Raw genomic sequence first — 141593 nt, forward strand, 5'->3', positions numbered from 1 at the left:
TATTCTCTACCAAGACTGTTCTATGAGATCTCGTTAACAGGGTACAATCTTCACACATCCAAGTGAAAAAAACGTATTTACAATATTAAATCATACCACTCGAAGAACGATTTAATTGGAAAATCTCTTGTAGCAACCTAACGTTAGCTCTAGAATTGAGGCACACCAGAGTTCACTAATACCTTTAAAAAACACGACACAGTACCTTGAAAACAAGACGATTTTTTTTAACTAGCTAGTTTGTGCATTGGATTCTGACATGACCTATAAATCATCGACAGTTTATTATTTTTTCTTACTGCTGACATCTGCATGGCATGTCAAAATTGAAAAGTGAATGACGATACGGAAATGACGTCAATTTGAAAAGTGAATGACGATACGGAAATGACGTCTGCTGTCCATCCACTGGTGTCCAGCCACTGGTGTCTAGCAAGAAGTGAGTCTGCGGGGCTGCAGCTGGATGCCTCTCGAAAAAATGGAAGGTATACAAGAGGGCCAGATTTGAACTTGTGTTATCAAAGATTTATGTGAATCATTCCAAGCAGTTCCAAGTCCATTAATGGCTTTAAAATGCAAAAACTAAATCAGGCAAATAATTTGTATTGCTATATCGGTGCATGCAGGTGCTGGTCATATAATTAGAATATCATCAAAAAGTTGATTTATTTCACTAATTCCATTCAAAAAGTAAAACTTGTATATTATATTCATTCATTACACACAGACTGATATATTTCAAATGTTTATTTCTTTTAATTTTAATGATTATAACTGATAACTAAGGAAAATCCCAAATTCAGTATCTCAGAAAATTTGAATATTGTGAAAAGGTTCAATATTGAAGACACCTGGTGCCACACTCTAATCAGCCAATGAACTCAAAACACCTGCAAAGGCCTTTAAATGATCTCTCAGTCTAGTTCTGCAGGCTACACAATCATGGGGAAGACTGCTGACTTGACAGTTGTCCAAAAGATGACCATTGACACCTTGCACAAGGAGGACAAGACACAAAAGGTCATTGCAAAAGAGGCTGGCTGTTCACAGAGCTGTGTAAAAGTGTACAAGCAATAGGGATAACCGCACCCTAGAGAGGATTGTGAAACAAAACCCATTCAAAAATGTGGGGGAGATTCACAAAGAGTGGACTGCAGCTGGAGTCAGTGCTTCAAGAACCACTACGCACAGACGTATGCAAGACATGGGTTTCAGCTGTCGCATTACTTGTGTCAAGCCACTCTTGATCAACAGAAAGCGTCAGAAGCGTCTCGCCAGGGCTAAAGACAAAAAGGACTGGACTGCTGGTGAGGGGTCCAAAGTTATCCTTACCCACCTATTTGTATTTTTTTGTATTTTTTATTCCTTATTGTGTTTTTTGTTCTGTCGCTGTTATGTTGCACTGCGGAGCTCTGTCACGAAAACAAATTCCTCGTATGTGTGAACATACCTGGCAATAAAGCTCATTCTGTTATGTTCTCTGATTAAAGTAAATTTTAAAGTAATGGAATAAAGTAAAGTAATATTCAAATTTTCTGAGATACTGAATTTTCCTATATAGGAATTTTCCTTAGTTGTCAGTTATAATTATCAAAATTAAAAGAAATAAACATTTGAAATATATCAGTCTGTGTGTAATGAATGAATATAATATACAAGTTTCACCTTTTGAATGGAATTAGTGAAATAAATCAACTTTTTGATGATATTCTAATTATATGATCAGCACATGTATATGATTTGCTACTGAAGTTCCCGGCCTCAAAACTATACACTTAAATATATTATGAATTCAACATCAATAAAACAGCTGAAAAAGTCTGAGATATAATTTAGCTTAATATATAATATAATATATTATAAAATATAATTTTTTCTTGTCCAGTCTTTATAATTCTGTTGATCTTGAGCTGTATGGGATGTTATAAGGAAACCAGCGTCATTGGACACCACACTGTGTGGATGAAACAGCTGTTCCCTCTGGCACACAGGAATAGATGTTCCCGCCTCGTGCCATCTTTGTTTCTGACCAAACTTCAGATTTGAGAGTTTAAAATAGGCCTGCTAATGACGTCTTCTATGCAAAGCTGAATGAAATCATACGGTGTGATTTAACAGCGGCCGGGCCTACACGCACCACCTTGTAGTTAGAACCTGAACTAATGTTTTACACATTAATATCACCTTTTTAGTGCTGATCATAGTGACACTGAGTCTTTTGTGCTTTCTCCTGAATATTTTGTTTACCGGTATTTGGTGCTTGCTGTGTTAATTTTCCAATATCAATGCAAAACGGATTTTTCAGAGGAAGATTTGCACCTGAAGATACATTGTTTCTCAGCATACAATACATTCTGAGTCTGAAAGCAAAACATTTCCCAGAATGCTTAGTGCCTTTGCTTTACTCCAGGTTGGGGAACAAAAACCTACCTCAAGGGGCATTTTGAATCACAACCCTCTCAATATTTAACAATAAGACGGGCAGCAGTAAATGATGTTGGCATCCATCAAAAAGACGATTCAGAATTCATATCTGCCCTTTCATGCTGCACCTCGTGGGAAAAAAAATAAAGACGTTAGCAACATTTCAAGTTGTTTTCTGATTTGACATCTGGCCAATAGTGTGTGAATATTTATATTTTTATGATGTGATGAAATCAGCTGTGACAGTTAGGGGCTTCCTTAATGTCAGCATTTTATAAACAGCTGTAGATAAAACCTCATTTGTAAAAGGTTATAAAACTGCCCTTTATTTTTATTTTTATTATTATTTTGAGCAAGGACTCGTCCGAGTTAAACTGTACAGCCTGCTAGGATCCCCAAAGCAAACTCGTCTAATGATGAAAATGATTTCTGGTTAAACTAGGGCTCAGGTAAACACCATTAAAAAGGTTATAAGTTTGGTGGATAAAAGACATATTTTTCACTTTCTTAGGAGTGTTTTGAAAGAAATGCACGGTATGGTATCTGCTCTGTTGTGAAAGGAAACCCCCGTCTGTGGTTGGATCTAGTGCCAAAACAGCAGGCTAACTCATAAAACCTTTAATGAAGGCACTAACAGTCTTCACGAGTGTCGAGATAAAAGTTTTCAGCTGAAATTTTTATAATGTCTGTAGGGTGTCTAAGCGATGTCAAGTTTTGTTTATTGCACTTCTGAGACTTTCAGGAAAGAGGATGTTGGTTCTACAGGAATCATAATAATGCGCAGTGTTTACCCGAGTCTTTGAATACCATTTTGAGATATGTACTACAAACGACTTCCAAAAGCTTGAGGAAAAAAAAAGGAACATTTTGTTATCATTTACTATCCATCTTTCCTCTTTATTTTACAGATAACTTAAAACCGTACATGTTTGGAACGACATGAGGGTGAGTAAATTATAACAGTAATTTCAATTTTTGGATGGACAGTCCTTTTAACCACTTCTTTTGAAGCAAACATTTTATAGAAAGAAGCCATAAGAATATTTTATAACAAGATTACATTTAACAAAAGAAAATTCCAGGTTTATTTTAGGCTCAGTCAATTGATTGAGGTTCAGAATGTTGATTATTACCAAAATAACAATAATAATTTAAATAATAATAACAACAATAATAATTTTCACTCATTACTAATTTTTTTTTTTTAGTCTGGGTAAAAAGGCACTTACAATGCAAGTGAATGGAGTCAATTCATTAACATTCAAATAAACACTGTTTTAATATTATAGCTACAAGATATAAACAATTTGTGATTTTAATGTGGAAAAAGTAATTTACTCAGTAATTTACATTTCTGGGTTGTCTTTGATTTAAAAATGTTGCTACCACTGTCCTAAACAATTGTCCTAAACTCTAAATACAAACCCTAAAATGACCATTAAATGACAAAAATTGTACAGTTCAATAAATGCACAAGCTTTAAGAGAAAAATTAACAAATACGCTTTTATAAAGTTGTAAAATGTACATATCTGCTACAAAAATCTGACCACATTTATTTCCACTGAATGGGCCTCACCGTAACAAACCTCAGTTGTTGTTTTTTTGGGGGTTATTTTGGTGACCAGCATGATAGACTTATATCATCTATTCCTTAAGCCAGTCTACAAGCTGTTTTAGCAAAGTATAATGGACAACACAAGATTTACCACTTTAATAAAAGATAAAAGGTTACATACAAACGTTAAGACAACAAGTGTGTGTGTGTCATTTCTGAGAAACATTCAATGGTAATCTCATTATTATCCCTCACATGAGTTCTGAACGACCTCTTCCAGCCCTTTAACTTCATTCATCCTGGAAGCCTGAGAGCTTTTCGTGGTTCCCCTGCACACTAAATGAAGATGATTCGAGAAGATGATGAGAACGCTCGGTGGGACGTCTCTCTCTCTCTCTGTTAGAGGCGAACTAACAGCCCTCCTGAAGATCACAGAGCAGTCTTGAAACACTCTAACAAAAGCATCTCAGTCCTCCACTTTGATCTTGGAAATGTTACAGTCAGACTGAAATGGAAAACACCAGCGATGACAGCAAAGCAAGCAAACTGATTTCTTTGATATCATCTATATGAGCGGTGTGGCTGGAGAGTTGATTCCAGAATAAAAGTAAAACGTGAAATTGTATCCCTGTTGCGTCTCTTCTAAAACTTTAGAGGAGACACTTAAAAAAAACTAAAAACGTCTCAGTGTTATCTATCTAGGAGAAACAAATTATATTTTACATACAAAGATTGTAAGTTGATGCTCCCTTTTTATGCTCATAGAATGTTAATTCTTGGAATTAATAACTTGATTAAATATGTTTACTGTACCTAATCTGACATTTTCGTTCATTTCTATTTGAAGTATCCCATCACTTTACTCAAGTTTGAATTTTAAATGTTAAATTTTCATTTATTCAATTTTTTATTTGCTATGAGATATGAAAAATATCTATATTGTATAGCTAAAATAATTTTCATTGTACATTTATCTGCCTATTTATCATAGATGTTTTTATATTGTAAATAAATGTACCTACAATACAAATATATTTGGAATACTAATACAATATAAAGAACTTATTTTTATTTTTACGAAACTCCACATAAAAAAACATTCATTATTTGAATATAATATTATAGAATAATGTGTTTCTAAAACTGTGAATACAAAATGTAAAATATTAATATAAAGAAGAATTATGGAAGATGAAGTTTTTTATGGTTGTAAAACATGTGCATACATAAATACTCAGACATTTATATTCTACATATAAATGTATTGTTTCAGAGTATCAGACTGCCCAAAATTGTATACGTTTATGAACGGATAGTTGCACATTCTTGAGCTGTTATAACATTGCCAAACATATTATTGCATCACTGTAGCTCTAGCAGCCCTTTAATTGCTTTCGAAACGGCACATTTGGACTAATGCTGCACCTGTGATGGTGAGAAATGGAGAGAATAAATGGACAGATTTAGACAACTGTGGACAGGAAATGTACTTATCCCTTCAAGACAGCATGCAGCCGAGACTATCAGCAGCACAGAGGGGGAAAGTAGAGGAGCAGGTGGCTCTGGCAACACAGAGAGCAGCTCCCATCAAGTTTTTAGAAACACACACACAAACACATCGAGGACACAAAATGTGTGAGCACACACATTCACGCATACAGTCAAACCATAATGTGCGCGGACAAGATGCACGTTCAGTCCAAAACAGGTTGCCACTTTAGTCGTCATTAAGTGGGAACATCTGGCACTGAACTGCAGCCTCACTAAAAGGAAAACACACACACACACAAACCGCAGGTTTAACTGCCCTCAGCAATAGGTTGTAAAAAAAAAAAAAAAAGTTCACATTTAATAGCATGACCCTCATAAAGACCATCATCTAATGGTTGCCCATAACTTTTATCTTCCCATTTCACCATATTTATAGGATTATATGTGTACCATGACCAGAATGTAAGGACATTGCATGATTCTGGACTTTCTCATCTGAATTTTGGATCTATTTTTATGGGATTTTTCCAGGTTCAAAGCTCACAGAGCAGCATGGTATTATATGGGATGCAATTTTTGCCAAGAAATAAAATAATTATAATAATATTAAAACAGCTCATTTTTAAACACAGAATTCAGACTTTTTCCAAGTTTATATCTCACAATCCTGACCTTTATTTTGTTTTTGGTAAACAGAATTCTACATTTCCATTTGAAATTCTGACTTTTTTCACTTTGTTTCAGAAAACACAGAAATGAGAGATATCAACTCAGAATTTTGTGGGGAAAAAAGCTTTGAATTTTTAAAAATTAAACAAAAACTATTTGTTCCTGATGGCAGAACAGATTTTTCAGCAGCCATTACTCCAGTCTTTAGTATCACATGATACTTTCAGAAAAATGTTGCTCTTCTTATTATTTTTGTGGAAACTGTGACATTTATTTTTCAGGACTTTAAGATATATTTAAAATATACATGTACATTGCTTGCAACGATATACATGTCTTTACTGTCTCTTTTGATCAGTTTCATGCTTCCAAATTACTATTATTATAAATTATAATTCTAAGTCAGTTTATTTATTTATTTTAATTATTTTTATTGAGGTATTTTAGGATTTTCAGGAACTTAAACAGTGAAATCACAAAACAGGATATAAAAACTCCTACACAGAAAAAAAAAAACCCTCCTTCAGTTAGATTAAATTAGACCGAGTAGAGATGAAGAGGTTAAAACTGATAATAATAATAATAATAATAAAAGGCATTTTAACCTTAAAACAAGGGTCATACTTAAGGAAAGTGGCATTAAAAATAGAGAGAAGATACATTTGCAAGTGTCAACATTGTTGCTAGTTTTGACAAATAATCGTGGACAAAATTGTATTTATATTTTTACATTATCCACATTACATGAATGTTTCAGAGGTTTTGGGATCAGCAGACCTGCGAGAGACAGATTTACTGTATAAAAATCTAGATTGCATTATTTGCACAACCAACACTCTCAAAACCTTTTTGTGGAGTTTTTATCTACAAAAAGTATTTTTTAGGCATTTAAGTTTATTTTTAATGAATGCACTTTTTTCTTCTATCCATCACAGCCTCATCTTCATTCCTCTCAAAAATTAAATATGGTGCTACCCTTACTAAGACTAGATATCAGCAACATTGGCTTTGATAATACTTTTAGTGGCATCACCCATCACCCTGACTAATGCAGTAAAAGATTCAGGTTTCTGCAGTTTGCAGTTCTTTTCCTGTGCTCTTTGGTCTTTTATTTAAAGCCAGTGTGGTTTCTATTTTAGAGTGTGTAAGCCTGACACACATCCACAGATGTTTGACGTTTACTCAGCTCTACCAATACACAGCGGGTTTGTTTAGTTTCCTTTTTCATGCCATAAGGCAATCACTGCATAATTTTTGTGCGCAACCTTCAGCTGTGAATTTGTCAAACTGATGAATAAAAAACACTTTACGTGCTGCATTCATACAAAACTGGGCTCCCATTCTACCGTTAAACCCAACAGATGGGCTTATTTGATTCTCCTGCAAGGAATAGGGTGTGAGAGCAATAATTAGCACACTTTCAAGCCAAGCGCGTGTGAAGTGAAGGAAAGGAAAAACAGCATCATCCAAAATTGGTGCGACAGCGTGACATTAAAAACAGCTTTGGTGAAGGTGATAAAGAGCGAGAGAGGGGTTAACGGAGAAATGTCACAACCTCTCCATGGATCAAAAAACTACTTCACAAACTTACTGACTGCTCTGAACTTTGAGAGTAAAGATGTTTAATGCCTTTGTTCCTGAAGCTGGTGCCTTTTTGCCCTGGATACAGCACTGTTCCTGCTAAAGCTCAGAGTAGGTGGTTTTTGTGTGGGTCTTAAGTATAGACTCTCTCACTGGTAAGAGCTCAAGACACGGTGACTCAGACCCTGATTAGGCTCTGGATGAGGGCATCTGGATTAGACTCGGACTGTGAAATGGAATTTTAGAGCTCAGACAGAAGGGACAGCTGTAATTTCCTGAGCTAAAACTCATCCTTCTTTAAAAAAAAAAATCTAATAACTTATATGTGACTCTGGACCACAAAACCAGTCTTAAGTCACTGTGGTGCATTTTTAGCAATAGCCAAAAAAACATAGTATGGGTCAAAATTATCAATTATTATTTTAAGCCAAAAATCATTAGGATATTAAGTAAAGATCATGTTCCATGAAGATAATTTGTAAATGTCCTACCGTAAATATATCAGAATTTATTTTTTGATTTGTAATATACATTGCTTAGAATTCATTTGGACAAATTCAAAGGCAGTTTTCTCAGTATTCTGATTTTTTTGCACCCTCAGATTCTAGATTTTCTAATAGTTGTATATCATATAAACCATACATCAGTGGAAAGCTTATTTATTAAAATATGGACACTTAAGACTGGTTTTGAGGTCTACGGTCACATATATGGTACAACATGTTTAAATGCTCTGGGCAAAAAAGTCCAGTTGATTTCCTTCCAAAGCACTAAATAGCAGCAGTATGTTCTTAAACACCTGTTAAGAAAAAAACCCACAAGACTGAATGTTGCATGTTAATATGTTGCAGGTTCCATAGCCTTTCCAAAGTATGCGTTTATAATTGATTAAATAATGTACTTCAATTTTACTTAAAATATCTTTCTATATCAAAAAGGTATATGGTGTCACAACTGCCACCATTTCTTATTATTTTGCTTTATCTATGCACAGTATTATAATTTATGGGACTTTCATTATTATTATTTTTTATTGTGTTTTAGTCCAATTACTGGCACCAAAAGTTATGGAAGAAAAAGCATGTAATGATAAAATTACCTTAAAAGTGCTTTGGATAAAATTATCTGCCAAATAAACAGTCACAGGAAAAAGTATCTGAACCTCTGTGAATTCACTGCATAAATTAGCACCAAAATTTGATCAGCTTTCATAGAAGTCAAAAGAACTGTCTGTCTGCTGAAACATCTTATGTCTTACGTCTTATTGTTGTTAGTCCCATGAGAGTACCTTTCAGTTAGGAATATAATTTAATCTACTTGTTTCTTGCTATTGCTATTCAGTGATACCTCTAATAATGGGCTAGATGGCCACAGGGTTTAGCAGTTAGTCCATTCATTACTAGCATAAAAAAATGTCAATCATGGCAGTTTGGTCATTAACGTGCAGGAATGTTTTTTCTCTTTTTTTTTTTTGCCAATCATTACTGTGGCAGAATACCTTTTATGACTTTCCAAATGGTGTTTGCACCCCACAATGTCCATTAGTCGTCCTCCTGTGGTGGAGATATCGACAGCCATTTAAAAATCCCCTGATGTCAGTCAATGGCTTCCCCAGCTAATCCATTTATTTATCCATTAGACCTCACGTTTCCTCGTATTTCTCAGGAGCGACACAGTTTACCGGTGTCTCCATTTCAGTGATAAAATGAAAGATGTTAAACTACAGTCCACCTCCACACACACACACACATATTATGTATATGTGTGTGCGTGTGTGTAAGATCTCCTCGTACAAATGGGTTAGTTAGTTGAAAAGGTTTGTGTCTAACAGAACCACCATCATTAAACTGTTAAAAAAAGATCTAAATAAAAATAAAAAAAATGCCAAGACCTTTAATTTTATTGATGTAAATAAATGATACTTGATGATACCACTGAAAAACATTGTGTTCTATGTATTTTTCTAAACAGATTCTGATCTGATTGAACCAATTCACTTAAATGTGCAGAAGCTATTGAGACATTCTAGTAGAGTGTGTTTCATTATCCAAACTCCTCAGGGTTGTTCGGCTGTCTGCCTAATAAAGTGGCTTAAAAACAGTGATGCTAAAGATAGCTTGCTGCTAAAAAGCTAAACAACTTCAAAACAGCTGCTGTACCGCTGCTAAAAATGTAGTTAACTTGTATAATGTAATATAGTTAAACTAAAGTCGTTGGGTTGTTTCTAGGTGTTTGCTGTCTGATGCCATCTGGTCTTTTGTGCGTGCATTCATGTTACCCTCTCCTGCCTGTTTGCCTCCCATTGCTCTCCTAATACAACAACTTGTTACATCACACTGCCAGTTGGAGGCAGTTTCCTGGATCAAGCTACATATTTGATGTTTGGTTTTCCAGGCTTCGTCAGCTTCCATGTTCACATCTCTCCATGAAAGCAGCTCCCTCGCACCTGCTCCTCTCTCCCTCTCGGCCACAGCTGATTGCTCCTGGAGCTCCCAACCCCTGCGGATAATCATCTAATCAGGCAGCTATGGTGGGTTGTGATTGCTTTTCCAATCAGTTAACCCTCCTTCACCCTGATTCACTCACTGTTCTGAAGGTACCCAGTGCAGCTGCCATCAGCACCACTAATTAAAACTGGAAGACCATGACTGAGTATGAGGTGTGATGATAAGTCAGCTGGAAAGTCGTATGATGCTGGGAAATTGTTTATATTACTGCTTAAAGGCATTGCATTGTTTGCGATTTTTGATTTTTGTATTAACTTAATTTGAGATCATCTACAACTTTTTAAACAGCCATTGAGAACTACCATGACAACTCCTTATTTTTAATTTTATTTTTTTCTGGACATATTTATTTTATATTGGAAAATGCACTTTTCACAGCTCATAAAAAATGTGCTTCATATAAAATGTTTTTCAAATAAGTATTTGTAGAGAACAATGCCCATCAGTGCACTATGACCTACTTTTCATACCAAATAAATAAACAAACAAATGGCTGGAACTTCGTCAGTAAGTTGAGTTATACTTATATAAGAACACTACATGAATCCTTACCTGAAATTACTCCTTAGAATATGTAACCGGGTGTAAATGTATTATGTTATTCATGCTCCACATTTTTTTAACTAAGCAGTATGGCCTATTACTGTACATGCATAAGAATCATTTTATTAAGATAACCATATTATGATTGTGATACTGATTTCAAACAACAGTACATTGTAGAGACTTGTCAGATAACCTCTATTTTTGGTCCGTAACAGTTCCAAACAAACTGCAGCAGAATCTAATGTATTGACTCACTCGAGCCTCTGAATAAAACACAGCAGTGGAGTTTTCTTCCTCAGTGGATTAGTGTTTTAAATGAATCAGTTGAATGAATGATTCAATGACTCACTAGTGCTCTGTTGCCACCTACTGGTGTATCGACGTACCTTGCAAAAAGTTAGAACTACTACTAATGCCCAAACTGACAGTCTGAAAAGTGCAATACACAGACAAGACAAGTAGCTAACAGGAAGAGTAAAAAGTCTTAGTGCTCTTGCATAAATACAAAAATACAAACATTAATGTATAGGCCACTCAGCCAATCAAAATCAAAGACTGGAACTACCTGCTACAAAGTTACCTTTTTAAAACAGAATTCAATTCTGAATATCTTTGTAGTTGATGATAAGTGTTTATGTAAAGCACGTTATTCCTGATTCAAGGTACATATGGATAAATTTGATCTAGAAGTGTATAATCAAACAACGTACCAGTTTTCTTGACATTTAGATGGATTAACTGCTTTCGTGTGTTGAAGGATGTGACTAGGGGCAATGCCAACAACAACACGTGGTGTCCACATTGACTTGTTGGCTGCGGTTCCAGCATGTCTGTGGGCAGGACTGTAAACACCTGAGGAGGGGCAGATATCTAGCTGGGAGCAGGCGAACATTGCTCTCTGGCAAAGCAGAGTACAAAAGTCATCCAACACTGCTGACAAGCGACACCCTGACATTTCACATTTATATTCATCTGGGCTCTACAGGGACATTACACAAAAGAGGCCACAGCCGCAGCCCGGGGAGAGTTACAGAGTATTAAAGCAGATGAGTCAATAACGTGTGAAAAACAGATGAATGGGAGGAAAATAAATGAAGAGATGCAGGGAAAATGAAAAAGGCATCATGTATTATGGAGTTGATGGCCTGGCTATGAGCATAAAACATGTCAATTTTACTCTATCAAGGATTTCTAATTTGCAGTCGCTATATGTAAGCTCTTGTCCTCTGAAGGTAACAGATAGGTGTCATAATCCAGTATTTGTTCTATCCTTTTTATAAGCTTGCACTTTTACAATCTGATTTGTGTATTAAATTAACAGTGAATGACCTGTAATAGGATTCAAGTTCATTTGACCTTTTTTTCCTTTTGATTTTCTAATCATTAATAACCTTCATGGTAAGTTCTCATGTTAACTTTCTTTCTCACATGTTGGCGGAGGATTTAACACTCCAACAATCTCTGTGGGCATATGGCTCTCCTCTGTATCACTGTATAATGTTTGCCATATTTCATATGTGGGAGAGACTACATCCCAAATACAGAAGAGGCTCGGTTGGCACGGACGTGCCTGTAGAGAGTGTGAAGGCATTTGGTCATTTGATTGTGAGCTGTGTAAAATCATTGCCAGGTTGGCTGACAGCCAGCTGCCTGTGAGATTCATTTGCAGAAATGAACTGTAATTTGTTTCCATCTCTCACATAATTACCCCACTGATAGTCCAGGTTTAAGACAGAACAGAAGGGGTGCATGAAATTAAAGTCATGAAGATGAGCTTCAGGTGGAGACTGAGATGAGATTAAGACGAGATGGAGAGTTGAATGACGTAATTTAGATGAGATTGAGGATGATTTTAGACTGAGATTTAGATTGGTTTGAGATTAAGGATGAGATTAGATGAGATAAAGTGAAGATGAGATCAAAGAAGTATACTTTGTCTATTTTATTAAGTATACTTAAGTAAAGTTCAAGTATTTTTTAAGAATAATTTATTTATTAAGTATACAAATATCAGTTTACTAGTAGTTTACTTGTAAGTGTACTTTTTTAATACACTTTGGGACTAAATTGGTCCACTTTCTAGTAAATTAAAGTAGTAGTAATGAGTACATTTACATTTATGCATTTAGCAGAGTACACTGAGTACACAACTTTTTAAGTGTACATCTATGTTTTTAGTTTTTTAGTGTGTACTGCAACTATACTAAAAGTGAATTTATAGTTAAACTGATAACTTTCTAATTAAATACTATAGTACTCTAGTTGTAGTTTAGTAGTTTTATACTGCAAGTATACTCGTAGGTTTTCTTTAAGTGAACTTTACATCAATGAACTTTACATATGCCCCCATTTAAATGTGTATATATTTTGTTATATGAATGTCTGAACATATAAACATCAAAAGAAAAAATAAACGGTATCTGCATGTAAACAAAAATATATACTTTTATGCTTATTCTAGCATCATGCATTCTTTTTTATTAACATTTGAATGTGGGTGTTTTATTTAAAAAAATAATAATAATAAAGAAATAAACAACATTTTGAAAAACAAGCTGAAAAAATACTATGAATTGGATTCAGAGTGATAATCAAAACATAGATGGAGTCAATCAAAAGCTTGACAGTCATTACCTCTTCATGGGTTGACTTTTATTCCTTAACGTCACACAATTTTGATGCTGTTTTATGTCTGATGATCATGTTAGATTACATGTGGAAGCATCTGCTGTTTTGGTTTCTTCTTCTTCACTTGTGTTTTGTAAATTCTCTAAGAGAAGATGTGTAATAGTGCCCCCTACCATATAACAATGAAAACATGGATTCCTGGAGCACAAGTATAGTTATATTTCAACTTTTTCTAATTATAAGTCAAGTATACTTAAATGTCATTTTAAGATGAAGAGTGAGATGAGATACTGTTTAAATGGTGTGAGATAAAATGAGATGATGATATAAGATGAGATAAAATGAGGTGAGATGACATAAATGCTGACAGAGACTACATTAAGCCATTGATTGAGATGAAATGGTGTTAAAGTGGTGTGAGATTATATGGAGTTGCGTTTGAGATTAAAATTAGATGAGTTTGAGAAAGAAATGAGACTGAAGATGAGATGAGGTGGAATAAGATGAGATGAGATGAGATGAGCTATATGAAACATCATCACTGGATTTATCCAACACTCATCCACATGCTTCTCAATAGGTATAACTGTTGTATAAGTCGCTTTGGAAGAAGCCTCTGCTCAATGACAAATTACAATCCAACACACATCAATAATGACAGGGACTTGTGTGGGTGTAGAGAAGGCTCTCTTGTTCTTTAGAAAATGAAGAGGCCTCCAATGAGTCACGGTGGATAGAGGCAGGTCAGTGACTGTGAGAACAGACAGGTACACACTCATTATAACCCCTAATGATCAGCCTAAATTGACTGCTCCATCAGGAAGTGAATGATGAAGATAAGGGGACAAGGATGGACTGATAGGGTTGACATGACAATGATGAGGACCATCAACCAGGGATATTTTAAAAAAGAGAGGAAGGACTTGGGCAACTCGAGTGAATGGCCAATAAGAGATTGCAATGAGGCAGTGATAGGCAATTCAGTCTAAAACTAACAATCCTTGATTACAGAAAAACAACCATGGAGAAAAAACTCCATGAAAGAAACTTCTAGAAAGTTACGCTTAACCCGTTTTTCTTTCACTCTTAAGAGTGCCTTATGGCAGGATTCAAAAACGCTAAAAGGCTTTTCATCTGCATTTTTAGTAATGACGTGAAATTGGCCTGGCTATGAAGTGCGACTCCAAAATTCAGCGGTTATTATGTGTGAGTAGGTGCGTGTTTGTGGCAGTCATCCACTTTCATAGCACAGCATGAGAGCTTCACTTTGTCTTAATCCACTTTGTGCTGACCTCACTGAGGCATGAAAAGCTGTTGTTTGCCACAGAGGAAAGTAATCCAAACCAAAGTAATAGATGTATGCAACTGTTCACATTAGACCAAAACGTTTATAGGCTATAAAATGCAGAAGATTAAATATCACCAGAAAGAGTTTGCATAACAGTAACTCGTTCTGTGAGAAAATCAAATGCTATCCAATCTTATTCTTGTTAGGCTCTGCAATTGCTGTTACCGGAAATAAATGTTCCCTGCAAGCACCAGTCTAGAAACCAGGAACATGGAGGTGTGGAAAAGCTAATTGGACTTGTTTCATGTCAACTGTGATAAGACTTTCCAGTGTTATGGATATTGCAATATTAGTCATTGGTCAGGTGATATTCACAGTTATGGTGAGGACAGAAAAGGAATTAACACTGGCCTTTTGGTTAGCCTTGTTTTGAAGCTGTTGTGTGAACGGGACAGTTTGAGATTCAGGTCATATCACCTTCATTTATATAGCGCTTTATAAAAAAGAGATTGTTTCAAAGCAGCTTCACTGTAATAAACAGAATAAATGATGCAAATTTCATTATCTTTGAGACAAATTCAAATTCTGCTCTGAAGCGAGCTCTGGTTCATTCAGTTCAGTTCAATGTAAAGTTAATGAATAATGAAACACGTTTAATTAATCTTTAATCAGCTCTATCAGCTGTAGTGTCGTTATTCAGCTGTAGAATCAGTTCACTGTAATCAATTTCAGTTCAGTAACAGTATAAATGTTGCAAAATTGGTCAATTATGAAACCAATTCAATTTAGCTATTAAGCAGCTCTACAATAGTGTCATTATTCAGCTGAATTCAGTTCTTATCCAATAGTGTCAATGCAGTCAAATTGATAATATTACTAAATAATAATCTTTGGGAAGTATTATTATACCTCTTAAATAAATTTGTCGATCCCAAAAACTAACTGCTTGGGCTTAGGTTAGGAGACCAGCTAAACCATCTCAAAGCAGCTAAGACCAGGAAACCACCTTAGGCCGATTTATTATTATTATTTATTTGCATATATTTGCAGAAACTTCAGAGGACCATCAGGTTGACTCCCAAGAACGCAGTACAGCATCCATATCATTTTGTGTGTGTGTGCCTGGAATTCCCCACAAGTATAGTAACACCAGTCATTTTTGACTTTGTGAGGACATTGTTTTTTGGTCCCCATGAGGAAAACAGCTTAAAAATCATATAGCATTTCAGAAAGATTTGTGTGAGGGTTTAGGTGTTAGGGTAAGGGGATAGAAAATACAGTTTGGACAGTATAAAAACCATTACGCCTATGTCCCCACAAAAAAAATGTAAACCAGTATGTGTGTGTGTGTGTGTGTGTGTGTGTGTGTGTGTGTGTGTGTGTGTGTGTGTGTGTGTGTGTGTGTGTGTGTGTGTGAGCCACATTCAGTAAAGGAGCTACCCTTTGCCAAAGATGTACGTGGAATACATTTGTCCTCGGGGGACACACATAAACCATTGGAGGCCCCTTTTCTTTAGTTTATAGCAAGCTGATAATTACCAGCAACTTGACGTGTCACATTCACTTTTGATTGTTGAGTTGATCTGATGATGAAGACCCTGATTAACTCAAAGTAATCACCGCTAATGGTGTCTTACCCTTCTGAAGACTCAATATTCAGTAAATCTGCGGTCCTCTTCCCTGGTCCTCAGCGTGTGAGTGGCAGCAGAATTATTGGAACCGTTCAGAAGGTTGGAAAGGGGTGGAACTAATCAGCCACAACTCATTCTTCCACTCGTAAATCTGGAGTCCGATGACAGTTCAAAAACATTATGATGCTCTGGGATCTTGTGTCTTTGAAATTAATGACTAATACCTGGTCATTAAAAATTAAAGTCTCAAATTATAATTGCATTGTTAGATTAAATGTGCATTCTCCAACATATTTTTGTGTGACTGATATATATAAGTCATGGCCAAAAGTTTTGGCAATCCATTTGGCGATCCATTCTTGCCTTAATAGTTCTCAGAGTTGATCACAATTTGTGGAATTCTGCTTGTCCACTTGCCTTTTGAGGACAGACTACAGGTTCTCTATGGGATTGAGATCTGGGGAGTTGCCTGGCCATGGATCCTCTTATATCTCCTTCTTGGAGATAAGTGGCCTTTTTTTTTTAAATCTTGGCCTCACTGTGCGTGCAGATGCTCTTGTCCCAACCTGCTGCCATTCCTGAGCCAGCCCTGCACTGCTGGTGACACGATTCTGACTCCTCCGGAGGTCACACGGTCGGGCCTGGCGATTGCTGGACACTCCGGGATGTCCTGACACCTTCTTCACTGCAGTCGAACCTCTCTCCTTGAAGTTATTGTTGATCCAGTAAATAGTTATTTCAGGTACAATATTCATTATACCAATTTCCTTGCATATGAGGCCATTTTGATGCAAAGTGATGATGGCTGCACGTGTTTCTTTGGAGGTAAACATTGAACAAGAACACAATGATTGGAAGCACTTCTTCTCTCCTTTTATAGCAGCCAGTCTGCTCTGACAATCTAATTAGTATGATAGTGATTAAACTGACAAGTACTCATTCACACTTTCACATGTGTTGCTGATATGATTAGTCAATTAATGTTAGCTGGTCGTTTGTGTCAGGATTTTTTTTTTTTTTTTTTTTGTGAAAGGTTAATTTTTTTGGCCAATTAAGCTTTTAGCAAAAAAATGTAAATGCATTTGATAACTCTACACAATAATCAAGACAAATGTGAATGAACACCACAACAGCTTTAACAAAACTTCACAAAACACAAAATCTTTGTCACTGCCAAAACTTCTGGCCACGACTGTGTGTGTGTGTGTGTGTGTGTGTGTGTGTGTGTGTGTGTGTGTGTGTGTGTGTGTGTGTGTGTGTGTGTGTGTGTGTGTGTGTGTGTGTATGTCTGTATATATATTTTTTTTATTTTTTTTATTGTGATTTCAAACAGTAAAGTCCCAACTGTAAATTGTGATATTGGGAATTTATTTTTAACTATTTTTGTTTTTAAATCACTCTTGTGAGATATAAAATCGCAGTTACTGTTCGCAGTCAGTTATGCTGACTCCTAACAATAACGTTGTATTTAATGCAGTGTTCAATAATAAAATTAGCTTTATTGTTTTACATCTTAATTTCTCATGATGAGCCCATTAGAACACCTTCACAGTTGCACAGACATGCTTCTAATGTTATGGGGCCCTCTTTTGGTAATCACATGCAGTTGCAGTTAGAAATGTATTTTGCCACAATCTTTCGTTCCTTCTCTGTAAATGATTATTGCAGTATGTTTTACAAGAAAATGCTTTTTAAGTCTTTCTAGTTCTGGGTTCAATTCAGTGTGTTGCTTGCCGTTTCTTTGTTTTTATTTGTGATAGTTCCCAGCAATTTCTAAAGTGAAGCTTGTTTCAAAGTAAATCCTACACCAGTTTTCTATTCACTGTATATTCTGGGAGTGACATGTTTTACAGTGAGTAACTGAAATATGTATGAATATATGCAGCCTAGTTATGTCTAACAGATTTAATTCATACATTTTCCAGAACACTTTGTTTAGTTTCTTCTCTTGCCATGCACTATAAGTAACTGACATACTTCTGAAAGTATATATCAACTGTATTTATGACAGATTTTGAGGTACTTGGGGGATCGTAGTTGTTATTGAAACCTATATTAGGTCAGTGGGTCAATTTTTTGCCAGTTATTTTTAGCCATATTTTTATGTATGATAAAACAGGCAACATATTTGTATTATTTTAATAATATTTTATCTTCAAATGAAAGCAAAGGAGTCAATGGATGGAAATAAGAATGATTTTATTCTTCATTAGTGTGGAGATATGACATTAACAATGTGTCGAAAACATATTTCTATGTTTGCTAGAATAATACAATGTATATTTAAAGTTACCAAGGCTAAAAGGAAAGACATTTTACAAATAAACATGTCTGAAAACAATCAAATAAGTAACCCTCTTTCTCCTCTTCATCTCTTATTTTTTCCCAGGCCCCCATGCATCACTGGCTTTCTCCCCGGCCTTCTCATCCCCAGTCTGCATGTCGTCAGCCAGATTTTGAATGGCACAGGTAGCCAAAAAACATCCTAGGCTGTGAAGTACAGATAAATATTAACTTACATTTGGATGCCATCGTTTTTCCTAGAATAAACTGAGCTACTCATGTGAATGTGGTTAACCTCGTTCATAAATAGGTCAAATTCACATTTCAATTTAATAGTGCTAATTAGAATTTCTCACCTTCGAGGTAAATAACTCTGCCTAAAAAGAAAGAAACAAGCAGGGAAAAAAAATATATTATTAAAACATCTGTATAACAAAAAACATAACCAAATAGACAAATTATAGGACACACAAACCTACTTGACTTGGTATCCTTTAGTAGACTTGTACAATGCTTTGTTTAAATGTTTCGATTAAATGTTGTTCCAATGATTCAGTGTGAAATAATACAAGTAAACAAAAGCTGGGTTTTGAATGTGATATTCACAGTTCTTAGAATGTGATGTTGTGTGATCTATGTAAAAAATCTTTCCATAAATGTTTTTTTGTTAAACAAGACACACGTGTCATTACATTTTAAGACAAATCCACTTACATCACAGAAAAGTTATTTATTATAAAGATATCACCAAAAGCCCAGAGCACCACATGTACGATGAGGATTCGAGAATATTGTGATACCAACATGACAAAATCATTCCTGTTTTCATAATGCAGCAAAACTATATATATATATAAAAAGCACTGGTATTATCTCATTCAGGATCATGCTAGTTTTCTTTTACATCTTTTTTTATTTCTTGCCATTTCCCATTGGATCTCTAGCTGAGTCTAGCCATTTGCTAAGGTTTGAATTGTGATTGAACAAGCTGTTAAAATATGCAATAAACAAAGACGTGACACTGTTGTTTGTGTGTGTCAAAAAAGAGATGTAAATAGAGAAAGAGAATTTCATGGGATGCATTGAGGTTTGTCTGACATGTCATAAGAAGCACATGCATTATTTAAAAAAAGCAATTCCAATGGAGAGAATTTAAAAAGAAATGACTTACATGACTTTGACTTCTTGTAATTCATGTCTGTCAGAAAAGGCAAGTTATTTGTGATTAGAAAGCACATTTATCTAGGAAAGTTTCAGTATGAAAAAAGGCAATTTATCAATATGCAAAATTCATACTTTTTTCTGATCAACAGCAGTAAATAACTATAAATGTTAGCGTCATGATAACAGTGACAGAGGAAACACTGTTTATGAAAAGAGTAGATTTTATAATGTTTTATGAATAAATAAACTTTTTCTTACCTGATTTAATGAAATTAAAAATAATACATTTTAATAATTAATAATTTAATTAAATAATTTTAATTAAAATAAAAAAGAGGCCAACATGCTTGCTGTTTTATTTAATCATCATTAAGCGTGTTTATATATTATATACCTTGTCTGATTGGTCTGATTATACCCTGTGAAGTTCCCTTCTGTGACATTGACAAAAGTCTCTACATGGGATCCAATGCTGAAAACGAATGCATCACAAGCGTGAAGCAGAATGTTGTAATTTATTGTGGACACTGTTTCAGATATGCTTGAAAAAATCTTACCTTGTGCTATTAAGGATGGGATCCCCAAGAGCGTAGCTGAGGATGAGAGAGCTGAGACTCCAGACAAGAAACATGCTGTTCATCATGAGCAGTGTGAACCGGGTAAAAGTGAACCAAGCAGATCAGAGCGGGTTAAACTATATTTTTTTTAATTCTCTGAGGATTCAAAGGCTCTTTAAATATGTTAGGCATCTGTACATGTATGTGGTTCCCACAGGCAGGAGTTGGGTTTGTCATTGAATAAGACAGGGACAAACATTTAAAAGATAGATAGAGACGATTGATGAGACCCTATCAATGTTTTGCAGTATATAGAGAGAAAATAAATCACCACATAGAATAAATAAATCAATTCCAAGAGTCACAATGTTGGACAGTAATCTTGGGAATACATCTGATTTTTGTGTGAAGTGTGTGTGGATATTTGGTTTCAGTTTACTTAACGGGTCTATCAACAAAGTTTATTTTTGAAATTTTTATATTGATAAGGAACATTATGTCCATGGACAGCCTATTTTCTGTAAAAGTCAAACCATGCTACACAACTGCCTTCATTTATCTATCATCAGTTGTTTCAGGGTTTTTTTGGAGTTTCAGTAGTACTTAATGTAAAAGTCCACAGGGCAGGGATTCAGCAAAGGCAGACTTATTTCTTTTTATTCTTAATAAGATGTGGGAAACCAAGCTATAACTGGCTTAACTTATCTATTATCAGTGGTTTCAAGGTTGTAGATACATGAGATTGTATGAGTTTTAATAGCCTTTTATATATGAATGAACACTTGGGATGTGATGTTTTCAAAATCAGTGCTTGTATGTCTCCTATGATTACTGGACAACATAATGTTACTTCACATAATCAAAACATTAGATGATATTTGAAAACAGCTTTGAAAAGATGAACCTTTCAGACGTCAGATGACAATGAGAAAAAGTGCATTTAAAGCACATTATGCAGTATTACAATTAGATGTCCAGTTATCATTAATAGTTATTTTTGACAGATTCAATGAGGAATGTATGTTAGCTTCTGCAACCCTTTATTATGAGCTTAGAGGTGTGTGGGTTACTGTACTTTAAACTAATCATGTAAAATCCCAATAAACTTTCTTTAATCACGTTCTTTATTGGCAAGGGTTTAAATAACTTTTCTGCATGCTTATTCAATGAACCATAATAAATTATTGCATATGCCCCTGTGAAACAAGTGTAAGCTATTTTTATGTCTCAGTTGTTTCACTTTTATGTTTATATTTATGCATATTATGTAATTTGCTGGAAATATAAGCTGCTGAATGTAAGAGGATGTTTATTTATTTATTTATTTTTATTTTTGAGTTTAAATATTGTGTAAATTCATTATTAATAAAAAATATTTAGAATAATATTTAGAAGAAGAAAAAAACATGTCAATAAAAGGCATGTTCCTTAAGAAAATAAAGGAAAGACCATAGGTTAAAAAAAACAACAACAAATTAATCAACTTCCTATAAACACACATGAAAAAAACATAATGCACATATGTTCTCACTTATGGATTTGTCATATGGTTTTGCAATCCAAAACGAAAGGCAAAGAAATTTGATCTAAATAGTCTTTAATTCACAATGCACAGGAAAACATACTCAAACCACACAATAAACAACTGCAAATACCGGAGTACTTATACACATAATTTGTAATAAAAATATACAAAATTGCAATATAATATGCTGTTCCATTTTCCATATAATGGGCAAAGTTTCACAAAAAAATTTTTTTTTTAAATGTCTGCAAGACTGGACAGAAATAACTAGCAGGATTTCACTACAATTATTCTTACAGAAATAAAAAAAGCATCACAACACTACAGTAAGAGAATAAGATTCTGGGTGTTTCTTGCCTATACACAACATGCATAAATCCTGTTTTCACAGAATATTAAAACAAGCCTAATATATATCTGAGCACATCACTCCACTGTAATGCATTAGTGCAACATCCTGTTAAAGTCAGTCAGAACACCACTGGATCATGCTTCACTTCTTGCCAATTCCCATTGGATCCCTGGTCAGGTCCCCAGCAATCTCATCTCCAGCCTGTAGCCTTGACCCCAGGTTCAACAAGGAACAAGTGGACAGAAAACAACGTCGGCTGGAAGGAGAGAGAATTTCAGGCACCAAGAAATACTGAATGATAATTTAAAATATAATATTCTGTTCTTTTGTCAGTAAGGACGTGATTTAAAGGCCATTTGCAGTAATACAAGTCACGCATCTGGTGTGTGTCAAAAAGAATGAAGGTGATGCAGAGAACGACACGGGAATAACGAGACAGGAAGTTATTTGTTCTTCATTATGGTTACATTTCACTAGTCAATTAAGATTTGTTTCTGTGTGAGAGCGATTGATGAAAGCTGGCATTTAAGATTATCAAGGCCAAAAACACAATATACTGTAATTATCAATGTGATAATGAACAAAACAAGCATTCTTTGTGGAATTTGTTTTTATGCTTTCAGAAGGGCAGCATACATTAATAAACTAATTAACACATTAACAATGTAAAGAATGATTCCATATTTTAAATGCAAATGTTAACACCTTTAACTAACACACTTTATTTTTAAATACAAGGAAAACATACAAATATATAATATAATATAATATAATATAATATAATATAATATAATATAATATAATATAATATAATATAATATAATATAATATAATATAATATAATATAATATAATATAATATAATATAATATAATATAATATAAATGTATGACTTACGTGACAGGCCTTTTTTGCATCCTTATTTCAGATATTTATTTTCAGACATCCTTATTTCTTGACTTTTTAAAGGAAAAGTCAAGACATTTGGGTTAGATGAGAGAATTGTTTTAGCATTATGTTGGACTCTGTGGGATTCCAAATTTTACCTGTTCGTCAGATTGGTCTTAATATACTCGGTGGAGTTGCTCTCTGTAACATTAGGAAAAGTCTCCATGTGAGATACACTGTTGAAAAGAATACATTTACATTCCATTTTTTATTTCTTTTTTTTTGTGGGAAAATACACATTAACGCATAGGTATGCATGAAAATATCTTACCTTGTGCTATTAAGCATGGGAAGCCCAAGAGTGTAGCTGAGGATCAGAAAGCTGAGAGTCCAGACAAGAAACATGATGTTCCTCACTAGCGCTGACAGTGAATGTGAATGAAGCAGATCAGAGCTGATTTAAGCTTATGTACAACTCCCTGAGCATTCAAAAGCTCTTGAATCTTTTGGGGATCTGAGTTGTGTGTGATTCCCACAAGCCGGGGTAGGTTTTGTCCTTGAATGATACAGAGACAGAAGAGTTATGTGACCTTATCAATGTTCTGAAAAAACATGTGGGAGCTGATAGTAATTGTGTAAGAAACCACAGAAAGATTAATCACTTCCTCTCATCAGTGTTTAGTCATTCTTAGACCAGCAGTAAACTTAGATATATCAGTTTTTAGGTTTAAGTTAGACTTCCGTGTGTGTGACAACACAGTGATGATATGATTTCCAGGAACTATAGGATACAAGTTTATTTCTCATGATTATCTTAATGTGTATATCAGGCCAAACAATATATATTTCACCTTGTTTTAACTTTTAACCTTGGTATCTTATAATACATGGCATAAAATCATTAAAAATATATATACTTTTCTGTTATCTTTTAATATTGATTATAAGTATGTTGATGTACTTTTTGGCTTTTTAAATATTGTTTTATAGTATACTAATATACTGTAAAATAAAAATTAGACATAATTTATTCATCACACAAAAGGAAAAGTGTCAGACTCCATTTATTTTAATAAACTGCAAGTCACAGTTCTGAAGACATAAGTTAGCACATTCAATACATCACATCACATAGCCTCTTAGCAGTGCTTAAAGTGACAGCCAATACAATGACAAAATGTGCATTAATATCACATTATATTACACATTTATAGAACATCATATTACAGTTACAGATGTGAGAGATCCAAAGATGTCCAGTTAGCATTTTAAATTATTTGATACTGAATTAAAGCGGTAACAGTGGCTTTGCAGTCCAATATTGTTAGCTTTGAGATTAAAGAACTTAAATATTAAAGGTACAGACAATACAATACAATACAATATAATTCATTATTTTAACTTAATTTCTTGTGGTATATAATGTCTGTTGTACAAGGGGTAAAACAAAAGATATCCCTTTTTTGCCATTTTTATATATAATATAATTAATTATATTATATTACAATTATTATTAGGAGCACTGACAAACAATTTCCTCTTCTTCAAACTTGGGAATGGCAAAACTCACAGAACAACACATTAACAACACATCATTATTTAATCGTTATAATATGGGTTCCAGATTCAGCGAGACGGATGAGATCAAGACGTAAGATTTGTTAACTCTCACACCCGTCCAGGCCAGATCGTGACCCCACGGGGGTATGGGCTTATCGGAAGTCCTCTGCTGAAAACATGCCCTTGGCCCGTCGCAGGATGGAGTCTTTGGAGGCGTCATATGGATGCTCTTTTGAAGGGATCTCCAGAACGGCCGGGATTGACTCCATGTGGGCATCTATAGCGTGACGGATCATCTCTGCGATGAACTGGTTGATGAGGATGATGCCAATGTCACTGCGAGCCAGGAAACTCCTGGAAATGAAGAACAGATATAACTGATGGTAAAATTCAAGTTTTAAAAAATTATGTGTGTATTATAAATTCATCAAAGTTCTATTCTCAGTCAAAATTGTATTATATGAAAACTATAGAATGCTAAAGTTTAGGGATATATGGATGGATGGATGGATGGATGGATGGATGGATAGACAGACAGACAGACAGACAGACAGACACACACACACACACACACACACACACACACACACAGACAGACAGACAGATGGATGGATGGATGGATGGATGGATGGATAGACAGACACACAGATAGATAGATAGATAGATAGATAGATAGATAGATAGATAGATAGAGATTTACATTACATATTTCTGTGTGATACACGTTATCATATCATTATATATGATCTTAAATCATCCAGATGTTTCAAATCATGTCTCTTACTTGAAGGTCTCCTCTATCTCTGCGATGCTAGTGTCCTTTTCCACCACCAAGAAATTGGGTTTTCGGTTTTTGTTGAGTTCTCCGATCCCTCCGAGGAGGAATCCGGTGCATGTGTCTTCGTCCCCTATAACGGCGATTAATTTCCCCCGTCCAGGCATCTCGGCTTTTGCTTATATTTGCTCAAATGACAGACAGAGTGGATGAAATGTTTTTCCGTCCTGCTGGATCATGTGCTTTAATCAGGTGACTACAGAACTTCCGCTTTAACTGAACTGTAAGTGCTTTATGTAGACAGCTGATCTGGAGTCAGTGCTGCTCGTGTTAATGTGGTGATAATGACAGGATATATGATCCTGCGTTAACAACCTAAACGCTGGCAGAAATCTGTAACTATAAAACATATTCTAATCATTTGGCGGATTTTATCACGTGTTGTGGCATAAAAACATTAGTGATAGGAAAATCCATCTACCTTGTGATTTGACGTTATAAACACGCGACGCTTGCTTGTCAGTCACGTGATCCGGGGTGTGAAGGAAGACAACAGTCAGAGTAAAATTCGCTGCACTGCCTAGAAATGGTACGTTAAAGTTAAATTCAATTTTCACTTTGGGGGCATTTGTCAAGCTTCATGTTTCTTTTAATGAAATCGTTTTGACTTGGTGTGCGTATGCGTATGGAAATGTGATACAAATTATAAATAGTGTGATAAAAAGCAGTAGGCTATAAGAAACGTTAGCCAGATGAGCTCTGCTAATGTTCATTTCCTGCATTATCTTGTGTTAAATTGCAGACCACCGCTCTGACCCAAGGTTTAGAGAGAATACCCGATCAGATTGGGTATTTGGTTATCAGTGAGGAAGGTGTACTCGCGGTAAGTTATTAATAAACACTTCATATGCAGTAAAGTTCATCATATATTGCAGCCGCTTGACAAAATGAGATGAAATGTGCTGAAAAAGAATCTTGTGTTCTGAAGAGCGAATTCCAATAGAATAGCCCTAACAATTCATTCTAATATAATATACTCATGTAAAATACAATACAAGTGTGCGTGTGTATGATGAGTTCAAATGTAAAAGCCTCCAAGTGCCTCTGAAATTGTCATCTTATATAATCATAATCAGGCTCTTATGTTTAGATTTGGTAATTTTACTCTCATGGTATTTTGTTTAGGTCATTTTCTATGCAATTAAAGTGAAATAACTTAACATTTATATAGGAGCCTATATTAAAATTCAGACGGCATTTAGAAGCTTTTGCATCTGAACTCTTTATGGATAGATAGATGTACAGATGATAAATCTCGTCCTGTCTCAGTCCGCAGGAGAGCTGGAGAATGACGAGCACACCGCAGGAGTGATAATGCAGATGGTCAGAACCGCTTGTCGTTTCAGATTGCATGGGACCACTGAGCCCCCTTTCAAACGCATGTCAGGTAAGAAACACGCATATTTTCCCCTAGCTGAATCTCTTAAAGCCTGTCAGGAATGAGTTTGCTAAGAATGTTTCACCCTAATAACAAGAGAAAATTAAGAAATTTTACATTTAGCATTATTATTATTATACAATTACCCCTCAACTGTCATTTACTATAGTGTGTGTGTATAATATATAATATTGTTTTCAAAAATCTATGTAAGTTTATCACTTAGTAAATATCGTGATCTTATTTTGTTTTTCTTTTTTTTGTGTGTGTTTACAGTGATGTTTGAAGACTACGTTTATGCTGTGACCATCTCCGGACAGAAAGTTTTTGTAGTCAAAAGGCAGAACAACCAGCGGGAACCTGTTATTGTGTAGTGAAGAGGATCATATGGACTGATCTTACCCATTATTACAAGCTCAAAATGGTGCCCTCACATTGAAATGACCCAGACATTGCAACTATCTGATGTTTAGCACAATCACACTCAATTTCTTTTGTAAATGACTTTATTACACCGATTGGGGAGGGGGGAGGGGGTCAGGTTTATTTGACCTGAACCAGAGTAAGTTAATGTGTTTTTCTTGTATGATTCTAATGTTACAGACTGGTTAAGGGATTTATCATTACTATGTCTTTTAATGCAGGAGTAACTGCTGTCGATATTTTAGCACCCATTTATGCTTGAGTGGTCACATTTCAGGTATTACTGGGGTTCATTATATATGTGTGTGATTACTTTTAACCCATACAATCCATTAACATATGGTTTCCTCATACAAATATAAGACCTTAAGGACCTGCTTATCAATGCATATTGCAGTCTATTTCCAATTGCGTTCAATTAACAGGCTTGAAATCGCATCTTTGAATAATTGCATTAACAATAATTTATTAAATAAAATACTATGCATATTTTACTTTCTTTTTTGGTTGTAGAAAATAAGCATTGAATTATTTGTGGTTACATAGAAGAAATGTTGAATTATAAAATATTGTACTATGTCATTTTTTTTTAGCTTAAACTAAATATATTTTATATATATATATATATATATATATATATATATAAAATTACGTTAAAATTATTCCAATCATGATGAGCATTTTGTAGAACAACATTAGTTTTTATTTTACTAATTTTACAGAACTGACAAAAGTGCATTAGTCTGTCACAATCTTGACTGAATTACTTTTACTGCATATTTAAATGTAATATTCATTCATACACTCCTGTTCATAGGCTGGAATTATATGCTTTATGAAAATAATTTTGGAAATTCCTAATCTTACTCATTGTTTCACAGTTACTTTATGCTTTTATCCATGTCTACCCATAAAATAGTACAATACTTGCCTTCATCTTTCATCTTTGTTTTATAACAAAACATACTTGTACTATACAGGGTTAAATGACTAATAAGATGATGAAGCTTTAAAAAAAAAAAAAGAATATATGGAATGGGTGACAAAGGAGAAGAAATGGGGCTGGAAAATACAGAAAAGTGCGTTAGCACAGGAACTGGTTATGAAGTCCTGAATATGAAGTTGAAACAGCAAAGAGCATTTCAACATGTCCTGTACTGTGACACACGTCTGGAATCTTCATGTGTTATTTATTTGCATCTGATTTATGCTCGAGCACTTTTTAGAAATTCTCTGTTGTTAATAGTTTGATCGTTTTTTAGATCAATCCAGAGGCCTACACTAGCACTACTATACCGCTCAAGCTCCTGTAGCTGAATAAAACCAAAGGAAGATGCTTTTTGAAACAGTGCCACTGTGCACAGTTTACTAGAGAGTATCAGACATTATAACGCAACACTCCTTAAGTTTAGAGAGTTTACATGGCCTGTGCCATGGGTTTTTGAGAGGGCACATGAGAGTGCAGTTGTCCACAAAAAATAAAAAAAAATTGCTTAAATTGATAGAGATTTTCATGTAGTTTTCTTTCATTTATGTATTTATTTTTTTTTACATAATTTAAGAGTACTCTGATGTGAAATATTCCAGAATTATTTTTACGGAAACAGTTACAGTAACTGTGGTAGTGCACTTTTAACTTTGCGAATCACAGGAAAAAGCAAAACGTACTTGCTAGACCTAATGGGGTTTTGATTATTTCATAATTTCCTTTTAGGCCCATATGGAAGTGAAAGAGGAAAGTGAAGAGCTGAGTGCGGATATGTTATGAATGCGGATATGAAACGTTAGTATCAGGGATCTTATTATTTCTTAACAGAGAAAAACCTATTAGTTGTCGCTTTTCTTTGTTAAACAAGTTGTTATTAAAGGACTACAACTGTTGTCCCATTTATCAAGTTTGTACATCTTTGTGGTAGGTTTAGTGTAGATTTACGCCGTGGCATGTTAGCAACTTATGTTTAAAATACACTAAAAACGGTTTCAAAATTTGTTTGAGGTTTGACTGTGAGTTATTTATGCTACCAAAATTTTGGAAATGCCAAAACACTATATGGGTCATAAAAGCCGGATATATATAATATGATACAAAAAAGCAAGGTTTTATATTTTACTAAAGAAACAGTACTACTATTGAACATGGCTAATATGCCACAGCCGAATATCAGATAGCATACTATGCCATAAAAGCATGCACTTTTATTGTTGTGCAAGAGTCCATAACTTCGAGCGTGTATTAAATTATTTTGAAAGTAATGTAGCCTACTCTTTAAAGTCTAATTCTGCATTAACTGTCTATAGATGGCGGTAGTCACTGGACCACAACAAAGGGCTCGATTCATATTTGTTGTATGCATATTTTTATAGATGATATTTAAAAATCGCATAATCTGGAATATAAACCAGTTTTGTAATGCACTCGTAAAATTTATTTTAAACTAAACTTAAGCTTTTAAATTTTAGTCGAACGTCACTTCCTTCCCAGCCAGGAACCGACGGCTCCAAGTGAACCGGACACGTACTTCGGTAATGCGATATTTCTGCTTTTAAATACGCTTATATGAACAACAAACGTTATTAAGAGCACATTCGGTTAACGTGCTTTAGACATAAATATCATAATGTGGGATGTAATGTATGTATTCTCACACCTTAACAACTTGCCAACTAATTAACTAAAGACAACAATCACCGAAATAAGCTATAAATATAGTCAGTATTATCTTAATATACCGGGCAAAAGCAGTCTCAAAGACTAACAACATTAACATAACACTAAAAAGTTTCAAAAAGTCAAATTATGAGTGTTTGATTTATTTGTATTTTATGTGCTTTCCATTGATAAAACTAAAGTGTGAAACATTCACAAAAAGCATTTTGGAAATGTTTAGGTTTCAGCAAACTCCAAATATTGTGTAATGCTTCTAAATGAGTTTCCTACTTGCTCTTCTTTTATTTCACAGTCCTGAATCTGTGCTTACTTTTCAGGTGGAGATCACATCAGAGAGTATGAACGCTGACTGATACACCATGGAGAAGTTCGGTATGAGCTTCGGTGGAGGCCTGGGCAAAAAGGAGCTGCTGGAAACCATCGAAGTGCAGAAGAAACAGCTTGTGAAGTATCAGACGCGCTTTAAAGATGTCGTCAGAGCGTACCAAAGCCTACTCAAGGAGAAAGAGGCCTTGGAAGCCAGCCTGAAGGTGTTGAACATTTCGCAGGAGGTCGATTTAAGCCAGCTTGGTGGAGGTACAGAAAACGCTAGACGACTTTTACCCTCTGACCTTGGGGATGACCGATCATCACTTCACAGCGAAGACAGCCTGGATACAGCGGCCTCGAGCATGACCAGTAACAGCACTAAAGGAGACCAAATAGAGGACCAAAGCTGTGCTGTAGATGGAGCCACTGCTGGGACTGTCTCAAACGCACTGCCTCAGCAATCTGAGGAGGCGAGTGGGTCAGAAAGTGGTATTAGCATCAGCAGCGGTGGATGTACGGAGCTGGCACCACCTGCAGCAGACACAGACCGCCGTATCATCCAACTAAAGATGCAGCTGTCCACTCTGACCAGTTCCTTGACCACAGTCACTCAAGAAAAGTCCCGAATGGAAGCTTCATTTCAGGCGGACAAGCGCCAGATGAAGCAGGAGCTGGAGGAGCTGCAGGCCAGGATGGAGGAAGAGCAGAAGCAGCACCAGGTGGAGATTCAGAGCCTGCAGGAGCAGCTGGCGGAGAGCAAAGCCCGTGTCATCACCCAGCAGCACGAACGGGAGCAGGAGCAGAGCAATCATGCGCTTATGCTCCGAGAGCTCCAGAAACTCCTGCAGGAGGAGAGGGGACTGAGACAGGACGCCGAACTCAAACTGGAGGATTCGCGAGAGGCGTTGGCTGAAGCCATGCAGGCAGCAGACCGAGGGATGGATTGTGAAACGCAGCTGAAAGAGATCACTCAAGAACGGGAGGAGCTGAAGACAAGCCTGAAGGCTGCATCGGTGGAGAAGAGCAAACCTAATCCACGTGTCGAGGAGCTCCAGCAAGAGATCGCAGGTCTCAAAGCTCACTTCAACCTGCAGCTTCAGCAGGAAATCAGAAAGGTAAGTTTTGAATGTGACGTATCTTACAGTTTTGTCTTTAAATTCACTTATGTGACCCTGGACCACAAAACCGGTCTTAAGTCGCTGGATGGGTCAAAATTAGTGATTTTTCTTTTATGCCAAAAATCATTAGGATATTAAGTAAAGGTCATGTTCCATTAAGATATTTTGTAAATGCCAAACCATAAATGTATCAAAACTTAATTTTTGATTTGTAATATGCATTGCTAAGAACTTCATTTGGACAACTTTTTTTTTTTTTTACATCCTCAGTTTCCAGATGATTAAATAGTTGTATCAGCCAAATATTTTCCCATCATAACAAACCATACATAAATGGAAAGTTTATTTATTCAGCTTTAGGATGTTGTATAAATCTCAGTTTCAAAAAATTTACCCTTATGACTGGTTTTGTTGTCAGGGGTCACATATTAGGTTTATAACAATATTTCTTGACTCCTCACTTTAAAGGGTTCTTTTATTTTTAGTATTTAAAAGGAGCACATGTACCAGAAGAACAGATGTTTCTTTCGTATTCTGACGTACTTACATGTGAATGCAGTGTTGGGAGGAGACTTGGTTCAGTCCATTGGTTGTTGAGGCAGATTTGAATGATTTGAATAAATTATTTGCAGTCGATTGTAAGAAAGTGGTGAGGTTTAAGTAGTCTAAACCTTGAAATGTCGGGACTACATCAGCAGAAGATAATTTTATGACATTCTAATTTAAAATGACAAGTTTAAAAAATAAATAAAAATGAAACATGCATTGATGAATTGTTCACAATAAGGTTAATAACATGCATTTAGAAAATAGATTACAATAAATTAATATTTAAAGACACCAAGAATTGAAGAAAATTTTAATGCAATTCTCAAAATGAACATCCATTTTTTTACTATACATCATAATGTTGTAATTCCTAAATTCACTTAAAAGTATTCAAAATGATTAATTGAAGTCTTAGATTTTGAATTTACTCTTTATATCAGCCATTTATTGGTTATAGGCCATAACATGAAAATTATTAAAGGGATAGTTCACCCAAAAATGGAAATTCTTTCATTAATTACTCACCCTCATGTCACGTTCGTTCACCTTTTTGAAAACAAATAAATATATTATTGATGAAAAAATATTGGTTCAGGTGCATTTAATTAAGATTTAAAGCGAAACTCTGAAGGAAACTCACCCTTCAGGAGCAGGATGGGACACCCTGGCCCCTGATCTCTTGCTAATCTAAACATTTATTCTAATTTCTTTTTTTTGCAGGTGGCACAAGCAGATGAGCGTCTCAGAGAACAGGCACAGATGGAGGAAGGACGAGTTGCCAGCCTCGAGGAGCGAGTGTCTGAGCTCTCCGAACTACTGGGTGCCTGTGAGAAGGCCAGGCAGAAGGACCAACAAAATGCTCAGAGGCTACGAGAACGTATTCTTCAACTCGACACCGAGAACAAAACCCTCGCCATCGCAACAGCCAACAGGTCAATGGCTTCTGATCTAAACCTCGATGACGCCAACTTGAACGTGGACGTGTTAAAGGAAAAACTCGAGAAGGTGAAGAAGTTACTCCTCCTGGCTGCGCAAAGATCTCAAGACCAGAGTCTGGACATCGAGAGGCTACTGGAAGGAGAAAAGAAGCAGGAAGTCTCGGAGAGCGAGAAGGCTTCAGTGCTTCACTACCAACAAGAGCTCCGGCAGCTTAGAGAGGAGTTTGAGCGCTACAAAATGAGGGTGCAGGGTGTTCTGAAAAACAAGAACATGAAAGATGGCAACCAAGCCAAGGAGTTCGAAGAAGCACGTGACCAGCTGGCCGAGCTGAAGGAGAAGTACATCAACCTTCGTATCATTTCAGACGAAGCAGAAGTCCAGCACAGACGGGACCTGGAGGAGCGGCAGCAAGCGCTTGTAGCGCTCCAGCAGACCCACAAACAGGAAGTTGAGAGGCTGGAGGCTCAACACAGGGAGAACTTCTTGCGGCTTGAAGAAGAGTTGCACAAACAGAGAGATCGCACCATGGCTCTTCTTGCAGAAAAAGACCTTGAGCTGGAGCGACTCCGGGCAGCAACGGTGATCGGCTTTGGAAGCCATCAGAAACACGCTACAAATAACAGCACAGCGGTGGAAGGAGGTGACCTAGAGGAAGCCGATCCAGAGCAAGAAGAAAGTGACATTATCACTCAAGCTCTAAAACTAGCTGGGCGCAATGAGCCGACTCTATTGTTGTACGCCGAACAGCTGGCGCGCAAGGAGGTGGAAGTGGCCGCCTTGCGCAAACAAAAGCATCGTTTAGAGGAGGACTTGCATCAGCTACAAGGAAAGCTGATTGCTAATGGGGAGAGGCATGAAGAAGAGGTCGCTGAGGTACGGTGCCAGTTAGACAAACACATTCGGGACCAGAGGAGAGACGGGGCCAACCTTGAGTATCTCAAGAACATCGTTTATAGGTTTCTCACGCTCCATGACATCAGAGGGCGCCAGCAGACACTCACAGCCATTTTGACCATTTTGCACTTTAGTCCTCAAGAGAAACAGGCTGTGCTGAAGCAGCAACAACACAGTTGGTGGACGGCAGGGATGAGGTGATGCAAATAATTTCAGAAGAGGGAATTTACGGTTCTACTGTGGTGAAATAAATATCCCTTTATTTTTATTGACCACTTATTGTGTGCAGTGCGAGAAGGTACCAAATATCAGGAGCAACAATGTGGATATGTTTTCGATAATGACATATATACTCCAGCTATTGCATGACAGGATACTAAACAGTTTATGAATGGTTTAATCCAGTGTTCGATCATGTAACACAGTTGACCAATCCTCCCAAACTTCCCTTTTGTGCGTGCAAAGTAATATTAGACCTTGACACTGTTTTCAGTCTGTATCAACAGAGTTGGGTGCACCAAACTGTTGTTATTGATTTTGTATAATGACTGAAGACGTAACGTAACACTTTTGCGTTAAGTTGAAAGGTTAATGTTTACCGAATGGGTTATACCAAAGAAAAGGCTCTTAAAAAGCCCCAACAGGCTTTTCAGAGGGAATCTAGCAAGTAATGCCTTCACACAGCAGCACTTTTCATACAGTGTCATGTTGAAAAATATGTAAATATTTAACACACAAAACTAATTCCAGGGTTTTTTGGATAGATTTTGGTTGGGTCTAGTTTTCTCGGATATTTGATGTCCACACTGTTATTACTATATATAAGCTGAATATACATTATGCTTTTTTTGAGAAAACTAATTTCAGATCGTTTTCACAGTTGTCTTTGTTTGTCTTTTGAGTAAATTTTTTCAGTCAGTCAGTCATCTTCAGTTTATGATTTGTAAAATTCAACACTATTCAACACAGCATTATCTGTTGTTTCTCAACTGTACATCCAAAATGAAAGGCCTCTCAGGTAGTGTATGGGTTTACCAGAAGAAGAAATGTGGTGTTATGGGTTGAAATATAGCTGGTATATTCTGGAAAGACAGTCTCGTGTATGTATCAGTGGATCTGCTGGTCATTGTTGTAGACGTGAGTCTGATTGTCACTGTCTGTGTAATATTGTCTGATCCTCTGGCAAGGAGCTCTCCAGGAGTTCTTCTTTAACTGGAAGCTGGTGTTTTCAAGCTCTTGTCTGGGGAAGACGTATAGAAGAAGAGTGAGAAGCTCCTGGGAAATGTTCTAATGTAAAACACAAATAATTCATTTCTATCCCCTTCATACTCACCCCTTTCTCCCAAAGCTTCAGGATGAAGGCACCTTTCCATGCAACTATAAACAGCTTGAATTTTAAGTCATTATTCAGGTCTTGATTTCTTTGGTGTGTTTTTTAAAATTCATGAGAGAAGTGGAGATGTTATTTAATAATTAATTTGCGTTCTTTTTAATAATTGGTTAATCCAGTTTCAAAACAACATTACTGAATGATTTGTTCACAAATTGTATATCTATACTTACTAAATAACAGCATTCATTTCTTTCAAGAAAAGCAATTCTGTCTGACCCCAAAGTTTTGAACAGTAGTGTTAGTTACATATACTACTAGTTACAAATTATCCTTTTATGATGCTTTTTATGGTGCATTTGTGTCCTTTTTGAAGCTTCAAAGCCTCAACAACAAATAAAGCCTGTTTACATTCATGGAAATTGCATGGAAAAGAGTGACAAGGGCCCGGTTCCCCGATAATGCTCACTCTTAGCACGCTAAGAAGACTCGAAAGATGTATCTTACCAAAGTTGTTTATGTTCCCAAGTGTGTTCCCCGAAGTGTCCCTTAGGAAGCTTCTTAACACGCTGCCCCTTACGTCCGACGTTACAAGAGCGCTGTCCAAAGTGAGGGTGCTGAATTAGTTGGCATCAATTGCTCAGGAATCGATTTTCCACTTCACGCGAAGGTGCATTACAGCGTTAAGAAAGACAACACGTTCTATGCAGATGAAACATTCCTCAACTTATTCCAGTAAGATTTATTTTAACATAGTTTAAGTTATCAGTAAAATATAGACTATAAATTAAATTATCAAATGGTCAGTAATATGTTCACACGATATGTTGTGACGGTTAGACGAACCTGGTATCCCTCGCTAATCATCCACCCTCCTTATCCCGTTGTGCTTGTGCCTCTTGTGCCGCTTCTTGACATGGGTTTAACGACTTCTAAAAATTATGTAATACACTTTTATATTAATGGTAAGGTACTTTACAATCAGAATTGATTGGCAATCAGCTGCAGTTACTTCTGTTTAATGTGGTATTGATTGCCATTGGTTAATGTTTCCAATAAAAAGCAACCTATCTACAATGAACCGAGAGAGAGAGTTAGATACAGAATATGGTGGGGAGGCAACATAAAAATTGGCACCAAGCTTCTCGTCAGAGGAACTTGAAGTTTTGCTGGACATTGCCACCAGGTCATTCGGCAGGGGGTCAAAATTGGGCACAACACCGGCAGCCGGATGTAATCCCCGGCATGGTGCAGAAGGGCGTTGGTGACAGAGTGGATGCACCTCCACAACGAAGTCTTGCTTAGGCGTAGCCCTCTCCCACCACCTTGATGAAGCTCTCTGTAGCAAAAAACCTTAGCGCTTCAAGCAGCTGGACTTCAGGGCTTAAAGCAAAATTCCGCAGCATTAGCCTGGCAAGCGCAGGCCTGAGAAGGTCCAGAAGCTCCATAATGAGTTGTCTTGGGAGGCAAATTTTTTTTTATATAGCCATGTCAGGCAAAATGTCAAAAGGGCTTAAGTTTTGCCGAATAAAAAAATTGACATGGACTAAACGGCTCCTTGGCCGGCGCCGTCTTTTTATTCAATACAAGGACACGTTGGATCGCTGCCATAGTTGGTCGCTTACTGGACACCACCATGCTTACCCATTTATAGATCTTATCCATTTAGAGCCAAATTGTTTGCCAGAAGTTGATTGCCAATGTAAACGCTTTAATGACATTACGAAATAGCCTAGGCTAATTACCACCATATTAGTTTTGATACCAAATAAAGTCAACTTCATAGGCCTGTATCCATTGCGAATATATTTTATTATTAGTCTTAAAATGTCCATATCATAAAATCATTGTTGAGCCACAATATTGTCAACATACCATAGTTTGACTTGTACTGAGCTGTGCTGATTTCTAAAGACTGCTACTAGCGTCTTGAGCTCAAACAACGCTAAGAGAGAGTTTACGAATGGTCCAGACCAACCTTACGAAAGTGTGACTTACAGAAGATATACTTAACGTACGAACTTGTCGGGAATCATGCCATAATGTTAAGAGACAGGTTAAGGAATAGGTTAAGAACTACTTAGCGATAAGAATGTTTTGGGGAACCGGGCCCAGTTCAATTTCTCAAAAAATGTATCTTCTTGCGTTAAACAGAAGAAATCATATGGGTTTGGAACGACTTGAGAGCGTATCATTTCTGGGTGAATGAATCCTTTAAACATTCACTCTGAACTGATAATAAAAATAAAGATTTATGAAGTATAGTTTTATAAGCAATGACCGAATCTAGATCCAAAATCATACCCACACCTGCACAGATTGCCTCTAAATGAAGACATTCCACTTTCTGAGTCATCTCTCTGTGCCTGAGCCGATACAAGCCATCAAAGTTTGGAAGAAACGCCTGAACGCCATATATTAACATTGATTATAAGCACAATTAACAGGAAGTTTTTAGCTCCCCCATATCCTGGGCTGTTTCTCATCAAAGGAGCATAAGCCTAGATAAGATTGTACAGATTATTGATTAGGGCTGCAACTAATGATTATTTTGATAATCGATTAATCTGTCGATTATTTTTACAATTAATCGATTAATCTTTATGTACTTATATTTTAGTTTTACCCATTTTTTCCTTCAACATAGACTTTTTAGAGATTTTAACCATTTTGCATGGTCATATCCTCATCAAAAAAAAATACCTGGCGTTTTGTTTTATTATGTGTTAGTAATCCTTTGTCAAACTCTTCTGCAATCAAAACACTGACCCATACGTACTCTAGCAAATTTCACAAGGAGATTTCAAATAATGTTTTCACCATGTCAGTCCTAAGCTTATTAAGGAATCTTTCAGAAAATATTTTGACGAAGAATAAAGACTGCTACTAGTACTCTCACACTTTGGATGACTTTGTTCGATTAGTTTTATCTTCCGCTTTTTTCTTTCTTTTTCTTTCTTTTTCTTTCTCAAGCTTACTCCACTGCCGTCTGTCTCCACCATCTTGCTGAATGCTGCAGACACAGTTCGAGAAGCACGTGACATAAAACCATAGACAGTAAAAGAAATTGACACAGCGACCCCATTGGATTCATCGGAGAATAATGAAATCAATTAGAAGCAAGGACTTCCTGGGGGTCGGGCGTACTCAAACTGAGCTTGATGACGTAAATGTCACGTGAGCAACATGTAAGTCTTCTAACCGCTGTGCTAAGAGAAATCTGAATCACCCACCGAATCTTCCAGAGAAGGCGAGCGTGAACAGGAGCAAATTTTGGTAAGTATTCTGATTAATTATCTCCCTTAACTTTATTCCTCCACGTCCCCCCGATAGCCTCATAGACAGAAAAAAGATTGCCTGCGAGCTTCTCCTCCTGTCCATACCGTAATTTCTCTACTGCGCAACAGAGAGTCGCTGGTTATGACACAATCGTTAGCCTATTTTTTACAAAAACTGCTTCTACGGGAACATAACGTAAGATACAAGGTAATGGGGCATTTTATACATTTTCGTGTTTCTTTAGAAATAATTAATGGACAAATGGAGTCTTTAAACGCCTCGGATGTAAAGTTGTTTGCTGTCAAAGTGACGCCAAAATGAATGGGAGTCAATGGAATGCTAACAGCAGGTGGGGGTCCGCTAGCCAATGGCGGCGCCCAGGGGTGCTTCAAAAAAATATGAAACCCTGCCCCCCTGCATAAAACGAGGCCAGCTATTGGCTATTCGCTACTTCTCCTGCTGTACTGGCTGAATAAAACCTGCGGTGGCTCATTACTGCCGATTTAAAATATGCACAAAATGAGCCGCTTATGGCAAATACAAGTTGTTTAGCAACTAATCGATGACTAAATTAGTTGGCAACTATTTTAATAATCGATTTTTAACGATTAAATCGATTAGTTGTTTCAGCTCTATTATTGATGCCAATGGGTTTATGATGCTTTTGGGAAACGCAGCCCTGGCATGTTACCTGTACAGACCTGTCCAATCTCCTTTCAGAGTTAGTTGTGGACCTGCTTGCTCCAGGGTCTTCATGAACTCATCCTCACTGAAAGACCGCATCTGCGGAGGGGTTTGAGAAATACATTCACAACTGACTCATTGAAACTTGAATCCCAAGGCTTCATATTTGAGGTCCAACATAATCAATGGAAATGGCCTATACACATCTCCTTAATCTGATTTACCAACCGTTCATGGAGACAAAGATCTCTGTGGTGGCATGAGGCTTTCCAGATACCGTTCCTAAAGAATAGAATGGGTGTGGCGCTCAATAGGCTACTGCTTTAATGAATGAAATGAGACAGTAAAGCTGTCATTAAGCTCTTAACAAAGGTGCCAGAGGTGTTACCAGCGGAAGAATGAAACTCTGAAACACTTATTTTCTCCAACAGATGCCGCCTCAGAATGGCGCTCTGCACCTCTGATAGTCTTTTTTCTGGATACCCTAAAAGTAAAAATGAAAAATTGAGTTTTTGAAAGGAGTTAGATGTAATTTTACTTTTACCTTAATTGTCATTTTTCAAGAATTAACATTTGCAGCCTGCTTTTAAAAGTCACTTGATGAGGACTTTATCATTGTGTAGAAAGGTCTTGTATGCTGTGTTATATACCTTTATGGTACACACACATACACACACACACACACATATATATATATTATTCAGCACATAAGATTACTGCAAAGATTACTTGCATACCTGTTTTAGTGTCCAGTCTCTTGTGCAATATGCCAAAATCATATGTTTAAAAAAATGGCTGTCAGATGAGCCTTGCTGCTAAAATGGAGCATAATTTACCAGACATCTTCAGTTCTCCGAGGTGAATAATGTGTGGCCAGCACTGAAAGGTCTTTATAAAGAAAGGGTTTGTGACACCAAGAGTCACATTGGGCCTGAAAGCAGAAAATAGATGGAAGAGTCATATCCTGCCCCACAAATGTTGTTTTGCACATGAAGCTCACATTTAGAAATAACCTAAAGGTGAATTTTTGAATAATATCACGACTGCTGTCAACTACTAAATAACAAAAAAGGGGTCTATACATTTGTGTGCTATATTTAAAAGCCATGACAGCAACAGAACAATGACCTTGTGTCATTTTGATAGTTCCAATCCCCATTCACTTTCATTATATGAATAATCAAACAAATCATCTTTTGTTGAAGAAAATCATGAATTTGAAAAGACATGATGATGATCAGTAAACAAATACAGAATTTTAAAAGAAATAATCCTTAAAGAGAGACTGTAGGTGGCATGTAAGTTTTTGCTTATGGAGCCTGAGTCCTGGTCGTGTTCTCCATGAATTCACTGTAATGAATGGTGAAGTATGGTCTGTAATCACAAGAATATTGCAACGTGGTGATAGTGCTACTCGGTGAACATAAAACATAAAAAATATGCAAAATTACTCTATGTTCAATCAATTGTTAAAAATTGATGAAGAAGAAACCGTGTTTAAAAACATGCAATTTCACCAAAATCATGATGTTAAACATCCAAACAGTTCTGAAGTGGTATGGGGTTTGGAGTTTGCTCATGAATAAAACATAGGCATAAACTCTAATAGAAACAGACCAATAGAAACGCTATCAGCTGTTATTGTCATTATAAGTTCCTAGTAATTACTTATGCGGTTTATGTGCTACTTTGAAAACGCATTATCCATACCTGACCAGGGCCAACACAAGAGATGGATGGAGAGGATGCCATAACAACCACGGGCTCTCCTAGCAACACGAGCTCCCAGAGCATCTGCACGTGAATCAGGACTGACTGGAAACATCTGATTACATGAAGGTCACTTGAAAAGATCGAACTCGAAAACTGATGGAAGATCCGTGTGGGGCAGGGAGCAGATTCTGCAAAAATAACAACCACGTATTAAGCATATGTTAAAATAAAAGCATGTGCATGATTGTCACAGTAAAATGAGGCAGGCACCTCTGTTTGTGGTTGTTTTACAGGGCTTCCTGCTGGCGTTTCGACTTTTGAGGGAATTCTGATCTGCAAATCCAAAAAACTGAATGGATTTAAAAAGAGTTTGGAAAAGAGTTTTTCCATCCAAGATCTTCTCACATGCATCACCACACCCATCACAGGTAGGTTAGTGAACAGTCTCATTACAGACTGAAAGATATTTAAAAATATGACTTAAGTTTTGAGATTTAACACTCTATAATAACTTGAGCTCTCTGTTCGATATGTTAAAAGCAGTATATGAATGTTGGCATGCAAATGTTTGTTTCTTTGGGTGGTTTTCATGTTTATGTACATCTTTACTGAATAACCCAGTTTATTAATGGACATACACATACACATGTATTATATAAACACTACCATTCCCAATTTGGAGTAAATACGATTTTTTCAGCAAGCATTTTCAGTCTCTCATGCTCATTTCGGTTGCATTTATTGGATCGAAACTTTATGTTGGATCGAAATTGTTTAAAATTAAAACAGTACTACTGTGTAAACCAGTGGCGAGGTCAGAAATTTTAAACTGAGTGGACCTTGGTGGAATAGGGTGGACCTCAATGACTACTCTCAAATTACACAAATTTTAAAATATGGGATAAAATCACTATACAGTTCAGATAAGTTAAATGTGATTGATTGTTAGCCAACAAATTCATGAATATACAACAAAATACATTTATAACAAGCAGCTACAATGCCTATTACAAGGAAGACAAATATAGATATTGTACTGCTATAAGACCACTGTAGCAAGATTACAATATGATATAAAACATTACAATATAACATTTCTGTAATCTATATAGCCTACCAGTCAACAGTTTTTGAAGAGTAAGATTTTTAAGGTTTTTTAGAAGTCTCATCTGCTCACCAAGCCTGCATTTATTTGATCCAAAGTACAGCTAAAACAAGGTAATATTGTGAAATATTTTTACTATTTAAAATAACTTTTCTATTCGAATATATTTTAAAATTACATTTTTCCTGTGATCAAAGGTGAATTTTCAGCATTATTACTCCAGTTTTCAGTGTCACATCCTTCAGAAATCATTCTAATATGCTGATTATCAATATTTAAAACAGCTGAGTACATTTTTTTCAGGTTTCTTTGATGAATAGAAGGATCCAAAGATCAGCATTTATGTGAAATAAAAAGACTTTGCAACATTATACAGTAAATCATTCAAAATCTTAGAGTCAGCATAGTTAATATTTTTTGGAAAAGAATACTATATTATAAATGAATACTTTTATTTAGGCAGGATTCTTTAAATTGATCAAAAGTAATGATAAAGACATAATTTTACAAAAGTATTATATTTCAAATAAATATTGTTTTTCTGAACTTTCTATTCATCAAAGAAAACTGAAAAAAAATTCTACTCAGCTGTTTTCAACATTATCATAATTATTATTATTATAATTTTTTCTTTTGAGTAGCAAATCAGAATATCAGAATTATTTCTGAAGGATCATGTGACTGGAGTAATGATGCTAATCATCGTAATCTACGCCCCTGCTTACGTTACTCATTTGGTGCCGATCACAAGCCTGCGTGACGTGTTTCCAATCACGGTACAAATCCTCAAACATAGTGTCATTTAAATGACGACAAATCTTGCAGTACACGGCATCGTCTTTTATAACTCTAGAAATGGGAACTTTGTGTACCACTTAGCAGCAAAAAGTCTAGACTTGCCGTTTATTTTGCGCGAAAACTGGCGTAAATGCAATATTACTCCGTAAATGGGGCAGAGCAGGTGGTTCATCAAGTCACGTGTGGATAAATCAGCTGGTATGTTGATGGGTTGATGTTGATGTTTCAGGTTCTATTCTTGTTTTTTTAAATATATATATATATATATTAATTAAATATGTCTGTTTAGACATGCTCGTCTTGTGTCATGCGTGTTAAAAGTTTACTTCACTAGCAGACGTAAACTCATCGACCCACCCACCCCCCAACAATACGCGATTGGCTAAACAGTACTGGCTGTTGCAGTAAGGCAATTATATGAAAAGGTTTTCGCTCTACAGTATTTTTTTATTTTTACTTTTTTTATGAAACTGTGTTTAAGTGATCAGTATGTCACATATGCATATTTTTTTCTGCTTTCCCACATTTTTTTTTCCTTTTTTTTTTTTTTTTTTTTTGTCTGTTCTGATTGGGTGGGCCAGCCGTCAATTTGAGTGGGCCAGTGCCACCCTGGCCCTTATGTAGCCTCGCCCCTGGTGTAAACTATTATTACAATTTAAAATAACTGTTTCAAATCCATTTCAAAATTCTAAGGCAGAGAGATTGATTCTAATGTGCTGATTTGGTGCTCGAGAAACATTTTTATTATTAACAATGTTAAAAACAATTGTGGTGCTTCATATTTTTTAGATATACTTCTGAAGAACAGAAAATTCAAAAGAACAGCATTTATTTTACTGCCGCTTTCGATTAATTTAATTCTTGTTGAATAAAAGTAGTAATTTCATTTAAAAAAAAAAGATTGACCCCAGACTTTCAAAGGGTGGCCTGTGTGTGTGCGTCAGGGAAAGAGTAAGAGAGAATGCTTTACATAATAAAACAGAATTTTGTGGCAAAGAGGTGGAAATAATCTGTCGTCTTTATCCTATTGTTACTGTAAGTTTATCTCCAAATCAAGCTGGTCTCACCTGTCTCCAGACAAGTTTCTTGCTTTTCAAAGTACTCAGGAGCAATGACCTTCAGCAGCGAATGGAAAAGCTTCACAAACGGCAATCTGTACACCACCACCAGAGACTAGGGATATAGAAATACTGAAATCATTTCCACCACAAAACAGTGATTATCTATCAGGACCTTGACTAAATACATTCAGTTAAAGTGTAAAGTCTAAATAGACTGGAAAAGCTCATTGTGGAAAAACCAAAACAAACATGTGTATCTTTCATTTCAGTTACACACTTTCTGAAAGTAGTAGTGATGGGATTTATGGCTCTTTGAGGGGATCCGGATCTTCGCGATTCGTTCCTTTCAAAGAGCCGTTCAAAAGAACGGCTCTTTTTAAATATTTAGTCAGTTTTAAGAAGCCAGCTTGGAGGCATCTCAGTTTATCCTGGAAATAATTACTGGGAGGAAAAATGAGGTGAGATTTGTAGTCAAATAATTAAAACTCAGATATCACACACCAATATCTGAGTTTGAATTATTCTGAAATATTGATTATTACCTCGTTTGTCATGTGTGGACTATATTCCATAGGGTTGCACAAATCCCTCTGCTTAGACAGTGACAGTATTTAAAGTAGATAAAATTAGAATAAATAAAATGGAAATGTCTACATACTACATACTATTACTACTGTAAACTTTGCAAATAGGACATCAGCCCCTTCAAGTCAATGAACAATAACAACGTGGGCTGCAATGAACATGCACAACTAATAACTAATATCATCACGCTATAAAGGGTTGGCCTGGCTGGGTGCGCCCCTCCCCCTATAACTGTTCTGTCTCGCGGAGGAGCTCATTTGTGTGCATCTGTGTGAAACACGCATAGGAAAAAAGAACGACAGAAAGAACGGCTCCCCTCCAGCCGCGACTCGGCTCCCATCGTTCATGTTTATGAGCCGTTCAAAAGAATCGGTTCGTTCGCGAACGTCACAACTCTAGAAAGTAGCCCGTTTTGACAGATGCATCTTCCACCTGAATGTACACGCGTACCCGTGGAAATGTGCATGCTCCTTCTGAAAGACACAACCTCTTTCTCTTTCTCTGAGTCTGACATCATGAGGGTAAACGAGCTAATAACAACCGAAAGAATGTTAGAGGTGATGCTGCGGCTGCTGTGGTTACAGTGATGTTACAAATAGAACGTTTGCAATGTCTCTGGGTTTTTCCCCGCTTGTAGCAAACATTTAAACAGTGTCAGATGTTGGTACATGGACACCATTTGTGTACCTCTATGGCTTGACCGAGCTCGAGATCGAAGGTAACGACGCACACACGTGATCCAGGCAGAGAAGCGCGAACACGGCATCGGTACCTCTGTGTTTGATGTCGCATGCTTTGACGGCCTTGGAGCACTGGAGATGACATATGGGTCCACTGAGATGACATATGGGTCCACTGTGCCTTAAAAACCCTGCTAGGAACCGCTTGCTTTTGTGAATAGTCGCGTTTTAGGTCATAGTTTAGGAAAAATTGAGGCTGAACAGCGCCAACCTGCGGCGATGAATGACTTAGTACTGACCCAGGACCACAAAACTAGTCATAAGGGTCCTTTTTTTTGTATACATCATCTGAAATCTGAAATAAATAAGCTAAATGAATACGCTTCCCGTTTATGTATGGTTTGTTAGAATAGGATAATATCTGTCTGAGATACAACTATTTAAAAAAACTGGAATCTGAGGGTGCAAAAAAGTCTAAATATTGAGGAAAATCACTTTCAAAGTTGTCTAAATTAAGTTCTTAGCAATGCATACTACTAATCAAAAAAATATTTTTGATATATTTACGGTAGGAAATTTACAAAATATCTTCATGGAGCATGATCTTAGCTTTATATCCTAAATGATTTTTGGCATAAAAGTAAAATGTGACCCATTCTGTACACATGACTTGTTGGCTATTGTTACACATATACCTGGAATTTATGACTGGTTTTGTGGTCCAGGGTCACATATGGGTAATGGTTCTCAAGAGGGATTCTCAAATAGGAGACCATAAAATGAAACAACTTAAAAGAAAAAATGAAGATGGGGAAAGCTTTAGACTAAATGTTTCTTTTAAGGTTATTGAAATAGACCGTGCCTGATAAAAATATTGATATTAGGCTAAATATAAAATAAATTGTTTAACGCATTGGCCTAGTTTAATTTACTAATACAATATGACAACAAACTCCAGTTGTTGTTGTTGTTGTTATCATCATCATTATTATAATTATTCATTTTGTCAAGGCTAGTGGTATGAGCGCGGGGAAGCGCGCGCTCGATGCGCAGGCACCGTGATCTGACAGCCTGCGCGCGTCTATGACAGAGTTTCGCCATTTTGAACACAAACATATGAGCGATTTTTACTTTCCGATCTTCCTTTCCCTCGCCCTGCGCGTGAGCGGCCGAGATAACTCTGCGTAGTGATTAAGAGCAGACTAATTTTTAAAAAACTAATTTATCGATAAGAGGGAGCTGAAAAGCAACTTCAGTGAGGACGATGGCTCGCGTTCTGGGCAGATAGTTGAGAGGAAAACGGTCTCGTGGCAGCTGCGGGGTTTCACGGAGCGCGCGCGGGGCAGTAGCAGCAGCAGCCCGTCTGAAGACACTCACAGCGGGGGTAAGAGTACATGCACAGCCTGTTTACATGCGCAGACAGCACTGCTGGGGCCCACCCTTTCTGCCTGACGCCAAAGCATTCTTGTCTCGAAATGTTTCGCCTAGAAATTGTGTCGTTTTTATTCTCTTCAGATCGAAAGAAACTTCTGTAAGAGAGAGCTTCAGCTGAAGTTAGCCAGACAAGCTAGCAAACAAACCGAAAACATCCCATTCTTTAGCGTTAAATAACGCTTTACATCTCTAGCAACCCATTTTGAGCTACAAACGAGTGTTTGTTGGAGTTGTTTCGGTGGAGTTTGGGGTTGTTTTGAAAATACGGAAACCAGTTTTGTCGCTAATGTTAGCCGCTTATGCTAACGGTTGTTAGCTGGGCCCAGTTGTAAACATGCAGCCGCCGAGATCTCCTGCTAAAACTGTTATTATGCATTGAAAATAACCGCCCTGTGTGTGTGGATTTAAAAGTAATACGTCTTCTTTACCTGTCCTAGCTTTATAAGGTGTGAAACATGCTCTGTTATTTTATTGACGTCAGTTGTAAACAATTAATTCAGATCATGTTGTCATTAGCAGCCACATGAGTAATTCATAAGTTCATCCTCTTTAGCTATTTAACTATCGAGTTGTAAAACACGAGGGTTCAGTATGACGAATGCAATCTCATTTGTAGTTATGTGATGCAGGAACACCCCCCTTCTGGGGGTCCAGGGGTTAGGACAAGTTGCTGGATCAACTTCCTAAGTAGGCAGTTTCTGGACAGTTGTGCAATCAATGCCAGTTATTTTACCTCAGCTGCTGTCATAGATCTCATGCAACATCGTGTCTGCTGTGTGGCAGCTTATATTGTGTGCAAATGCTGCTGCCTGTTACTATTTTTAATGAGAGACATTTGCTTTCCTGTGTACAATTCACTGGGGAGTCCTCTGCTTGTTATTGTTGCATTATAAGCTCTGCACGTGCACACAGTCATGTCCACAGAAAAGAGAGAAACAAGTCCCCTTGTCTATTTTTTGGCCACTTTTAAAAAAAAATGAACGAGTGCTTCAGCTTGCACAGCTGCAGATCAATGATAGATATTCTTTCCGGTATGTGTTCTCTGTGTCATTTGTCTTAAGATGAGTATGTAGTGCTTAAGGAAGCTGTTACCAGCTGCTGTTTTGAAGGTGCCATATGTGCACAAGATGTGGAGTAGGTGCGCATTTCATTTAGGAAGAAAGTGCGTTGTTTAGCACCTTTTGTTTTAACCTCCTGGATTTTGTTCTAAACGTCAGAAAAGGGCCATTGTCTTTAGTTAATAATGTTGTGATGAAGTAGTATGAAGCTTTTTTCAAATCACTATGTGTTGGTCAATGCAGTGAATCTTAAACTTTAACCTCTTGCGAAATCTGCATTGGGGAAATTGTTAGTTGTCAAGGAAATATTACTGGATTTCGCCTGTAAAAATTCACTAAACAAAAGTAAATGTGACTGCATTTAAAGGAAATTTTTTTTTTTAATTTGCTTAAAATGTATCACCCTCAGCCTCGGGCCATCCAAGATGTAAAAGAGTTTCTTCTTGGAAAAGAATTTGAGAAATTTATTACATCAATTGTTCACCAATGGATCCTTTGTAGTGGATGGGTGGCGTCAGAATATGAGTCCAAATAGCTGATAAAAACAACATACTAATAAACGCAAGTCCAGTCGATTAATTACTGTCTGGTGAAGTGAAAAGCTACGTGTTTGTAAGAAACAAATTCATCATCAAATTTCTCTTCATGCCTCATGTTTTGTTTTGAGTGGAATGTGTTAGTTGGATGCTTAAAAAGGTCCACCCCTTCCTAGTTCGACTGTTCTCCAGGCATTTTAACTTTAAAATCACTTCTGGCCAAAATATCCATAATAGTCCATAATAACACTTCTTCCAATTAAAAACAAAAAGACAAGATCACTTTTTGACTGGAGAAAGCAAAATAATGTATGGTTGTATGAATTGTTGGACTTTAAAATTCTTAAAGATGGATTTGCTTATTACAAACATGCAGCTTTTGGCTTTACAAGACGTAAATTGATGGACTGGAGTCATGTGGATTATTGTGATTATTTATCAGCTGTTTGGACTCTCAATCTGACAGCACGTATTCACTGCAGAGGATGCACTAGAGAGCAGGTAATGTAATGCTACATTGCTACAAATCTGTTCTGATGAAGAAACAAACTCATCTACATCTTGAATGGCCTGAAGGTGAGTACATTTTCTGCATATTTTCATTTTTGGGTGAACTGTTCCTTCAATGCTTGAAGTCTGTTCTCAAGACTCATATTTATTTGTTGAACAAACCACTGTAGTGCCATTTAAGCACGCACTTAAAATAACTGTTTGCATGTCTGCTAGAGAGTCAGTATAGGGGTAACTTTGAGGAAGAGAGTGTTTATGTGCATTTGTTTACTGTTGATAAGGAAATAACTTCTGTACACTGCATCTTCAGTTCACAAGACCTGTCCTGATTTTAGTCTTGCACAGTCTGTTGTTTGTTTCCTATCTCCAAGGTTTCTCGACTATATGATCTAATGTGTTTTTATACATTGTTGAGGAGGGTTAGGAGTCGTTAGAAATTTTCAGATTCCATTAAAATCATTAAACAACTATTAGAAAAATACTGAAAAAATGCACAGTGCTCAATACTGTTCATTATTTACTGTAAAAATTTAAAGTTTGGCAATGTCAAAATTCAACATGTTACAGTATACAATTTTTACGGTTCCATTTAAATAAGCTATTATGTTTTTTACTATTTTACCTTCATTGAATGTAGTGTTGCTGGAAGGTAGGAAGTAATGTTGAGTAATGCTAGTCCATCAATCAGCAGGTGCTTCAAAGTTGATGTTTTTTACACTATCAATAAAATTCCCTTGAGGGCTAAGACTCTTGTTTATTTCCCTAAATTAATGAAATATAAACGGTTATAGTTAGTTATAACCATGTATACATGCACTCCATAAAGCAAACTTTTTTACAAATAATAATGCAGTCAGGAGATTGTGTGATGCAATGAGTGGTTTCCACATTTTTAAACATTTGAAATGCTTGAAAATAAATATTTTCTATCACTTTATCACTCTTGAAATGACCTGTACACTAAATAATCTAACCTGCATACTTGCATAACAATAGCAGTCTATTTATTTAGTGGTCCAAGTTGAAGTCAGTATGTATTTTAATGACAATATGGGACAAATATAATGTCATTTAGTGGCAGCAGGTGCTGCGCCTTGCCGATACATGTAAAGGCAGACAAAACAACATGCAGAGTTATCAAAGGCGTGAGTGCATGTACAGTCGAGGGAATCGATGTGTTCATTAGTTAAAGACGTTGCTCAGCGCGTCTGTGGAGTGCACGTCATTGGAAACAATGTGCTCAGTAATTAAAGAGGCAAGGCGGCATTTCTGTTATTTGGTTTGTGACATCCTTTACGGGAAACGTCGAATCGTCAGAACATCGGTGCAAGGCTGCTCACAGCGCTTGGTCACGTGTCGCACCAGAACCGTTTTCAAAACCGAAACTTAGAAATTGTCCACAGTTCCAGTTCTGAATAAGATTCCCAACCCTATTGTTGACACATTATACCCTCTTTGCATGATTTGTTACATTGGTTTAAAGCGTTTTTCACCCTTTGCCCGCATTATTTTTGAAGAGTTTGCATTTTCTGGTTTCTTTTCCCCAGTGTCAGTCCGTCTGAGGCGTGTATTCGAGGAAGGCCTGGTGGGAAGTGGACCTCATGCAGATTAATGCTAGGTCATTCTGTGCTGTCTGCATTCTGCCACTCAAATGCCTGTCTGCCTGTGGAGGAGGTGTAACTAAGGATTCACACGTTTCATCAGCTGGTAAAAATATATTTATTTAACAAATGCTATTAATGTTCCAGAGCTCGGATTCCTGAAGAGTCTTTTATATAGGCTCACTAACACATCACATCTCTTTGCGCTAGAAAAGGCCTATCAGGCTGTGTGAAATGTTTCGCCCAGGGTGTGATCCGTGGGTATCAGTCATCTTGTGGGAAAGGTCTGCTTTGTTCATGACCAGAGTTGTTAGAAAATCTTCACAGCCCAGGTGATTTCAATCAGTACTGAAAGAAGGAAAGTTGCTCTTCATGTTCCAGTTGCCTCATGTTTTGTTCTGAGTGGGATGTGTAAGTTGGATGCTTTAAAGGTCCATCAATTATTTCTGTCCCCTTCCTTGTTCGACTGTTCTCCAGATTCTTTCATCTGTTAGTTCTGCTTTCCATTGTTACCCCCCCCCCCCCACGCATTCTACAGCTTTGTTCCAAAACCTGTTAGGCTGCCTAGTTCTTACATAGACAGCTGCTTTTTGATATAACTCCCTAACCGCATTGGAACTTCATAAGCGACTGATTTGGAACACAGTGGTTCTCAACCAGGGGTACAGAGCTTCAGCAAACTTCCAAGGGGCATTTGAGATCATTAAAAAGCATTTAAATTAATAAATGATTTCTAATATTTTGAAATGATCTAACTATAAATAAAAATGCAATAATAACTGTTGTTTCATTAACAGCATTCTTTCATTTATGATTATTGAGAATAGCTGGATGGCTGAAACGTCTGCTCTTGCTCTAATAAAATGATAGATTCTTTTTGTTAAAGACTTTGTCTAGTTTTTCAGAGTGCGAACCATCAACAGTCTCTTCTCCATTAACAGCATTCTTAAAAGTGTCTGAAAACACAATTGTGTATACTCCTCCTAGTTTCTAGAATCTAGGAGGAAAATTGTGTATACTCCTAGGATCACCTTCTCGGCAATAGATATTTCTCCTCACTTTCAAGTCTTCTCTTCAGGCCTGGGCTTCCTGCTGCAGCAGCCACTGCCGCCATCATGTTCTGGAAGTTTGACCTGAACAACACCTCCCATATCGACCAGCTGCTGGATCGAGAGGGAGTGACTCTGAGAGAGTTGATGGAAGAGGAGGATGTCCTGCAGGAGTGCAAAGCACAGAACCGCAAGCTCCTCCTCTTCCTCTCCAAGGACCACTGTATGCAGGAGCTGGTCACATTTATTACGGAGGAGCCCCCTGCTGACCTGGAGGAGAAAACTCGCTTCAAGTAAGACAGATTCACAGTTTTGCACCTTATTTTGCAAGTTTTGACCAACCAGACACTGCAACAGTGGCGCAGCCAGTGCAGATTTTGCATGTGTTTGATGTGTTGACCAAAAGAAAGCTACTTAGTTTAAGAGCTGTGCTTTATACACTGCTACACTGTTGACAGTAAACAGTGTACTTTTTAACGTGTAAAGTTTTCCCAAATTTCACTAATGTGATTGCACTTTAAATGTTCATTAACGGCAATTAACTTGTAACCAAGGCCTTAAATATGGCTGGCAGTAAAAAGTATTCCAACTGGTACTGAGAATTGCTCAATTATGATGATAGGACATATGTGTTTTTCACTGGTAGCCCTGCATGTCTGGAGCTCCTGGTTACGGGAGGGCTATAAAACTGACAGTGAAGATGTAGAAGTGCAGAGAAGTGAAATGTGATGTCTATACTGTTCTGCTACTTCTATGTTTTAAATCAGAGTTGCTTTGTTTGTGAGGGTTGTGCTGTTTAACAAAATATAGGAAAATCTCATGTTCTGAAGGGTTGAAAAAAATCGATCAGTTTTAGCACGCTCTGTTGCTACCATATGGTTAGAGAGAGAGAGACATTAGAGTTCATTTAAAACTAATCATTTGGTTCTCTGTGTGTAGGAGGCAGAATCATTTGTCTTGAAATGAGCAAGCGGATTCACTCAAAATGTCTTTTCTCTCCAAGTATTGTGAAATGTTATTACATTGAGTGAAATATGTTCTCAGCAGCACTGATCCAGATTTTTTTTGCTTAGTGATATTTTTGTCAAATGCAGAATCCTACAATAGTATATAATGCACTGCCGCAGAGTTTATTATCTTCTCTTGTGGCTCAGACAACATTGCACCACTGAGTTGACCAGTATTTTCTTTAGTGCTATCTGAGTAACAGAAGATAAGTAGTGCTATAGAGTAACTTTGTTAGTTTTGAAATGCCTTTGTTGGACCCTCAGAAAGGGGCTTAGTTTGTAATGCTAAAAGCCAAGTCACCATAGACCTTTTTTTGGCCTGTTGCATTTGCTGTTTGATTGTGTTGTCACATGTTACTTGTAATTAATATAGACGTTTTGATTCGTTTATCCAGGTTTCCAAACGTAGCCTGTGAGCTCCTGACCTCTGATGTGGCTCTTATCAATGATAAGCTGGGTGGAGATGAATCCCTTTTGGAGAAGCTCTACCACTTTCTGGAGCAAGAGCCGCCCCTTAACCCCCTGCTGGCGTCCTTCTTCAGCAAAACCATCGGCAACTTGATTGCACGTAAAACAGACCAGGTATGCGCACCTGTTCCACGCAACTCAGAAAATTAACACACACAACATGGCACAAAGAAAATATGGGGGTTATTTGTTTGATTTTTTAATTAGTAAGTTGTCTGTCATTGCACATGCAGGTAATCTCTTTCCTAAGGAAAAAACACAACTTTATCAGTCTGGTGCTGAATCACATTGATGCCTCGGCCATGATGGACCTTTTGCTGCGCCTCATCAGCTGTGTAGAGCCTGCCCCCCTGAGGATGGAGGTCCTTAATGTAAGCCAACTAATATTTACATATAAAGGAGAATGAACAGATTTAAAGGGGCGTTTATAAACTGTGTTCTGTTATATCTATATCTAACATGCACTGTGTGAATGATTCCGTGTGTTGTTGACTCTACAAGTCAATTTGAGGGCTATGTGATGGTTAATCTTGTTCAAAAGCATTTTACATTGATATACCTCTAGGATCCTGAACCATTTGTAGAAATTATGGCTTTAAGGAATATTAATAAGTGATTCTGTTGCTTAAATGAGAAATTGACCTGCAATTAGCCTGACTGTTATCCTCCAAGCCCTGGCTGAATCCTCACTCATTATTACGGGGCTATGATTCTAGTCTGTGAATGAATGTATTTGCAGTGGCTGAATGAGGAGAGACTCATCCAGAGACTCACAGAGCTCATGCACACAGGGAGAGATGAAGAGGTACAACATATCCCTCACTCAGCTGAACTTTTCAACCCCAGCCCACGTGATTTCAATTATGGAAGTTTAAAAAAAGGACATTCTTGTTGTTCTGCAGAGACAATCTAATGCATCCCAGACTCTTTGTGACATTATTCGACTTAGTCGAGACCAGGCCAATCAGCTGTCTGAGGTCACCGAACCAGACCCCTTACTCGCTGTCCTGGAGTCGTAAGTGCCTAATCTGATTAGCTAAGATCTCAGTCCTGTAACATAGTGGGCCATGTGTAACAATTTACACACTCTGTAAAGACTGCTGTTTTTGTATGAAAAGGCTGTTTTTGTATTGCATCCATTTATGTTTATGTCTTTGTAGACAAGAGAATGTGGCAGAGCTTTTGAAGAACATGTTTGAAGGGGAAAGGACTGAAGCGTCTGTCGTCAATGGAACGCAAGTGCTTCTTACGTTACTGGAGTCACGAAGGTCAGGGTGAGTTCATCCATTACAGGGCCTAATTAATCCTAAAATAAACAGCCATGCTTGGACGCTTGCTGTTCTTCCTCTTTTCTTTTTTTTTTTGGAATCTTTATTTGATCTTGTTATCTCTCTGTCTGATGTTGTTAGGCTGGAGGGTCTGATGGACCTCTATTCTCAGGGATGTGAAAGGTCTTACACTGTCAACAGCAGTATTTTACGTGCTATTGAGCCTCATCTAAAGGACTTCCAGCAGCTCCTGCTGAACCCTCCTACGGTACCATCATGCACACACACTCACATGAAACTCCATCTGGGCATAAATGTCATCTCAGGGCTTTTGAACTACTTGTGTGTGTGTGTGTGTGTTAAGCTAAAGTTTGTTGCTTTCTTTCCAAACTTAAGCCCGCCTTGCCGTGTGCATAACTAAAGTAAAACCTCTTAAGTAACTGATTTGGAAAAACTCTACATCGGTGTCACTCTTCACAAAAAGCTCAGTGAGAAACTTACATTTTTCGATAATCTGTTGCACTCGGATATACATTGCGATACAAAAGAAACAATCAGTAGCTACTTAATTTTCATTGTGACTTTACTAAGTCTTTGAAGGTAACATAATATTGCTGCTGAATTTTGTGGAACAGCCTTCAGGAGCATCATTTTAATGATGCTGTAAAGTGTTTCAGTCTTTGTTGGCAGCACAGTAAGTTCTGGAACAGAGCTTCTGTCTCAACAATCATTGTGCAATGCTGAGAGTGACAGCGCTCTAACAATGTGTCAATCTCCCGCCACTTGCTTTGGAACAGAGAAGTGCAATACTCACTACAGTGGGCGTTCTGGAGCAGCCCCTGGGGAGCGCCCGCCTTCATGTGGCCAGACTGGTGGCTTCTCTGCTGCAGACTTGCGACCTCAGCATCTGCCAAGAGATCTGCAGACTCAACACCATGGACCTGCTGTTGGTAAATCACTGACGCACACACATTGAATATCACAGACTCAACAATATGAGCTGGTTTTGAGTGGGCGATCTTGTTTTTCATCATTTTCTTTTCTCTCCACTTCTCTCTGGTTGCAGGATTTATTCTTTAAATACACCTGGAATAATTTCTTGCACTTGCAAGTGGAGCTGTGTGTGGCATCCATTCTGAACCACTCTCCCTACGTGGACCTCCAGAACCCAGGTCTGCAGAACCACGAGGAGAGACCAGCTACAGGCACAGGCAGCCAAGCGGAGGAGGGAACACCTGGCCAGAACAGCACCTCTGACCCAGCAAACACGCCCATTAAAGATGCTCTTGTTGCCAATGTAGGCCATCTGCTTTTGTTCATGACCGCTTCCTTTTGGTGCCTATTTTCAAATTGAATTGAAATTGTAGTCATGTGGTTTGTTGAGTAGAGGTGTGTCGTTTTTTTTCTTCTGCATATTCTTTATCCTTTTTTGACTGCCCTTTTCTATGCTCTTTTGTGTTTCCTTTTTATTCAATATTCTCAATGTTTGACTGTTTGCTTTCCTCAGCTCTTCCTGCATTGCCAGTTGGTGCAAAGGATTCTGGATGCTTGGGAGGAAAATGACAAAAATCAGTAAGAGCATTTCTTTGTTGTCATTGATTTCTAAGCATGTGTGACAGCATGAAGCTCATCTTGATATCCATCATATGGTAATTGTGTTTGTTGGCTGTCTGTTTGTTTCTGCTATTGGCCGATTGTAGTTTCTCTACTTTAATCTCCAGGGTTGAAGGAGGAAGGCGAAGGGGAAACATGGGTCACCTGACAAGAATTGCAAACACTGTGGTTCAAAACCTGGAGAAAGGGCTGGCTCACTCTCAAATGAATGACCTAATTAAAGGTTTGTCGTTCAGGGATATGTCAAAAGAGTTTATGAACTGAAGATGTCTGGGATCATAATCACTTGTATATCCACAGAGCTGCCAGAAGACTGCAGAGGCCGCTGGGAGAGTTTTGTGGGTGAGACATTGAGAGAGACCAACAGGAGAAACACGGTGGATTTGGTGAGGAAAGCACGTATCTTTTTTTTTTGTCACTTACACTTTCATTAAGAGCATGTTATGTGGTTTGATGCTGATTTCTGATTGGTTCTCACTGTGTTCCAGGTGAGCACCCATAACTTACACTCATCTAGTGAAGATGATGACATGGAGAGCCCTTTCCCCAATGATCTGTCCATCCAACAGGTAAAAAGCAACAAATTAATAGCCAGAATCCTTACAACTGATTGGCTAACATTTAAGCGTTAATTTTTCTTTTGCTTTCAGGCGTTCTCTGATTACCAGATTCAGCAGATGACCGCCAACTTTGTGGATCAGTTTGGTTTTAATGATGAGGAGTTCAATGAACATGATGAAAATATCAAGTGAGTGCTGTAGACGTATTATGTATAAATGTTTCTCATAGGGCTGCACGATTAATCGAATGCAATTGTCATGCACATCATGTCAATAAAGCCGGTTCTGTGATTAGTAGTAAATCTCCATCACCTGCTTTTAGATGGAGCCGTAGATCTCTGACAAGCTACACAAAAAAATCACAGACGATATAATCATACGATTATGAAATTGTTCACGATAATGACACCTGTTTGCTTCTCGGTGAATTACGGCTCTATGTTGTAAATGCTGCTCCATCTGAACGTACTTGAAAATACCACATTTAATAACATGTTTTTACTTCAAACTCACTTCATATCATTAGTCATGTTTTTTAAATAAATCCTTCTGAATTGATTTTTTTTTTTTTTAATAAATCCTTCTTACACAGAATAAGGCACGCAACATATTTCATTGTATTCCAATGAATACATTATAGATATACTTTATTATAATGAAAATTATGTTTATTCAGCAACCGCGAGAGCACCCTCTGGCCTTCAGATGAAGATTTACTATTGATCACAGAACCGTGCTTCACTGACAAGATACGCATGACAATCGCAGCTCCGGTCTAATCACCATTTCGATTTATCTTGAAGCCCTAGTTTCTATAATGATACGGATTCCCCCAGTGATAAGTATTGCCATATATCAGAATGCTGCAGAGACATGAACTGATGTACAGTGCTGATATGTTTCTGTGGTCAAGACTGTCACTATGATTTTTGAGAGACCTCTTTCAATCTTGCAGTGCTGCATTCGATCGAATTGCTGAAATTAACTTCAATATAGATGCAGATGATCATAGTGTAAGTGTCAGCCTCTGAAAACATTGTCCATTCTTCAAATGATCACCTAGCCCTGCTGTAAGTGTTTTGATGCTTTATTCGGATTGTTCTGCTCTTTAGGCCAATGCTGCAGCTTTTGAGGCATGTTGTAAAGAAAGAATCCAGCAGTTCGATGACTGTGAGGAAGAGGAGGATATTTGGGATGAAAAAGAAATAAACTATGCAACACAAATCAAATCTAGATCGAGGTACAGCACATAGATGATATGCTAGAGGAAATATATTCTCCTGTTTTGTTCATTGAATTCACATTCTCGATTTATTCTTTCCAGGTTCGGTGTGTCTCTTTCTTCAGATAGTTCACCCAAGAGTGCAGTGAGAAATGGGGGTGGAGGCTGCGGGTCGGCCTCTGAGGAAGAGGATGTTGAGGAAGAGGCCAGTCCTCAGCAGTCTGCAGCAGCTCAGGCTCAAAGTGAGTGCTGCAACATCACCCACAACTCTGAATCTTTTAGATGAATTAGTTTATTGAACATTTTTGTGCTTGTGTACAGATTCAAGCTGGACGGCGAGCTTTGGTGAGATTGAGGTGAGCTCCTCTAGCTCCTGGGGTGGCCCCCCTCAGCAGGGAGGTGAGGGTCCGCAGGACACAAGCTGGTCCTCCTTCACTGAATTCCAGCCTTTCAGCAGGTAAAAACACTGTTGTATAATGCTTCTTACGACACTGTTTTGGAATGTTTGTTAAAGTGAGGTAATATTGGTTGGGCTGTGTTTGAATTATGGGAATACCTTTATCAGTGCTGATCCATTGACTTTTCCATTACAGCACAGAGTCCAGCCAGACTGAGGGACAAGCTCAACAAGGCCAAGAGAAGAACTGTGAGTATGCTGTATTTGAGTCTGTCTGAATATTAACTCTGTTAATACACAACGCGGGAAGTAGTCCACCAACAGACAGTTTTCTGTCTTAAATTTACCTGATGAAATGTTTAAAGTGGTAATATCATGGGGAATCACATTTTTCTTGATCTTTTCAGAACAATGAAAACATTTAGAACATAACATCCTATTCAGAAATATGTTCACTTAGTGAACTCTTTATTTTTATTATTATTATTATTTATTTTTTTGCAGCGGCTGGCAGTGGTTCGTCTACAGGAGCGTGGGAAGGAAATCCTAGGCAAGAAGCCCCTCTGGCAGCAGACAGCAGCTCGTCTGGAGGTTCAGACAGTAAAGAGGACCCTGGAGAAAATAAGACAGAGGGTTCCCGTAAAACACCTGCCAACCAGCCAACAGCAACCTCAAGGTTAGAACACTTTGCGAAGAAATAGCAGCATTAGTGTTTTAATGTAGTTCCATGTAGGACACTTCCCTGTATCAAAGTAATTTACCATAGTATGGGGATTTTTCACAGACAAAATCCAGTGATTTCAATAGGAAATTTCATGTAAGGGGTGAAAGATTTTTGCAGGGTTCAAATTGGTTGTTTTGAAAGTGACTTTGTGATGCTTCATCGCTATACTATTGACAGTGGACGTTTTTTTTGTTTGGCCCACAAAATTGTCTAATGTTGACTGCACCTTTAGATTGCCTCTTACTCCACTTTTTCCAGTTGGTTCAATCAAGTTTTAAACAATAATGATGAAAAGTGATCACCTCATTGTAAAAACGATTTTGATTCTGTAAAGACGTAGAAGTATTTAATGGTAAACTCTTATCTCTGCAGCGAGGTGCCTACTGAAGCTCTGGAGAAGCTCAGCATCACAGACAATAGTGAGTCTTCAGCGTCTACAGAAGAGTCGGACGCTACCACTGTGATGGAGACCAGGTCAATGTGAATGTGTATTAACCAGATGTTATGTTTGATAAAAAGAGTCCTCCACCCTCTCTTACTCTCTCTTATGCCTCCACAGGGTCGAGGCACCTGCTTCAGCTGAGATCATGCCCAACGGACCGGTCTGAAGGCTCTGGATAGGAGTCCGACCCACTCTCCGCCTCTTCCATTCTGAACCCCCAAACCTCAATACCACTTTTGGTGTTTAAATAAAGAATGCTGCCATGTTATTGGTCCTGGATACTGCCAATCAGCCCATAATTGGAGAAGGAAGCCAGGGGCATGTAACACAAGAAACCAGTACAGTGCTCAGAGGTGTTAGTCTTTTAATCCTTTCAACTTTGTATGAGATATGTAGCAGTGACCGTGTGATTACAGGATCTGTCAGGACTTCTTTTTTTTTTCTCCTTGGTTTGTGTCCCTCCCTTAATTTTTCTGGATTAGTATTTTCCGCTCGCAGCCTTGGATGGTAGAAAACAGGGATGTGAAGGCCCTCATTGGAAAGCGCAGACTCATCCTTCACAGCATAACGTCTTGAACATCTTCACGCAAAATTGAAAGCCTCGTTGCCTGACAACAGCCTCTGCATCAATTTACTGTATGTTGAAGCACAACTGAAATGTTCTGTAATGCTTGACACATTTCTGCCCTGCCAAGTTCACTTTTAGGATTTTTTTAAACATATTATCATGACCTAATCTCATTAAATCATGTATTTTAATGTTCTGAAGTGCTTTGGGGCAGAAATGTATGACACTGTGTCCACATCGGCACGTGTGCAGTAATGTTTCGTCATTTAATTTCAATTTGACTCATTCTAAAACGATACATTAGTGGTGGAGGTGTGCCTCTGATTTTTTTGGGGACTTTTTTTATTGCATGCAAAACATTATTTATCAAGCATATACTAGCAGCTGTATTTTCCCCAACAACTTTCTAGCTAGTTAGTCAAGACCTTCTGATTGTATTGAATTACTTTTGGCCATTCTTTTCCCCCTCGCCTCAGATCAGCTAAACGATTAATCGTGGGTTTAAAGTAGAAAGCTTAAAGTAATTGTAATATCCTTTGCCTTAAGTTACAAATCCTTCAGAATCCCTGTTAAAGGACAGAAGGGTTTCCCACAAAGCGAACAGGCTTTTTTTGTCTGTTTAAAATTTTAGGTGGTTTCTGAAGAAATGCCCCTCACAATTTTATATGTATCCCTGTCTAACGCAAATGCAGGACCTGATTTTTTTTTATTCAAGAAGCCCCAACTCAGTAATATATCACACAAGAAATACTCCACAGGACAGTGTTATGTATCATCAGTTTTTTTTTTTTTTTAAGCCAGAACTCTTGTTTAATGCTGTCAGAAAGACTTTTCAGACTTGTGTCCGAACCCTTCGGTAGCTCTCGTTGGAAATACCAAGATCCACCTCTTTAAATATTTCATCCTGAACGACATGTGATTATTCTTTCTTCCAGGATTTTTTTTTTTTGGCTATCACATTTCACGCATCATATCTCTACAGGCTTACTATGGTACCAAATCTGTTGGATTACAGGATTGGGATATTGCATTATTTATTTTGCACTTACGGAGGTGTTAGAATGGAGACCTGCTCTCCTATCATGCATTGGAACACTGTGTATTTTTATTTTTTCTCGCTCCTCATGATCTTTGGTTCTGGAGTGTAAATCCTCCATTGACTCTGCTTCTTATATCTATAACATGTTCAGATAGGTTTGTTTCCAAAGCCAAAAGTATGTTATTTGCCTTTTGTCTTTAACTGTAAAAAAGAAAAAGAAAAAAAAAATCTTATTATTAACTTTAACCAATATTATTTTACATATTGTAGAGATTCTAATTTATGTGATCTTCAGCAACCAAAATATTGCTCCGTTCAATTCTGTCCCCGTGTCTGGACTGTTTCTGTACATTCGCAGCTTGGTTTGGAGTTTGAAGTTTTGTATTCATTTATTTTCCCAAGAGAAGTCTGTTACACAGCTATAGATATTTAACAGATTATGGTTGTATTATTTTCAAAAGCTGCCAAAAATTAATTTTAATAAGACTGTTCCAGGTTCGATTCTATTACAACAGAAAGTAATTTTGACGCGTTCATCAGAATGTACAATTCATCCAATTACAGTTAAAGTTTAAGACATTACTCTTGGATGAACTTTTACATTTTATGTTTCTAAAGTAAAGATTTAGATATTATCCAGATTTTAACGATGTTAATACAACAGTCTATGGTTAACACGGGACAGGTGTACCCCTGTAAAATACTTGATTCTGATTGGCCAATCGCCTCTATACAAGTACGTTCATCCGGGTAACTAACTGAAACGGCGCACTTTCCTGTCAAACTAGACCGTAAATGGTGCCATCTTGTTTCTTATCACTTGTAACGAAAAGACAAAATTCAAGGTAATATAATTTTAATATATATCTATATTTAATGTTCGTGTATTTGTGGGGTGGGTTTGGGTTACTTGTCAAGTAATGTTAAGTTGGACCACAGTTTACGTAACGTCTTAAATAACAGCGTTAACGTTATTTTTTGTTTATTAGAAACTGAAAGAGGTCGAAATTATTCTCTGGTAACTGACAGCATCGAACCTGGAACATTTTTGTACAGCTGTAACGTTACAAGCTCCCTACAGTCCTCTCCCTCGAATAATACAGTGACCTTGATTGGATTTCATGGATGTAATGTATTTTATGCACTTGTAAATAGTGGTTATATATCTCCATGCCATAATAATGATGCTGGATTTGAGCAGTTGGAAGGGAAGGACACATGCTGCAGGATAAATGAATTACCATGTTTCAGAGCACTTCAAGTTCACAACTTCCCGCTAGTCATTCGTTTTATTCAGACTGCTCATTAGTATATTGAGACGAGTTGGTCAGAATATAAGGTATTCATTGATGGCATAAAGGGTAGTTCTCATCACATTGACATTTGTATAGACTGGGTCTGTACATTATACTGTTGCCTACATCAGTACCTATATATTTTGATATTTTCAGAATGGAATAAATCTGTTATTGAGAGAAATGATCTCCATCAGTTAAGATGGCGGAGTGAAGCTCCCCATCCCTTTCTTGTGCAGCTGTGTGCTTTGAAACCTTCTCTGGTCTTTTCTTAGGCTAACGAAGTGGATGCTTTCCAAGAATCTACAAACTCCTTTATAAACACATGTTCCATTTTGGATATGCGCATCATGCTTTGATGAGGCAGAACAGATGCTTAGGTTATTCTTGGGGGTTCTCAGCCTTAACCTAAACAGAGGTAAGACAAAACCCAGGAATGAAAGCAACAACCAATTGCTCAGCTTCATTTTAATATGAAACCTTTATCAATTTTTTTTTACAAGAAAAATTAGCCATTGCGAAAGACTCGGTAATCAAACAATTGATTTAGATTTAATTTAGACAAAAAGAAATCCTTAAAACAGCTTTACATGTAAAGGCCATGACATGCAACATCAATCAAAAAAAATCATTTGATAATTTCGGTAAATAAGGCACACAACTGGTTTTCTTACAAAAGGAAGGGGTTTCAGTACACAACGTCACAGTATGCAGTTAAAATCGTGCAGGGAATTATAAAATGAACGAGTAGAGATCATTAGTTTTGCATTATAATTCCTTAATAATTATGGAAGACTGTACTACTAGTTTGAAAAGTGCATATTATTGACACTGCAGAAGGCACAATATGGAACAAAAGCAGTTATGTTGTATGATATTGTTATTGCTTGCTATAAACTAATGCCATGTAACAGCTGCTAGACATACCGCTTAAATAATCTCCGAATGTGCAGAAACCAGACAAACTATCAACATAATAACAGATGGAAGTCTTTGAACTTCCCATATGTAACAACATTCCCAAAAGCTAAGGATAAATGGCATGAAGCAGAAAACAGTAGTTAAACAGTAGGTCAAAAATAAACACAAATCAATGACTCCATCCATCACACACCAGAGATATGGGAGAGTGTTAAGGATTTAAAACAAGATTCTTAATTATTTACCTTCAGGAATACAGTCCAGCAGTCAAAATACCTTTGCCAGTAGAAAAATAAATATTACCATAAACAAAGAAATAAATACATTTTGGGGACAGCAGCCCTCAGCCATTTAAGATTTCTTCCATTATGATCAACATTTAGAGTGTCATAGTGCAGTAATAAATATGAGCACAAACCCTCTCCATTTATTTTTTTGGGAGTAAGTCATCTGATTCAATATCTCTATTTTCCTTATGACACTGAATCCTCACAAATGGCTGCTGTTGCTGTTTATGGACTAGTCATTAAAACAAATCCGATCTACCACAGGCATCGAATTTAAGACTGAATTCCGGGGCTGGAAAATAAACAAAATTTAGTAAAGTTGTGAATTTCAACTTTAATGACCTGGCTACATATTGGTCTTTGTAAGTGCATTCTATTTATGGACAATTGGAAGAAAATTAATGGAAACTGGTCAAAAGTAGTGGCAACCCTGTAAAATAAATACAAAAATAGAGCAGCACATGCTCAGGAGCAGTAATGGCAAGATTCAAAATACAGGAAGTCAACAAAACATTTAAAGTCTATACTCTCACCTACATCGTCAATGCTAACTGAACAATGCAACTTTGCATATGTTCAATTTTGAACTTTTCAACCTCCTCCAGGATGTTCACGAAAATGCAAACTAATCTGAAATATATTGAGAGGTGGATTCTACTCCTGTTTCATAGGAATGCATCCTTCCATCTCCAAAACCTCTGGCCAGCCATCATACTTGTTATTCTCTGCGTTGTTCTTGATGTGCTGGAGACATAAGAGATGGTTTATTCGATATTTAAGATATTAACCGAAAATCTGAACAGGACAAGGCTTCTCATTAGTGGGGGCTGTGGCCTGAAAACAAGATACAAGGCAAAATTACCTGCTCAAAGGGGCTCTTTGTCTTGATCCCTTTGCCTCCAACAAACACCCAGTTATCTCTAAATCCCAGTATGCTGATGCTTGAGCTGCCCAATTCTGCAATCAGTTTTCTGGCCTCATCGTTTAGCCTGTTCATAATAATAATAGAATAAATAGAAAAGCTTAGATCTGTAAAATCTGACCAAATATTTGGAAAAGGGACTCACTTTGTTGCAGGATCATCAAAAGTGGCCATCATAACAATGCTTCCATCATCTATTTCCTTCAAGAATTGGATAAGCTGGTTAACATCTAGTCAAGAATGAACATTTGAAAAGATTAACATTTGAACGCGACTCAGGAGGTCATTGCAAGTTCTTGACCATGTCCAGTTTGTAAATAGAAATAAGCTTTAACAATAAAACCGTACCAAAGTGGCCCTGTTTTTAAATGGTGATCTGATCTGATCTGCTCATTTAGCTGACGCTTTTATCCAAAGCGACTTACAATTGCTTATATATGTCAGAGGTCGCACGCCTCTGGAGCAACTAGGGGTTAAGTGTCTTGCTCAGGGACACATTGGTGTCTCACAGTGGATTCGAACCCGGGTCTCTCACACCAAAGGCATGTGTCTTATCCACTGCGCCAACACCACCCCATGGTATTAAAATGAGTCTCTTGCCATGCAATTAAAACACAACCATGGGGCCAGAAACCACTAGGTGGCCTCAGCACACTTCCAAGTGGGCCTCAATTTAAAATTATTTGACAAAATGAGCTTTAAATACACTTAAAAAATGTTTTTATTTTTAAAATAACCTTATCCTGTCATGTAAATTTATTTGTCATGCAAATATCAGTTCTTGAAACTCTACAATTAGGGAATTTAATGATTCACATATTAATTCTAAAATAATTTTGGTCACACTTTATTTTAAGGTCCAGTTCTTGCTATTAACAAACCATTAGCTATGACTTTTGCGTCAATAAACTCCTAATTTGCTGCTTATTATTAATAGTTACGTTTAAGTTAAGGTATTGGGTAGGATTAGGGATGTAGAATATACTCATCCTGAATATGTGCTTTATAATACTAATAAACAACCAATATGTTAATAATATTCATAAGCAACTAGTTAATGGTGAGAGTTGGTCACTATACTGAAGTGTTACAATCATTTTACTTATTTTAATATCTTGTCAATCCTAATATCTGAAAATGAGCGGCTTTGTCATTACAGCAGAATTATCTAAAATGTCTTAGCTTACATGGGGGTCAAAATTGTTTTGAGTACTGTTGAATAAAATGCAGTTAGGAGAGATCCCATTATTACCCACAATTCTCAAACTCTTCTCATATGACTACTTTTTAGAGGACAACAATATAATACAAATGTTCGATCATATGCATTTCGGAATATATGTGAATGTGTGTATCAAAATGGGACAAATGGACTGTGTACCTAACAGCTTAAGTAAGTTGATCACCTAAGATGGATTTTAATACAATGCAAATACAAGTTACAACAGGTGCTAAATTTGCAAATGAAAACAAGATATGAGGTATAAAAACAGATTTACCTCCAGACCACATGTCAAAGGAATCAGCCTTGGTGAGCTCACCGGTCTTGCCTGTAAAATACTGTCAATTTATTCAATCCTACTTCTCTCAGTATGTAGTAACTGTTCAGTTAAAAAGGTTTCAACATGTATGCATTTCTAAAGACAAAAAAGGAAGCATACCATTGATCAAAGCAATGTTTATACCCCGGCCAATGTTGTTCTTCACTCCACTCATTAATCTGATAAAAGATTAAAAAAAAAAAAAAAAACATCTTCTCACGTTTGCTCTGAATTCAGGACGTCACCATCCATTAAAAAAAAAGTCAAGATTTGTATTTTTCTATAGTAATTATTCAGTAGTACTGTGTAATTAGAGATATGTGTAAAACCTACACATTGTCCTGAAAGCACATTTTCGGGCCGACGACGCTGGCTGCTCCACTGGTGATCTTAAAAGCAAATTGGTCCTCGGTACATGGTTTAGAAAGGCCACATTTGTTGTGCGGACGACTGGTGGCTGAAACATCAATACATTCATAAACGCGCATCTTAACTACTTGAGGAAGAAGAAAAAATACATTTTTTGCTATGTTCTAGTCTTCTGTCTGCATGGTTTTTTAATTGTTTATATTATTTTCACATATACCAGACAGGCGTCTTCACTCTGAATTATGTCTACCACAAACATCTGAAGTGGTTGAAGTTATAAAAAGATCACACCACCTATTTTATCTAAAGTAAACAGCAGCTGGCAGAAACTCAACACAGCCAATGCGACAACTATGGAACTCTGTCTCTAATATCAAGAATCTAACAGCTACATTCCATTTAGTTCAAGTTTAACTATGCACACCTGTAACCAAGGATTGCTTTCTGCACAGGTTCAAGTTATGTTTTTAATCCCTCATTTATATCTTCACAATTCTAATCAAAGATACAGGAGGAGTTTGTTAATCTAGTAAAGTCAGTTGCTATTAAGGATTAGATAGGAACTCATTTACCATCCTCAATTCTCATATGTAGTAAAAAAATAAAAACCCTGTACTCACGGACAGTCTCTGCAGGTGCGTATCGTGCTGTTGAGTAACATATGTCGATTAGCAAATAGCAGTGTGCCATGTCAAACACTGAAAAACGTGAACTCATACCTTGACCAAACTTTTGACTAAAGTGTATTATCTTACTGACAAAAGCTGTTCCTGTGGCTCAGTAGTAGAGCATTGCGTTAGCAGTGCAAAAGGTTATGGGTTAAATTCCCAGAGAACACACATACTGGTAAAAAAATGTGTGGCCTGAATGCACTGTAAGTTGCTTTGGATAAAAGCTTCTGCTAAATGCATAAATGTAATGCGTGCAGTAACATCAATGTTCTGTGTGTACAAAGGATGTTGCAGAAAACAACTGCATGAATGAACTCACCAAGTACTTTCCCCAAATTCATATTGCTCTCTAATAGCTCAAATGCCAGGAACACAACCACAAATAAGATAGAAACCAGCCCTGCCAGTTTCAAAAGTCCTGTTAAAAAAAAAAACGTAATTTCAACTATTTTGTTCACTTTTGCACAACAATTTTTTTTTTAAATATTCCTGTGGCTCAAGTGGTAGAGCATTGCATTGGCAGCACAAAGTTGTGGGTTTGATTCCCAGGGAACACATGTTAGGTAAAAAATAATAAAAGCGTCTGCTAAATGCATAAATTTAAATGTTAAAGCAAAACAATTTTTTTGCACTGTTATTACACATACATTACCACAGCATATTGTCAATGACAAAAAAGCAAATATTTGCTGTTGGTTACATGTTAAATATACGTAAGCAGAGTTCATCCTGGAAGAAACGGAACAAACCTCCCGCTCTCATCATCCTGACGGCTTTGCGAGCACCAGTCACCACGCTGAGATCCACACACCTGACAGGAGCACAGATATCATTAGAGAACAAAAGCCTGAATTCCTAAATATCCCAGCTAAAATTACACTTACGTTACCTGCAGGGGTTTCCTCAAGATAAATGGACCAGAAAACCAGTCATAAGGGTATTTTTAATTGAGTATTTAATTGATTAATTAGTATTTTTAAAATGATCTGAAAGTTGAATAAATAAGCTTTCCATTGATGTATGGTTTGTTAGGATCGGATGGTATTTGGCTGAGATACATTAAGAATGTTATATATTAAGAAAATAGCCTTAAAAGTTGTCCAAATTAAGCTCTCAGCAATGCATATTACTAATCAAAAATTAAGTTCCAATATATATACTGTAGGAAATTTACAAAATATCTTCATGGAACATGATCTTTACTCGATTTTTGGCATAATAGAAAAATCATTAATTTTGACCCAAACATTGTATTGTTGCCAGCTATTATTACACATATACCCATGCTACTTATGACTGGTTTTGTGGTCCAGGGTCACATACGTGTTAAAAATTAGACAGCGAAACAATGACCAGGTTGACCAAATGACCTAATTTTGGCTGATTCAGATTCATAATTCACATTTTCGATCCTCATGTATTTGCTAGTTATATATTCAGACTGAGTAACTTGATTATCCTTTCAGTTAAGCATATACATAAGCATACACACACACATACACTTTACCATGTTTAGTTTAACATCACAAACCTATATAATGTATGATGGCATTACATTGTTTATGAATAAAATGCACAATTTCTGTTTTCAACTATTTTAGTGAATTCTAATATTAGTATCCATCTTTTGCTCAGCATCTTTGTTGTTATTAAACTGTACTCTGCTCTCCATATATAAACATGAGCACTGGCCATTATAAATAACAATATTGATCAAACCCTATTCACATGTATAGAAAGGTGGGAAAACAAAATATATAATGTTTACGTTATAAGCTGAGTTTTAGATTGTACCAGCCAATCTGAAAATGTCTCTTTCCCACGAGCCAGTAAAACATTCGTCTAAAACAAACATCCTGAAAACCTCTAATTATGCCTGAAAAAGATGCCAGAAGCGAATGAATCGCTTGGTGTGAAGTTTAGGTGTCAGTTGTCAACAGTAACAGTGACGGTGACCGGCAAGAAGCGAATATATACAAAACAAAACAAAAAACAAGAATAAACCTTAAACCAGATATATAATATGAACTCAAGAAATCATGTAACTCCGCCAAAAAACTTTTAGACTGATACTGAATAAAGAAGAAGAGAGTAGAAAGAAGTACCTGGTGCAACAGAGTCGACGACACAGCGCTGAGTATCTCCACACATCCGGGTTCGCCAGAGGGAAGGAGGGCGAAGAGATGTGTACGTGTATTAAGACAGACACGCCCATGTCCGCCCACAGTGCCCAGGGGTTTTTTGTTTTATATAATAATTTGTTAAAAACTAGTCATACTAGTATTAGATTACGTAGTTCAATTTGAAGACCTTTGGATTTAATGGAAAATTATATAAAAAAATAATAGATTATTAATATTTTAAGACGTTTGGGTTAAACTGACCTAAACTATGTTTAAATAGTAAATTCCTGATATTTTAGTGTTTTTTAATTTATTTTATTTTCTTATTTATAGGTTGAATATTATGTACACCTAGGCAATGGACAGAAAAACTTCAGGCAAAACGATACAGTAGTATAGGCTACAAACTTTATAATGAAATTCGTTTATTTTATTTCACTATATTTTATTTCCTATAAAATGAATTTTGAGTCAGATGGGTGAAGATGTGTGAGAGTCTGGTTCATGTTGGTGTGTAGTGTGGTATGTAGTGTGTGTTTGTTAGTGAGGAGGTGTGAGGTGAGTGTAAGCCTTTTGTGAGGTGTGTGGTTTGTTTGTTTTTCAAGACAGACAACTGTTTTGTCTCTTTTTCTTTTGACATCTGTCTGTAATGGTATATATATATATATATATATATATATATATATATATATATATATATATATATAAATGTGGATGAGAGGAGGAGCATAAATAATGCAGATGTTTAAATGCATTTTAATTTATTTACAATTCAAAAACTGTAGATTGGTCTATTTGAAAATACATAGTCCTAAAGCTCAAGGAGGATTGCCAGCAGCAGCCTGAGGGAATATGAATGATTCCAGTGCAAAAGACAGAGAGGGTGAAAGTGAATTCACTCCTAATGAATATCCTCTGGTTCCTGTATGAGACACCGCATAAGACAAAACAAGAACCTGACCGCAGCAAGATATCATTTGCCTTGGTCTGAATAATGCAGTTCACCATTATTTCCAAGCATTTATTGTCCAGTCACAGTGCCTGGGTCATGAGATTCATTTGAAACTATTCACACTTGTCTGCAAAGCCTGGGTGGTTCCCATTGTTTAAATATTGTTCATTCAATGAGATCCTAAAGAAAAAAAAGGATAGAAGTCAACAAGCGAATATGAAAATAAATATATAATCAACTATAAATTAATAAACACAGCTTAATACGGTGGACACAGGCGAGGATAATATTGTTTGATTCATCAAGCTCACATCATCGGAGTCCTCCTGGACCTGGAAACCATTTAGTTTGCCATTGGGACTGTTCTCATTGCTAACACACAGATCATCATCTTGGAGCTGCAGAACCGAAAAGTGATAAGCAGGTGACCTGCAGGGGGCAGAATTTGACCGATAGAGAATCTGGCTTGATATAAATTGATATATGAGAAATAATGACAATCAAGTTTTATCTTACGACCTTACCTTTCCCTGCAGTTTATCCTCTTTGAAGTGATTATTAAAGCTGAAGTAATAACCAAACCAATGACCCCCACACAAGCACACACCACAATAAGAACCAGCATTCCTGACTGCAAATAGAAAGACAATTACAGTAATAAATGTTCAACAGCCATGTTTTTTTAATGTATTCTTTTAAATGCGCTGATTGATTTATGAACGAAATTCATATTGATTTTCAGAAATACATCACTCTTGCTCATATTGGCTAAGCAAACTATTTTATGATCTTTATTTTGTAACATGCACGATAAGTGATTTTACTTCATTTTTTGGCCACTGTATAGTGAATAATTATTGTCATAGAAACAGGCCACTCACTGATCTTTTAGCATCCAAATTTGAGGAAGTTGGAGAAGTTTCATTCCCACAAAGCTTTTTAAAAACATCTTCTTGTCTTGGAGGCCTGACACCCCCCTCACATTTATCACCAGGAATCTTACGATACCTGTTAAACACAGTGGTATAATTATAACAGTGAAGTGTATGTATGTGTGTGGGTATTTATTTGCTATATAGAAATCTAGATGCATTTCACCATCACCCTGTATTCTGCAGATCTTCTAGCTCCCCATTTAAGCAAAAATCCTTGGTTTGATTCAGGAAGTCGGGTTGTAGGAGACACTCCGAGGTGTTTTCATGCCGATAGAAACCGTACTCGCTGTTTACAGGAGAGATGTTCAGAATACACTTTTGTTTGTTCACAAGCAGAAATCCAAACCTATATTTTTCCTACCACATGTAGTCTTCTCTAGTGCAAGGACATGGACGCTGCTGCCTGCTGACCACATATCCTCTCCCATTTCTACACGCTGACAGTTTCTTGAGTCTTCTAAACATCTCTTTGTAGCCCATGAGGCATCCGTCTGTTTCTGGGTCAGAGTCATAGCCAGAGTGCGCCAACCACTGCACATAGTCCTCTTCTCCACCTAGGAATAGACATGATTTGGACAAACTTCTAAGACTAAATATTGCATTGTCACAATTGTGGTACAGATATAAATGATATTGATGATTATTGAGTAGTGGGAGCAGTTACATCAATTTTCTACGCAATCATAGTCATCATTTTTACCTAGTAGATGATAAAATTGGTGAAAAAAACATTAAAGAAGATACTTGAACTAGGCTATCAGAGACTTAAGCCAGTGGTCAAGCACCTATCAGCAACCCAGAACACAGACAAACTTTATTTTTTTCCTTCTTGAGGCAGTGACATAAAGCTGATGGGTTTATGCTGTTGAGGATATGTCAGGCTGTCATTGATCATCTGTCGGCCTATTGTTTTTTTTTGTGTGTTTTCTGCACTTTTGGCACTAGTCGGACCCCCTGTCAGAAGCTTTTACTCCACTGAGCATGATAGAAGCTCAATGATAAGAGAGATCACTTCAACTGGCTATTCAGCTTAGTGAACCAGTGCACAGGAAGAAAAACGGAAGCGATGAAAGCAATCAAACTATGAATTTAAGTGGACAAAATAGTATGCAAGCACTGCTTTGTTTAGGGTTTGTATATCCAGAGTCCTAGCGATTACCATTTTTTTCCAGACTATACGTCGCACTTTTTTTCATAGTTTGGCTGGTCCTGTGACTTATAGTCAGGTGCGACTTATTTATCTAAATTTATTTGACATGAACCGAGAGAAATGAACTAAGAGAAAAAAATACCGTCTACAGCCACGAGAGGGCACTCTATGCAGCTCAGTTCTCCTGTAGTCTACCCCTAATAAACACAGAGCGCCCTCTCGCGGCTGTAGACGGTAATGTTTTCTCTTAGTTCTTGACTCTAAATAAATGCGACTTATAGTCCAGTGCGACTTATATATGTTTTTCCCCTCGTCATGACGTATTTTTGGACTGATGCGACTTAAAGTCCGAAAAATACGGTCCTGTTTTCCATTTTGAATGATGAATACAGACTACTGCCCCCTGCTGGTATGGAGAGTTATTTCCTCTCAAGTTCAGAATGTATGTGCTAGCTGCCAGTTGCCTGTAGTTTTTGCGGCGTTCAAGTGCAACTTTTTGGTTCAGGCGCAGGCTGCGTGAGGCGACACCTAAAGTCGGCTTTCTTCACCATTGTTCTTTGATGTCAATTGATCCTTCGCAAAGACTCGTCCACCTTAGTTACTGTTGCTACGTCCGACAACCCATGGCACTCTCTCATCACACATCATGTTCTCACTCAGTGAAAAATACATCATGGAGCAAAGAGGACACAACGTGCTGATGGACAAGTCAGAGCAGGTTACTTCTGGTATGAAACAAATATTCAGCTTTCAAATTTGGCCTTTTTTTGTAAGAAATTCAAACAACAAATGCCATTTTATGGCTCTTTGATGTGTCGTGACAGATCGCTGTAGCGCCTCAATTCAAGAAGCATGTGTACCAATCATCTCTTCCTCTTTACTAGTTATATGGAATAAACATGAATTAACATCAGAATGTATCTTGTGTCAACTACAGAAAGACATCAATACGCACCATTTTTCAAGTTCACACATATTATAAAGTTAATCTACTCTCCTGTCTGGTTAGTTTGTTTGTTTGTTGGACGAAATAGCAGATTCAGCAGTACAATTGGTCAGACAGTCAGCCAGTCAAACTCGCGAAGGATCAATTCTACATTATTCACTGATTTGTGTCTGAGCTTTGATGATTTAGCATGATACTTATTACACTATTTGAATTCTGCCCATAATTCTTGAAACGTTTCTTACATTCTTTGGTGAGCAGGTGCTCGAAGTCAATGGTGACAGCCACCCACATGGGCTGATCGTCATCGTCTGGGCGGTAGCCGAAAATGCTGATATTCATTGTCTTAGTGCCCGGCTCAGATGCCAGTCCTGCTAGGAAGATCGGGTGGTCTGTAAAATTAAATACATTCCAGCACTGTCCTTCATCTGTGGAAAACCTGAAAACATTAATATATGACAGTGACCACAAATTAGATGTTTGTTCTTTCAGAATGAGAACAATGTGTTATACAACTGCAGGGCAAGTGATAGTGTGTTACTTTATTGAGTTGATTTGTCTGTCTCTATGCGCCTCCACGGCCACTATCAGCCCTCCAGAGTCCAGGATGCTATAGTGGTGTGGTCCTCTCAGTGTCCCCCACCAGGTGTAACCTCCGTCCCCAGACACGTACACATCCGGCCGAGCCGCTGAAATGGAGTCACCGACACTACCTGCAGTGACATTTAATGTTTTGACACGTTTGAATGTTAAGTTGTGGAGGTTGTGGAGAGATAGTTGGTAGGGGTTAGTACCATGAGCGATGACCAGACCAATGGCGGTAGGTTCAGAGAGAGGCAGCATGGGAGTGATTCCACTGAAGTGACTGTGCTCTCCGTGGATATGTAGGTTACACTGGACAAGGAAATGGAAAAAAAATCACACACATGCATTTACAGTGACATTTAAAGTGGCCGTAAAAAAAATAAAAAATGAAACCTTACATCCAACAATCCAATCAATAACCAATGTACAGAACCAAGTCACCACCTTGGTTTTCTTTTTCTTTTCCAATTAAGAAATTATACTCAGATGTATGTCACAAAATGGAGGAAAGATCTGTTGCTTCGTCTGTTTCATTGATTTGAAGGAAACCAAAATTAGTCTTTTAACTTGAAGGGCTAATCTGTATGCTAAAGTATTGATAAACATTTTAGCAGAAGATGCTAAATGGGGTGGTGTTTGTGCAGTGGATAAGACACATGCCTTTGGTGTGAGAGACCTGGGTTCGAATCCACTTTGAGACACCAATGTGTCCCTGAGCAAGACACCAATGTGTCCCTGAGCAAGACACTTAACCCCTAGTTGCTCCAGAGGCGTGCGACCTCTGACATATATAGCAATTGTAAGTCGCTTTGGATAAAAGCGTCAGCTAAATGAATAAAAGTAAAGTAAAGAAGATGGAATAATTTAAAATTGCCTTGCGTTGAATGTAATTATGGCTACTTTTAAAATCTTGAATATGTTCTTGCCCAACTTCCTGTTTAAACAGGAAACACATCAACAGAATGTGGTTAAAAAATGGTACTTATAGAAACTTTAACTTTAATAAAATGCAATTTCTCATCACTTAGTCCTCAGTTGTTACCTTTTTTGAGGTTTCTGGACAGTCCACATTCTCTGGCTTCTTCAGAAATCTCCATCTTCCACCTCTGTCGAATGTTATGACTGAACGAATGCGTCCATCTACAGCCCAACAGGAGTAAGACATCTTTTAGTGATGACATATAAACATATTAAATCACCAATACAATCGTGATAGTTAAAGGGATAGTTTATATGAAAATGGGAACTCTGTCATCTGTCAAATTTTTCATCTTTGGAAAAACTACTTTTTTTCAGAGGTTTGTCACTTAAACATTGATGCTTCAGAAAGTGTGTAAAATAAATTAATATACATTAGTTATAATCAGGGCTTAAAAAAAAATCCAATCGTTCACTACTCCTATAAAATTATGTTTTGAGAGGAAAAAAAAAACAAGTCATGTAGGTCATAAGTCATGCTCATTTTGCATTTTATTAATAGGCTACATTTATAAATAGAAATAATGTGTTAAAATGCCGGTAAAGCAAAGTGTTTACAAACATTATAAACATCATATATATATATATTTACATATATATCATACATAGGCTATCTATGATAAACACAGTTATTAGTTTCCTTCTCTCCACAACAAATCCTCTAAAGTTAAGTCTATGCATTTAAGCTATAAAAACAAAAATCCCAAAACATTTAAGGTGAAACTGATGCCTAGCTCGATTGGTCGCAAAATATGTTGTATCTGTGTGCGCGTGAGGCATTGCCATTGTGACTTAAGTTACCTATGAATGATTTACAGCTGAGTGTGGGAATTTCACGTGTTGGATGCATCAGCATCACATCTGCATATCTGAATTCCTGATTGTTTTTTAAATATTAAATGGAACGATAAAATAAAGTTTTTAACCGTTTTTAACTGAATTTTTTTTGTCAAAATTTCATTCGTTTCCGGTTTTCGTTCCTTGAACTGGTTCAGAACCCTGTGTATAGTACATTATTTTAATCCAAATCTTCTGGAGAGACACAATTGCTTTATATGATGAACAGATTTAAGGGAATAATTCACCCAAAAATTTAAATTCTGTCATTAATTTATCACCCTCATGTTGTTCCAAACCTATAAGACCTTTTTTTCATCTTCAGGATACAAATAAAGATATTTTTGATGAAATCCGAGAGCTTTTTGACCATGCCCACAAATGACAGTCAAAACCCATAAATGTAGTAAGTGCATAATAGTCCATGTGATCATTGGTTCAACGTAACGACCAGACGCTATGAAAATAGGTGAAAAAAAAGTAAGAAAAATACTTTATTCAATGAACATAGTGTTTCTGTGTTAACAGCGCAAGGTTGTGGGTTTGATTCCCAGGGAAAACATGTTAGGTAAAAAATGTTATCCTGAATGCACTGTAAGTTGCATTGGATAAAAGCGTCTACTAAATGCACACATTTAATTTAATTTAAAAAACACAAGCACTGTGCATAGTTTACAAGCAGAGGAATGAACATTTACATCGTCAGTTGCGTTGTTGTCTATACAGGGTCAAAAACCTCTGGGATTTCATTAAAAATATCATAATTTGTGTTCCGAAGATAAACAAAGGTCTTATGGGTTTGGAACGGCATGAGTCTGAGTAATTAATGACAGAATTTTAAAAATGTTTTTAAAATTTTTGGGTGATCTATTCCTTTAATTTAGGATTTTTAACGCACATACATAGAGCACATCAAATATGGTACATGGAAGCTTAAATTTCTAGGTGAACTAACGCTTAAGATAAACTAAATTACATGAAACAAGTGTTCATACCCTCCTCCAGTATGTTGGTGAGATAGACCCCTCTCAAAGATGTAACGTTTGTGAAATCGCTCTTCCCCTCCCCGCCGAACAGGTGGCGCTCCAGAGACTTAGAATACAGGATTCCACGGTCATCCGAGGTGTAGATTGTGCCAAAATATGTGTCTTCTGTAAGCATGTGAGATCACATCACATACAAACACTGCTGACACATCTTTCTCTCAGACGAGATAAGAGATCACCTGCAAGTCATTATTATTCACACACATACATAGCAAACCCATCTAACCGGCATAATGTGACAAAAGGGGAATCGAACATCCAATGAGAAACAGATCGACATGTAATAGGCATGATGGGAAATAAGATAACCCTCGAAATGAGCCATAGACTGTATGTGATGCATACATGTAAATACAATGAGGGGTGTATTTGTGTGTAACCTCCAAGGCCTGACTGAAATACTACACCATCCTCACTCTTATCTGTTTCTAGTGATCATCGCAGCACAAAGACCTCCAGACTCGAAGATGAATAGCGTACATCACACTGACCTAAAAGAGCCTAGCATTTTGCGCAGAGACATTCTCTGATATGTCAGCACAAAGTGGAACTCGCTTGACAAGTCCAGCCTCCACACTGTTAAACTGACAGCAACATTGGTTGAGCTGTTAAATAACACTGATACTTTTCTTTTACACCTCTCAAAGGATGGAGAAGGAAGTTGAAAAGTGTGAAACAGCACCTCCAGGGTTGTCCACATGCATGAAGATCATGTCTTCGTCACCGTCCAGAACGGAGTAGAACTGCAAGCAGACATCAAAAGTGAGTCAAACAGTATCACACAGCTCTCCACTCAAGTTTGAGCTTGTGACAGGTTTTTTTCTGCCAAATCAGCAGGACCAACTTGAAAGGGGAGTAATAGCACAACTCTCAAACACCCCCCCCCCCCCCCTCCAAAAATGTTTTTTATGAAAGTAGAATAATAATACAAAATAAATACATTTTATTATATGAATTAACAATAAATTAATAAATTATTATATTTATTTTATATATTATTATAAGTGTTCAAACTTGTATGTTATTAAATTTTTTTTTAAATAAATTTAATTTAATCAGTTAATAATAATACTATTAATACTAATAATTCTGGAATTTTGGAATATATATATATATATATATATATATATATTAATTACTTACAATTTATTAAAAGTAATTAATGAAAAGTAATATTTTCTTTTTGGTTTTTTTTTATTAGCGTGTTTAAACCTTTGTGTTTTATCCACACCTGCTCTGTAGTTACTGATGGTAGCTGAGCTTTTCTGAAATGGTCACCCTGGTCTGAGGACACATAGATGACACGGGGAGAGCCCTGTAAACACAACATGTCATAAATTAAGCATGCTTTGATGATTCTTACAGGAGGGAAAATGAAAAAGGGTGGGCAACATGGTGTGTTCATGTGGGTGAACACATGGTTGAGTGTGCATGTTGTCTGAGTTCCACACCAGTTTTTCCATGACAGAGGTAAACAGGAAGCCACCGATGAATCCGAATGAGAAGATGTTCTTGGCGATCGTGGTGAAAGTTTTGCCGACATCCTGTGTCCGTCTCAGAATGAGCTCGCCTCGTCTTGCTGCCTCCACTAGTTCAAACCCAATTACCATTTAACTGATAAGCGTTAAATTGAATGTCCAATTTTCTCAGTTGTACATGAAAATTTATGTCAAAGAATATCAGTCTAATGATTTCTTAAGTGTTATTTAATGAAAAATAAAAAAAAACTGTTGAAATCACGTACCAGTTCCTTTTGGGCTGGAACTAAAAAAAAGAGTGATTCCAGATCCCCTTGAAATGAATAAAAAAAGGAAAACTGAATTTAAAAAAAAATTAAAATTTAAAAATTCATTATTTTTTCAAACAGATGACATTTATTCACTATCTGGTTGAAAAATGTCATAAAATATATATATAAATCAAAAGATATTAAAAAACACAGACATTGGAAATCTTTCGGTTCTTGTTGGGTTACTCATGTCACCCTGTTATTGCTCTCACCATGTGAACGTGTGAACTCCTTCGTGAACTTTAGACCAACTGTTCCCAAAGTCTTCTGAGAGCCATAGCCCATCCTGAAGAGAGAGAACATCTTAAGTGTCAGCTAATTAAAAATACAATAATGATGTGGCAGAAACGTTAATCACCTCACAAAACCTTACTCACATCAATGCTGATGACCACAAGGTATTGTGGGTCCTGGTAGTGGAACTGAATGGCCTGTGCTGGATGGAATGGGAGCTGCACTGATCTGAACGTCACACCAGCATCCATTGACGTAAAAATAACTCCTCCTGGGCTTTCAGTGAAAGGCAGGTTGGCTGTTAGAATCACCTGTAATGGGACAAAAAGTGATATATAATTTAGCTACTTATAAAACAATATAGTACAGAAATCATGAAGAGGTGAAATAAAGTGTAGTTTTTAGAGTTGATGATGTAAGTTAGTTCCAAAGAACTAACACACAGCCAGATAATAGCTTCACACCAAACCCACTTCAGAGGAAGTAAAACAAAACAAAAAAAGCCAAATTGCATGTTGGGTTTTAACACAAAGCACTTAATTGTCATTAGCAATGTCTGTTATTAACCCTGAGCTGGCTTAAGACAGTTTTAAATGTCATGGCCCCTTCTGTTGGGACAGAATCTCTGTGGTGTCAGAATGTAAAATGTTGTCACATATTGACAACTACATATAATGACAAAGTTACAATTATTATTCTATTATTATTATCAGTTATCAGAATTAGCTAAAACAAGTTGACTTGTGACTTTCTCAGAGATAAAGCCTTAGCACATTTATTTACCTGTTGAGGGTTCCCGGGTCCAGCACTTATCCCAAAGTCACTCTTTATATATGTGTTGTTAATGGCATGGGAGACATCATGAAAAGATTTTCCATAGTCTTCACTAGAAAAAGATAGTAAATCGGTAAAGAAGTCCAAAACAGCTGGCTAGGCCAGTAAAAGGGAAAATTTCTGACTGCTTTGAGATCAGTATCTGTGGCTGTGTAAAAGCCTGAACTGGCCACATTGGTCTACATTAGTTGCCCGGTCATGTTCAGCTCCAACCCTGATCAAACTTGATAATTACAGACAAATATGTTTGGAGCAGGGCTGGAAGTGAAGTCTGCAGGTCGTAGATCTCCAGGAAAAGGATTGGACACCTCTGGTTTACAGTACATGTTATTGGTAGAAATTGCACCACTGACCTCCTATAAAGACGCGATGAACCGCCTTCATAAAATGAGTCAGAGGGAGCGCTGAGTGTGGAAAGAACCAGGATTACCTGAGATGGACAGAAAAAGGGTTCACACTACCCCTGTGTAATTCCTTTATAAATATACATATACCCTTTAAAGTGACTGATTATGAATGAATACCACATCGTTCATCCAATTTTTCAAGACAATAACCTTAAAACAGATAATTTAGATTATCTTTTATTATATTAATTGAGATAATGATTAGTAATATTTAGATGATTTGGCAAGACTGACTAACCCCAGTTCCGTCTCCAACCCATGTGAGGGTAAAACTGGATCCATCATCACCATGAAACCCCGTCTAGAAAAAGACCAGAAGACAGAGTTGCACATACTTGGTCGTCGTGATTTTGCCAAGTAAGACATGTTCCTGAATCAACATCGTTGTTTGATCCTGGATTAACATTACTGTCCAAAAATATTGACTAAACCCAATCCCTACCCCTAAACCTAACCCTACCCATAATTTATTCCTAAAAATCAGTGTGAGCTGATTTACAAGGGTGTAGAAGCACCTAACCCTGATTGTAATCCTAAAACCGATATTCTCAGAAGAGTTATCCCTCAGTTCTGATTGGTCGATTGGAATGTTGTCCCAGGATCAACAAGGATGTTGATCCAGGAACATGTTGTAATTGTTGAAGTAAGGACCACCCCTAAGTGGACTTTCATTTTCTGGCTTTCACTTAAAGGGATTAAAAAGTAAATAAATAAATAAAATTACTCTTCATAGTGTTGTTCCAAAAAGTCCTATAGGACTTTTATTATTATTATTATTATATTAAAGATATATCAACAGCATTGTTTCAGTTTTCTATTTCAGTGACCAAAACACATTGGACAAATAAATAATAAAATGTTATTACTAATTTAATTTTGCTACTGCCAACTATCAGTTAAAATGCCTAACTGTTAGTTAATAGAGAAATACTTTTAGCGCGACTGTAACTGTTTGTGACTATAACATTCAGGTAAATTGGGTCACCTTCTGACATTCATCTCAATGTCAAAAGTAAACGCCACAATAAAATCAATAACTTGGATGGAGTGAACTACATTCAGCATCTCGCGCTCACCTCGTGCGTGTGGCTGAGCAGAAGCGCTTGGTCTTTGGGTGACAGTGGAGACTTGCACGCCGTGAAATGCGCTTGTTCAGTCCAGGTGTCCCGTCTGTGTCTCGAGTGACCGCGTGGAGTCCGAGAGAAAGTCACTGTCCTCGCGCTGCGTTTCCCGTGAACGAACGCGTCCTCACCGAGGACCAGTAAACACGCACTACCCAATGCGAGCAATGTCCAGTTCATGACTGTAAGACAGATAGGAAGAAGCAAGTTTCCTAATGCCTCAGAAGATGCTGCGCAGGAGGAGGAGTGAACACCGACTCGACGCAAACTCTTCAAGGTAAGTGTCCCAAGGCGATGTGAGCTGCCTAGTCAGCATTATGGCTAAAACAAGCCAACATTTTGGGACATTACAGACGTGTACAGGGCTTTTGGGCAATTGTAATTCATATTTTTTGTAAATTTATGAACACTTATGGCTTTAAAGATACGTGTCAACACACCCTTATAGCCATTCATAACTATCTAACGTTTTGGTACTTATTTATATAAATTAGTACGTCTTCATTTGTACGTTTTCGAAGGTTTTGCTTACATACCACTGTTAGGTTTAGGACCTCACGCTTATTTAAAGGCTATTCTCATTTTGTTTTATAGGAGTCAAATCGTATAAATTATTAAAAACGTAAAATAGATCAGTTTGTGCGAGCAGCACTTTTGGGCTCTGTGCTGTCTGGGTAGGACGCTCACTAGGTTTTGAGACACAGCCATAGACTAGACTTGATCAGATATTAACTTAACAAAGAAATGTATCTTTGTATTGTTGCCTACCGCTTGAGTTTAGCCTACACTTTTTTTCTAACTAATTTTTTTGGCAGACAATTTGTTGAGTTGTTAGGTTCTTAATAATTAGGTCACAAGTAAACAATAATACAACGAGAGGACACAATCGGGTTGGGTGTTTTTAGAGACAAGTTCAACAGAATAAAATCATTATGAAGAATCATAATCGTCATCATCCCTACAAAAATTTAAAGTGACAAATGAACCCAAGGTTCACAAATTATAGTTTAATTTGATGAAAAAGGATGACAAGTTGCTGTCTCCCATTTGGACTCATACAAAACATGGCTTTTCAGGTTTGAAACATGTTACAGATCATTTCAATATGTACAACAGAAAGCCTGCAACACTAACCTACAATTTATGTAAACTTTAGAAGCCCGTCCCTCTGTTAGAATAATACCACCAGATAAATAATGAATAAATAATGCAACAGGTTTTTCTTAAAACATCTCTGTTGCAAAGCACCATGAGTCATTTAAAATAATGTCACAATAAGTTCAGTTTTTGGCACATGGTCAATGTAAACACACAGTGGTTAAGAAAGGTCTGGAAGCGCGTCCTGTGGGCTTGAGAGTCTCTCTCGGTCTCTGTCTCTGTCCAGAGGAGCAGCCAGCTCTTCCAGCTGCTGTTGCTGACTGTTTTCCAACTCTTCCAAGCGTCTCCGCAGCACAGACAACTCCCTCTGGTGCTGATCCTCCTGAGAGAGAAAATGCAGAAACAGATTAGTGGCTTAAAGAGAGAGGAGGATGGGAAAGCAGCACATTTATATCCTGGGTGTTGTTATTATGGCTGACAAGAGAATATTCTACACAGAGGATGGGATGTTTGCAGACACCTGTATGTTTAAGAAGATGGACTCTGCTGGGATGAGAAGGGAATGGGCCAGAGGCGAGGAGGAGGTCATCTGGTTGCCCAGCAAGAGACGACGGAACTCATTGTGTCTCCTCTGCAGCTCCTCAGACGCTTGCTGAGCTGAGTATGTTCTTCATAGGATGAGGATTTCCTGAGCACACACACACACACACACACATATAAATAAAAAAATATTATATAAAAAACATACATGTATACATCCTTTATTCTCTATAGTCCCCCGATAGTGTTGTAAACTAAAGACGGAAGTACTTTCTGAATGTGCTTGCTTCAATTTCAAGTTCTTCGATCCTGGCTTCTAGGAGCTGAATCTTGTCTTGAAGTTTGTTTTCTTTCAGTTCTGTCATGGTTTTCCTCTGGATGACAAAAGAAAACATTAATGCACCTTTAATAATAACAATTGTCACGACAATAAATACAATACAACATCACAATACCAAACAAGATGGTCAAAGCACCAAATAGGTGTAAACCGTTCATTCTCCAAAAACAAGTTTGTAGAATTCAGGCATTACCTTTTTCTGTGCAAATGCTGCTCTCTGCAGGCGCTCTTTGGCCTGGCTGTATTTGTCCCGTAGTTCTGCTTCTTTTTCCAGCAGTTTGTGTTTCTCCTCAAACCATTCAACCCGCCTTTCCTCCACTAACCTGTGACAATACAATACTGACACTTTTTTTCACTTAATTTAATCGAACTGTTCAATGTTCACTACACTGTTAAATTTTTTAGGCTATTTTCATGGGAAGAACAGTAAAATCGCGTTAACTGTTAATCATAAAAAATAATTATAAATTATAATAAAGGAAACCGGATCATTTACATACAGAGAGGAAAAATCTATATATTTTTCTATAATATATAGATAAAAATGGAAGAAGTTAACATGTTTGGAAAGTGAACAGGTAATGTTGATAGTAAAGTGGCAATGGAAATCAGAAGCTTAGGAAGGGGCAATGGAAATCAGAACCAGAAGCTATCACTAGATAAATTTGAGTCACATCACTCATGTGCACTAATGAGTAATATTTGCTCAATATTAGGCCATGCCTCTGATTTATTTACATATGATTTTAAATAGCTGTCAGACAAAAAAAAAGCGATCTAATGTACCATTATAAACATCACCCACATTTGTAATTGAAGGGGAAAATGTCTATCAAGCACTTTCATACAAGTTGCTTTGAAACCAACATTTCATCTTACCAATCAACTCTCAAGCCTCTAATCTGAAGAAATGCTAAATGGCTTGTTTTGTTGCTCTCTCAGCAAGCTGTCAGCATTCTCTGAAATATTTGTGGTTCTCATTTGACAGTAATGCTAGTATACTGGTTATGATAAGGTGTACCTCTCGGCTTCCTGCTGGGTCCATTCCATTTGTGTGTGCGCGCTCCGTAGGTCCTCTCTCACTCGCTCTAGACTTTCTCTCAGTCTGCTGCTGGTGTCCAAGAGCTCACTTTCAGAGTGAGACAGGGCTCCTATCTGCAGATTCATCTCGGCGTTTTGCTGATAAACAATTTAGAAAACAAGTTATTTGAGTTATATGATACGTTATGACTTCCGTCTGTATATCATGTGCATTCACAGTAACTTCACTTATTTTCCAGTGCTTACTCGTCTCAGGTCTGCGTTTTCTGCTCTTAAGGTCTCCAGCTCTTCCAGCTGTTGGCCTTGCTGCTGAATTTTGACTCTGTATCAAACTATCATACAAGAACTCAAACAGGGGTTGAAGATCATATTTTACCGTTTATAGCTACTGAGAATTTAGTCATTTCTTGACTCGAAATATAATAGATATTATTGTGAATGGAACAACTTAATTTTTCCAACAAGAAGAACAGGAATTTAAATGTAAGTGGTTGAGTTCATGTGGACTTTAAACAGAAATAAATGACCCTGAAGCTTGCCTCAGGTTTTGAAGTTCCTTCCTCACAGACTCTTCACCCAATTGTGTGGCACGGAGACGCTCTTCCCACTCCTCTTTCTGAGAATTTCCTGATGCCTCCTGAAGAGCCCTCTGCTGTTCAAGCTCAGATAAACGATTCTCCAGCTCCAGCCTGGTGACAATGAAATACATTTATTTGAATGTTGAAAATTCCATGAAGCTTTGAATCAGTTCCTTGTCCGATATTAATAATAGTGCTTACTTTTCTTCCTGAAGGGTGGTGATCTTGTGTATCTCTTCCTCTCTTGCTGCCTGAACCCTGCGCACCATCTCGCGCTCTTTTTCAGATATCAACTCTTTATTTCTCTCCAACGCTGACTTCAGGACCTCAATATCTGACTGCAGACCTGAGAGAGCGAAAGACTGTTTTTATTGTCATTACTGTAAAACAAAGTAAATGGAAGAAAGGCAAGATGACTACCATCTACTTGGCACAGCAGTGTATCCCGGTCTCTTTCTAGTTCTCCTTTGGCTCTGACACACTCTAGCTTTACATTACTCAAGTCCAGCTTATGCGTGTGCTTCATCTCTTCAATCTGGCCAGTAAACACACAAGATATATTACTACAGAGAACACGCATGTGGAGATGTGGTCGTAAAATCTGACTTGTCAGGCTTTATTCACACACCTGAATGTTGAGTGAACTGATCTCCCTTTCGGCTTTGTGAAGTTTGCCTGTGAGGAGTGTGTTTTGTTCCTGAGACAGACGGAGTTCACTTTCTGTACGGTCCAACTGCATACGAATAGACTGCTTCTCTGCCTGAACACCAACAGAAAAAGGCCTTCAAACATCTTAATAAAAATCTAAATATCTGTCTATATATATATATATATATACAGTACAGACCACAAGTTTGGAAACATTATTATTTTTAATGTTTTTGAAAGAAGTTTCTTCTGCTCATCAAGCCTGCATTTATTTGATCAAAAATACAGAAAACAAATGTAATATTGTGATATATTATTACAATTTAAAATAATTGTTTTAAAATTTATTACACTTTAAATTATCATTTATTTCTGTGATGCAAAGCTGAATTTTTAGGATCATTATCACATGATCCTTTAGAAATCATTCTAATATGATGATTCATTATCAAAGTTGGAAACAGTTCTGCTGCTTAATATATTTTCAGAACATGTGATACTTGTTTAGAAGACTTTGATGAATAATAAAAAAAAAGAAGCTATGTTTTTCAAATATAAATATTTTGTAATAACAATATACACTACTGGTCATTAATTTGGGGTCAGTAATTTTTTTTTCTTTCTTTTTAAAAAAAATAAAATTAATACTTTTTTTAAGCGAGGATGTGTTAAATTGATAAAAAGTGATAGTAAAGAAAATATATTATTAGAATATATATTATTAGAATTTTTTTTTTTTGAATAAATGCAGTTCATTTTAAACTTTTATTCAACAAATATATTAGACAGCAGAACTGTTTCCAACACTCATAATAAATCAGAATATTAGAATGATTTCTAAATGATCATGTGATAGACTGGATGTTACATGTGACACTGAAGGCTGGAGTAATGATGCTGAAAATTCAGCTTTGCATCACAGGAATAAATTATTTTTTTAAAGTATATTCAAATAGAAAACTATTATTTTAAGTTGTAATAATATTTCACAATATTACAGTTTTTTTCTGTATTTTTGATCAAATAAATGCAGGCTTGATGAGCAGAAGAAACTTCTTTCAAAAACATTAAAAATAGTAATGTTTCCAAACTTTTGGTCTGTACTATATATATATATATAATAAAATATTTTATTTTATATTATTTATGTTATTAAACCTTTTTTATTTAAATGTGTTTGTCAAATGCTGTGACATAAAAAAGTAAAAATGTGCTTATTTGATTATAGTAATGCAAAATGTCTTCAAATATTTCAAATATTGTAAAATATTCATAATGAAAAAATATATATAAAGTAGTTCATATAAAAACTGCAATATCCTAAAAAGTGAACCGGAGACTTTTAATGTGATCTCAAACTTTGGACTTCACTGTACACAAATTATGTTACACTTACTACATTTATAAATGAATATTAACATTTTGGTATTAATATTATATATAAAATATTTATTTTTAAAATATTTATAATATTTCAATAATATATCAAATGGAAATCCAACAGGAATTAATGTTTTTATTTGCTTCGTGAGCATGTGTAAATGCTCTGACAAATTAGTTGTTTCTAATAATAAACATTTTACACTGAACTATACTGTTTTAACAGAAAGGCATAAACTTCAAACTTCATCAGATCTTATTTGGATCATCAGAAACCTACAACTCTTCACTTTTATCCGCACACCTCCAGTGCTTTAACAGCAGCCTGGGATTCAGCCAGCTGTCGGATCTGGATCCGCTGCACATTGTCGGTCTGAGCACCAGAGTTATTCCTCTCTGCCCTGAGTTCAGTGACCTCTGCCTCCAGTCCTTTGAGCCGCTGGTGGAGCTGAGCTTTCTCCCTCAGCAGGGATTCAACACACTTCCCGTCCCATGCCGGGTCTCCGCTCTGCAGCTGAGCGGCCAGATCCTCCTTATCATGCTCGAGTCGGGCCACCTGCACAATCACATATACAACACTTCTTTATATAAAGACACCGCTGGGTCAAAATTCAATTCAAAATAATAAAACACACATCAGCTTCATGCCGTATCCGTCTCTCCTCCAGAACTCGGACGTGCTCCTCTTTCTGGTGATCAAACTCCGACTTGAGGAAAGTGAGGTCATAACGGAGCTTATTATACTCAGACCTGTAGTTCTCTGCTTCCTGTCACAGAGAAATTAAGAAGGGTATTTCAAGACTTTTTACACATTTCATGTGTTTTTTTATAACATGTAGAAAAGACAAAGCAATCCGTTTGTTTTCCATCTGGCTGTAGCATGCACTCAGGTGGCTGTCACGGGAACAGGAGTTAATAGTTGTGTAGTGGGAGTGGCATGTTTTACCTCCTGGAGTTTGCTGAAGCGTTCTCTGATGGGAGCCTCCAGCTCCTCCTGCACCTGAGCTTTCAAGAGCTCCAGCCTCTGAGGCGTCAGCACCTTAAACACACCATCAACACTTTGTCAGCAAATTGTCTTATCCGAGCATATTGAGACACTTGTGTTTGCTTATCTCTGCATCACCAGTTGTGTTGTTATCGAGACTATTCAAACATTTGTGGTGATTGCAATAAAAATGAAGTAAAATATAATTATTATGGTGAAATAAATGAAGTGTTCGTTGAAGTAGTTGAATTACTAGAACTGAAATAAAGTAAAGATAATAGAGATCATTTTAAAACAAATCTAATAAAAAAACTAAAAGACAAACACACACAAAATTACTTAAACTCAAAATAAAACTGAAAATACAAAACTAAAAGCTAACCAAAATGCTACATTTTACATATACAACTGTATTATAGTTAATAATAATTACTTTAAAAAAATCTCTATATGCATTTATAAAATTCCAGATTTTATTGATTTCTTTTTTTATATATATATAAAAAATTGTAATTTCTAATAATAATAATAATAATAATAATAATAATCAAGGTAAAATGAGGACATTTTTTTTATTTCTTTAATATTTTTCCTATTCCCCATATTTACATTTATGTTGTTTCACAGACTAATTCACTATTATTCCAAACATGAACAATAGTCATAATAAATAGTAGGTGTGTCCAAACATTTTTCAATGCACAACAATAATCAAATATTTAACATTTTCTTAAAACTTTAAATATTGCCATATTTTTATACCTGAATCCATGAACAACCAGCATTAATATTCTTAATTATTAATCAGGGGTGTGATTCTTCCGGAAAAATCCGGAAATCCGGGGGTCGGGGTGTAGGCGGTTGCGATGGGTCGGGTATTGGTAAACATAATGATCGCTCACCACTGTCAACGTTTTTTGTATTTTTGTAACGTCAATTGCCTTTGAATCATGTCGTCATGTCACTCAGTGTCAGAAGTCCAATAATTTGTCACGATTGAAGTTCAAAGTGTACGCGCACCGTTCTGAATGCGCACACACCCAACCATCTACTCACGTGAACAGCTTCAGTTGACTGACGAAGACCGTGAACATGGGTGATTCATGTAAGCAAATCCAATATATTGTCTTTCATTTTTATATGCAGGTCTAGTAAAATTTAACCGATCAATTGATCACTTTTGTCATGATTCCATAACATTAATGTTAAATGATTCTGGGCTAACTTAGCAAAGTAACGGCATGTTGGTTATTGCTTACTTCTAGCTAGAAAGTTTAGCAACTTCTACAAGGCTCGAAATTGCCAACATTTTTGTCGCATATGCTCCTGAAATTTAATCTGCGACCTAAAAATATATTTGGGAGTAACGTTATATGTGCGGAGCATATGAGCATATCTGTCCACTAATGACTCGTCCGATTTGCGAACTAATGACTCCTTTGAACCGATTCACTTTAATGAATGCTTAAATCTGATCTGGGTCGAGTTTCCCGATAACGATGTATCTTAGCTCTGAAGAGCGCTCTCAACGTGAAAGGTTATAAACGCTCGCCGCAATTCCACGCGCTTTTCCCAAAAACTTTACTTGACATGAACGCGTTCTACGTGCTACTTAAGAGTCGCTGTCCATTCGCGAAATTCGTGCTGAAATATAACCTATGGAATCGTATTCTGAAAGTTCAACCTAATAATCGTCTTCTGTTGTGAATTAGCAATCATAGAAGTCTATAATAAAGCACTGACAAAATGTCTGAACAAAAACACAAGAAAAGATACCTTTCAAAAATATAAAGGCAAATAAAGATGTTATTTTTAATAGATGTAAAGGACACCATAAAAATAAGGAAAAACAAAACATCTGGGAGGACAAGAAATGCCCAATAAATGGCTAGTTTTCGTGCACGTCAGCAGCAAGTTATTGACAGATTTTTTGGATTTTAATCCCTATTTTGCCCAGTCTTTGAAGCATATTTCCCACATTACTCCTTTTATGATTTTTTTTGTTCAATCATTTAATTTAGATGTGTATTTATATTTTTCTTCCCTTTTTTAATTATTTAATTTATAAATTAATTTAAACAAAAAACAAGTACAATATTTTTTATTAATTTATTATTATACTATATAAATTATGTCACTGTGTGCGTGTGGTGGTGGGGGGGGGGGTAAGTGCACCGTATAATTTCCTGCTTTTTTTTCCCTTTGTCGATCACACCTATGATTTAGCAACTAGGTTGTAGAACTAGTGTTTTATATAATCTTTTTGAATGACATGAAATGATTGAAATAGTAATAAATAGTGACTATAAGTTACTAGACACATATAATGTGTACCTGCAGTCTGAGCTCCTCCAGCTCACGTGTTTTATCCAGCAGTTCTCCTCTGAGCTCGGCCAGCAGCAGCTGCTGTTTCTCCTGAGCGACCTGGCGATCACTGAGCAGGCGTTTCAGTTCACTCTGCGTCCGCGCATATTCATCCTGCAGTCTGCACACACACACATTTGCTCAGTAGACCTTGAAGTTGAACAGGATAAATCAGCAGTATTCACTCACCTGGTGTGCTCCACTTTCAAGGTCTGATAGTTGGTCTTGTGGTTCTCGCAGCGCATTCTCTCATCAATAAGCATTTTCTGGAGCTCCATATCAGAGCTGGTGAGTCCCGTAGAGCCGCTCAAGAGGACTGTAGCTTTCCCACCTCCTCCTGCCGGATCCAGGTTCGGGAACAGTGCAGATGACTGCCCTAACGCTGGAGGGTTCATCTGCTCCATAGCAGAATAAAAGAGTGTGGGAACAAAAACAAAAGATTTTATACGTCCACCAGAAGCCACTACAACCTCAAGATAGCTCTAAAAAAAAGACAAAGACCTCAATCAACACAAATGACTCCACTTCAGCCAACCAAAGTAAAGAGATGCAGCCACATCTTATCAGGGCTGACTGATTAACATCACTTGTAAGAGCCTAGTTAGCACAAACATGCATCTAATCAATGCATGTGCAGCAAAAGAGTCCTTGTGTGCTGCTCTGCTCTCAAGTGATTAGCTGTAAAGCTCAGGCTGCTCTCCAGTGATTCACTCTGTGTTGTAGAAACAACAGCATAAACGCATAACGGCTTCCCATGTCGACAAAGCAACTGAACCACTGGGAAAACTTACCTCGTGCTTTTAAAACGGCGCAAGATGAAGCATCTCGTGTTGTCTGTGAGTGGAAGTCGATGCATAGATTGTCTGCTATACTGAAATGTCCTGAAAAAAGTGTTTGTTAAACACTACATACTGGACGTGTTTCATAAACTACTGCATGCGTTCAAAACTATACAACATATAATAATATATCTGTGCATTAAGGTAAAAAGTAGATTTGAAAAGCTGTTGTGAAGTTACCTGAACAAAACAACACTGACAGCGACGCACGCGATGATGATGACGGCTAGAGGCGCCTTTCAAAATAAAAGACTTGTTTCGACACAAAGTTTACTAAATAGCAATATCGACATTTTTATTTCGTTAAAATATTAGTTATTCATGTATTAATATTATTAATATTTATTTTACACAAATTTGTATTAAATATGGATTTTAATTCGTATATTTTAATAATTATTTAATAATGTGCAGTAATAATCTAAATAATAATACAACGAAATCATTAGATTTTTTTATTTTTCTTATTTATATTTTCTTATTATGTATCAATCAAGGCTGTATTTTTTGTTTTGTTTTTTTTTTTTACAAAAAAAGCAGTATAATTGTGAAATATTATTGCAATTACTAACATTGCTATTTTCATATTCTTTAAAATATAATTTATTTCTGTAACGCAGCGCAAAATTTCCATCAGTCTTTACGCTAGTTTTCATTCTCACATGATCCTTCAGATATCATTCTTATATTTTGATTTATTATCAGTGTTGAAACGGATGTACTGCCTTATATTTTTTGGAATCTGTTCTTTGATTCTTTGATGAAAATATATTATTCTTAACGAGATATGGTCACAATGAAGGAAAGAAGGAAAGGAAGGCATATGGGTTTGAAACAACATGAGGATGGTATTTTCTTTTTGGAGTGAACATCGCAATATCTGTGCAATTTGCAATAAATCTTTTGTGCCAGCAGACGGCGAACATTATTTAACAGATATCCAGACAGACGGATGCTTTCATTCATACAGACAACTTTGAAGTAGGGGACACTATTATCTGCAGGACACAATAACGGCAGTAAAAGTCCACTTTATGTACCCATGGCTGTGTTCAACGTTTGTTTTTGTTTCCTCTTTGATGTGACATGGGTATTTATCACTCCTTCAGCTACGCCAACATACACCGTTTATAAAAAGATGTGTTGAGATTGGCGCGAGTGTTTTTATTTTGGCATCACAGTCCCTGAACCTCTTGATATCTTTGGGCATGCTGTTATGAAAGTTATTTATAGTTTTTGGTAAGCATTTTATCTTTAAAAGAACAAGAGATTAAACCACTTTGAAATAGCCACTGTCCTTTAGCAAATTTGATCTTTTTTAGGCCTGTCACCAGTGTTGGGAAGGTTACTTTGGAAATGTAATGGGTTACAGATTACAAGTTACCCTGTTTAAAATGTAATAGTAGTGTAACTTTTTCAATTACTTTATTAAAGTAATGTAACTAATTACTTTTGAGTACTTTTTGATTACTTTTCTAAATTTGTGAAAATTAAAGAATAATAAATAAAAGCATATACATCAACTTAAATAAAGTTATCTAATAAGCATGTGACGTATTCTGTGTAATAAACTCCTAAACATTGGTGTTTTTTTTTAAACTGCTGTCTCTTTGTATATGATGATCATTTTCTCAAAATAAGTCAAATGCACATGAAGTGACACAGAGCAGTTCTAGAAATGATGTTTATGTGCTCGTGTACTCCTATATTGAGGCAGCAGAAGTTGAAAACACTGCGAGCTTCAGTAGGCCTATGTGTAGTAAATGAAACCATGTCTTTGCCATTAATTTACAGGCGGGGCGGACTGGGAAAAAAATTCAGACTGGACAATTCAAACTCATACAAACAAATTCATGGACAAAACTATTTTTTGTATGGACCTGACATAAAAAAGGTTTAAATCTTTAATTTGGGGACATGCAAAATAATTAAAATTCTCTCCTGAACTGCACCTTCACTTCCATTTTTCTCTTCAGTCTCTTTATTTTGTTCTGTTATCCATCTCTCTCGTGACTTTAATACTCAAGATTGAACAAAACTATACTTTACAATACAATATTCTACAATATCTTTATAGAAAAATCCTAATACTGTACACGAGTCATGTTTCAAAAATTAACCATGCTTTTATTAGCCTATATAAGTATATAAGTAAATATATAATTAATATAAGTATAATATAAATATAAGTAAAATAACCTTGTTTTGTTTAGTTTTTTTGCAAATGGATTTGTATTTATTTTTAAATAAATACATTTGTAAAATAATTGTAAATTTTAGGTTAACACAATGGATTTATAGTTAAATTTTAAAATGTAAATTTTCGTAAGGGTTGTGTTGTTGTTTGTCGTAGCTCCCCCTAAACCTATAAAAAAAATCAGATTTTTTTTTTCAGCTAAATTACTACTGTAACATTACAACAGATAATAATGATGTGCTTTATATAGTATTTTGAGTGATGACTGATGAGCAACGTGCTACTGCTTGATTAAATATATAAAAAAACAAACACAAAAAAGCATCTTTACAAATGAAACTGACCTGAAACCCTGAACAGTAGTTCAGCTTCTCTGCTCCAGCAATCCTCTCTCTCTCTCTCTCTCTCTCTCGCATTGATTAGTCTGAGTCTGATCCAAACTGTTTGGCGGAGGCGCGGAGAGCGCGCGAGTCATGACTAACACTTCATGATTTATTAGAGATTTAATTATCAAATGGCGTATTCGTAAATGATCGCTTTAGTACATTCGGCAGGCAATTATACAATAATTATAATAAATAGTGGGGCAAAATCGGCTGCCAGGAATTGTCCCGGTTCTCCCGGTGTCCAGTCCGCGCCGATTTCCACAGACACGCAGAATGTGCAAGTCATAAATTGCATTTTTGGGGCTTTATATTCACAGACACTAGTCGATGTCATGTTTTGATTCAAGTGTACTGACCTACTTTTGATTTAGTCATCCAAAATGTGGCATATTCCGTCCGCGTTAGGCATTTCGTTTTTATGACTGGATTCTACGATCCAGACTGTATTTCCGCATCCCGGAAATTATTAGGGCGGTATGTCTCAGAATAGTCAGTGCAATTTGGGAAAGAAATCAGTTAAATCTGTATGTGGACGTGTTAAATATTCAAATGTAATCCCCTTTGTAATCGTTAAAAATTTCATAAGTAACTGTAATTTAATTACTCATTTTTTCGTAGTAACTGTAACTAATTACAGTTACAATAATTTTGTAATTAAATTACGTAACGCCGTTACATGTAACTAGTTACTCCCCAACACTGCCTGTCACACATAAATAATGGTTACAATAAAACCTCCAGTAGGTGGCAGCAAGTCCTGTTTTGACGAATGATTCATTGAATTGTTCAAATCAAACGATTCGTTCCAAACGGCTGATTCAATTAGAAACGAAACAAGCTGGCATCCCAATGTGCAAACACCCCCATTCTAAATTCTATGTGATATTAGTCATTTTTAATATTATTTAGGGCAGATAAGCTGGATAGTATGCACATTGGGATCCAGGGAGAGTGTCCATCTGAATGGACGGACGGTTAAATCACTGGCTCACTTGATTCGTTCAAAAACTGATTCATTCAAGGAATGATAGAGAATCAGAATCAGAATGAGCTTTATTGCCAGATATGTTTACACATACAAGGAATTTGTTTTCGTGACAGAAGCTCCACAGTGCAACAGAATGAAAGCGACAGAACAAAAACACATAATAAAAGAATAAAAAATACAAATAAGTAGGTAAGGAATAACAATATACAAATTGAAAATTGTATGTGCAGGTATATTACAATAAGCCGTTATGTATGTACAGGTATATTATGTGCAAAAATGTAAGTGTACACTAAGTATGTGTGTTAGATAAATAAGTTTATGTGTATATTAATATAAACAGTGTTCTGTGTTCCACAGTTATTATCAAGTTAGATGGATTGCCTGAGGGAAGAAACTGTTTCTGTGTCTGGCAGTTCTGGTGCTCAGAGCTCTGTAGCGTCGACCAGATGGCATCAGTTTAAAGAGGAAGTGTGCTTGAAGTGAGGGGTCCAGAGTGATTTTGCCAGCCCTTTTGCTCACTCTGGATAAGTACAGTTCTTGAATAGAAGGGAGGGTTGTACCAATGATTCGCTCAGCAGTCCGGACTTCCCTCTGTAGTCTTCTGAGATCAGATTTAGAAGCTGAGCTGAACCAGACAGTTACTGAAGTGCAGAGGATGGATTCGATGATGGTGGAGTAGAACTGTTTCAGCAGCTCCTGTGGCAGGTGGAACTTCATCAGCTGGCGAAGGAAGTACAACCTCTGCTGGGCCTTTTTCACAGTGCAGTCAATGTGAATATCCCACTTCAGGTCCTGAGAGATAGTGGTGCCCAGTATGGGGGTTTTACTGAGGGGATGCTTTTTGTCATTTTCTTCAACCATCCCCCGCATCCCCTCTCAATTCAAGCCTGGTCTTTACATTATACAGCTTATGTTTGACCATTTTTGTGATTATCACCTTTACTAAAGGCGCTTTATATTTGGAAATACCACATATCAAATACTATTATCTGGAAGACATTGAAATCACATATCTGTGCCAGCAATAGTCAATCACACTAGCTGGCCGCTCTTTTTAGCCAATCAGAAGCAAATCTTCTCACACTTCCGGTCTTTGTTTGGAATTTATGTTTTTGCTCCCTCTTTCCTCGTATTAGCAAACTATGCAACATCAGTTGTGTCCCAAAAGACATTCTATGCACTATGCACTTACACTGTGCACTATGAATTGTACCATCTAGTGAATTAAATTTAGGTTGTTATTATAAAGGTTATTTTGTCATCCACCTTTAGAGCCCCTGAAAGCCCCTCCCTTCCACTATGTAAGGGAAGCTAAAAATGTTTAAAGCAATTTTTTATATTAATAACCTGTTATCTTCACTCTTTTTAAGTCTTAAGCTGTTTATTGGCCTTAACAGTGATGTTTCCCATCATTGTGTGAATCAGCTTTCCATTTTCCAGTAAGCCTGGAAAAAGTAACAACACTCACAGCTCTCATTTTCTGCTTTGCATTGTGGGTCACAGTATGATGGTAGGTATTAACTCCCACAGAGAGCTTAACCAGCGCCTCATTTTTCACTTACTCGGAGCATTTATCACTCAAACTTCTCATCAGCTCTCCAAGTAGAGGAACTCCACCTATGTCACAGTGATCCAGTTTTTCTCTTAGTTAAACCAAGTATTTCAATCTGCTGTCTTATTTATAACTCTCAAAAGATTAAAATAAATAAACCGAAGCAGACGTCTTGGACATTAGCGATAGACCAACACTTCTCCATGTTTATGGCAACTGAAAAGGAGGACAGGAAGCTAAGCAGAATCACGCCACTCAGATTTAATGCTGAAAACATCTGTTTAAAAGGATGATCTCTTCAACCGTTTATTTATTTTGATTCCCTGCCATGTTTTCATTCAAATGCATGGAGTCCCCATATGGTCCTCCACCTGAAACATTTTCGACAGATTTTTCACTCATTGCATTCTCGCAACGCAGTGATATTAACTGCAAAACAGTAATCTTCTCGCATCTGTTTCTTTTCAGACAGGATGGAGATAAAACTGTGGTATACACTTGCCCCTCCCCCTTAGAAAAATGCCTTTCTAATGTTTCAGTCACTTATGGCCAATGTTCTCTAGACATATACATCACAGGACTGACTTCATGTAGATATACATGTACGTCTCTGTTTTATGGACCTTGCATGGAAAAGTAAATTGTTTTTATGCTTACATGTGCAAGTATTTGAGAGTTTGTGTTGTTGTGTTGTTGTGAATTAAAATCACAACACGGGGCACATTTCGCATCTTCAAATTTGGTTAATGGACAAACTTAAGACTTAAAAAAACAAAACAAATCAATCTGTTTTATTTATCATGATTCAATTTACAAAATTACTCATTAGAAATACTAAAAAATACGTAAACATCAACTGCTTGATTTTTTGATTGAAATGAATTAATCTGCGAATGTGACAACATATTAAAGTTTTGTCTCTCTCACACAGTCAGAATTTAGCTGGGAAAATGACTAAAAAAAATATTAGTTCTTAACAGCATCACAGTTTCCATCTTAAGTCAGACGGATGATCTCAAATTTCTTAGGCACTCTGTAAGGCAGCTCCTCTTCATCTATCTGAGCTGTGAGCTCCTGAGCCATGATGCCTGCCGGGTCAGGGCCAGGCACCTGGCCCAGCTGCATGTCTTTAGGACAGTCTGCGTTGTAGGTCTTGACATAGTTTTCCACCGGCCAACCACGAAACTCTTCTGGTTCACTGCATACCAGACCTGTGTGGGACACACTGGGGTGGTGCTTCAGCCAATAGATCAAGTAATGAATGTTGTAATCACAAATCCAGGGGTTGTCCTCCAGAGACAGTTTTTTCAGGAAGTACAGGTCCTCCAAAACGCCATATTGAAAATAACGCAGGCTGTTGTTGGACAGGTCCAGTTCTCCCAAGTTCAGCAGGCCTGTAAAGGCAGCTACAGAAAACAGAAAAAGCAGTAAATAGATGAACAGTCTCTTCAGATTTAATATTTAAAACCTATACCAGAAGATTATTTTAATTAGGGGATAGGACTGAATGTATTACACCTCAGCTTTGAAGTGAGCTCAATCTGCCAGCTGTGTTCTCACTGTGATCTCTGAACTGACTGATGAACTAAAGAGAAGCTAGTCTGCACTTCCTGAGCCTGTAGTGTGACTCAATGAGTGTTTTCATCCCTCTAGGGAACAATTAGATGACACACCCTGCTGCTATCTTCATTAGAGCCCAACTGACTGCGATTAAGTGCATTTTTTAGGCAGTCTAGAAAGGCTTATACGCCTTATAATTATAGCGGCATCAGCAAGTACTTCATTTTTGTTTGAAACTTCTGATGAAGTGCTTTTGAGGTAGACTTAATTGTCAAAAAATGCAAGCAGGGAAATACAGTGGTTAGTTGATTAAATATATGGCATTTCTAATGACTTTAAGGAAATTTTAAATGGATTCGCTTTAAACCAAAGAGCTGACTGTACAGTATCTGACAGACTCTGGAAATAAAATTATAGAAAGTCAACCCTTCTAAAAGACATCCCAACACTGAAGATATGTATGATATTGTATGGCTGTAAAATGGAGATTTTCAACCTTTACAGTTCAGGGACCCGGAGTGTATATATACAAAGCTATACTGTCTTGGCAACCCTTTATAATGGACATCATTAAGATCATTTGCAAATGTTCATTCAAATCATTTACACAGATCCGCTTGTTGACAACACTGGCTTGAACAGACTATTACACACCTTTTGTGTTTCATGGAAGAAAGATTACAGGAGTCCTAAAGCTGCTAAATGTGTCTGCTCAGCAAGAAATGGCCTACCGATTTTTTACAAGCAATTCTATTCTGTGAACCCCCTGCCCTGTTTATTCTAATTGGTAAAGGCTTGAAAATGAACATGCTGAGGTTTATTGCTTTCTCCACAATAACAACGCTTGATAGATGTGCTGCATAGTTGAGGCACACTTTGATTTCTCTCATTCTTTATTCTCATCATTTACTTAAGTTCTTTCACCAACTCAGTCTTTTAACAAATGATTGTCACAAGTAAGCCCTTCAGTTTAATGTAGAGGGCAGAGTCGATTCATGCACAAACAGAATGTGGCCTGTTTTCCAAATGCAACGGAAAGGAAAATGAATGGTTTCTAATTAACCTTTCGTGAGTTCCCCAACTGGTGTCTTTTCATTCAGTGCCTGACAAGATGCTTTAAAACTTTAATGTCAGACTTCTTTTCAATTGAGACTCATTCCTTGTCCCTTACTGTATTGCTGTGCCAAACATCTGTTTCCTGCACTTTGTGCAACAATCAAATATGTATACAGTATGTCTTGAGGACATGATTTGGTTGTGTACCATTGGCTTACCGATGTCGATGCTTTCCAAAGTGTTTCCACTCAGGTTCAAGAGCTTTAGGTCTTTAACGTTTACATACTCCTTTGGTCTCAGCTGCTTGATGTTGTTTCTGGATAAATCCAGTCTCACAATATCCAACGGGATGTCAGCCGGCACTGTTTTAAGGTCTACGGAAGAGAGAGTTGAATTACTGTAATCATGTAGGCCTGTTGGAAAAGGTAACTTCATAAGTAGCACAATTACACGTTTGATTGACATGTGCATTCGGCAACAAATGTTACTTCGTTTTGAGTTATTTTGATTCCCAGGGAAAATTGTGCAATTGACAATGTGCTTACAAAGCACTTTGAAGGGCTTTCTGTTTCCAAATGATTTCCAGCAGGCTAACCATACATGGAAACATCTGCCATGACAATTGTTGGAAGTTCTGTACAGTTGGTTCCTTGTTGGTGGTCTGCTAAAGTCATTTTCTCAGACACTTACTGATGATGGCATTCATACTAACTAGTATCTGAATATGGATCTTAAATTTTACGCAAAGCAAGACCATTGTGAAGACGCCCTCTGTTTATTTTGGAAAACTCTGGGCACTCGAAAGATCAGCGCAACACTTTGGATGGCTCCTGCAAACAGTGCCTGGCTATATTTATTTATATAATCACAGAGAGAGCTATTAAAATCGTACATATGGCACACGTTTGGTGGTAACTCTTGAAACTCTGTGAGACATCGCAGTCTCTGTGATATCCGGAAATGTTATCATGGGACTCATCTGCTGGACATGTGAGAAAGCTATGCGGCATGCAGAACTGATACAGCTGCACTTCCTGCTTTGACCTGCCAGAGCACCTGTTTTAAACTCTAGAGTGCCTTCAATGAGAGATCTTGCTCAGATTTTACATTCTGCTTTTGCCACCTAAATAAACACAGATTTGATCCACAGTAGTAGATATGACACCGTTTTACAGTGTCTCTGGGATCTGGAGATTTCTGAATTGTACCCGAAGAAATGGACGTACAGTAATTCTTGTTACTAATTCATGGAAAAGCCTTCCCAGAAGTTGAGATCACTAATTCTTGGCTTTTAGTCTCCTGCTCTTGCCATAAGATTCCTGCATGTGCTGCTTTCTGTGATTAATGCTGACAAAAGAAATAGCCATTTATCCATTAGGTCCACAGAACAGTTGATGTAAGGCTACAAAAGTGTGATTTTATTTTTGTTTGAGGGAGTGATTCAGGATGCCTCCCTCAGCTCCAGACTGCTGACTCAATATTTCTGACAAGCAGAGAAGTCCAAATCCCACTGACTTTGAAATTCATCTGACTTCATTTATTTCACTGTTTTCTATCGCACACGTTTTGCTTGCCTCATCTAACCCTGAAGATTTCGTCTTTGGCCTGGTTTCTCTCATCTCATTATGAATGTCAGAGCACATTTAGCTAGTTTTTCAATATAATGAACCTCGCTTAACAAGATGGAGAACTCAAAATTCATGTGCAGAAACAGGGGGCTCCAGAGAAGATAAAAAAAAATCTTGCACTGACAAAGAGCTCTTTCTTAGTTAAATGCAGAATTAAATCTGTCTTCCTTGAGTGAAATTTAAATGACACATTCTTTGTTAAATCTCACAGCCATCTCTTCATCAGAAAAATACCCCTCTTGTCCTAAGTCCTTCCCTGAAACACTATAAGACATGCATAAGACACAGACCAGCACTGTCCTCGTATTCCCATGGAGATTTACATGTGTGGCCATAGTAATGTGGTATTTCCTATGCTTTTGGAAGATATTTTTTTTAGGGGACCGATTCACAAAGGGAGCGAATTTTGCCGTTGTTTTGCAGACAGCCTTTTGAAATATTACACTGAGATTCAAGCTTCAGAAAAGTTATGGTGTCTTGATAACAGTCAGAATATGGCATTAATGTGTCTCTAGAGAAAAGTTTCCAGATGTTGAAGCTGGAAAGATACTCACTGCCTTTCCGCTAGGTCTCTCGCATCTTATATTTCATGTTTCCAGACATTTGTTCCACTCTGCTGTGAATAAGAAAGTAACTTACCACATGCTGAGTCAGCAGAATATCTATCTATCTATCTATCTATCTATCTATCTATCTATCTATCTATCTATCTATCTATGAACTTTAAAAAAGTTGTAATTTTTTATTCCAATTTTTCCTCAAACTGACACCATGTCTCAGCATATGTATGCAGGAATTGTTTCTTAAACTATAGATGAAAAGCTGCTTTACACAATTAAAAGGGAGTGTCTAGGGACTTGAGGAAAGCATTATTCATTGTGTCAGTGTTTATTGTGGAATAAACGGCACTTTGCCCTAACTGGTACTGTCTGCAGTGAAACCACTTCAACATTTCAATTTGCTAAAAAGAAACCACACATTTTCAAACTAACCCTGTTCATCTTTCTCTCGGATTTAATTGCTTAATTGCATTACATTTGGCAGCCTCCTTCACAAATCTTTTCACATTCATGTTTCATACAACAGCTATGTAAATGATTGAAAAATAATTATGCATAATTCACTAAACTTATTTGTATATTGGCAAGGTCAAATAGTTCTTTCTTTAAGTTTTTATTTGTTTAGTGGAAATGGATGCTAATCGCAGAATAGAGCACCTAGTAAATGGACCAAATTTTTCATGATACCACTGTTGAGTTCACACAGTCAACAGTGGTATTGCTCAAGCTTTCTTGGTAACCCCTCTTTACTGGACACAACATAAAATAGAAAATTCTGTGTGCACATTTACAGTGACCATTATAGTCACCATGGTTAATCAATTGTGAATCATTGGATTTTCCCAAACAGGGTGAGTATGTTTCTTCACAACCATGACCTGACTCCCATATGTCCCTCAAAATAGTGAGCAATAGTTTTCTCACCTCTGTTCCTGCAGTCCATACGGGGCACAGGGTGAACATAGGTGTGGCATAAAGAGGTTGCATCTGCCTTTTTTTGGGAAGCCGGTAGGAGTTGATTGTCTGGATCCGGGGTCAATGTGTTCTGCTGTGGGATACACAGAAGCTCTGCATCCAGCTTCTTCAGTTGTCTCCCCAGGAATTCCCTGGGCTCAGCACAGCGGGCATAATTGCCGATGTTACGGTTACCGGGCACTTGGATGAACCTGATCAGGGTGTCCAGCTGGCAGTCACACCTCCAGGGATTGTCATGGATTCGCAAGTACTTGAGTTGCGGCATTGGGATCAGCATGGCTTCGCTCGCCACCTGCAGACGGTTGTGCTGCAGCAGTAAAGTGGTGAGTCTGCTCAGGCCATTGAAAGCTCCCTCCTCTATGCGGGATATTTCGTTCTGCTGGAGATCCAGACTCTTCAGGTTTCGGAAGTGACTGAAGGTGTTGTCTCGCAGCACCTTGATCCGGTTCCGTGCCAGCAGCAGGTGGTGAATGTCCTCCGGCCAGCCCAACAATACGGCTGTCAGATGGCGCTCTTGGCAGTCAAAGAACTTTTCCCCATTGACAGTACTTTCATTGCAGTCTGCAGCAAACCTCTTGGTGGTACCTGACCGGCCTCGACTCCGCATTCGGCGTCCCTTTCCACCCTTCCGTGCCTCAGTTGCCCAGACCACCAGGCACAGCAGCAGCAGCAGCAGCAGACCGCAGAGCAGCCGCATGGCAAACAGCAGCAGCTGGGTTAACCAGTCAAGTAGATTCTTAGCGTAACTTCGATAAACCAAGAGCTTGCTTTAGTCAGAATGAGGGAGCACAGCTGCAGTCCCTGAGAAAAGGCAAATGAAATGTAAATAACTGCATTACCAAGAGCTGCATCCCCAAACAGAGAGAGAGGACATACACATTTGTCTTGCTGTTAATTCAAAACAAGTAAAACCTCATAGAACAGTACTTATTTTTAAAGGAATGTTAAAAGTTTAATGCAAGTTAAACTCAATCTACAACCTATAATTTTGTGTTCCATTCTATGAAAATGTATAGTTTAGTCATCTAAAAGGTTTAAATGCCAAATGTGGCTTATGATTTTGCTGAAGCACTTACATCAATGCTGCACAGACATTGACAGAAAGGAAGTTTGGAGCATTTGTACACACATATGTGTGCCAGTCCTATTACATCATGCCTTAAATCTGTTGCACTGCTTACAAATCCTCACCTGTGACTTTAACCAAGAAATGCATTATCTTTAGATAAGTGGAATTGATTTTGATTGGTTGACAGATGTTACAAGGGTTGGTTTTTCTATAACAGCACTGCTATGAAGAAGTTCCAGGTTTGTTGACCTTTCGTCACTATCACTTTGCCACATTCTTTCCAAGTTAGTAACAGCAGACCATAAAAAGTAGGCTAGATTTACACATCCTGAAATAAACACACTATATAGACAAATACGTTTGGTAACTGTAATACAGTTTAGTATAGAATAAGCATTGAATTCTTGAAATCCATTTCCAACTTTTCTTGTGCATTTTTTTTTAACAATTTAATAGTCCATCATAAATTCTTAATAAAGTTAAGTAAATAAAGTTTCATTACCGTATGTCAAGGATCAGTGCAGTATAATATTCGAACTATAATTAAAAATGGTCTAAAATATTTGGATGACTGCTTTCCCTAATGATTGCAAAAAAACAGAATAAATTATAACTCAATTTATGGCATAATCCCTTTTATGATCATTTTTCCTATTTAATAACAATTACGAATAAGTCCTCATTTCCTACATGTTTTTTCTCTCAGTTTGCTAAAGCATTAATGTTGTAATTACCTCCCATAGACTTTGCATGAGTCACCGTGCTGTTGCAGAGCCATATATAAAAAGACTGTTTCTCTAGCACTCTCAAAACATTGTGCTGTTTGTTTGATTAGTCCGGCGTACTCCGTTGAGTAATGTGAATGAAGATGAATAGGAATGCTGACAGACAGTTTCACATACAGCGGTTTTCTATTTAAAGCACGCTTTTAATTGGCTAACAGGAGAAACAAGAGTGAACTGGAAGGGCAGTGCTAGTAAAAAAGCTCTAACTTTAACAAGGATGCTGTAACTTACTCATTCTCTTTGTGAGTCTGCTGAACATCTGCCCAAAAATCTATGAAAAGCTGTTGTGTGACTTGCAGTTGAACCATTATAATACTGATAGCATTGAATTCAGCAGTGGATTTTGGGCTTCAGGGCTTTCCCTGCCTTTCAAGACACTGTAAAACTAGTGTAAAACAGGTCTTGGCAAGACTTGTACCTCTGACAGGCAACATTCTTCCAGTCTATAGTTACGTTGCTGTGCAGCTATTCTCACAGATGTATCATGCAATTAAATTGTTAAAATTGTATTAGCAGGAGCAGATCCATGTTCTCCCTTTCCAGTGATAAAAACAGCATGACTATGACATCATGTGAACATGCTGTGTGATAATCATTGAACTTTCCTGCTTCTTCTTCACAGACTTGTGCACTTGTGGTTATGCCAATGGAAAAGGTTTTATAACTTTTAGCACATATGCATTCCTGTACAGATCATTGAAGTAACATGCCTTTATATCTAGATTTTTTTTTTACCTTGTGAACTGATAGATATTCATTCATATAGTACTTACCGTATTTTTCGGACTATAAGTCGCACCTGAGTATAAGTCGCATCAGTTCAAAAATGCGTCATGATGAGGAAAAAAAACATATAAGTTGCACTGAACTATAAGTCGCATTTATTTAGAGCCATGAACCAAGAGAAAACATTACCGTCTCCAGCCGCGAGCGGGCGCTTTATGTTTTCAGCGTAGACTACAGGAGCACTGAGCAGCATAGCGCGCCCTCTCGCGGCTGTAGACGGTAATGTTTTCTCTTGGTTCATGTCTCTTAGTTCATTTCTCTTGGTTCATGTCAAATTAATTTTGATAAATAAGTCGCACCTGACTATAAGTCGCAGGACCAGCCAAACTATGAAAAAAAGTGCCACTTATAGGTACTCAAGTCAAACAGAAAATGCCACTTGCGTTGTGATTGTGTTAACCAAAGAATTTCCTTTAGAGTTTTCAGAATTTCATATAAACGTTTCTAAATAAAACAGCTTTTGCTAGTTGAAACCTATAATGTAATTTTGACATCTATAAAAAAAATTGTTGAGTTCACAAGCAAATTTTTGTACTGTTAAGATATAAAAACATTTAAGTTGAAAACATTTTGTCTATTTATGGATTGAAATGTTATATAGAAATCATACAAATATGATAATCCCTGGAATAAAGGGAGTCTGTGTGTGGATATGCCTGGGATAGGCTCTGCTAATGAGCGGACATTAACAGGAAACAGTCAGCACTTCAGGTGAATGAACCAGCATAACGCTGTCCTTGTGTGAGTCACAGCCTTGGTTTACTACAGTAATAAAAGGAAAGAAGAGCCAAGGGATGGAAAACTTCAATAGGGAATGGAGCAGAACGCAGGCACTGTTCACTGTCCAACATGAGACAGGAAGTGTGTATTTTCTTTTCAACTCCTTTATTACTTAATATTCCAATCCACCCAAAGTCTAGGTCACCCAGCATGTCCAAAAGAATGCTGCTGATTATTTCAGGTCCAGAGATAAAGACCTGAAATAATTTTGGTTAGAGACCTTGAGAAGAATTTACCCCCCTCCCACACTGTATAGACCCCAGTTATCAGCACAATGTGTGTGTGAGAGAACACACTTACATGGCCAGCAGCGCTTAATTAAAACCATTTGAACTTCCTGCTGTTTTCCTTTTTACTCAAACCAAAAAATCAAGTGGTATAATTATTAATCCTCTCCTTTTAAGTGAAAATCCTTTTTATCACATATATTTAAGCAGAGGAGCCTTTGGACCCACACAGACATCAATCAATACTTGCTTCTTTTTTTTTTTTTTTTTTTTTAAATAAGACCACAAGCATGCATTTCAAAATAATCACTCAGTCTTTCTCCTCACATTTTTGATACTTTCCTGAACAGCATGCAGAGTTGGACAGCGTGTCTTGAATAGAGACACAATTGCTAAACAAACTTTTCACACAAACTGACTCCAGTCCCTGCCAAAATTAAAACTGCAGGAAGCATGCAATTTCTTTGTTACGAAACTGAAGTCAGTTCAAGAGTGCATGGCTAACTGTACATCCATCTGCACTGGCAATGCAAGAAAGATTTCCCCACACACATGCAAACATGCACACCCATAATATAAGTCCTCAGGTACCTGTGCACAGGGAAATGCATCCGAAATCTCATCCAATCTGGATATGTCCTGTTAGCTGATCCTTAGGTCCTGTCATGAGCTTTGTGCAGCGCTGGATGCCTGAACTCAGCGGTCTGACTGTATGTGTATGTGTGTGCTGTGTCTGTGCATGAGCATATGTGTGTGTGAGGCTCTGTGCAGCCCCCATGCTTGTGCCTGGTTTTAAATTACACGTTGCGTCTCTGTGCAGGCGAGCAGACCCATATGTCCCTCTTACAAATGTACCGCCTCCAGGCTTCCAGCACTTTGTGAGGCTCTTCATCAGTCTAATGTCAAAGAGACTCTGGATGAGGCAACCCCATTCAAACGATGTGGAAAGTATCTTTCTGGACTTGTTTTAAAGGGGTAGTTAACCCATAAATGAAACATGTGACATGACATCTGGCATAACTTCATTCATGAGGGCACTCATTTTCAGTGAATCAGTTCATCCAGTTAAAAAAAATGTTCAAAAATCAAATATATATGGTTCTTGAGCTCATTAGAGGTCGAACTCAAGCAATACATTACTAAAACACATCAGTTTTTATACAGGTTTTGAACAACATAACTGAATAAATGATAACAGGATTTCAGTGTTTGAGTGAAATATTACTTGTGAAGCAGAAATGTTGGCACATCTGTCTGTCATCTTGAGCAACTTGTCTTTGAGAACCGTCTTGCATTTATTATGCATTTTACATTAGTGCTCATAGTTGCGTAAACATAAAACAAATGAAACTGAATGGCATGTCAAACACAGGCAAGAGTAAATCACCAGCGCACAGTCACATGAGGGCAAGACAAAAGAGTAATCAAAACACAGGCAGTGTGTCAAAACACAGAAACAGACTAAACTAGAATACAAAAAAAAATGCTAAGTAGTAGCAGTAGCGAACAATACGTCACATAAGTGTGTGTGAGAGAGAAACTTTTATAGTGCTCCTGAATAAACTTTAAGTATACTACTTTTTGGTAAGGGGTAGACTTAAAGATAATACAGATCCTAAAAACTAAGAGATATTTTGCTTACTGTAATAAGAGTGCCCTTTCCCTGGGTCTTCTGTTCCCATTGAGTTGTAAATCACCCAGGTTTGGGACTGGAGTTAAGGCAAATTCTAATTGTTAGTTCCTGTCTCCATCTCGGGGGATGTTTGTCTTGGTCATCTTACTCTTAAATCATCTTTGAGAATCTGATGTCTCGTATTGATTTGATATCTTTGAATTGGATATGTAATTGGCATGTAATACATATGTAATACATATTTACCTGACTGTTAATACATTGTTACATTTGATTCTATTCTGATTTACTCTGAAATTATTTTCTCAAGTAGATTAAGTGAAGGCGTATGTTACTGCAAATCTGCTTCCAGGGTTAATACATACTAAATGTCAGACTAAATGGAGCCAATGAGGGGCTAAAATATTATTGAAGTATTAGCATGGTTCGAACATTTTTCATAATACTAGCCATAACCTTTGGTTATTGTCTTACTATATTCAAGTTGTTATATAATTAGATTAATTATAGGGGGCTAGGTAAAACACGATTGGAATAGCATAATTCACAGTGCTAGCCATAACCTCTGATTATTGTATGAGCTTTAACTAAGTTGTTACATGGGTGACTGTAGTGGGCTAAACAGAACCACTATTTAAAGAATGACAAGCATGAGGCGGTCTAATAAATAGTTAGTCATAACCTCTGACTATTGATCAGACTGGCGAGTTTGTGATCGTGGTGCCCATGTAGAAAGCCATCATGTGGCACCCTGAGAAACATAGATTCCTAATACATGAATAAATATAAAGAAAAGAGTTAAATTAGAATAATCAACTCAAAAAACTCAATGGTCGTGACTAAACCAGCCACGGTTCAAAATCAGAAACATCAGCGGAATTTAGACAAGCAGACAGTTCAGGAATGGGATCTGCTTCACCCACAGTCATAAAGATTCAGACACCAGAAGAGCATAATCCATAAATTGGACCAGTGATCCATGAGGACCATCATGGATAAGATGAGCTTTTAATAGTTCATTTAGTCCATGAGCAAAAAAGTCTATGAGCATACACACTGGCAGGTCTACATTAAATGCAATGGTTAAAAAGGTCTGGATATCAAGGGTTTGTGCACCCTGTCGTAAACTGACTAGTTCTTTTGCCAAATCCATCAATTGGAACTGCTGGATTCAGCCGCTGAATTCTAGGTGGCAAAGTATTCTGTTATGGTGGAGGCGTGAAGACAGGTTCGGATCCAAATGCAGCTTTATTGTATCAATGTAATAAAACACAGGCAAGAGTAAATCAACAGCGAACAGTAACAGTAGGGCAAGACAAAAGAGTAATCAAAACACATGCATTGGGTCAAAACACTGGAACAGATTTTTTTTCTAGAGTAATTATTTCCTTGAGCTTAAAATTATGTGAGTGCAATCTCTAAACATATCTTTATTCAATCATCAGGTTTCTCTTGTTATTTTTTCTTCAGGCAGGCTCATTTCCACAGTCTGGACCGTTACAAAAATCCATCCTGGATTAGGTTTCATAGCTAGAAAGCATTGACCTTTGGGGGGTAGATGGAGTATTCATTAAAATAAAATTCTTGTATCTTTAATAGTAGAGTATGGCACTAAAAATGCAGAGGCTGTAGATTTGATTCCCAGGGAGTCCATGAACTGATAAAAATGCAAAAATACAGATTATGAATCTTTATTTTCACAGTAAGATTGCAATGTACGGTTATTTAGCCTCCATAAGTGGAAAAAAAGTTGTGTTTTGTGTCCAAAACCTTTTTATGATTAACGATTAAATAATAGGCCTACTAAAAAGAGAAAAAGACAATTGTTCATGCAAATATTTGAAAGATCAAAATGTTTTATCAAAACCAAGTTGTATTTCTGCAGTACGCCTGTATGTTTCTCAGAAAGAGAGAAGAAAAACTCACATCCTTTTCTGGCGTTTATTCAGGAGCCGATTGGATCTGCATTGTGTTGCTTTTGTTGGCATGGATACAGTGCTTCCATAGGGATATGAGTGATTTGTATAGTCTGTATTAATAGACATCTGCAGTTATTAAAATATACTGAATTCTGGAAAATTCCACAGAAGACAGTGCAAAAGCATATTTATGGTAATGGATAATTTACCGTACTGTTATAATTACTAATGTGTAAAAATGCCCTGTGGGTTTAAACTATGGCTGCTTCCCACCTGGAATGAAAAACTGATTCCTAATTTCACTGCGTTTCGTTGCACAAGACATGATGTAATCAAACATGCACTCCCAGGAATAGGAACATTTTGGCATGAAGATAAATTTGGACATTCTCCTCAAATCCTGTTCCTGAACAGGCCTAGACATTGCCAGTATAGCATACTAAAAAATGGATGTTAAGACTTCTACTTAGATAATGTAATTAGACATGCATCACTTGAATTTGTGACCAAAAGATGTATTGTTGTGCTTTACTCAAGTCTGCATATTTATGTGTCATGTTTCGTCTATTTGAGGCATAAGTGTCTAGCCTTGAAAGGCGATGACAGATAGTTTTATCTGCCCCCAGTTAGAAAAATGTCAGTCAGATTAACTAACATAAGCTTAACTTTTGGCTACAGCTTTCTGGATGATCAGAAACCATAACTGTAACCAGGCGAGTTTGCATTGCATTATCCTAAACTAGTGAAATTGTAAAAAAAAAATATATATATAAAATCAGGTCAGCATTTGTTTTAAATTGATCAATTAGACATAGAGAAATGAATGCTTGCTTCTTTCAAGCTTTGCATTTCTTCAAGCACTTGATTAAAAAAACAACAACTTTGTTTTAAAATATGTTTTTCAATTTCTTAATTTATGGTTGGATCATGTGAGGTATCGCAAACAATAACACATTCTTTGAATTAGTTTGGAGAGAAATCCTTCATGACTCTTTATCTTCCAGTCCAGACAAAACAGTTTAACCTGAACTTAAAACTTAAAGTTTATGTAAAAAGACAGCAAGTACTGGTTCTGCAGTGATTGAAATGATGCAGCTGCTGTGAAAGGCATTACGCAGGCAGAATGGACTTTGGCATAGATTTCAATGTGTCTCCATATGCATTACACTCTATCCATGAACAAAGAGTCAATATCCAAAAGACAATGTCAAAGCTCTGTATTTGTGTATGAATGTCTGAGAGAGAAAGCGTGAATTAATGGATTTATAAGGCTTGCTTCACTGAATTTACTAAATTTTAGTTTTTTTTTAAGGTAAGTGGTTAAAAACTATTTTTTTTAGCTACATTTAAATGAATTTTTTATTTTTTTCTGTGAACAACATTTGTTCAAATTTGGTTGGCAACTATACCCAACTGGCAACAGATCTACTGTATCTGTTTCCAGAGCCGTTCCTCAGCAACATTTGTGAAAACTTGCTTTAAACTTCCAAATTCAAGGTTCATGTTACAAAGCCATTTCTGTTGAGAGGTTGATCCATAAGATGGTTCTTCAATAATAGCACCTTTATGTAGACTCAGATGTCATTCATACATAATGGCAAATCAGGAGAAAGACATATTTTATTAGATCAAAGCTTAATTTGAGTTTTCCATCAATTTCTTACTGAACATTAAGCAGCTGTCGGGGATCATATCTCATCAACTTATAAAAAGGCTCCTGGTTCAGTTGTGTATATGTATCACCAAGCTTCACTTGTCACGTATTTCATTTTTTTCTTCTTAAGAGTAAATGGAGTAAATGTGTTTTTCTTTCCTAAAGTAGAAGTCATTCATCATGTGGACATCTAGCCTTGCTGAAATTTAAAACAACGATTTTGCTGGTATTACAGTTCAGAGTTAGCAGATCTGTTCTGTTTAGGAGAAGGTTTCAAGGTGACATTTTTAATCATTGCGTTTGCTTTAAAGAAATACAAAGGTATTTTATAAAAAGTATACACAAGTAAAAAATAAAATAAATAAATAAGAATAAAACCGTGTAAGCATACAGAGAATGAAAAGCACAAGAAAGGAAATGTGTTTTTAACATAGATTCGAATTCAGCCGACATGAAAGCAGTTCTGACCGATAGTGGCAGTGCCACAGCTTAGGGCCAGAATTGGAATTGGAATATCGCACACAAAATATTTGCGAACAAGCACCGTTTCCATCCAACAAATCAAAGAGAACAAAATGGTCACTTTCTCTTAAACTGGTACTATACATCACTAAGAAAAGTAGGAGAAGCTACTGAATAAAATTTTTTCCTATATAATAAATTACTTGCACCTCAGAACAAACAGATGAAACACAATGAATGCGCTTATTGCTTTCAGAGGTGGATGCTGCTGTTTGGTAATGTAGTCATTTTAACAGTTCTGGGAGGCAATTACTGTATACAGAAATACTTTGATGACAGACTTTGCTCAGGCATTTCTGAATGACCATATAACAACATTTCAGATGCTGTGGAACAAGATCGCGAAGGCACATTACTTTTTTGATGCACTTGGGAGTTGTTTATTTGCAAAATGCATTTCCATCTCCCATCCAGTGAAACTTATGTCTGCTAGTCAGTTTTTTTTAGAGATGGAAAATGTCAAGACAACAGCATCCACAAAGAAGTTTAAAACAACCTCAACCCGATATTTGTGTCTGAGCACACTTGAACCTATACCTGAATGTTCTGTGCATTCAGGAATTAGGAGTTGTCATTCCTATTACCCAGATCCTAAAGATGTTTCACTTCCTTGTCCCAACATGCTACACAAGTTTGTGACAGTTGGAAGCAAAATAATTGGACCTGTGTCACAGCAACATGTGCTAATTGTTGGACAAATCTGTTCCTCATTACAGCCTTTTAAAACAATGCTCAGCAGACCACAGCCAAAAAGCTGTGACACCCAGAATGGAGGTTTTATTTGTCATAGATTCCGAACAGTGCTGTGATGAAAGACCTCGAGTAGACCGTCCCATTTAAAACCAAACCAGGTCGGCTTCTTTCTGAATCCAAATAAGTTTGAGAGAAATCTTATCAGGAACAAACGCTTCCAAAAAATTATATTGATTATCTCTTGAGGATTTCCACTTGCGAGTGAATGTTTGGTTGACCCAAGTTGTCCAAAAAGTCCACTCTAGCTGACCGGCTTTGTTTTGAAGAGGAACATCTTGGCTTTGTTGGTCCATTTGTTTTATTATCCAGCCTGGAGCATCTTAGAAGTTCATCTCAGAAGCTAAATGGAAACATACTGTAAAATGATGTCCTTGCACTTTGCACTTACTTACACTTACGTATATTTTGCGACATCTTGCACATAAGTTTTTAGAACGGCGTGTCAAGTTAAAAGATGTTTTTTCCATTTTACTGCCATGCTTTTTACATTTTGAAAACATAAAAGTTCTGTGTGAACACCCCTTTAGATGGTCTGTTCTGCAAGGAAATACATGCAGATGAGGTTAAAGTTCAGTACTAGAAAGACTTATGCCTCTGGGATAAACTCAAAGAGCCTTTTTCTCAAATTCAACTTCCCTTTATGTTGTCAGCATAAATAAGATAAACACTGTACACACTTCTTGGATGGGAGGACAGCCAGGGGGGATAAGGAAATGTGTGAACGTAAGGATATTGTGAGAGGTAGGAGGATTTTAACAACCAAACACACTCTTTTCCCCTCTTCACATGTCCAATCTATGCACTTTTGCAACAAATCACACTCAGTTCATTCTGAAGAAACGTCATTCGGTCTGCAAGAAAAAAATGGATTCACTTCTGATTCCTTCCGCATGCATGACGTCTTCCCTACTGAAGATAAACAGCATAATGTCTCAGGAACCAATGCTTGATTTATTTTCAGAGGGTGATTTATGTAACTGCAAAGCTTCAGTATACACACTTTGTTTTCACAGATGTGTGGTCTCCACTCTCTCTCTTTAATGGTGTCTTTTTTTTCTCAAATCCAGGCAGACAAAAACAAATGTCATCTGTACCACAAATCTAAAAAGATCTTTGTTTTATGGAATATAATTTCTGCATTATCTGTATTTTAAGATGACCACAATGAGGATTTTGTATTTAACAGTATTATTTATACTCTATAAAATGGCACCAAATGGAATTGGATTTTTCCAAACAGGCTACCCATCCCCTGAGATTTCAGGCAACTCGCCTTAAAATTAGGATTCAAATAAGAGTTGTTAAATCTGACAAGGATTGTATTGCATTCTGTTGCAAGATATCCATGTAGCACATGACTTGCTTAACTTATTTTCAATCAAGGTCTGAAATGAAGATGCTTTTAGTGGTAGATTTAGGTTTAGCCAAGCCTGGAATTTGATTTACAAGTAGTCTCACTCTAAAACCACACCAATGGTTGAACCAATTAATGTAGACCATTCAAAAAAACATCATAGAGCCTCAGTGTTTGCACTTTTTCAGTAATACTTGCTTAACCTATTTGTAAATTTCTTTGTATATTAGGATAAGAGCCCTGTTGAAAAAAAACACCACATGCTGGTTTGGTATGTTTTGAAGCAAGGCAGCTAGTTTGAGCTTGGTCCTTACTTAGTTGGTCCTGAAATGGTTAAAAGCTGGTTATGACTTGGTTTAAACTGGTCATTTTCTAGTCTTAAGCAACTAGCTCCTGCCCAGGACCATAACCAGCTCAGGACCAGCTTAAACCAGCTCATATTATCTAAATATAGCAAAACTGATAATAATAGTGCTTCGATTTCCTCATGTTGAAAAAAAACACCACATGCTGGTTTGGTATGTTTTGAAGCAAGGCAGCTAGTTTGAGCTTGGTCCTTACTTAGTTGGTCCTGAAATGGTTAAAAGCTGGTTATGACTTGGTTTAAACTGGTCATTTTCTAGTCTTAAGCAACTAGCTCCTGCCCAGGACCATAACCAGCTCAGGACCAGCTTAAACCAGCTCATATTATCTAAATATAGCAAAACTGATAATAATAGTGCTTCGATTTCCTCATCTTGCATTGTGCATTACAACACCACTGAAAAAGAAGCAGATCAAGGTGCCTGCTATCCAAATGTTATTTCCTGTGTTATTTCTATTTTCAGAGCATGTTTATCATTTCTAAAGGAATTTGAATCATTTCAAAGTTCCGCTGTGGAAAAGCAAGTGGACCCACTTTGGCTCCAAATGGTTCGCATCTGGCAGGGCCTCCCCTTCCCCATCAATTTGTCTAGTTTCAGAGGTACAGATGAGGGGGCATGGAATAAGACGCACGTCTCTAACAAGAGCCCAGCAGCCCTGGAACATTCTTTTAAGTTCACACAAATGTCTGAAAGTGGAGAAAGACACCCTGTGAAGACATCTGCTGTCTACAAAGAAGCTATATGCATGCAAATACACGCATGGACATGCTGGAGAATACAAAGGCTGCAATCCTGCTCAAGGTAGTCTTCATCTTTTGGTTGGAACCCTTCTCTGTGTTTGGGAACTAAAGCTGGGGTGCACAGGAGACCGGACTTGCTTGTTGATAGACAACATGCTGATTTTCTTTACGCTTCCTTTTCTGTGCTCTCCCTCCTGATAGGATACACTGTTGTGTGATGTATGTATTCGGGGAAGAGACTCATAAACACATGTAGAGCAGCGTTATGGTGGTGGAGCATGTCTGTGTGTATGTTTTAGCTAGTGAGACTGTTATAGCTGTGCCGTGGCGCCAGTGTTGTGGTTTCCCCATCTGTATTTAAAATATATTGGAATGATTCACCCATAGCAAGACAGTAAAGTAAAGTACCATGCTAAACTTTATAGACTTTAACTGATACACTGTTATTGGACAATATTTGTACTTCCACACAAGGAAACAGTGACAGTCAGGATGTGAAGATTTCTCATTGTCATTCTAAACAATTAAGCATACAGGTCTTGATTAGGGAAATGCCTTTTTTTTTGTGTGTTTTTTCTTATATAAATGAAATATTGATTAATTGAGAGATGGATTGATTTATGTTTTTTAAAAACTCTTATGACATGACTTTTCTAACTTTTCTTAAGTTCTTAACCCGCAGGGTTGTGTAGTAGCAGTCAAGCAAGATTCTATCATGGAACTCCTGTAGTGACATATTCACATTTCCAATGAATAGAGAGTTAAAGGCTATAGATTTGTATTGCTTGACTGAAATTATGCTTAATATTAGCACCTATGAATGTGTACCCTTATGAAACAAAAATATATTGCAGTATATTGGAAAATATCATGTAACATATTAGGCATATATTCTTATATATATTTATTTTTTACAATATATTGCAATATATTGAAAGCGGCAATCATTTGTATATTTTGCAATATATCCATCCATCCATCCATCTTCTACCGCTTATCCGGGGCCGGGTCGCGGGGGCAGCAGTCTAAGCAGAGAACCCCAGACTTCCCTCTCCCTAGACACTTCCTCCAGCTCTTCTGGGGGGACACCGAGGCGTTCCCAGGCCAGCCGGGAGACATAGTCTCTCCAGCGTGTCCTAGGTCTCCCCCGGGGTCTCCTCCCAGTGGGATGTGCCCGGAACACCTTCCCGGGAAGGCGTCCAGGAGGCATCCGGAACAGATGCCCGAGTATTTTGCAATATATTATGTAATATATGTATCATCAATATATTATTAAATGTATTCAAATATATAATATATTAGAAAATAAAAAGGGAAAATAATATATTACAATATATCACGATATATTTTAAGAAATACATTGGTAAATATATTTTCCTTTCGTAAGGGTAGATACTCTGCTTTAAATTGTATGTTTGTGGGAGAGATGAAGGAGAAACGAGGTAATACATGAACTTGTTGGATGATCTCATTGCTGATCAATGTGGGAACGCTACATGACTCAGGCTATTTGCCTTGGAGCACCTGTCGCTTCCAATGTTCAACTGTACCCAACCCAACCCAACTATAAATCTCTACAAATTTCTGGGAGACCTAGAAGGCTGCGATTGGAAGATATGAGAGCTAGATAAAAGTAAGAAAGGGTGGGCTATGATTAGAGGCTTATTTCTTTGTCACCATGTTCATGGAGAGATTCAGCATTCAGCTGGATGAGTAAAACTCAAACATCGAGTTCTTTTTGCAGAGCAGCTGTCAACATAACCAGGAAAGCTTTGTCAGAGTTTGCCAGTAATTATTTGAGTTGAAGAGATGGGGGACTGCCGAGAGGGACCTCACAATTAACATTTACTGTAAGCATTTATGAATGTCTTTGCATTAGATAACACAATATCAATGACATAGCATTTCATTAATAAAAAGTTGAACAGCATCTTTGGTTATTCTGCTACATCTGTGTATCCACAAAAATCAGCCTAGAACAATTGGTTAAACGTCATGGCAAAAATGTTTATGTAGTTAGTGCTGAGAAAATGTTTAGCTTGATTTGTTTGCAGAAACACTTGGTTTTGCTATCTAATGTAATAGTGTGACTCTACATGTGGACAGAAATATTGATGCCTAAATATGTTTATAATATAACTTCTTTATAGCTCTTTATCACAGTTCTGAATATTTAAAAGCAGAGATTTTTCAAATATAATGTGCATTAAAGACATGGCCACATATTTTTTGCATATTCTTTCCTTGCCCTTGCCACAATTCAGCAAAGCTTTAAACCACACTTCTCTCTATAGTAAATCTATAAAATTGGTTTTATAGTTTCTTTTGCCCTATCTTTTGAAGGCTCTGTGGTTTTTTCCATTTAAAAGTGAAATATTGGCACAGATATGTCGACTGAATTCAACTGTGCACAACTGTAACATGGCTGTGAACAACTCTTAAACATTAACCCTTGCTATTTGACAAAAAGCTGGTAGAGTAACAAACGCAACGCACTTATTTTTTATTAAAAAAAGTGAGTTTGTTTTTTGTTTAAAAATTTATTAATCTTGAAAATCAATGACTATCATTTATAAACAAATATACATGGAATGTGAATCCAAAATCCAAGGCCTTTTTTTTTTTTTCACGGAATGGTCAATTTATCGGGAAGTATGTTATGATTAAGAACCTCCATGGTTTCATCTGGTTTCATTTGACCTATTCTGTTTGACCTTAAATAGTTGACCCGTTGCTGTATACTGCAATTTTCTGTATAACAGCTGCCGGTCTATCTTTCTGTCTATCGATGTTTTCATGAGTTGAACTTGTTCTCCAGCCCAGTTATCTCTGCAAGCAATTATTTTACTAGAAATAGACGATTTACAACTGTAAGGGAACATAACATTGGTAATCCAAAATTAATGAATGATTCCAGAATTTGTAAACGGTTAGAAGCTTGGGGAGAGAGGCAACCAGTGATACAAGTTTATTTAAAAAATGAGAAAACCAATGGGATCCAAATATCCAAACCAAATATCTCTTGAAAGCCCAGCTGCTGAAACCTTATCAAAGCCTGTCAAACAAAACAGTTGCATAACGCACACTGTGAACCCATCCAGAGCGTGATGAGGTCAGCTTCTCTTGGCCACATAAAATGCATTGAAAGATGCACCTACGTAGTCACATTTGATTTGATTTTGCATACGTAACATAAGCCAACACTAAAACAGTCCTGCCAGTGTAGAAAATAACATCAACCCACTGTATGTCAGTATATGTATCCTAACAACAGTTACAAAAACAACAACATGAAAACTCAGTTTACTCTTAAAAAACAGCACATTTGCAAAACTCAGTCAAAACATGCCAAAAGAGCAAAGAAGGGCAGTGTCCTTGCTTGGGCTCCAAACAGTTATCATAGTCAAACCAGAGATAAATGGAATTGTTGTCCTTATATCCATCTCCTCCCACTGTGACTTCCTCCTTTGCTCCCTCTTCTCTCATATTAGTGCCAATTCCTGCTGGACGGCTTCTCATCTGAACCTCATGTATTTCTTTCTCTTGTGTCTCTTGTCTGATCTCTGGCTTGTTTTTCAATGCAATGTCATCCTCAATGTCATTCGCATCAGGAGACATATGCATAGGAGTTTATTGGCTGTTTATTTAGAGATTTCTGCAAATACAAGTGTACTTATTATGGAGTGTCAAACATGCAAATTTTTTAGCTTGCTTCTTGGAAGAATGGGTCAAGGTTTATCCTTGCTTGTCCTGAGAGGTATCAAATTTGTCCCTTTGACAATAGAATTCCAAAGATTTATTTTCCTGCCGTTCCACACAACTCAGGCACAAGTTCTCACAAATCCACTTTTACTTACAAAATGTTTTTACAAGCAGGGTTCACATAGTATTTTTAATGATTTAATCCATCCACTACATCACCCTGCAGCTCTTGCCTTGTTTACCATGAAAGAGGTACAAACTCACACAGTAAAGATTTTTTCAGGTCAGTAAACCTGTGAAATATCAGTCAAACAATGATGTACAAGCACATACCAAAAGTCAAGAGGGCTGACTAATGTCTAATGTGTTTGAGTGTGTGTGTCATATATAATGGAAAGATGCAACTTTTACATTAATAGACAAACATCTATCTCAGATGTCTGTTTGGCAGAACTAACCTATTATCTCTAGTGTTCCTGTAGCTCAATTGGTAGAGCACTGCGTTATCAAGCGCAAGGTTGGGGGTTCGATTCCCTGGGAACACATGATATGTAAACATTGATAGCCTGAATGCACTGTAAGTCGCTTTGGATAAAAGCGTCTGCTAAATGCATAAATTTTATTTATCTCTAAAAAACCTGAACAGAATATGATTTATACAGAATTGCAGCTGTTAATCTCGTAACACTGCATCCTCTAGAGCCTCCTCTGCACCTCCACACAAAGATTGGCTTTTCCTTTTTGATAGGGCTTGTGCACCTACAGGACTTCAGCCAGCCAAACAGATGGTGCACCCTCTGCCTTTTCTGCTTTTCCTGAATGATTGCTTCTGCAGTCCATGGATAATACTATACTCTCTGAACCTCTTCGCACAGCTTCTCTCTCACAGATGTCTGACCTTTGGGTCAGAGTTGGAGATTGTGAGTTGACATACAGACTTGTGCAAATGTCGTCACAAATGATTTCACCTGACAAAGCATGCTGACTGTCTCCAAATCTCAGCGCAGTGACCCAACACTACTTAAACAGGCTGGCTGGTTGACCTGGAAAAGACATCAGGAGAAGTTCTACATCACAGTCCTCTAGAACTAGCCAGCTCAACATTGAGACACAGTGACATTAATGACTTATTTTTATTAGGAATGGGTTTTATTTTCAGTCTTAACTGGGCTTTAAAAACAGCATTTTGAGGTTGTGTCCTTATTTGGGGTGAAAACAGGCAGTTTTAATACGGCTGTGCTGGTTTACTCTGTCCTGTTGTGTCCTTTTGTTATGCTTTAAACATCATATTCCCAAACACAGTAACCCCCCTCCCCCAGAAACCCTAAACAAAAGAGCATTCAAGATTCTGGCCTTGAGAATCTTGATGAAAGATAAGACAATGTAGACTTTTTGTTTTTGCACTACTTTTCCCTTCTGGCTGTTTTTCTGTAGTTAATAGAGTATAGTATATCTTATTGGTTATGTTCCTGTAGCTCAAGTGGTAGAGGTTGGGGGTTCAATTCCCCGGTAGTAAAAATTGATAGCCTGAATGCACTGTAAGTAGCTTTGGATAAAAGCGTCTGCTAAATGCATAAATTAAAAAATTTTCATTTTTACATTTAATTTAATTAATTTTTTTCTAAAATGTTTTTTTTTTTTTACTGACATTGTCTCCAGTCAAGCCAAGTCGCCTTTATGTCTTCAAGTCGCCCTTCTCGTCTGGCCAGACAAAACCAGCAGGTCAATTCCAGGCTGCAGCAAAGTCACATTGTGCAGAGGACTCATCTGGTGCATGTGGGTCCCTGTCATTTTGCCAAGTAAGATATGTTCCTAGATCCTGGATCAACATATTTGTCAAAAAAATATAGACTTAACCCAATCCCTACCCCAATACCTAACCCTACCCATAATTTATTCCTAAAATCAGTGGGAAATTATAGCTGATTTACAAGGGTGTAGAAGCACCTACAGTAACAATGATAGTAAGCCTAAACCAGATATTTCCTGAAAAGTTATATATCTATTCTGATTGGTTGATTAGAATGTTGATCCAAGAACATGTTGTACTTGGTGAAATCATGCTTACCGGTTCCTGTGGTCTTGTCCCGGTGGCCGTCTAGGAGACAAGGTCTTCACTGGGGATCTGTCTGTCTCAGGGGCACAGCTAGTTGTCCTGGTCTCCGCTGACATTCAGAACTGTCGAGGTAATCTCTAGGTGCTGATCCATTATCTGGGTTGGATAGGCTACGTACTGGATCTGGGTGATGAACGTGATTTCACCAAGTACAACATGTTCCTGGATCAACATCATTGTTTGGAAATCAGGAAATATTTGTTTTAGGGTTAAAATCAGGGTTAGGTGCTACAACCTTGTTAATCAGCTATCATTTCCCTCTGATTTAAGGAATAAATTATGGGTAAGGTTAGGTTTAGGGGTAGGTATTGGGTTAAGTCTATATTTTTTGACAATAATTTTGATCCAGGATCGTCAAAAGATGTTGATCCAGGAACACATCTTACTTGGCAAAATCACGGTGACCGGATCTGGGTGACTGCAGTGACCATCTGAACTGGATACAGACTGGATCTGGTGGCTACAGTGACCTCAGAATAAGAAATAATCAGACTAATATTAGCGTAGATGCCATTCTTCTAACGATGTAGCAAGTACATTGGGTGTTATGGGAAATATTCCTGATTCAGATTTTCCTAATTAATGCAGCCTAAAATCCTTTAATGGATTTGAATATTAGAAGCGTATTAGAGTGTTATGTGTAAGACAGGTTAAAGAGATGGGTCTTTAATCTAGATTATAACAGACAGAGTGTGTCTGCCTCCCGAACAGTGTTAGGTAGGTTATTCCAGAGTTTTGGCACTAAATAGGAAAAGGATCTGCCATGCACAGTTGACTGACCTCTTCTGTGTTTACCGGGTGTCAGCTTTCAGATTGGACAGAATGTCCCTCAGGGCTCCATGTCTCTCCAAAGTTATAATTTTGGTTTTAAGACAAATCACAGAATATTCTTCAAGTTGCACAAAGCTTTCATTAAAATCTTTCCATTCAGTTCCTTACCAGAACTGCTCAAAACCTTAAAAGCAGAAGTGTGCATTTCAAGAAATTACTTGTGGTATTAAAATTTGAAGCCTTGAGAGATTCACATGCATAATTTGAAGACAAAATCTTACGGCAGTGATGTGGATCATCTGAATATTCAGATGGGTGGCGTTTGTAAAAAGTTACACTTCTGAGCGAACTAAATTATGAACCAGAGCTGCCACCACATCCGAGATGACTCCCGGACCAATATGTTTGTCTCTGGATTCTCTATATAGATTTTACAGAAGTCTGTTTGATGCTGTATTCTCATATTCTTAAGCTAGAAGGAAAAATCCAACAGGAAATGACAGCTTTGGATGACTGTGGCTGGGATGGGAACTTCTGCTCTGTGGAATAGAAGCACTGTGGTTTGAAGCCTTTCTGTATATCTACAAATGTCAATTTTAGGTTGCTGCTTTTTTCTTTTTCTCCAAAGGGTTTCAGTCTATGGTCTCTGGCAGACAGATACTGGTAATTAATTCCATCTTCCGCCACAGAAACAATGTCCAGCATGAAGCAAATACCCTATACATCCACCTACTCACACTAAGCTTTTCTCCCTCAAAGGAGAGTTTGTTCTTCACAATTCATCTTCCTGATTCTAAATTCTCATCCAAACTTTTGTCTAGTCTCCCTAGTGGCTTTTATCAGACAGAGAAACCTTATGAACTCATTTTGGTCTACAAATTCCTTAAGCATTTCATACATTTAATATTAGCCCAGGAGCACAAGAAATACAGTAAAAGTCTACAGTTAAATTAATCTTGACAGATCCACCTGCAGCACAACATATCCAAGATGCTCTTTTGACAGGCTTGTGATTACATAATGTTTCAGGTTTTAAAGTGAAAATGGCTTCTTCTGAAGCACAGTAATGAACACAGGCTTCTGGGCACATAAATGGGGATCCATTGCCCCCTTCTGGATGGGTTCATCAAGAACCAGAAAGTGATATAGGCATTGGCATGGTCACTAGAATCTTCCAAACTGGAATATTAAATTTTCTTTCTGCAGTATTCTGTAGTAATCAATAGACATTGTTGTGTGGATTACTGTTATGTTTTTTATACATAAAAAAAAAATAATTGTTTCTCGGGTAGGATAGTTTTATCAGGGTTAGAACTAAACTCTGGAGCACATTGGCCCTTCAGGGCAAGATTTGAGGAATCCTCAATCCTGGAGTAGGGTTGGGTATCGATTCGCTTTTTTACGATGCCGGTGCCAAATGGATACTTTTAAACGGTACCGGTGCTTAAACAGTGCCTGAACCGATACTTTAAAAAAAATGGATAACATTAAAGAACATTACAAATATTTTTTTAAAATAAAATAAACATAGCCTGCACATGCTCCTCAGATGCTCTCATTTCCAGAGGTGTGCCTCCCTTATTTGAAGGCTAATACAAAACAACACATATTTCTACTGAATTTGTCAATCACTCTGATATTTGGTTAAACTGAGTGAATTGACTGAGTGTTATGTGTCACTGTCTTCAGTCAGTTTTTTGGATGACCGTGTGGTATGCCACATGCACTGTACTATGTTTTATATGAAATATTAACATTTCAAATGAAAATACCAACATGATCGTTTTATAAAGTATGCATTCTTATGTGTTAAGGGCTAGATTTTCACTGGAGGAAAAACCCATTGGTGTGATGAGCGTAGGGTTAGGGCACCTTCAGCGAGGCAAATAAGGGACACCCATTCACAACCCCTATAATGACTACCAAGCTCTGATAATGTATGGAATATATTAATACGTAGACTATACATATTTTAATAAAACAATAGGCCTATACCTTAAGAACGGATGTGTCTGTCACTTTAAAAGGTGTGGTTCACAAAGTTCTTTCTTCTACTGTACACAAAAGAAGATACTTTAAATGTGTCTCAACAAAAGATGTTAAAATGTATAAGTGTTAAATAAACCTACTGTATTAAAATGAGTTTGATTTGTATCCATCATGTCTTCTGGTCTAATTTGCTTTAACAAAATAACCATGCATGTTTATATATACATAAAAAAAGAAATCTAAACGGCACACCCCATCCCCCCCTAAACTAAAACACTGCCTGAATTAAAAGACTGAGTCGAACACTTGTTAGACAACCATTTCAAGCATTTGACTAACAAATTTGAAAGCACAGCTTTTGTTAGTAAAAGTTTATTATAATTTTTTTTTATTAAAACACTTAAAAAAATGACAAGACAAATCTTAAATGTAACATTATTTCGACTGTTGTGAATGGGTCTGGGACTGTCCACAGAGTTGAACAAGTGGTTTGTATCTTCTTATTGGATTTGCTTTAAATGTTGAACGCTGAAAAATCAAAACAGGCATTTTACATGTTTACCAAAAACACATTGATATTTTAAAGCATCTTTAGATTGACAGTTTTCAGAGGACAGCATTCTCACCCATTGCCGTTCTTGCATCTGGCGAAACTCCTGCAGTCTCCTCTCACGCTCAACTCTCCGTGCAGCATCACGCTCATCAAAAGAGAACGGCTCAAAAGTGGTCACCGTTGATGAAGTCCAATGTACTGGGCTACAAGCAACATATAAAAGCGGGGGGCGGGGTTAGAAAACACTTAAACATGTGGGTGGTTGTGCGTGTGTGCCTTTTTCGACTTCACCCATACCTGTAATCATATCGAATTTCTCTTCTGTTATTTTCATAAGCAGGTGAAGATGCTCTAAAAGATCCATCATCTGCCAAGACTGGTTTAACACACACAAACACACACTTCCATTAGTTCAGGTGGTTACAAATAATGCACTGTGTGTATTTGCACTCTTGAGGCCAGTGCAGTCAAGATGCTCAGAACTGACATGAACACTAGCTCACTACAGATACTGTACTGCATACTACCTACTATATTTAGCAATGGACAATTCTTCACAAGTGTATTGCTTTGTGGAATGGTATCATGTAGTCTGCTCATGTAGTACACCATTCTGAGCCAAAAAGAGTAGGCTTTTTAAAGCGCGTAGACAAGTTTTCCGTGCAAGATAAACCAGGATACATGTTTAATCTTTCCTTATTTCATACAGTATGGAAGAGCATTTTGCATGGTTCCTTACCAGTTTGACAGCTGTCCTGTTTCTGCAGAGGGGAGACGACGGCCAAAACGTACTTGCGGTTAGGCGAGAACGTTAACGGCTGTCTGCGTTTAAATACACTTACGTAGCTCTTATCAGTTTCTGTATCTGCGAAAAATGGTTAAGAAACGGTCAGAAACCTTGAAGAAAAAGAAACTATTTTAACCCCCTAAAGCTCTCGACGTGGCCCTGCGGCTGCGCGCGCGCTAGATCCCCTCAGGAGGAGTTGCTATGGAGACAGCGTCGCGCGCAGGGAAACAGTGACTGAAACGACAGAGATTGAAAGACTTCACGGCTCAAGAACTTCAACATTACGGTAAATTATAAATACAGCGTCGAAAGACATAACTTACTTGACATACAATAATACTAAACGGACCAAGATGTAGAAAGTTCACATTTTAATCCTTGTATGATAATTAAGTGGGTCAGAAGAGCCCGAGACCATTTTAGCAGCTTGGAAGTGAACATTCGGCCAAGATTTTGTGCTAAAATACAGAAAGTCTGCCAAATACTATTAAAATACTACACTGTAACAATATTTCACACTTTAACACTGTACATTTATACGGTTTAAGGTATTAACAGTCTACCTGAATAACTCTGTGCGGCTTCCGGTTGTTCATTGTTATGTTGAGCCATGTTAACTATCGTTTGTTATTGTCACTGGAAGAATGAGCAGCCTTCACTAAATACGTGTCCCCAATTAATGAGGCTAATGGTGTACAGCTGCCACAAACTTACTCTAACTCATGCAGAGGTGTAGTTCCAGATTGCTTGGGTTAAGATTATGAAAAGCAGTGGGAAATAGTTCATGCATTGATTTAGTAGATTAAAATATACTTTTCATATGACTGTCTTTAAAAGTAAATGTATTATTTGTAGCTGATGAGTCAAGCGGAGGGGCGGAGCTCTGAGGAGGAAGAGGGGTCCAGTGAGAGAGCCACGCCCATTTCTGCAATAGCTCCAGAAGCTGATTCACATCATGAACAACCTGCTGTCATATCATCAAACCCAGCTCTGCAGTACCTGGAACAGGTAGAAGTTCTTTAAAATAATAATATAATTCATCTTGTTAAATTGGCAAAACTGGTAAAATACCATTACACTAATGTGATTAATGTTAGTGTGTGTATTTATCATACACCATGTGGTATCATAATTGTGTAAAAATGTGCTCAACCGAATTACTGCGTGTGAGAAAGTCCAAAACCAACTCTCAGCGTTTAGATGCAGTTTTATTAGTTTTATAAAAAAATATGAATGTACCTTTAAAAGCACAAATTGAGGTGTTTGATATAATTTCTCCAATATACAAACAGTTTCTGAAAAAGATGGCTAATATTGATTAAAAAAAAATAAACTTGTTAATTTCAGACTGGTAAAAAAAAAAAGTTCATCAAGGTCTGCCTAGTCACACAGCAGTACTTTTAAAAAATCATCCCGTGCTTTCAAAATTAATACTGTACATTCATCCTTAAATTTTACAGATATACTAGCTTTTTATCAACCTTATTTTAATCAACCGTAATTTTTGGTAAAAATATATATTTAAAATGTAAAAAGTCCACAAGAAGATTATGCGCAGTATATATCAAATAATTTTAAAATAAGCTATTTTAAAAAGCTGTTCATTGTGTCCCACCGAATACATCAACACGGAAAAAATGCACCCATCAGGAGTACATAAATAGGATGGTGTAGTAAACCAGTTTGACAGAAGATGGCAATAGCACATACACAAAAATATGAACCCATAACTCAAGATCTGGTATATTTAGTCTAAGATGATGGATAGCATTTTGATGTGCTTTGCAAAAACACAATTACACTTTTTTTTTTATGCAGTTCTGTTAAAGTTTGAGGATTTGTAATGAATCACAAGTTATATCTTTATAAGTTGTTCTTGAGGAAAAGTGTTTAACTGCCCCCAAAATAATTGTTCATTTAAACTTCATTTGGCTTAGGGTGCATAATTCTTTGGCCTTATCATCATTTTGACACTTTTAAATGTTTGTCTGTAGTTTGTTGGATAGTACTCAGAAGTCAGGTTGTGCCACGTGCTCCAGAAGATCCCATCCCTCTTCCCTTTGTACTTTGATTTGTAGTATTTGCCATTGAGGTTTGCTGACATGCAGGCATCAAACCACCAGCCCGACCCGTAGTATGCTCCACAGTTCCCTGAGGGGTACATGTCGTTGTCCTTGTCCGGTGTACTGAAGAACTTCTGATCATGGTTGAAGTGTTTGCTGAACTGCAGAGCATTTCCAGCAGTCCCCGAGTACCCGCTCAAAGACAGTCGATAATTGAGGAACTCGTTGGATACGTAGAACTGTTCGTACTTGGCATACCCACGTGTGCCCTCATAATCTTCGAGCTCAATGCGCAGGATCATGTCCTTGGTTTTGGTGAGCAGGTGGATTTTATCATTGCCAAGCCAGAACTCGCCTTTAGGGTCACCAAAGCCCTTCTTGTAGTCAGCCCAGTTGCGGTTGAAGCTCACACTGCCGTTGATGCGACGCTGCAAGACTGTCCATCCACCACCGAATTCCTCCATGTCACAGTACACCGCAAAGCTGGCATTTCTGGGATCAGGTGTCACCTTGTACACCCCACTGTTTCTCTGCCCCAGTGTGCTGATGTCCGAGCAGTCTCTGGGAGTGATGAGGTCTGTGAAGAGAGAGACTTTTAAGCAAGCTGTATAATTTACACATGCATCAGACACTAAAAAAATAGTTTCACCCAAAAATACAAATCTGTCACCATTTAGTCAAATCAATCATTTACTCAATGTTGTTTCAAACCTATATGAGTTTGTTTCTTGTGCTGAACACAATACAACAGAAAAGTTTCTGGTTCCCATTCACTTCCATAGTATTTTCCCCATTCTATAGAAGTCAATGTATACCAGCAACTGTTTGGTTACCAACATATATCATTTTGTGTTTAGCAAAAGAAAGAAACTCATACAGGTTTGGAACCACATGAGGGTGAGCAAATGTAAACAGAACTGTAATTTCTGGGTGAACTATCACTTTAAGGTCATACAGATTTTAAACTGTTTGAATGTATGAAATGTTTTCATATGTTTGTCCTGTGATGCTTGATAAAATTGTGTAGATGACCGAAAAATATAATTTGGTTCAGTGGTGCTTATTGCATTTATTACCATGTGATTCTGAGACTAGAGTTCATCCCTGGAGCAGGTTTTAATTTTTGAAATGCAAGCATTGGTATAATTCATTTTCATTCCACATCTCATTTTGTAAATCCAAGTCAGAAGATTTCAGTGAGGTTTCGCAAAACTATTCCAGAAGCCTGGGTCCTGGCAGTTAACTTGCCTAATAATAAACTGAAGAAACTTGCGATAGCCCCTGTTTGAGGAGGCAGCTTGAAAGCATTCTATGAGGTATAAATGATATTCTAGTTTACCCTAGTTCTGTGTGTCCTAAATAGGTTCTTATACATGACGCTGAACACTGGAGTAATGACTGCAGAAAATTCAGCTTTGCCATCGCAGGAATAAATTTCATTTTAATTTATACTAAAATACAAAACATATTTTAAATTGTAATATCATCTCATAATTTTTTTTTTACCGTATTTTTGATCAAATAAGAACAGCCTTGGTGAGCATTATAGTAGAGGACTTTGTGCTCTTATACAAGTGTGTGCGTATTCTGAAAGTGTGTGTGTGTGTGCAATATTTCCATATGGTATTCATGAAAATGTACTCACATTGAGCCTCTTTAAGTAGAATTATTTAAATTAATTTAACTTACGCTGAAATGGAGGATCTGGTTGAATTTGTTTTTGACCTGGACAATTTGTGCAAGTGTTGCTGATTTTGTTGACAATCCCGGTAATGTTCTCAACTTTTCTGTCCACTATATCCTCCACATTTTGCTGATTGAGGAGGTTAAGCTCCTCCAGACGGCCCTGTAGGGAGTTAATCTGTGAACGTGCATTCTTCAGGCTGATAGACATACGATTCATCTTCACCTGCATGTGTTGTACAATGTCATTATCACTGTTGTTCCCATTCCGGTAGACTCTTGTGCTGCTATCCCCTCGACTCAGCTCTGCGCTGTTTGTCCGAGGGTCTCCACTGTCCTTCTGCAAGTTGAGGTCCACTTGCTGTGAGCTGCACTCCAGACAGGAGCTCTTCAACCAGTTTACTGTCTCCTTCAAGCTTTGCAGTTCCTTCATGGTCTTCTCCAGTAGACGGAATTGTTTGGGAAGCTGGATAGTCAGCGGTGGCAGTGTGATCTGGTACGGGCACTCTTCCTCATCTTCACATTGCCCAGCTGGCTTCAGTCTCACCTGGGAGCAGCTGGAACCTCCTGACACCCTGTCCTGAACCCCAGAGGGGCCACTACCAGAAGCTTCTACTTCCTGCCAGACGGCTATCAGCAGAGAACAGCACACGTACACCAGTTTCATGTTCTCAAACACAGTGATCCAAACTGAGACCGAGAACTGAAGAGAACTGCCTCATAGTAAACAGCTTAATATCAGAGGAGAGAGAGCGAGAGAGAAAGAAAGTGTGGGTGGGGCAGCTGTGCATTGCATAATTGCACAGTCGACATCAAAGCAGAAAGAATTTGGTGGAATAGGACCACTTACCCTTTCTCTTGAAACACAGAACTATGACTCAGTATTTAGGAACGATGTTTGTTTTTACTTTTTACCTAGAGTTTAATCAACAGTAAATGAAAGAATAAGCCAGATAAGCAATTCAAGTGCTGTGAATTGTTAGATTTAAAGTGAAAGTTCATTCAAAAATGAACACTCTGTCTTCATATACTTATCCCCATGTTCCAAACCTGTATGAGTTTTCTTTCTTCTGTGGAACACAAAACCATAAAGTTTTACTGTTTTATCTTTCTGTTTTTCAAAATCTAAGTTTTGCTAAATGTTTTATCTGAAAGATAAAAAAGTCATGGAGGTTTGAAACAATACGAGGGTGAATAAATAATGACAGAATATTTCACTTAAAAATTAAACTGCATTTTACTCACCTCTGAGACATCCTAGGTCGATATGAATTTTAATCTTTTTAGATGAATCCAGTCTGAGGTATATTAAAAATTATCTTTGATCTAGGGCCGCACGATTAATCGAATGCTACATTTAGTCAGTAAAGCCGGTTTTGTGATTAGCAGTAAATCTCCATCACTTGCTTTCAGGTGGAACAGCATTTACTACACAGAGCCGTAGTTCACTGACAAGCTATGCATAGCAGATGATATAATTGTAGGATTATGAAATCGACAAAATCGTTTGCGATAATGACAACTGTTTGCGTAGCTTCTCAGTGAACTATGACTCTGTGTAGTAAATGTTGCTACATCTAAGAACACATGAAAATACCACATTTAATAACATGTTTTTACTCCAAATTCACTTAATTACGTCAGTCGAGTGTTTAAAATAAATCCTTCTGAGATGATGTGGCTTCTTAAACAGAATAATTAAGGCACACAATATTTAACTGTATTCTAAGCAGTGATAAAGGCTATGTCGATAAGCATTTCATTATAGATGTACCTTATTATGATGAAGATTATAATAAGAAAAACTCAAATAAACCTTATATTGCCGTATTAGTATGTTTATTAGTCACATTGAATCAATGAATGCAGTTAAATCTTCTGTTTATGCAGCTGCAGCGGGGCATATTTGGATTTTCAGCACAAGAGCACCATTTGGCCTTTGGATGGATATTTACTGCTGATCACAGAACTGTGATATGAAAGATACGCATGACAATCGCAGCTTCTTCCTAATCATGATTTATTGCCTTTGCAATTTCAAATAATTGTGCAGCCCTACTTTGATCTTTCAAGCTCTATCATTGTAGTCAGTGGGTGTTACATTACTTCAGTCCAAAAGAAGTGAAATAAAAAGCATCCATCCATAAAAAAAAGTGTCTCACATGGCTCTGGGGGGTGAACAAAGGCCTCCTGTAGCGAATCGATGCATTTTTGTAAGAAAAATATCCATAATTAAAACATTATAAACACTTGAATATAGCCTGCGCTTACTGTTGTAAACGGAAGCAGTTCTGGAGGAATTATGTACGAGGTCAGCGCTGTGCATGCGCTGCTCATAAGTGACGCATGCGTAGCACAGGGGAGAGATCAAAACAAAACAACGGTCAAGAATGAAGAGAACGAGAATTTGTAAAGAAGAATGTCAGAGGATTTCGATATAAACCAAGAGGAGACTGGTTTTCCTTTGCTAAAGTAAGAAAACTTTGCTTCTTTTGCTCCTTCAATTCAAAGTCATGCTCCTTCAATTCTGAATCTGGATATTTTTCTTACAAAAATGCATTGATTCGCTACAGGAGGCCTTTTTTTTGTGGATGGGCGCTTTTGACTTGACTTCTTTTGGACTAAAGCAATGCAACACCTGCTGACTGCAGTGACAGAGCTTGAAAGATCAAAGATCATTTTTAATATAGTATGTAGTATTGGCTGTAATACTTTGTAAGTAAGCTTTGTTTGGGGCTTTGGTGTCATAAACTATAGTATTTATTTAATCTTTAGCAGATGTGTGGAGATGTCTGCCAGAAATAGCTTCGCAGTTGTTTTGTTTTTTTCCCCATTGAATTGGTGCTGCAATTTTCTGCAGAAGTCTGTTATCATCTATATACTCCATTTTATTCTTCCATTTTCTTTCTAATAGATCAGCACAGAGAAATGTCACCCAAACTCCCTATTGTAAGATGTGCACAGTGCACTAGTGTCTTTCTTCAAAGCCAGCCCCTCACATGTGTGCCACATGATTTCCCATAAACTTGACAGTAACCAGCTTTAAGTCTCCTGCCTTGGCTCACTGCAGGAAGTCTCAAAATAAAAGTGCTATAAAATAGGAAGTGATAACACAGAAGCTGCTTCTCAAGAAAAATATCCAGCAAATGTCAAAAACAACTTCACAAGCTCTTAAAAACACTGGCTATGAAATACAGTCATTTGAATAGGAATTTGTGTTAATTTCCCATGGACATTTTGCATCGTTACAAGTTGATCACACAAGTTTGCCATGCCAGCCAACAGAAATCTTCTTGGTTTGAAAGTAACCTGTATCACTACACAATTGAAAATGGAAAACTGACGTTTTGGTTGTTGGATCATTGATAGTTCTTTTTCATCTTTGTTCTCAGTTGTTCTCCATGGGAAAGATCAGCGGGGAGAAAATGGCTCGTCTTAGGGCCAGCTACAACCTCTTACATGAAACTCTAAGAAATTCTCAGGAAACAGAAATGCATCTGCTGCAGGAAGCAAAGGCCTTACGCACCACGCTGGATCAGAAGAAGCAGGAGCTGGAGAAGGCAGAGCTGTTTCCTGAGGGACCAGACACAGAGGTCAGCAGACTAAAACAAACGCTTCTGCAGTACTACAACCAGCTGAAGGAGGAGGAAGAAAGAGAATATCAGATGCAGTTCCAGTTTGAGTGGTAAGAGTGGCCTAGTCATGGCTCACACTGCTTCCAGACAGTGTTTGCTGACCTTTTAGTAACTTTTTTAACAAATATGTAAAATAGCTTTAAAATAGGGCAAAAGCTACTAATATTCTTAAAAGTATAGCTGACCTAAAATTTTTAATTTATGTGGTTCCAAACCTGTAAGACCTTTGTTCATCTTCGGAACACAAATTAAGATATTTTAATTGAAATTCGAGAGCTTTCTTTAATTCTCTATGCCCTCCACAGAGAACATTTTGAAATTTTTTGGGATGAAATCCTTATTTGTGCTTGTAACACTCCAAAGAGAAAGAAAACATTTCAATTGCATTATACGACCCCTTTAAATAAATAATCAGTGCTGTTAGAAGTGAATGAAAATATTCAGCATTTCGACACCTTCGTAAGCATGCATTAAACTTGGCAAAGCAGTTTAATAAAGGATTTATTGATCTTGTGAGTTAGCAAATTTTATTATAGAATAAATGTTTTTAACTGTCTATTAAAGTTTATATGGGAATATAACATAACACGCTGATCCTTTAACAATGCATAGGTACAAAAATGCACACCTTTTGGACATATCTCGTAACATGATTTATCAGCTGCCACAAATACTGCCTAAGCAAAATAGTGGTTTTGTGCACTTTATTTACTGTACCAATATTTTAAATTGGCCTTTGAACTTAGTGTTCTTGCATGACAAAAAATACCTTGCCAAAGCACTGACAGAGCCTTTTGATCTAATGGCGTTGTTGAGCGCTCCAAATACAAACTTCGCATGCAACAATCAGGCAGCAGTTGACTGCACTCTGATCCAATGGCATACAGGCATCATCAGATTGACAATACTCTAGCCCAATAATGTTGGGAAATTCAGTGGGGGCGGCAGTCATATTTCAGGGTGACCATGCTGCTCTTTATCACTTTATCACTAATTTACATTTTTGTTTGAACTATGCCTTTAAATCAGACCTGTAGTATTTTGGTGTGGTAAATTTTCGATTGATCAAAACCTCACTGCTTCCATGACATTATATGTGTGACAATACAGATTCCACTGTCAGTCAATCAATCGGTCAATCAATAAATAAAATAAATCAATAAAACATTTCTAATTGACAAAAAGCCTTAACAGTGTAAAAAAGAGTCTTAACAGTGTATTTACTGATTGTAAATTTTATAAATTGTCTGAGAACCACTGTTCTAGAAGTATATTTTATGCTTCTAAGTTGGTTAGACAGGAATTCATACTGCAGGCATATTACAGCCAGATGTCGTTTCTACACATGTGGCTATTACAGCATGTCTTGAGTGGATCCTTCATCCTTAGCCAAACTGACATGGATTCACTTTGCACAGCATGCTTTTGTTCTCTGTAATCTCTTCTTTGTTTAGGCAGTTCGGTTCATCTAGAATATTTGTACACATTAAAATGTTAATAACATTGGCCACATTTGTTTTATATATATATATATATAGTATATGTGTGTGTGTGTATAATTGTGAAATCTTGTTAAAATTTTTATTTTTATCTTCAAAAATTTTATATCATGCATATTTTAGTTCCTTTTAGTATGAATTGCTTCATATCTTGATTCTGTTCACGTCCTGATTTCTGTAAAATGCATGAAATGTTTTTCACAGAATTGTGTTTCTTCCTTTTTTAGTCTAAAAGAGGAGAAGCTCTGTCTTGAGAAAGAATACCAGGAACAACCTAAACCATCTGTAAGTATTGCTGGGACCTTGATGATTTATGATAAATTAATCACTGGGTATTCCAGACAAATCATGTTGTTTCACTACGGGGACTGAAGTGCTTCAAAACACACACACACACACACACACACACACACACACACACACACACACACACACACACACACACACACACACTCACACTCACACTCACACTCACACTCACACACACACACACACACACAACCCAAATTTTTCAATTATAAGACATCAAATCTTTCTACTTTATCTCAAATTAAAAAAGGTGTTAAAAGGTTTAAGTATATTTTTTTAATTTATGTTATTAATTTCAGTATTTACCGGTACAAATATTTTCTGAATATATATATATATATATATATATATATATATATAAACAAATGTGGCTAATGTTATTGAACCATTATATATATATATATATATATATATATATATATGTCATCATGACCATCTTTATCACCACTGAATATTGTAAAAAAAATAAGCAGAAGCAAAAATGTATCAGTTTGTTTCAAAATCATGTTTTTTCCATGTTTATATCCTAGGTTTTTCAATATGGTCACAAATGTTGGGTTCTCACTGTATATATTCATGTTGTCCTGTATGTTGTCAGGAGCTAGAAAATAGGTACATTGCCATGAAGAACAGTTGTGAAGAGGTGGGGAAAGAGGTGGTTCAGCTTAGACAGGAAGTGAAGACTTTAAGTGAGAGCATGGAGACTCAACACAAACATATTATTAAAGAACAAAATGAGCTGGAGAAATTGAAAGATCTTGTTGGAAGCAGTGAGGTAAGCAAGACCTGTTAATCACTAGGGTTGGAGTTTCTGTCCTGTGAACTTTGGGGTGTGGATTTCACATGTTAGCAATGTCTTCCTCCAGGCTGAGCTGGCTCAGGTGCTTCTCATTCCTGTTCAACTGGGAAAGGAGATCGATAGGATTGCCCACAAGAAATCGTATGTGGCTTGTTTCAGCAAAGTTACACAAAACATTGGAAATGTTTGACTGACTAATTTGCACTGTATTTGTTTGCATGTCTTAGGGAGCTAGAGAAGCAGGTTGCAGTTACAGGGCAACACCGTATGGAGCACAGGGAGCATCAGCAGAGGATGGAAGCAAAGTGCGAGGAGGTGAAGGAGGCCAAAAGAGAGGTGTTACGAGAACTAGAAGGCCACAAGTCTCAGCTGGTAGTTGCAGAGAACAAACAAGACAGACTCCTCAAAGAACTGCAGATGACCAAAGAAAAAGAGGCCATGTTCATGGATCAAAGGTTGAAAAAAGACGTGTTTGCAAATTAGTCATATACATAGCTGTGTAGTAAGTCAAATATATATATTTTTTTTAATAAGTAAATCTACTATATCGATTGTTTTGAACTCCAGGGGTCTGCTGGATATCAACATGGAGCAGATTGTTGCTGAGTGCAAGTCTCTGCGTGATAAACTGGCTCGAGATACACGGCTGAAAGATAAGCTTATGCGAGCCCTAAAGAGGAATGAATTGCAGCTGAAACAGACCAGAGACTCTCTTGCTAACACTCAACAGCAGCATGAGAGGACGCAGGCTCAGGTGACTCAAAACATCTCTAATAACTACATCTAGACGCTCACCTTTAGATGTAATATTGCTGCTTACACACATTCCTAATAAAAAAGTCTTTATTCTATCAATAATTATACTGTAAGAGTGTTTTTCATATTTTCCAGGATTTAGTAACATTTACTTAGAACAATTTATTGCAGACGCATTATATATATATATAATATTTTGGGACATCCTACATTTCAGAATTGCTGTGCAATCATTTCTTTCTCACGTTATGTATGGAACAGCTGATCATGGTTCTTTTATAATAAAAGGAACTATTAGTTCCATTTGGATTTCAGAGATTTATGTTATTTAAAAGAAATGGCGTTGTAGCAATAGCGCAAACATCCAGTTATGCCATATTTTCGGCATAATCTTTTCAATACAATAGAAAAAATGGAAACTGGAAAAAAGGAGACATTGAAATTGTAGATATTATCTTTTATGCTGGTATGAAGTGTATGTTAGCTGTCATGAAATACATTTTTGTATAGTTGATGCCCAGTGGTTTGACATGGTTTACTCATTTAAAAATAATTTAAACAGCATTATTGTAATATATGGTAACATCATCGTTTTATAGTTAGTATGCATGAAGCTTTATGAGCTGACTTTACTGAGAGCCTACGATTAATATTTTATCACAATTTTTAAATCTAGGGAAGGTCCAAGGGGATCTTTAAAACACTTTTGCACCAAAAAAAAAATGCCCAAGAAACACTTTCTCTTTTAAATTATTTAATTTGCCTGTTTTATATATATATATATATATATAAAATCCTTCTTTTTTTTTTTTTTTGCAGAGAGAGACAGTCCCAGAGGGTGACTGCTTGTTGCAGAGAAGAAGAGATCTGGAAAAGGAAGTGGAAAACTTAAAACGTAGTTGGATTAGCAAGGTATCATGTACATAATGACAAACGGCTTTCAGTATACATTGTGTATAAATTTGGTGTGGCAAGATGCATTTCAAAATGTGCTTGTGTCAGAGTCCCTTTAAGACAAGACATGTCACACAGTGGCCATCTTTGAAAAACCTCTCAGGCATGCAAATGCAGCCCCTATCTCTTTGGATGAGGAAACATCAGATTCTCCAAAACTGTTCACCAAGCTTACAATTTACATTTTGGATATTCTATTGTTTTTGGTTTGTGTCCATTTGTATGTTTCATGTGTGTATGTGTGAGAGAGCAGCAGTCTGGGGCAGATCTGAAGGTCCAGCTGGTTCAAGAGTATTTGGAGCAGGAACAGGCTTTGATTAGAGAGTCCTATCGCCGTAGAGACGAGCTTCATCACCTTCATCATCTCATACTTATCAAAGCAGATGAAAGAGAGCAGAAGAGCCGTGAGCTGCTCAAAGCACAGGTTACATACTACTCAATCCAAAACAGTTATATCAGCATCACAGTTGCCCTGTGATTTTATTTCTGGGCTCTATAAGAGCAAACCAACCTATTCATCTTTATAGTTAGAACTTAAAAACATCCTCATATCATTTTAAATCTAGTTTTCTTTCTTCTATGGAAGAGAAAAGTTAGTATGCAATGAGAAGTACCCAAAAATGTCAAAATACACCATACAAAAAAAAAAATTGCTATATTCTGGGTCCATATGTGTTTTTCAAGCATATATTTATTCAAATGTTGCGGGTTTGGAACAACATGAGGGTGAAAATGTTTTTGACAGAATTTTTTTATTTTTTGGGTGAGCTATTCTGTTATGCTTACATATTGATATGAATGCTGTTGCAGCTAAAATATAAGCGTGCCAAGCAAGATCTGCAGGGGAAAGGACTGGTTATTCAAGAACACTTGAAACAGACTCAAGAGACCCAGTCAAGGTATTTACTGGTGATTGACATATACTCTATAGATAGGCTGAAACCGAGTTAAAACTTTGACCTGATATAGAAAGAATCAAGTTTGTTAGCTTGTAGTCTGTTCAGTAAATGTGTACTTCTGTGCCGCCTTACCCTCACCAGGCTGGGTGTGTTTGCTAAACTGTATGAAGTCACCAAGGGCGAGCGGAACAAATACCTGAGCCTGATCCACATCTCAAACCAGAACCTGGCAGAGGTGCAAGAGAAGCTGGCCAAACTGGAAGAAAATCTCAAGACACTGCAATTGATTGCTATCAACAAAGACAAGTACCATGCTTTCACGTTATATGTTATACATAGTATTTTGTTTTTACAAATACAATCTGTCTACATCACACCATAATATAATGTTTGGTTAACATGCTTGGTTTCACTCTAGGTTGCTGCAAAAGTCCCGTCTACAACATTCTCACAGCTACAAGCTCAGAGACCGTATGAAGAACGAGCTCTCACGGGTGTTACAAGTTCTGGAAGAAATGCACCAGAAACGAGAGGAGCAGAAATTGAACCTCGGCAAGCTCACAGACACAATCAACATGATGGAGCAAAAAAAGTTGTATATGTGCAAGAGCTACGAGGCTGCTATGCAAGAGCGCAACCAGCGGTGAGAGAACATTACAAGATCTGTCAGGTGGAATAATCGCAGTCTGGGGTGGCATTTGAACCATAACTTTGTATCTGTGTTTGTGTTGTCAGGGCCGTGCAGCTTGTAGAAAAAGAGCAGGAACTGTGTATTTTCTATGAGAAGCTAAATGTGCTGGTGAAAATGATCGAAGACAGTAACCTGAAGATACAGAACATGGAGGATGAAATCAGCAACCTGAAAATTGAACAGAAGGAGCAAGAAAGACAGAATAACATTCTCAGGAAACAGTTGTCCAGCAAACGGGCACTGGAGGAAGAAAGCATCCTATTACAGATACAGGTACCTGCATCTCAGTTCTGAAACCACTGTGCAACCTTTGTCTAAAACAAAAATGAAAAAAAAGAGTGACTACTCTTTGCATCTTCCAGCTTTGGGTGTATAATCCAAAGAGATGATCTATCATAGAAACATAAAAAAACAAAAAAAAAAACAAGTTCCAACACACTATAATGCAGTGGAATGCAAGTAAAGGTTAGATTGTATATACTATTCCAAACATTTATTGCCCTCTAAAGTGACACACATACTCACAGATGTGCTGTTTTGACCATTTATAGTTCCTTCTGAGAGATAAAACTGAAATAAAGCATCTTAGCAAGAATCTCCTTGATACTTTTATACCCCTCTGTGTTTAATCAACACAGTCTCTTCATATAAACCTCTTCTGCATCAGAATAGATAAAATAAACACTAAAATATTAGATCATGTTACTAGATCTAATCCTTGCTGTAGGGCTTAAAGTAAGGGTAAAAACATATTATGTTCCCAGACACTGTGTGCAGTAGTTCCAAACTATAGTTCGAGTCCAGTTCTTTTCACTGATACTGATGTTGAAAACACTTCCTGATGTGCAACACATTATTGCTACACTGAAAATGACAATTACACTGCCGTTCCAAAATTTGCTGTCAGCAATATTTTAGTGTACAAAATATTTTTGTATACTTAGTGTACAAAAATAAAAGTTGTTGTAAGAAGAAATAAAAGGTAAGAAATAATCTTGTGATGTGATGACATCTCAATTCTTACTGTGTATCACAAGGCGTCCTGTACTAACACAAGACCCTGAACAAACCAAGAGAATCAGCCTACTCTTTATGGAATGTCAGGACAACCGCCCAACAGAAACAAAGGATTAAGACTCAGACCCCAATCACTGTCTTCACCGGCCCACCTTCTATTGTTGTAATTTATTAGATTGCTTAAGAAGGGTTTTATTCATCCACTTGCGGAGAACTAAAAGATGACCTTTATCACCAGCCTTTGGCCTGTCTATTGTGGGCTCCAGCTGGTGTTGCACGTGTCACTCGCCCTGGCTGTAGTCTTACATAACATTGATATCTTTCAGGTCTCTCCAAGATCAAGTCAATTTGGACATCTAACTTGTATTTCAGCTTTTCCTCTTTGTTGACATGCTTAACACTGGATAGCTGGAAGCCCTGCAATGTTGTCTTTAGTGACTGAAAAGCACAATGATACATCTGCCGCCAGCCTGACGGCATTTTTAACCAAATGACTCACAGGGGGATACAAACACACACACACACACACACACACACACACACACAAACAATACTCGCAGTCTGTGCATCTGTGTAATAAGAGCAAAGGGGCTTTAAATCAGTCCACTGTTTTAATTGTGTCCTGATGGTGTGGCTGTTTTTTTTCTGTGCCATAGCTGTCTGAGACGAAAGACAGACTGACTGAGCTAGAAAAGGCTTGTGTGGATTATGCCAGAGCTAGAAAACTGAGTGGAGAAGATCCATCTACTGAGGAGCTCATCAAGAAGATTGAACAGGTGTAGTTGCAATCCACATGAAGGGAAATATTTGGGTTGATGTCTTTTTTTTTGGCAGGGACTGTCCTGTTGGTCAGTTTCACTAAGCACAATCACCCAAAACAAGTGTATTTGCAGAATTTACATTTATTTGTAACACTTGATTTCGTATGCTATTTCTTAACAATAATAATAATAATTAATGCTATTTTTAAGAATTCTTTACATTCTAGTCATGGTTTGTTATATTATACAAAATAACTAATTGTTTACACATTTTATTGCATAAAATATTAGATGATGCCGATTTAGTTATAACTGAACTTTTAAGGGTAATAATTTCTCAATTTCAACTAAAAAAAGTTTTTGCATTAATTCTATATATTTTTTCTTCAATAAATATTGTATAAACATTATTATTATTAATAATTATTTATATTCTATACCTAGTTTGTTATACATATATTTGGACAGCATGTATATTTAACACATTTCATTGTTAGAATAGTTGGAAAAATATGCACTCATATAGATAAAAAAAAGGAAAAGTTAAGGTCACTAACTGGTGTGTGTGTGTGTGTGTGTGTGTTTAGTTAGAGGTGCATCTGACAGATAAGGAGGCTCAGCTCTTGGAAATGGAGCTTGTGTATGAGCAGGTTACACGCCTTTCCCAGCGCATCCAAATCAAAGCTGAGAACGGTAAAGAAGACACACTGCATCTGGCTAAAAAAGTAAGCTTACAGATAGATTTACTATAACACACTGTATAGCACCATGGTTGGTTTTGCTTCAGGACTCAGAATTTACACTGGACCTCAAGTGGTAAACCACAATACAAAATACTTGATGCTTTGACATTATGCAGACCTCATGGTCTCCAAAAAACACATTAATTAACCTTAGCAAGCTGTCCTTAACAAATCCTTCAGCTTAACGAAACTTCAAACTAATGTGCTGTGTTACTGTATACACATAAAGTCATGTAGCCAGGAGTTTTAGCAAATTCATTTAGAATATGTTTATGTTTTAGGTGAACGAGCTGCAGGCTCAGATTAGAGAGCGCACTCGTAAAATGATGGCAGTGGTAGCAGAGCTGTCCATGAGACAGGCGGAGTGTATGACCCTACAGCAGGAGATGAAAGACAAGGAACTACAGCTGGACTTGTGTCAGAGGCATGTGGAGCAAGGCCTGCCCCCCTCAGAAAACATAGAGAACGAGTGGCTGCGTTGCCTTCGAGATCAGCACAGACGCCAGGCAGATGCAGAGAAAAAAGCCAGGGTAAGCTTCCAAATGCACTCAAATCTTACAGTAAACATTAATAAATATGAAATTATGGGTCACAAAGGACACGTTTTCATGAGATTTTTCCTTATAGAGATAGACATTTTATAAACTCCTCAATTGTGATTGATGTATTAAAATTCGTTCTATCATTATAAGGACTGTCATGTTTGATCAGGTCTGTGCTAATGCTCCATTTGGAATTTACTTTGATTTGAAATATTTAAGTAAATATTTAAACCACCTATTAACGTCATGTTTGTGTGATACTGAAGTATTTCTATGTTTATGATTGTTAGCTGGCTGAGGAAGACGAGTGGAACCAGCTTCCCAATGGTGTTTACACCACGGCTGAGCTGCGACCCAATGCTTACATCCCCACTGACGATCCTTTGCCAGTGCCCAAACACTACGGAGCCCTGGCCCCCTTTAAACCCACTGAACCTGGTGCCAACATTCGCCACATCCGCAAACCAAAATATAAGCCTATTGAGATCTAGAGTGAGTCTCCAAACTCATGATGCTTACAGACATAAAAATAAAAGTCCAGATGTTCTCTCATTCCTGAGGAATCTAGTCCATTTCCTCAGAACTAGTGATGCTAACATAAGACTTGTTTATCATATGGGTCCAATTTCAATGCTCAGCAGCCTAGTAAAGCTCCTTCTGGTGGCATGCTGGGAATTCAGAGAGATTCTTTAAAGATTTGCCAGAGCTGAGGGGTGGGGGAGGCTAGAGATGATCTTATGCCCGCTGTAGCCATGCACAGTGGAGCCATACAGGGAAATTATTTACAGAACCAAATGGGACATTTTTTGGAATTGTTTTCTACTCCGATATCACAAAGATTATGAAAGTTTTTTGGAGGCAAGTAAAATGATTCGCCTAATAATTGCATGGCTAATCTCTAGCCATATCATTTGGATGGTTTTATATTTTGGCATATCACCAACTCCTAATCTTGGCACAGCTATAGCTTATTAATCAACTTCATTAATAGTGTGGTTTTCATACACAAAGTAGCTCAAAGTGCTTTACAGAAAAGTAACCAATAACCATCTAAACACAGCTGCAAAGTGAATAGCATGCCTTACAGGCTAAAGAGTATAATTGCAAACATACAAAGGCAGCAATATAAAAATAACCTTTTAGGAAATTGCTATTGACAAGAACCATCTTATTTTGTGGAATATAAAATTAAGCAAGAAGAGTACAAAGAATATATGATTTTTAATTTATTTTTTTTATGAAATATTTACAAATGTACCCATTTGACCCCAAATAACATATGGGGGAAAAGATCCCTTTATGTGTCTTTTTTTGTTGGTGCTCTTCCATCGAATCTGTGTGTATAGATAAGTGCATAATATTCTCCATACGTATTGGCATCAGTAGAGTCAGTATTTGTCCATCTGGGTACTAAAGTGTGATATTTAAAGACGAGACTGACAGTTGGCAAATCTTTGGTCAAAAGTATGATTTTGGGCTTCAGTTTTTTAGATATTGCTAACATTGAAACTTCTGTACTACAGTAACCTGAATATATTAAGCTTTGTTCTTTGGCCAGGAGGACTTATATTTCCCCTTATT

The 141593-nt window shown here is 37.2% G+C and overlaps 12 protein-coding genes, 2 long non-coding RNA genes and 1 pseudogene across 17 annotated transcripts in view; 4 read left to right on the top strand and 11 right to left on the bottom strand.

Annotated features, from left to right (window-relative positions):
- Window positions 1-18504: 18504 nt before the first annotated feature.
- LOC132106289 (uncharacterized) lies at window positions 18505-18932 on the bottom strand. The gene is made up of 2 exons (XR_009424100.1): window positions 18901-18932; window positions 18505-18812 (listed from the first exon to the last, which is right to left on the bottom strand). It is a non-coding gene; the product is annotated as an uncharacterized LOC132106289 (long non-coding RNA).
- An 840-nt stretch (window positions 18933-19772) lies between these two features.
- LOC132106290 (uncharacterized) lies at window positions 19773-20464 on the bottom strand. The gene is made up of 3 exons (XR_009424101.1): window positions 20327-20464; window positions 20164-20241; window positions 19773-19803 (listed from the first exon to the last, which is right to left on the bottom strand). It is a non-coding gene; the product is annotated as an uncharacterized LOC132106290 (long non-coding RNA).
- Window positions 20465-21894: 1430 nt separating this feature from the next.
- Window positions 21895-23640, bottom strand: zgc:193726 (uncharacterized protein LOC561161 homolog). Its single transcript, XM_059511922.1, has 4 exons — window positions 23422-23640; window positions 23249-23326; window positions 23100-23120; window positions 21895-22459 (listed from the first exon to the last, which is right to left on the bottom strand). The coding sequence occupies exons 1-4, from the start codon at window positions 23493-23495 to the stop codon at window positions 22345-22347; spliced, it is 288 nt and encodes a 95-aa protein (XP_059367905.1). The 5' UTR covers window positions 23496-23640; the 3' UTR covers window positions 21895-22344.
- A 496-nt stretch (window positions 23641-24136) lies between these two features.
- Window positions 24137-25671, bottom strand: atp6v1f (ATPase H+ transporting V1 subunit F). The gene is made up of 2 exons (XM_059511269.1): window positions 25435-25671; window positions 24137-25004 (listed from the first exon to the last, which is right to left on the bottom strand). The coding sequence occupies exons 1-2, from the start codon at window positions 25590-25592 to the stop codon at window positions 24803-24805; spliced, it is 360 nt and encodes a 119-aa protein (XP_059367252.1). The 5' UTR covers window positions 25593-25671; the 3' UTR covers window positions 24137-24802.
- A 132-nt stretch (window positions 25672-25803) lies between these two features.
- lamtor4 (late endosomal/lysosomal adaptor, MAPK and MTOR activator 4) lies at window positions 25804-27584 on the top strand. The gene is made up of 4 exons (XM_059511270.1): window positions 25804-26014; window positions 26228-26308; window positions 26755-26872; window positions 27140-27584. Exons 1-4 carry the CDS (start codon window positions 26012-26014, stop codon window positions 27235-27237), a joined length of 300 nt encoding a protein of 99 aa, XP_059367253.1. The 5' UTR covers window positions 25804-26011; the 3' UTR covers window positions 27238-27584.
- A 2071-nt stretch (window positions 27585-29655) lies between these two features.
- LOC132105835 (GRIP and coiled-coil domain-containing protein 1-like) lies at window positions 29656-34035 on the top strand. Its single transcript, XM_059511271.1, has 3 exons — window positions 29656-29809; window positions 30272-31378; window positions 32651-34035. The coding sequence occupies exons 2-3, from the start codon at window positions 30314-30316 to the stop codon at window positions 33962-33964; spliced, it is 2379 nt and encodes a 792-aa protein (XP_059367254.1). The 5' UTR covers window positions 29656-29809; window positions 30272-30313; the 3' UTR covers window positions 33965-34035.
- A 4977-nt stretch (window positions 34036-39012) lies between these two features.
- On the bottom strand, window positions 39013-44832 carry LOC132105358 (protein DENND6B-like; annotated as a pseudogene).
- A 1226-nt stretch (window positions 44833-46058) lies between these two features.
- On the top strand, window positions 46059-61974 carry ppp6r2a (protein phosphatase 6, regulatory subunit 2a). Of its 2 annotated transcripts, none has more exons than XM_059511275.1 (24): window positions 46059-46382; window positions 50084-50243; window positions 51216-51479; window positions 52589-52775; window positions 52895-53032; window positions 53401-53466; window positions 53564-53676; window positions 53822-53935; window positions 54071-54197; window positions 54727-54879; window positions 54996-55226; window positions 55437-55501; window positions 55651-55766; window positions 55844-55938; window positions 56032-56112; window positions 56194-56291; window positions 57059-57116; window positions 57216-57343; window positions 57428-57567; window positions 57647-57782; window positions 57919-57971; window positions 58227-58398; window positions 58819-58920; window positions 59006-61974. In XM_059511275.1, exons 3-24 carry the CDS (start codon window positions 51253-51255, stop codon window positions 59052-59054), a joined length of 2649 nt encoding a protein of 882 aa, XP_059367258.1. In that variant the 5' UTR covers window positions 46059-46382; window positions 50084-50243; window positions 51216-51252; the 3' UTR covers window positions 59055-61974. The 2 variants fall into 2 exon arrangements, with proteins under 2 accessions (XP_059367258.1, XP_059367259.1); XM_059511276.1 differs by having other exon boundaries at window positions 46060-46382; window positions 55844-55929.
- Window positions 61975-62296: 322 nt separating this feature from the next.
- On the bottom strand, window positions 62297-68687 carry fam3c (FAM3 metabolism regulating signaling molecule C). The gene is made up of 10 exons (XM_059511272.1): window positions 68607-68687; window positions 67251-67312; window positions 66821-66919; window positions 66451-66477; window positions 65795-65918; window positions 65582-65640; window positions 65420-65470; window positions 64066-64150; window positions 63861-63987; window positions 62297-63742 (listed from the first exon to the last, which is right to left on the bottom strand). The coding sequence occupies exons 2-10, from the start codon at window positions 67264-67266 to the stop codon at window positions 63653-63655; spliced, it is 678 nt and encodes a 225-aa protein (XP_059367255.1). The 5' UTR covers window positions 67267-67312; window positions 68607-68687; the 3' UTR covers window positions 62297-63652.
- Window positions 68688-69379: 692 nt separating this feature from the next.
- On the bottom strand, window positions 69380-80714 carry si:dkey-159a18.1 (sortilin). 2 transcript variants are annotated; one of them, XM_059511277.1, is made up of 22 exons: window positions 80394-80714; window positions 79556-79618; window positions 79264-79340; window positions 78860-78962; window positions 78220-78387; window positions 78055-78128; window positions 77798-77844; window positions 77505-77641; window positions 77285-77368; window positions 76736-76796; window positions 76003-76158; window positions 74235-74332; window positions 73402-73501; window positions 73149-73320; window positions 72853-73046; window positions 70873-71065; window positions 70681-70797; window positions 70458-70584; window positions 70101-70207; window positions 69888-70005; window positions 69581-69756; window positions 69380-69546 (listed from the first exon to the last, which is right to left on the bottom strand). In XM_059511277.1, the coding sequence occupies exons 1-21, from the start codon at window positions 80616-80618 to the stop codon at window positions 69742-69744; spliced, it is 2436 nt and encodes an 811-aa protein (XP_059367260.1). In that variant the 5' UTR covers window positions 80619-80714; the 3' UTR covers window positions 69380-69546; window positions 69581-69741. The 2 variants fall into 2 exon arrangements, with proteins under 2 accessions (XP_059367260.1, XP_059367261.1); XM_059511278.1 differs by lacking the exons at window positions 69380-69546; window positions 69581-69756; window positions 69888-70005; window positions 70101-70207 and having other exon boundaries at window positions 70503-70584; window positions 70675-70797.
- Window positions 80715-81506: 792 nt separating this feature from the next.
- Window positions 81507-89816, bottom strand: cep83 (centrosomal protein 83). Its single transcript, XM_059511274.1, is given in 16 exon segments — window positions 81507-81918; window positions 82057-82178; window positions 82181-82224; window positions 82347-82450; window positions 82610-82739; window positions 83438-83595; window positions 83704-83779; window positions 83997-84146; window positions 84237-84381; window positions 84456-84570; window positions 84664-84795; window positions 86368-86619; window positions 86699-86830; window positions 87010-87102; window positions 89383-89533; window positions 89602-89816. Coding segments are annotated over 16 exon segments (2181 nt in total). The 3' UTR covers window positions 81507-81756.
- A 6329-nt stretch (window positions 89817-96145) lies between these two features.
- lrrc17 (leucine rich repeat containing 17) lies at window positions 96146-105572 on the bottom strand. Its single transcript, XM_059511279.1, has 4 exons — window positions 105395-105572; window positions 101106-101957; window positions 98212-98367; window positions 96146-96783 (listed from the first exon to the last, which is right to left on the bottom strand). Exons 2-4 carry the CDS (start codon window positions 101851-101853, stop codon window positions 96374-96376), a joined length of 1314 nt encoding a protein of 437 aa, XP_059367262.1. The 5' UTR covers window positions 101854-101957; window positions 105395-105572; the 3' UTR covers window positions 96146-96373.
- Window positions 105573-122684: 17112 nt separating this feature from the next.
- On the bottom strand, window positions 122685-124365 carry sinup (siaz-interacting nuclear protein). Its single transcript, XM_059511290.1, has 5 exons — window positions 124225-124365; window positions 123614-123739; window positions 123172-123250; window positions 122948-123077; window positions 122685-122849 (listed from the first exon to the last, which is right to left on the bottom strand). Exons 1-5 carry the CDS (start codon window positions 124271-124273, stop codon window positions 122757-122759), a joined length of 477 nt encoding a protein of 158 aa, XP_059367273.1. The 5' UTR covers window positions 124274-124365; the 3' UTR covers window positions 122685-122756.
- ccdc146 (coiled-coil domain containing 146) overlaps window positions 123752-141593 on the top strand; it is a 20512-nt gene continuing 2670 nt past the window's right edge. The window contains exons 1-18 of one of the 2 annotated variants that reach the window (XR_009424001.1): window positions 123752-123947; window positions 124517-124669; window positions 130800-131092; window positions 132769-132826; window positions 133449-133625; window positions 133717-133790; window positions 133877-134104; window positions 134217-134403; window positions 135225-135317; window positions 135613-135783; window positions 136170-136258; window positions 136400-136564; window positions 136677-136901; window positions 136994-137222; window positions 138623-138742; window positions 139315-139452; window positions 139752-140000; window positions 140303-140504. Coding sequence is in view for 1 of the 2 variants with exons in the window: in XM_059511282.1 (XP_059367265.1) it covers window positions 124520-124669; window positions 130800-131092; window positions 132769-132826; window positions 133449-133625; window positions 133717-133790; window positions 133877-134104; window positions 134217-134403; window positions 135225-135317; window positions 135613-135783; window positions 136170-136258; window positions 136400-136564; window positions 136677-136901; window positions 136994-137222; window positions 138623-138742; window positions 139315-139452; window positions 139752-140000; window positions 140303-140503 (2847 nt within the window). In the remaining variant the exon portion in view is untranslated. Of the gene's footprint in view, window positions 123948-124516; window positions 124670-130799; window positions 131093-132768; window positions 132827-133448; window positions 133626-133716; window positions 133791-133876; window positions 134105-134216; window positions 134404-135224; window positions 135318-135612; window positions 135784-136169; window positions 136259-136399; window positions 136565-136676; window positions 136902-136993; window positions 137223-138622; window positions 138743-139314; window positions 139453-139751; window positions 140001-140302; window positions 140565-141593 lie in introns of those variants that run through there. The other variant, XM_059511282.1, reaches the window with a different exon arrangement.
- fgl2a (fibrinogen-like 2a) lies at window positions 125166-128152 on the bottom strand. Its single transcript, XM_059511280.1, has 2 exons — window positions 127414-128152; window positions 125166-126301 (listed from the first exon to the last, which is right to left on the bottom strand). The coding sequence occupies exons 1-2, from the start codon at window positions 128072-128074 to the stop codon at window positions 125595-125597; spliced, it is 1368 nt and encodes a 455-aa protein (XP_059367263.1). The 5' UTR covers window positions 128075-128152; the 3' UTR covers window positions 125166-125594.

Source organism: Carassius carassius, chromosome 26 (genome assembly GCF_963082965.1).
Source record: "Carassius carassius chromosome 26, fCarCar2.1, whole genome shotgun sequence".
NCBI classification, from domain to species: domain Eukaryota; kingdom Metazoa; phylum Chordata; class Actinopteri; order Cypriniformes; family Cyprinidae; genus Carassius; species Carassius carassius.

Bases quoted from the DNA above. Each gene is read 5' to 3' on its own strand.
- zgc:193726 (XM_059511922.1), bottom strand. From the start codon at position 23,495: ATGTTTCTTGTCTGGACTCTCAGCTTTCTGATCCTCAGCTACACTCTT. The intron at 23,327-23,421 runs GTAAGATATTTT...TCTTTTCAACAG, and splicing joins CCCATGCTTAATAGCACAAG to TGTATCTCACATGGAGACTT. The intron at 23,121-23,248 runs GTAAAATTTGGA...ATCTGAAATAAG, and splicing joins AAGACCAATCTGACGAACAG to GATGCAAAAAAGGCCTGTCA.
- atp6v1f (XM_059511269.1), bottom strand. From the start codon at position 25,592: ATGCCTGGACGGGGGAAATTAATCGCCGTTATAGGGGACGAAGACACA. The intron at 25,005-25,434 runs GTAAGAGACATG...CTTCATTTCCAG, and splicing joins GAGATAGAGGAGACCTTCAA to GAGTTTCCTGGCTCGCAGTG.
- lamtor4 (XM_059511270.1), top strand. The intron at 26,309-26,754 runs GTAAGTTATTAA...GTCCTGTCTCAG, and splicing joins GTGAGGAAGGTGTACTCGCG to TCCGCAGGAGAGCTGGAGAA. The intron at 26,873-27,139 runs GTAAGAAACACG...GTGTGTTTACAG, and splicing joins CCCTTTCAAACGCATGTCAG to TGATGTTTGAAGACTACGTT.
- LOC132105835 (XM_059511271.1), top strand. From the start codon at position 30,314: ATGGAGAAGTTCGGTATGAGCTTCGGTGGAGGCCTGGGCAAAAAGGAG. The intron at 31,379-32,650 runs GTAAGTTTTGAA...TTTTTTTTGCAG, and splicing joins TTCAGCAGGAAATCAGAAAG to GTGGCACAAGCAGATGAGCG.
- ppp6r2a (XM_059511275.1), top strand. From the start codon at position 51,253: ATGTTCTGGAAGTTTGACCTGAACAACACCTCCCATATCGACCAGCTG. The intron at 54,198-54,726 runs GTACCATCATGC...GCTTTGGAACAG, and splicing joins TCCTGCTGAACCCTCCTACG to AGAAGTGCAATACTCACTAC. The intron at 54,880-54,995 runs GTAAATCACTGA...CTCTGGTTGCAG, and splicing joins ACACCATGGACCTGCTGTTG to GATTTATTCTTTAAATACAC.
- fam3c (XM_059511272.1), bottom strand. The intron at 64,151-65,419 runs GTAAATCTGTTT...ATTCTTGACTAG, and splicing joins CTTTGACATGTGGTCTGGAG to ATGTTAACCAGCTTATCCAA. The intron at 63,743-63,860 runs GTAATTTTGCCT...TTATGTCTCCAG, and splicing joins CAAAGAGCCCCTTTGAGCAG to CACATCAAGAACAACGCAGA.
- si:dkey-159a18.1 (XM_059511277.1), bottom strand. From the start codon at position 80,618: ATGAACTGGACATTGCTCGCATTGGGTAGTGCGTGTTTACTGGTCCTC. The intron at 78,388-78,859 runs GTAAATAAATGT...GTCCCATTACAG, and splicing joins GACCCGGGAACCCTCAACAG to GTGATTCTAACAGCCAACCT. The intron at 73,047-73,148 runs GTAACACACTAT...TAATGTTTTCAG, and splicing joins AGACAAATCAACTCAATAAA to GTTTTCCACAGATGAAGGAC.
- lrrc17 (XM_059511279.1), bottom strand. From the start codon at position 101,853: ATGCGGCTGCTCTGCGGTCTGCTGCTGCTGCTGCTGCTGTGCCTGGTG. The intron at 98,368-101,105 runs GTGAGAAAACTA...TCTCTTCCGTAG, and splicing joins TATGGACTGCAGGAACAGAG to ACCTTAAAACAGTGCCGGCT. The intron at 96,784-98,211 runs GTAAGCCAATGG...TGTTTTCTGTAG, and splicing joins TTTGGAAAGCATCGACATCG to CTGCCTTTACAGGCCTGCTG.
- sinup (XM_059511290.1), bottom strand. From the start codon at position 124,273: ATGGCTCAACATAACAATGAACAACCGGAAGCCGCACAGAGTTATTCA. The intron at 123,251-123,613 runs GTAAGGAACCAT...GTGTTAAACCAG, and splicing joins ACAGGACAGCTGTCAAACTG to TCTTGGCAGATGATGGATCT. The intron at 123,078-123,171 runs GTATGGGTGAAG...TGTTGCTTGTAG, and splicing joins GAAATTCGATATGATTACAG to CCCAGTACATTGGACTTCAT.
- fgl2a (XM_059511280.1), bottom strand. From the start codon at position 128,074: ATGAAACTGGTGTACGTGTGCTGTTCTCTGCTGATAGCCGTCTGGCAG. The intron at 126,302-127,413 runs GTAAGTTAAATT...CTCTCTTCACAG, and splicing joins ACCAGATCCTCCATTTCAGC to ACCTCATCACTCCCAGAGAC.